The sequence below is a fragment of the Hyperolius riggenbachi genome, chromosome 5 (assembly GCF_040937935.1).
Source record: "Hyperolius riggenbachi isolate aHypRig1 chromosome 5, aHypRig1.pri, whole genome shotgun sequence".
Lineage (NCBI taxonomy): Eukaryota > Metazoa > Chordata > Amphibia > Anura > Hyperoliidae > Hyperolius > Hyperolius riggenbachi.
In genome coordinates this window covers 414,524,000-414,648,368 of record NC_090650.1, presented here as the reverse complement: position 1 = coordinate 414,648,368, position 124,369 = coordinate 414,524,000, and the positions used below count along the sequence as shown (strand labels likewise).

Here is a 124,369-nt window from a genome sequence, read left to right as displayed (position 1 = left end):
AGCGCCATCTATGCTGCTATAGCATATATTATATACCATGTAGCAGCATAGAGGGTGCTAATGTGTCTGGGAAAGCGAAGAATCACTCGCGTCCCCAGCCTGTCAGCTCCTGTCACCGAAACAGGAAGTGGCTGCCGGCGGGGCCAGGAGGATCGGAGGGAGACGGCGAGGGCAGCGGAGAGCTTCAGGGGGCTATTGGAAGCCCTAGGTGAGTAAAACTCATTTTTTTTGTTTGACTTAAGTGTCCCTTTAAGACAATACTATGGGTACATTTTATAAAATCACTCAAGCGGGATCATACACATAGCATGACATTAGCAAGAGCTTTTTAGCCTAACCCCTCCTCCCACTCCTAATCTAATAATTTTCAAAACAATACATTTCAAATCAATAAAAAAAAAAAAAAAAAAGAGAATGATTTGTTACGATGCAGCTGCAGAGCTGTATGGGAGTGCCTAAAGACAGAGGGGGGCATACATACGTACATAGAAAAATCAGGTAGATAAGATGAAACAGAGTAAGGGAGGAAATTACATCAGGATTGGCTTTAGACAGGGATACTAAAATGGAAACTCACAGAAACCGGATTCTTGTTATTTACTATATAAAACTCACTGAAATCAAAATGTGAACAGTGCAATACAAATATTATGCAAGTAGGGCAAGTATTTATCTACTAATATATGTGGGTTTTTTCTGAGATAGTATGGCTGACAGCTCCTCTTTAACTTTCTTATTTTCCTGAATAGCTTAACTAGTTTGTACCCTTTCTCCCTTTTATCACCTTACTGAATGGCTGCTTGTTCCTTACTGACAGCTCCAGGCTGGAGATAAATACTGAATATCTCACTTGCTTTACCGCATGCTATAATCTCTGGTAATTGACATTTACTGCACAAGTCGGTAATTTACCTCACTGGTCGATAATTTCCGTTTTCCATCCCATAAAATCAGCAGTTTTCTGCCTTACCGCATGCAGTAAGGCTTTGTGAATTGAAGTCAATGTTAAACTGTATTCTACTGCTAATACATGAATGACTAAACAGCTGTAACAGAATGTCAAAATGTTCCGTACAGTATAATCTTATTATAGAAAACTCCAAGTGACTAGGAAAAGTGGTTTACTATATCCGAAATTGTCCAAGAAATGGCCCAGCATGCCATAGCACAGTGATGGCTAACCTTGGCACTCCAGCTGTGACAAAACTACAAATCCCATCATGCCTCTGCCTCCCCGAGTTATGCTTAGAGCGGTCAGGGTATTGCATTGCCTTATGGGACTTGTAGTTCCACCACAGCTGGAGTGCCAAGGTTAGCCATCACTGCCATAGTACATACTCTGTTGGAGGTATAGCACAAGCACTTGTACATTTGGTGGACCACAAGGTTAAGTATGCTGGTACATAAAAGAAATGCTGTGCACCTTCCTCTTATACTGCTTTTATTCAAGCCTTCAAACAGCAGCCAGCGTATGCATCATACATGATAAACAGAAGTTGTCAAACCTGGATGTCACGGAAGTGCGGAGGTGGATGGGGAAGAGGTGACCAGGGGTTGTACGGACGGCACTACAGCCGTTTCACGCCGTCTGGCGCTTGCTCACGTGCACGTGAGCAAGCGCCAGACGGCGTGAAACGGCTGTAGTGCCGTCCGTACAACCCCTGGTCACCTCTTCCCCATCCACCTCCGCACTTCCGTGACATCCAGGTTTGACAACTTCTGTTTATCATGTATGATGCATACGCTGGCTGCTGTTTGAAGGCTTGAATAAAAGCAGTATAAGAGGAAGGTGCACAGCATTTCTTTTATGTACCAGTGTGTTCTATTTGTGCTCTGCACTAACCAACGCTAGATGCACTTCCCCTTGCTTGGACTGAAGCCCAACAACACGGGTGTGCTAATAAACGGGGTGAAGCTATTGCAGACTTAAAGGAGCTAGTCCTACCCCCCGATCAAGCAGCTGAGTGCCAAGTGACTTTTCTTTCTCCAAGTGTACTATACAAGGTTAAGTATACCCTAGGGCTGCATAGCCAGGCTGGACAAATATTGCTGGTACAGTATATGCAGGGCTTGTTAAACATTGCAGCCGTCACCGAATATAGGCAGCAACTCGCTTCCTGTGAGCGTCTCCGATACATCCGCGGGCGGGACTTACAGCAAGTGTCCTGCAAAACTTTATGCTCACACTTGGGCCAATCATGAAGACTCTATTCAAAATGCAGCCAATCATGGTAAGCCACTTGCATCTGTAATGCAAGTGGCTTCCGATACCTCAGCGGGCGGGACTTGCAGCACCAGCCAACCAGGGGTTTCACATGGACATATGACGCATGCATCGCTCACCTTTTACTACATCCAGGGCCAGGAAAAAAACAAACATGCTTACTTAATAAATGATTTACTGTATTATATCAGGCAGGGGCATAGCTAGCCCCAAAGATCACTGGCACACAGCACTTTGCATGCATTTTTTTGTATTAATGGAGAGGGGGGCTTCATCCAACATTGCTCTGGGCAGGCCTACTTCGATCATTGTTAAGTTCATGTAAAATTTGCTCCACCCATGACCACACCCACACTCTGGTTCATAGTGCCCAAGGTGGGATCCTAGCAACGCCCCTGATATCGGGGTTTATCATACTTTGTCTATTCTATTAAGGCACATACAATTCATGTTAAGGTTTTTTTTTTTTTTATTATTTAAAGCAGATGTGGAAATTCAAACAGTAGTAAAACAATATCTGTAAACTTTATCCCATCTGAATGTATTATTACATTCCAAAGCTGCTAGGGTCACAGTCCTTGCACTGTCCTTTACGGATGGCCCTTGCACTGTCCACTGTAGTAGTGGGGAGGGGGGGGGGGTCGTGTGTGTGTGTACCCAGCAGCCTCCTTCTTCAACCCGTCCCACATTACTTTCCAAGCCGCAGTCACGTGACTACAACCACTCCCTTCTTCCGGGTTGAAGGAGGAAGCGTAGTAGTCACGTGACGCGGCTTGGAACGCGCCATGGGACAAGTTGAACGACAACTGAAGTGAGAGGGATATGGAGGCTGCCATATTTATTTCCATCTAAGTAATACCAGTTGCCTGGCATCCGTGCTGATCCTCTGCCTCTAATACTATTAGCCATAGCCCCTGAACAAGCATGCAGCAGATCAGGTGTTTCAGACTTTAAAGTCAGATCTGACAAGACTAGCTGCATGCTTGTTTCTGGTGTTATTCAGACACTACTGCAGAGAAATAGACCAGCAAGGCTGTCAGGCAACTGGTATTGATTAAAAGGAAATAAATATGGCAGCCTCCGTATATCTCTTACTTCAGTTCCCCTTTAAAGAAGAAGGCTGCTGGGTAAGTTTAACCGCCCCGCACACACCCGCTCAGGTACATTAATTAGGAGGATGAAATCCGGATGAAACTCATTTGGATTTCATCCGAATTTGATCTGGAGATCATTACTGGTTCTGAGTACCCACATTTGAGGCTGTAATGTGGCTTAGCCTGCTAGAACGTCATTTCAGATGTAGAGTCTGCTTTAGTAACAATATAAAAAGCCAAAAAAAGTGTATAAAACAGAGAACTACTAAAAGTATGAAAACATTCCAAAAATAAATTAACAGCAGTGTAAGTTAATCACAGAAACATTAAGTCCATAGCGCGTCGGAGCAAATGGAGCTGGGGTACTTTTTACGAGCCTGGGTAGCCAGCTTCTGCCTGAGCTCCCGGACCTCCGACATCAGCTCCCGCTCCTTGTTCTCCAGAGCACCTCGCCCTCGATCCAGAGAGACTGCAACATAAACCATACACACAGAAGATGCTGTCAGAAGTATTCATCTGTGGAGTATCTCTCAAAAACAATCATGTTGTCACAGTATTTTAAAGGACCACCATCGCTAATTTGACTCATTAGCAGCGTCAATAGTTCTCGTTTAACCTTTTTGGGACCGCCTCTATGAGATCCTACGCCACACTGTGGCTGTTCTAGCCTGATGCGGCGTAGGATCTACGCCGGCCCGCAGTTTCCGCTCCCGACGCGATTGTGCACACCCGGAGGGGGAGATTAAGCTGTCATATGACAGCCGACATCTCCCCCGAGTGATCAGCAGCCGGTATGGCTGCTGATCACGTGATCACTACGATCGCTGCTGATCACGTGATCACTACGATCGCCGTCAGATCGTAGTGATCAGTTTGACAGCTGCGGCGGCAGGGGGGGGAAAGAAGAGGATCCACTCACCTCCCTGCCGTTCCTGCGACGATCGGCACCCCCCTCCGCTCTGGCCGGCATCTCCGCTCCGTCTGACGTCAGCGCTGGGTCCCGGCTTGATGACGTCATCAAGCCGCGACCTGGAACTGATCGTCAGATAGAACGGAGATGCCGGCCGGAGAAGAGGGTCCCGTGCGGCTCATCGCTGGAGCCTGGAAGGTAAGTGAAGGCTGCGGGCAGAAGGGGGGGCACCTGCCAACATGGGGGGGACACAAATTGGGCAGCCACAGACAGGATCCGGCCGCCTGACCCCCCCAAACGCGCGCACCCCCTTTTCTGCGCAAAATGCCTGGTCCTTAAGGGGGGGTAGGTGGCCGGTCCCGAAAAGGTTAAATAAGTGCGCTGCTTTTGACTTCAGTCGACAGAACTGGTCGTGCTGTAAATTCTTGGAATGCTTTGATCTCTCTCTACTAGCAGAAAAGATTGGAACTGAAAGCAGAAGTCCTGTTATTGTCTCACACTGCCCCCTAGTGACAAGTGGCCATCAATACATATTACAGCTGTACTAATTAGAAGCAAGGAAATGTAACAAATAAGAAATGTGCTCAAATGAATTGGCACGTGCAAGGCTCTAAATTGCGAGCATCCACTATACTTCCGCATTGGCGCCCCACATGGCTGCCGGCATTCTAGCACGTGGGGCGAGTTTGTGACACTGCTACCCCTACAGCTAAGTTAAAAGCTGTTGATACAAAAGAGTACATTCTCTTGCATAGTCACATAGGTAACCCAGTTTTCATATGTGCCCTAACTGACATTGAAATTAAAATGTGTGTGTGCAAAGGGTTTACTGACTATAATAACCTGATGCAGATTCCAATGTGTTCTCCTCTATAGCAAACTAAAGTTGAAGCACAGGCTGTTGGGATATTGGAGTTGCTGCGAAAGAGAAATGACCATGTTTGTGTCTGGCTTTGCCAGGCTTCAGTGAACACTCACAGTGGGCGGAGGAGTCTGAGGAAGACACATCATTTAAGCAAAGGTTCTCTGGCTTCTTCTGACCATCCCCATCTCCTTGGAAAGAATTCTTATCAGGTACGCCATGATTCAGGACCCGGTCTGCAGAGAACAATAACAATTAAGAGGTGTTACTTCTACCAGCCATCTGGCTGTTGCCTAGGGTGACACGTGACATGAGACAGACATGTTTCTCTGCTGTCAGAAAAAGTCAAACTGGACAGAATTTACTGCAGCAGACAAGTCCACAAGGGTCATTTTGTTAATCTACCCCTAGGAAAGCACAGGCAATTTCTACATGTTATTTTCTCTATTGTGTTAGAACACAGGGCAACCGACACTGCGTAGACAAGACCATGTGATCAGTAGGAAGGTCTGCTGCTTGGATTGCATCATCATGATGTTCAAACTGTAAGGAGGCTGGGCAGAGACTGAACTCTGAGAAGATTGCAGCCTGCAACAAAGAAAGTCTGTGGCACAGGAAGTTGTCAGTGTCTGGATTCCTGAACAAGTATTTTTAAAACCATTTATCTGACATCATAGAATGAAGGGGCTTCTATGTCGGGCAGGAAACAATAAGACACTCCTCCAATAAGGTCTTTTAGGTTTCAGCCTGGCCAAATAGAAAGCAACAGAACTTTAATTCTGAGATACACAATAAAGTTACAGTTTATCCAGTCCTCTGTACACACCATAATATTCCTTGTCGGTCTGCAGTAAAACATCCTCTGCTGACATCTCCTGTACGGTTCCTGAGCACAGGAATTTCCTCCTCTCCGCATCTTGTGTGGCTTTGGCGAGCTGGTCTGTCTCTAGCTGCGCCCGTCTCTGTGACACCTCCGCCCACTGTTCATAGAAGAGCACAAAGTACATCAGCCGGATGAAACAATACAGAACGACAAGCTAAAGTCTACTTAAAGTGGACCTGAACTCTTGCACAGGACAGAAGGAAAACAGAGAAATGCCCCATGTATATATTAAGAGAGTTTAGCCTGTCCAATTCCCCCTCATCTGTGACTAATAACTGTAATTTGTTCTCCTCCCCCTTGTGTCACGTGAATGCCATGGCAGATGAGCTCATTCGAAAGCACAGGATATTAACACTATATCTGCTTCCATAAAAGCAGGAAGTAGACAAACTGCAGATTTATTGTAGGATTTGTATCAGCTGTAACAAAGAAATGTTTTTCTTTAAAGGTTATCATGCTGTTGCTTATCTTTTAGAGCAGATAGGAAGTTCTGAGTTCAAGTCCGGGTTTTAAAGGAATAGTTTCCCTGCTACCCTGTGCAGCCTCCCGTCTCATAACACAACCTATGCGGAGCAACAGCATGTGACCTGGTGCCGTCCCCTCCCTGATGCCAGGACACCACCTCAATGTGGTGCCAGGAAGTAGAGACCCTCTGGATCACCCACAAAGGTACAGAGGGGACAGGAAACATTTGCATGGTTACGCCCCACCCCCTCCTCCAAGAAAGATCTTAAAGAGGAAATATAGTGAAAATGACAGAATGAATAAAATTACTTATCGTTTGCAATATTCATTTATAGATTATTTAGTCAGTGTTCGCCCATTGTAAAATCTTTCCTCTCCCTGATTTACATTCTGACATTTATCACTGTTGGTGACATCTTTAGTTCTGTCAGGTGATCTGTACCGAATGTTCGTTACTGAGCGTTCTATGCACAGAGGGAGATGCTGCTGCTTGCTTGGCAGATGGAAAAAGCTATTTACCACAATGCAACAAGGTTCACAGACAGCAAACTGTCAGCACCATGGTCATGACATCAAATTGTGGGAGGAGTTTCACCACAATATCAACCATACAGACCCCCTGATGATCTTTTTGAGGGATAGGGGGTATCAGCTACTGATGGGGATGAAGTTCAAACCTGGATTACAGTTCCCCTTTAATGACCAGAAATGCTTCAATTCTTTATGTAGTTTAGGTAAACAGATATTTTCTGCTGCCAATTTTTGTTTCTGCCCAGAGGTCGGCATTCATTTACCCTGGGAAAGTGTGAAAAACAAAAAGAGTAGGTAATTGTGGCCATATACTAAATAAATGGCAACTAGATTTGACCATCAGATAGGTCCATCCACACACTAGGCACAAATTTTCTATAGATTGAAGCGCAAAATCTACTGAATATTTATGGAGCCCTTCACTGCCTGCCAGTTGCCCCTCATTATTGCTTTATCGTTGTCCTGCCCCCCCCCCCCCCCCCAACTTACAGGATACCCAAGGTGACATGTGACATGACGAGATAGACATGGATGGGTATGTACAGTGCCAAGCACACAAATAACTATGCTGTGTTCCTTTTTTTCTTCCTCTGCCTGAAAGAGTTAAACATCGGTATGTAAGTGGCAGTTCCTGTCTGAGTCAGCACTGGGTCAGACTACAGTGTAACCCTCAAAGAAATTACAACTATAAAACACGTTCCTAGCAGAAAATGGCTTCTGAGAGCAGGGAAGAGATAAAAAGGGTCAATAGTTCAATAAAGCTTTAGCTCTGACATACTTCAATGAATGTGTCATTTTGCAAAAAAAATTAAACAGTAAAAAAAAAAAAAAAAAAAAAAAAAAAAAAAGGCTTAAAAAGTAGATTTAAATATAAAATAAAACTTGAATATCTTAAAGTCATTTTTATGAGAAGGAGGATAGATACAATTGTTTAATTCGCTTATTTTCACCTTGGGTGTCCTTTAAGACCCATAGACACGCTTAATGCACCTGATTGTCACCTGATTTTGATGTGTTGGACGACAATCAGATGTACATATTTTAGCCAAATGACAAGACGAGCGACTGATGTCGGGCAGTCTAAACAATCCATCCAGCGGATCAACTCACGCGACTGTTGGGCTGATATCCTGCAGTTGGCCACATGTGTACAATGTCATTTGAATGACACGGTTGTTTTGAATGCAGCCATGTTGTGCATATTGTTGTCTCGCCTGCAGTATGTAGATGGGTTGATCGCAGTGTGCAGATAACGTTTTAACAACTTGTCGTGCACTTTGTTTGGCGTGTGTACAACAAGCCTTCACACTCACCAGTCCATCAGCGCACATTTTCATTCTATCCCTGCTGGACAATCCTTCCTTTGTCTTGTGATAAACACTAGAGGCACTGTGGCATGTGCCTTACATGACCACTAAAGGCTCTAGTGTGCAACCTCTAGCATTGACACATGACACAGGCGCCCAGGGAAAATGGAAAAAAAAAAAAAAAGTGAGGATTGCCTACGCAACGGCAGATAGGTGAGTGTAAGCTCTACTGCCAACATGTCAGTTGTCCCGCAATCAAACACCCCTACCGTCATGCTCCCAACCCGCCGCCAATCAAACAATATCTTCCATCTGATGGGACTGATTGATTTGAGGCAGAAATCGATTCGACATTTTTTTCCTAGCAGAATCGGTCACAGTGAACGAATCTGCTGGATATTGATGGGAAAGATTGATAAGTTTATGGCCACCATAACACAGACCATACAGGTACAATATTTTTTTCTCTTGCAATGTACAAGACTGTAAATACAAACCCAGTGGCTGCCACTTGCCTTCCTTGTCTCCAGCTCTTGGATAACGTCATGCAGCTGTTTTTCCTGATCTTTAATTCCCTCGGTCAGTGACACCATCTCCTCGTAGTGTTTACCGCGCTGCGTGTCATCCTGCTGCTGCTTGTGGAGCCTCTGGATCTTTCCCTCCGTCTCCAAGCACAGGCGATCTGCCTTCGCCAAACTCTCCTCCAGCAACTGCACCAATAGCATAAATGGCTTTGTTATCGGTACAGACAGACAAGGACACAAGTGCAAATGTTTAACCCATTAGCATTTCAACAGTTTTCTCATTTATGATACATGCACTTCTTGTGACCTCAGTTGGTAAAACTTGACGTGCTGTAAATTCTTGGGATGCTTTGATCTCTCTCTACTAGCAGAAAATATAGAAACAAAGCAGAAGTCCACTGTTATTGTCTATCGCTGCCCCTAGTGACAAGTGGCCACACATTACAGCAGAACTAATTAGAAGCAGGGAAATGTAACACACAAATTAAAAAAAAAGTGCTAAAATAAATTGGCCTGGAGCACTTGCAAGCCTCTAAATAAATGGGCTGCTAAAGCGTTAAAGATAGGTGAAGTCAGGCAGATTTCTATGTGTGGAATTGCCTTTATGTGACCACAATGGCTGTTCGTATTGGTGAAGATGGATGGATAGTGAATGCAGCAGCAGCAGCGAATGCAGTGTACAGTCTGGAGAAACCACAGCGGATTTGGACAAAAGTGCAGATGAGGTACAAAAGGAAAAAAAAAAAAGAAAATAAAGGATCTCCTAAGCAAGTTCACCTAATGTTACCCTTCAAAATAAATCACTAAGGAAAAAACAACGTCTGTATTCGAGTAGCATGTATTAGAGTAACATGAACTGTGAATGACTTTTTGTCCTTAGTAGCAGTCACTTAGATTCATTGTTAACCTCCTGGGCGATAATCCCGAGCTGAGCTCGGGGTATGTCGCGCAGGAGGAGTTCTCAGGCCTTGGTGGGCCGATTTGCATAATTTTGTTTTTGTTACACGCAGCTAGCACTTTGCTAGCTGCGTGTAACTTCCGATCGCCGCCGCTTCCTGCCGTGCCGCGCAGCCCCCCTCTCCCTGAACCCTTGCGCAGCCTGGCCAATCAGTGCCAGGCAGCGCTGAGGGGTGGATCGGAACTCCCTCTGACGTCACGATGTCGGTGACGTCATCCCGCCCCGTCGCCATGGCGACCGGGGAAGCCCAGCAGGAAATCCCGTTCTGAACGGGATTTCCTGCTTACTCTGATCGCCGAAGGCGATCGGAGTGGGTGGGGGGGATGCCGCTGCGCTGCAGCTATCATGTAGGGAGCCCTGGGCTCGCTATAGGATTTAAAAAAAAATAAAAAATAGTGCTGCGCCTCCTCCTGGGCGATATAATTGTATCGCCCAGAGGGTTAAACTCATGGCTCTGAAACTCCAACAGGTTTTGGAATAGTCCATCTCCCGATGGAGGGTTCTCAAAGGTTTCCTTTACAATTAAAAGCCCTCCATAACAAGGACCTATACAAAGATGGCAGCAGCATAAACACTATATTGGCATCTGGAGTGTGCCACTGCAATTCAAAGAGCGTTTGAACACACTACGCAAGAGGGTCTGGGCCGTACAAGCATGCCGCTATAATCCAGTCAGACTCCAGTTAGAGCACCTGATCAGCATGCTTGTTCAGGGTTTACAGCTTAAAGGGGAACTGAAGTAAGAGGTATACGGAGGCTGCCATATTTATTTCCTTTTAATCAATACCAGTTGCCTGGCAGCCCTGCTGGTCTATTTCTCTGCAGTAGTATCTGAATAACACCAGAAACAAGCATGCAGCTAGTCTTGTCAGATCTGAGTTTAAAGTTTGAAACACCTGATCTGCTGCATGCTTGTTTAGGGGCTATGGCTAATAGTATTAGAGGAAGAGGATCAGCAGGGCTGCCAGGCAACTGGTATTGCTTAAAAGGAAATAAACATGGCAGCCTCCATATACCTCTCTCTTCAGCTCCCCTTTAAGGTATTAGAGGCAGAGGGGCAGCAGACAGCCAGGCAATGTGCATTATGGCCTAGTGCACACCAGAGCGGTTCGGCTGCGTTTTGCGATCCGCTTGCGGGTGCGGATCTGCTTGGGTAATGTATCTCAATGGGCTGGTGCACACCAGAGCGGGAGGTGTTTTGCAGAAACGCATACTCCCGGGCTGCTGCAGATTTTGGATTGCGGAGGCGTTTCTGCCTCCAATGTAAAGTATAGTAAAAACGCAAACCGCTGAGAAACGGCACTTCAGAGCGGTTTTGCCGGCGTTTTTGTTACAGTAGCTGTTCAGTAACAGCTTTACTGTAACAATATATGAAATCTACTACACCAAAAACGCTTCACAAAACCGCAAAACGCTAGCTGAAACGCTACAGAAAAAGAAGAAAACCAAAATTAGCTTACCTGGTAATGCTGTTTTTAATAACCCTCCAGGACAGGTGCTACATATGAGATATGGGCCCGCCCCCAACAGGAAACACATCAAACTAGCCCTCTATAACTTCCACCTCTAGCCTCTACCTGCCAGTATGTTCCAATTAACTGTTCCGATAGAATGCCTCACATATTACATAAATACATGCTTATACTTAACTCCACATCGTACATGTTTACAACATATAGTTTTTCGTATGCACGTAAGTTCTTCTAGGGTGGGTCACCTGTCCTGGAGGGTTATTAAAAACAGCATTACCAGGTAAGCTAATTTTGGTTTTTTCAAATAACCCTCCAGGACAGGTGCTACATATGAGATGATATGCAATAAGCAACACTAACCTTAGGGAGGGATCACAGCTTGAAGAACTTTCCTTCCAAAAGTCTGTTCTTCCGCTGATAGTAGATCCAGCCTGTAGTGTCTAAGGAAGGTGTTCGCCGTCTTCCAGGTTGCCGCCTTGCAGATGTCAGTCGCTGTAGCTCCAGCTCTGTAAGCCCAGGAAGTTGCAACTGACCTAGTTGAGTGTGCTGTTATTTCTTTTGGACCGGGCACTCCTTTAAGTCTATATGCTTCATAAACGCAGGCTTTAATCCATCTTGCTATAGAGGCTTTAGACATGCTCTTCCCTTTTGTTGCACCCGAAAAATTAACAAATAATGTTGTAGATTTTCTAAACTCTTTTACTCTATCTAAATAAAATAATAAACATCTTCTGACGTCTAACTTATGCCATCTAATTTCTCTAGGATCAGTGGCATTTTTACAAAAGGATGGTAAAACAATCTCCTGCATCCTATTGGATAAGGTAGCAACCTTCGGCAAGAATTCACTTGCTGTCTTCAGGACTACTCTATCATGAAAAATGGAACAAAACGGTTCAACAGAACTTAGAGCTTCCAGCTCACTTATCCTCCTTGCTCAGGTAATAGCCACTAAAAAAATGGTCTTCATTGTTAACAATCGTAATGGAATTTCGTTCAATGGTTCAAAATCCTCACTCATCAAACTGTTTAAAACTAAAGTCAAATCCCAACTTGGATATGAACGTTTGATTACCGGCCGAGACCGTTCTACTGATTTCAAAAATCGGATAACTAAGGGTTCCAAGGCTAACCTCCTATTCAGAAAAACTGACAGGGCTGCAACCTGCACTTTCAATGTACTCAATGCCAGCTTCTTGTCAATCCCATCTTGCAAGAATTCTAGTACTGTAGCCAGTCTATTTGATTTCAGACCTGACTCCCTTTTCCATTTAGAAAAGGTCTTCCAATATTTTAGGTAGATTGCCCTTGTAACACTCTTCCTACTGTTTAATATCGTCTTTGTCACTCTGTCAGATAGTCCCCTTCTTTTCAGGATTTGCCCTTCAGAAACCACGCTGTCAGCTGAAGATTGGGAATCTGAATCCATTCGCCTTCTTTTCTGAGGAGGTTGTGCCTGTCTCTCAACTGGATCGGTTTGTCCACTAACATTGATTTTAACATTGGGAACCAGAGTCGTTTTGGCCAATTGGGTGCAATCAGTATCAGATACATTGCAGTTGATCTCAGCTTCTGCATAACTATTGATAATAGAGGGATTGGAGGGAACGCATAGGCGATCTGAAAGTCCCATGTTTGTGCCAACGCATCTACCCCTAAAGCTCCTCTTGGGTCTAATGAGAAGAAATGGTTGCAGTGGGTGTTCTCCCAATTGGCGAACAGATCTATCTGCGGATGGCCCCATCTTTGTGTCAATTCCCTGAATATGTCTGGATTTAAACTTAGTTCCGAATTGGACAATTTTCCTCTGCTTAACAGATCTGCCATGGTATTTAGGGATCCCTTGAGGTGTACTGCTGAAATTGACTGAAGATTTTGCTCCCCCCAATCTAATATCTCCAGTACTAGTCTCAACAGCCGTTCTGACCTTGTTCCACCTTGCTTGTTCAGATACATAACCACTGTAATGTTGTCCGATCGGATCTGAATATGGTGGCCTCTTATCCTGTCTGCTGCTTGAGTCAATGCTCTTTTTACCGCCAGTAATTCTCGATAGTTTGAAGACTGAACTATCACTTCTCTTGGCCAAGTGCCCTGTAAATAAATGCCTTCTATGTGAGCCCCCCATCCTGTGAGGCTGGCATCTGTCGTTAGGACCTTCGTTACTGGACATCTCCATAAGCGACCCTGTATTAGATTGGGCTCTTGAATCCACCAATCCAAGGATTGTTTTATCTTTTCTGGTATGTATAGGGTCTGATCTAGGGCTGACTGATCTCCCTTCCAATTCTGCAGAAGCCACTGCTGTAGAGGTCTTATATGTCTTAGCGCCCAATATACCGCTGGGGCTGTGGAGGTTAAAAACCCCAACAGCCTCATGACTTGCCTGGCTGTCGTAGTTGCTTCCTTCTGACACTGCAGCACCATTGTCTGGAGCTTTAATGTCTTGTCCCCAGGGAGGAACAATCTCTGGACCACCGAGTCTACCCTGAATCCCAGAAACTGAATCTCTTGTGTTGGAAATAGGAATGATTTTTGAAAATTTACTAACCACCCCGTCTGTTCCAAAAGTTGTATCACAATATTCTTGTGCCGCTCCAGATCTTGTATACTGTCGGCTACAACTAATAAATCGTCTAGATAAGGGATTATAAGAATACCCTCCAGATGTAGAGCTCCCACAATTTCTGCCATCACCTTTGTAAAAATTCTGGGAGCTGAAGAGATTCCGAATGGAAGACAGCAAAATTGAAAATGTTCTGGGCCTGAAACTGTCATTACACTGAAACGAAGAAAAGCTTGAGATTCTTTCCTTATTGGGATATGCCAGTAAGCATCTGTTAGATCTATATTGATCATAAAACAATCTGGGGATAGAAGGTTCCGCATCGTAAACACTGTTTCCATTCGAAATCTTTCGTACTTTATATAAGGATTCAGAGGTTTGAGGTTCAATATCAGCCGATATTTCCCCGTGGGTTTCTTTACTAGAAATATTTTTGAATAAAACCCTTGTTTCTCCTGAGCAGGTGGAACTCTGCATACTACATCTCGTGAGAGCATGTCCTGTACTATTTCCTGCATGGCCCCCCTTTCCTCTGGTAATTTTGGGGCTAAAGTCATTATAAATCGTTTGGGAGGATTTCTTGAAAACTGAATCTTGTATCCATTCTCTATTAGGTCTAAAATGAATTTGTTCTTTGTAATTTCTTTCCAACCTAATAGGAACTTCTTTAACCTTCCCCCCACCTTGTTGGCGTCATGGTTTACTTTTATTTTCCGTTGATGTAAACAACGGATTTCTCTTGGTAAATCCCCTATTGCCTGTCCAGGGTTTACGCCTCTGTTGTTCTCTACTCTGTGTCTGCCTCTTCCGAAAAAACGGTTTCTTTTTTTGCTTCAAACTTCCTTTTTTTCGGAAAAGTTGCCTTTTTACTAGCTGTACGCTCCAATACTTCCTGGAGCTGTGGGCCGAACAGTAAATCACCTGAAAAAGGAAGAGTACAAGCTCTAGATTTGGATGCTTGACTACCATCCCATGTTTTTATCCATAAATTTCTACGAGCACTATTTATCAGTGCGGTGGATTTAGCCGTGATTCTTAAAGATTCTGAGGCTGCATCAATGACGTAGTCATTACCCCCCTCTACTACCTCAACAGCTTCTAAAATGTCTTTTTTAGGGGCATCCTCATTAATCAATTTCTTTATTCTTTCCAACCATACTGACATTGTGCGAGATACACAGGTAGTTGCAGCGGCTGGTTTAAAGTTGGTCGCCGTAGCCGACCATGCTTTCTTGAGAGAGAACTCAATCTTTTTATCCCCCGGATCCTTAAGTCGACCCAAATCCTCAAAAGCCAACTCATTATCTTTATCTACTTGGCTAAAGGCTGCATCAAGTTTGGGGCATGACTCCCATAATTTAGCGTCCTCCTCTGAGAAAGGAAATCGCCTTTTAAAACCTCTTGAGATAAACAATCTCTTATCCGGGTCTTTCCATTGTAACATAATCAGATTCTTCATTGAACTATGAAACGGAAAACAGAGTTGCTCTGCGGGTTCCATACCCGTGTATAACTTATCGTGTAAAGACTTTTCAGATGTTTTCTTTTGTGGAATGTCAAGAGTTGAATAAATTGCCTTAAGTAACTCTTCAGTTTCCTCAGAGGCAAACTTAAATTTAGATGATTTAAAAGCGTCTTCCGCTTCCTCTTGTTCTGATAGTCCCTCTGAAGATCTGGATTCCAGATCCCCAGTTTCCTGGTGACTATCCTCTTCTTCAGAAGAATAAATTATTCTAGGTGTTTTTCCTAAAGCCTTCTTAGGCTTAACTGACTGAGCCGACTGCTGCCCCTGTGCTGAGGTAGTCGGCAAGCTTTCTCTGAAGGCCTTAAAGGTCTCCACCATCTCTTGACGCATAGTGAACATAAAGTCTTTACATGAAGCAGTTTTATCTTCATTGATAATGCTTGATATACACTTCTGACAGGAAGCTTTTGGCCAGTGCAGTTGTAAGGGTTTATTACACAGAATGCAACTCCTGGGCCTATCAGAGCTATCAGACTCCATAGCCTCCTAGAAACATACAAAATAACATAATCAATATGTCATACTGATATTCCTTTCATACCAATTAATATGCAAGCAGATGTTGGTAATCCAAAGAAAAACTAGGCATAGTATGTTTCCACCTATTAGTGAAATACCTCTTTTTTTTTTTTTTTTTTTTTCAACAACAGGTATCAATGTGAAATTATATAGACCCTGTGTAAAGTCAATGTTGCTTAAAGCAACGCTAATCCAATTACTGTTAATAATAGTGACAAGCTTTTATCTTTATCATGAAAATAAGCATTGCCATATACCATAAATTATAGCACAAACCAACGATAATATGCTATATAATAGTCAGCCTTGTTGATACCATGTGGCCTAAGTTAATAATCATCATAAAATATTAAACTGTAGCCACCACTATGTACTCAGACCTTACTGATCAGACTGCGGCCTTAGTGAATTACTGCATTACCACCATTCAGCAGACCTCATGGATCAGTATGCGGCCAAACAGATTTCAGACCTTCGCAGATCAGACGGGCGACTGTCCTCCGACACTGCCCCACTTACCTGATCTGCTGTCTTCTGCTTTGCGTCCATCTCCTTCACCATCCCCAACGCGTGTGAAGGTTTGAACGCCGCGGCATCTAAACAGGCGCTCGAACCGGAACTGGAAATGACGCCACCGGACGTGACGTCATACTCAGGGCGGAAGTACTGTACGGAGAGCGCCAATGCCCTAGCCTCCGCTTGGACCTGCTGCCCCGCACTCCGCTTCCTCCAAGAGACCACCATTACGCCTCCGCTTGGCACTGTCCCCTCCGTCGCGCGTATGGCCTCCGCCTTAGCTGCCTCCAATGCCGCTCCTCTGGATACCGCTGCACCTGCCGGATTTAGCCAAAGGAATCCACCAGCCTGTGGATAAAAGGTAACCTCCAGAACCCCACCAGGATAGGGCTACCCAAACTAGTTCTCCATGGCCTCAGCACTGCCTGGCTGCTGACCACTCCACTAGCTAGAGAGCTAGGTGTTCCCCGGAACAGGAAACACAAAGAACTGGCAGGTAGAGGCTAGAGGTGGAAGTTATAGAGGGCTAGTTTGATGTGTTTCCTGTTGGGGGCGGGCCCATATCTCATATGTAGCACCTGTCCTGGAGGGTTATTTGAAAAAAAGCGTTTCAAAATCTGCTAGCATTTTGCGGATCTGCTAGCGGTTTTTGGTGTGCACCAGGCCTATTAAAGGAAATAAATATGGCACCCTCCATATACCTCTCATTTTAGGTGTGCTTTAAAGGGAATCTGAAATGAAAATAAACTTATGATATAATGATTTGTATGTGTAGTACAGCTAAGAAATAAAACATTAGCATTAGCATTATGAGTCTAATATTGTTTCCAGTACAGGAAGAGTTAAGAAACGCCAGTTATCTATGCAAAAGAGCCATTGAGCTCCACGACTTTCAAAGTCGCAGAGAGCTCTGTCTTCTGAAACTTATTATCTCAAGTGTGTCACTGTATTTTGTTTTTTTCTGCAGAGGAAAGTTCAACTGGCCTGCTCTGTAAAATCATTTAGAATGCCAAGTTGTGTGTAAACTGCAAATATTAGAGAATGATGCAAGGTTATAAAAAACACTATATAACTGAAAATCAAAATATGAGAATATTTTCTTTGCTACTAATGTTCTAGTAATTATCCGTACTACACAACCAATTCATTATATCAATTTTTTTTCGCTTCATTGTCACTTTAACCTCCTTGGCGGTAACCCCGTGTGTGACACGGGGTAAGCCGCCGAAGGGTGCCGCTCACTGGGCCGATTTACATAATTTTTGTTTTGCTGGACGCAGCTAGCACTTTGCTAGCTGCGCCAGCACCCCGATCGCCGCCGCTGCGCGCCCGATCGCCGCTATCCGGTGCGGCGCGCGGCCCCCCCCCCCCCCAGACCCCTGCGCTGCCTGGCCAATCAGTGCCAGGCAGCGCCAAGGGGTGGATCGGGTCTCCCAATGACGTCCCGACGTCATTCCGCCCCGTCGCCATGGCGACGGGGGAAGCCCTCCAGGAAATCCCGTTCTTTGAACGGGATTTCCTGATCGCCTATCGCCGGAGGCGATCGGCGGGGCTGGGGGGATGCCGCTGAGCAGCGGCTATCATGTAGCGAGCCCTCGGCTCGCTACATGATTTAAAAAAAAAAAATTTTTAAAAAAAAACTGCTGCGCTGCCCCCTGGCGGTATTTTTCATACCGCCAAGGGGGTTAAAGCTGAAGCTCAGGTATGGCAAAAAGAGGGAAGCCTCTGGGTCCTAGTGATGCTCTCCATGCGGTCCTCTGGTCCCCCGTAGCTCATTGATAATCTGATGGGGGCCACGCTCCTCTTTGGACACAAGCATGGCCGTACTGCACCTGTGAGAGCACCATTAAGCTGGAGTCACTCGTGCCAGGAGGGTCCGTGATTGGCAATGGGAGACCAGAGGATGCCTCATTAGGATCCAGAGGCTTCCTCTCCTTAGGTAAGTATGTGTTTCTGGGCTTGGGTTCTCTTTAAAGAGAAACCGTGACCAAGAATTGAACTTCATCCCAATCAGTAGCTGATACCCCCTTTCCCATGAGAAATCTATTCTTTTTCACAAACGGATCATCAGGGGGCTCTGTAGCTGATATTGTGGTGAAACCCCTCCCACAGGAAACTGAGGACCATGGTCCTGGCAGTTTCCTGTCTGTGAACCTTGTTGCATTGTGGGAAATAACGGTTTACTGCTGTTTTCAACTGCCAAAAAAGCAAGCAGCAGCTACTTCCAGCAACATCACCTGCCAGCAGTAAAAATGTCACCATGTGATAAATGTCAGAATGTAAATCAGGGAGAGGAAAGATTTTACAACGGGCAAACGCTGACTAAATAATTTATATATAACAATTGTAAAAATGAAGCACTTTTTTTTTCTCCGATGCTATCACAACACCTGAAACACAGATCCTCAAGGGTTACTGCTAATTTATTCAGAACACAAAAATACAGTAGAGTTCTGGTTATCCAGAACTTAACCTCCTTGCCGGTTATCCCGAACAGAGATCGGGCTAAGCTGCCGCGGAGGATTCCTCAGGCTCTGGTGGCCTGATTTGCATAATTTTTTTTGTTACATGCAGCTAGCACGTTGCTAGCTGCGTGTAACATCCAATCGCCGCCGCCGATCCGCCGCGCTGCCCCCCCCCCCCCTTTGCACAGCCTGGCCAATCAGTGCCAGGCAGTGCTAAGGGGTGGATCGGGACTCCCTCCGACGCCATGACTGCGCCGCCCCCTGCCGATTTTTTTTTTTGAAATGGCAGGGGGGTTAACTAACCAGCAACCTCAATTAACCAGCACAAATCGCCGCCAATACTCAAAATGTCCACTAAAGGTGAAGGCCAACTTCTGGGGCTGTTTGTGGGCTCTGCTGTGCTTAAAGAGAACCTGTACTGAGTAAAAATATTTAAAATAAACACATGAGGTAACTTCAAATGAACATTACATAGTTACCTTGCCATCAGTTCCTCTCAGAAGCTCACCATTTTCTTCTGACAATAATCCCTTCCAGTTCTGACAACATTTTGTCAGATCTAAAATATATTATTTGCTGTAAATAAAATATCAGTTGCTGTCAGTTATAGCTGAGAGGAAAACTGATGTACCAGGTAATGTCCATGTTTCCCTATGGCTCAAGTGGGCGATGTTGCAGTTTAACTGTGTGCTGACCAGAAAGCTGTTATGAGTAATGGCCATTTTCAAAAATTCCCTTGATCACAGTGAACAGACAGGACGCAGGACAGGAGAAAGACACTAAGGAGTAGACTACATGAAAGGTAAGTATGACTTGTGTATGCTTATTTTGACTTTTAATTATCAGTTCAGGTTTTCTTTAAACACTGGGTTTCATGGCTCCCCCAAGGCTAATATACTTTCAATTACTGCATTTTAACATTTAATAGAGTTCATTGTATGTACATACAGTGGGGTATAGTACTGTATTAGTGGATAGAGAGAGACCTGATACAGATGTTTTGCTTCTGACATCACCAGGTCACATGAAGCTGGCCCCTATACGCTGACCAGGTTTCTCAAAACTGTCACTGACATTATTGCAGCTCTGCCTTTCCCTTTTACTTTGTTTGAGGCACATCAAATCATCAAAAGAATCAAACAGCATCGTCTGACTCCTGTGGTGGATGAAAGTAGAAGCTCTCACCTTCTGGTCCTTCAGGTCAGCCTCGGTTTCCATCAGTCTCCAGAACATCTGCTCCTCCAGGTCGGCCTTCTTATGGTTGGCATCTAGCTCCCCTCTCACTTCCTGCCTCTCTTTTTCCTGCTCTTTGGCAAGTTGCTGTGAAAACAATATGTGGACGTTACAAGAAAGCTAAGCAGGCTCGCATTAAAGAAGAACTCTGAAGCGTCAATAAGCCAGGAACTTCAAGCAATACTGAAATGAACTTGTAAACTGGAATGATATGAGTGCTGTACATTTATGGATAGCAGCGAAAGATTTCCAATCCCCCAATGGACAGTACAGTATTGTAAAATCCTCAGCGCTGAGTCTGTAATAACCTCTCCTCTGTGTATCCTACAGTCACCCAGTGCTCACACAACAGAGTCATTTGGTCACCAAAGTATAACACCACAGTCAGGCGGATTTGACTTACACAGGTGGGTACAGTTTATTAAAAAAAATCCACATAGAAGTTAAAACAGCAACTTACATTGAGGGTCCATGTACACTGGACCCTGTTGCATGAAAACACACATAAGCTATTGCACTAACCCAATAATAAAGTGCACCTTAAAGGGGAACTGAAGAGAGAGGTATATGGAGGCTGCCATGTTTATTTCCTTTTAAGCAATACCAGTTGCCTGGCAGCCCTGCTGATCCTCTGCCTCTAATACTATTAGCCATAGCCCCTGAACAAGCATGCAGCAGATCAGGTGTTTCTGACTTTAAAGTCAGATCTGACAAGACTAGCTGCATGCTTGTTTCTGGTGTTATTAAGATACTACTGCAGAGAAACAGACCAGCAGGGCTGCCAGGCAACTGGTATTGATTAGAAGGAAATAAATATGGCAGCCTCCGTATACCTCTTACTTCAGTTCCCCTTTAAATCAAACACCATTACTGGTATATCAGGAAGACTGCCCATTCTCCTCTCCTGACCAAGGTTTTGGCCTTCCACCACCATCAGGAGGTCAGTTACCTGCTAGTGGAAATTAGCCGCCAGCTCCAGCGCTGTGGTACTTGTCATGTGAAAATTAGGAAGTGTGACATATGAAAAAAAAATGTGCATTTTCTGCATGAGGAGAACATAGTACTCAGTCTAAGCTTTTCATATCCAGCCGATTCTGGCTGATCCAGTCCTTTCTTACATACCCCAACAGAGCTGAGCACCGATGCCGCTATACCTGCTCATAGAAGCGCCTCTGGGCCTCCAGCTCCATCTGTCGGATCTCCACGTCCTGCATGACGGACGCTGTTTCTCGCTCTCGCGTGCACATCTTGCGCTCAATCTCGTCGTCCAGGCGTCTGAGCTCCATCTTACGCTGGTCCTGCTGGTGTCGCAGGAAGCGCCTTCGTGCTGCATCCAGAAGCTGCAACTCCTTCAGCTTCAGCTCCCGCTTTACTGCTGCCAGCCTAGAAGGGGACAGAAAATGTAAGGAAGGCCTAATGTTACCCTGCACCACAAGCTTCAAACTCGAAGGCCCGTGGGCCTTGCAATTTTATGTGGTCCTCAAGAGCTCCGAATGTCCATGATTGTAAGCAGAAAGAGACAGTGCACTGCCTTCCCATCCAGAGGAGCATACCGATGAGTGCTTCTGATTGAAACATTGTGAGTTTGAGTCTGGGTGCAGCAATAACCCATTTGTTTGAGGGTGGCGCATGGGGCCCCCTCCTTGGATTCAAATCCGCCCCACCAGTAATTGGTAAAACACATACACCTCCATCCAGCATGCCCGTGACACCATTCCCCCACATAGAGTAGCACAGCAGAACAGCAAAATATTAACCTGCCCCATCAATGCACCGTGTCTCCTCTGTTCTGCCTGGCTGCCACACACTCTGTGCTTCCATGCCTCCTTCTACCGATCACGTGACATGCATTTTGAGCCAGAGGTATGCTGCATAGAGCGTGTGGCAGTCAGGCAGATCAGAGGAGACTTGAAGCTGCACTAGAGCAGGTAAATATTAAACTACTCAATTGCACTACTCCGCATAATGGAGAGGGGTGAGGAAGGTCCAGCACACCCCCCCCCCCCCCCCCACCACACACACACACTGTCACTATAGTTATGCCACTTAGTTTGAGAATGATCAATTCATGTTAAACCTTAATACATTATTTGGGTCATCAAGTAAGGCAATCAGCAACAGAGGACGAGTGCCTGGATACTGGAGGCATCTCTCCTCAGGTAAGAGGGATGGGCGGTTGTGAGGAGGAGAGGTCCTGCACCCCACTATCTACAGAAACAGCTGAAGGAATAAGAAAGCTATACAGAGCAGTGCTGAACTAGTCAGGTCTAGCCCTGCTATGGTTTGTCTTTTTTTTCAATTCAGAGTTTATATGGGTTTTAAAGATACACTACAGTGAACTCAGACAATGTAAGCTAAACATAGGATAATAAAGTAAATATTCAGAGAACAGCTGCAGTGAAAAATGTAGAATTTTTTTGTTTTGTTCCACAGCTAAACCTATAATAAATAATATGGTTGCTAAAAGTCAGGAGTAAGTCTCCCAGTGTCAAGAGAAAGTCCCTCCCTTTGATATTTCCAGCCTCCCCATTGGCCCTTTATTGTGATGGCTGGCTTAACTGACCAACAGGAGCTCTGCTCACATTACTGTCACTATTATCCACTATTGGAACCCTTGTAAAATTTGGCAGTTTTCACTGAAGGTAGCCCATGATTATGTGTATTATTATGGGGTCAGATTATACTACATGTTCACTTCAGGGTCTACCTTTACTATGAAGGAAGAAAATATTTGCTAAGGCTTATCAGTACTACATGTCAGTTTGTAATTTAAGGTTAAAATTATTTTCTAGGCAATGCTGCTCCTCCTGCGCCTCTGAAAAAAATCAAGCTCTACTCTCCCTTAATAGTATGATTAAGGAACAGAAATCGCCATGCTAAAGTAAGATGCTCAGCACTGTATCTCCAGCCTGGAGCTGTCAGTAAGATAAACAGCCATTTGCGAGGATACAGGTTAAGAGTGAAAAGGAAACAGAGTAGAGAAAAGAGTAAACTAAATTAAAGGTCACCCGAGGTGACAGGGATACAATGGAGGCTGACATGTTTATATAATTTTAAATAATGCACATTGCCTGGCTGTCCTGCTGATCCTCTGCCTCTAATAATTTAAGCTATAGACCATGAACAAGCAGGCAGATCAGGGGTCTATGATAAATCTGGTAAAATTAGCTACATGCTTGTTTCAGGTTTGTGATTTAGACCTTACTGACCAGCAAGATCAGCAGGACAGCCAGGCAACTGGCATTTTTTTAAAAGGAAATAAATATGACAGCTTCCATAGGTCTTACATCTCAGAGTCTTTAAAGGGAGTCTCCAGCCTCACAGTACACATGATAGAAGGAATCCCGTGCAGTTGTTACCTCTGCCTCTGGAAGAGCAGACGCTTCTCCTCGTCCAATAGAAGCTGGCGTCTCTGCTGCTCCGCCACTCGGAGGAGTTCCTGCTGCTGGTACCAGGCTTCATCCTCCGCTCTGCGCTTTACGGCCTCCGCCTCCACTTCCTGGGTTATTTGTCTGCAAATATGCCGCAAAACATGAATGCCAAGTTCAGACAAGTAAGGAACACATCACTGTGTACGTTACCGGGTCCTCAGAAGCAGCAGTTTTTTGTAACAGACCAAAAGCTGCCTACTAGAAAAACTAAAGGGGCTGTACAGTCTGTTTTAGTAATCAAATGAAACCCAGGTGGCTCCAAGTTTCACAACATAACGAGTGTATGGAGTTTTTGGTGCAGGCGTCAACGCATACTTCAGCTATTCCCCTACAGGTCGTTTTTGGCAGTAACAGGAAACTTGAGAGCCGGAGGCGCTGTGGTAGTTTAGGTGCCAGATATGCGCCCATGTTATCGGTAATCGTTTGAAATGGTTAGGCATTGCCGTGGTAGTTGGTTAGGCATTGTTGGTGGGGTGGTCGGTTAGGGGTTGGGGGGGTAATTAGGATGTGGTGGTTGGGAAGAGGGTCAGTTAGGAGTTGGTGTGTTTTGGGAGGAGAGGGGGGTGTTTGGAAACAGTAGTGGTGGGCGAGGAGTTGGTTATGGACCAGTTAGAGTTAGGCATCATTGGGGAGGGCGAGGAAAGCAGTCAGGCATCGGTAGAGGGAGGACTTGAGCAAGAACAGGTTTGGGTTTAGCGGTAGTAAAACAAAAATCGGTAAAATGTATATCGGAAATTACCAACACACACTAGTAGAAGATCTGTAGCTTTACCATAATTCCACTAGCGGTAAATTCCAGCATCCAAATTTTTCCCTTGCCCATTTTACATGCATGTTTTTCTGCCTGGCATTGCTAACCCTCCATATAACCTAACTGTAACCCTCTTTTCCTTTGCCTAAAGTAGCCATACATCTAGCGATGATGGGAAGATTCGACCAAGAGACAAATCTCTCTCTGGTCGAATCTGATTAGAGAGAGATCTGTCTACTGTCCATACACCGGAGGCCGATTTCATGCTGAAATAGATCAGGATTCGGCCGAGTCCACCACATCGTCGACCCAATGCGGACTACCTCTTGAAGCTCATCAAGAGAATGCCAAGAGTGTGCAAAGCAGTAATCAAAGCAAAAGGTGACTACTTTGAATGACCTAGAATATGACATTTTCAGTTGTTTCACACTTTTTGGTTATGTACTATACTTCCACATGTGTTAATACATAGTTTGGATGCCTTCAGTGTGAATCTACAATGTTCATAGTCATGAAAATAAAGAAAAAAAACTATTTGAATGAGAAGGTGTGTCCAAACGTTTGGTCTGTACTGTATATCAGTGGGAACATTAGAGAAAACTCCTACCCTGCTCTCTGTTTAATCCTTCACTGCTCAGCCTGCATCTTATCAGCCCTGATAAGACTGAGCATTCAGTCTGACTTTGGCTCAGGAATCATTATAGCTGAGTCTGTCTTCTGCGATGTCTTTTCAAGCCCAAGCCTGCCCTCTTCTGGCTCTGCTATAATGACTCAGCTATAATGACTCCCTAGCAAAGCCAGACTGAATGATCAGTCTGGGATTTTATCAGGGCTGATAAGAAGCAAGCTGAACAGTGAAGAATGAGACAGAAAGCATGGTAGGTGTTTTCTCGAATGTTCTTACTGATATACATGGTAAAATACATGAGGGTGCTTTGTCCTTGGTTCACTTTAAGGAGACCTAATCAAAATGTAAAACTGATAGCTGTACATTCAGGAAAAAAAAAAAGCAGTGCCATTTTAACTGGATATTACTTTAGTATACAAGATGGCTGCTTCCAGTACTTGCAATTTATGATTAGGGACGATCAATGAGATGCATTTGCATTAACATTTGCATCAACTCTGAAGACTTTGCATATCTTTGATCATCCCTATTTATGACTTGCCAGCGTAAGGATACATGCAACAAAAGGTTGGGAAACGGTTTGTTGTGCCAGACTGTAGTTCTGCCTTTGCAGTGGATGGTAAGGGGAGGAACACTCTGTACCTCTCCCGCAGGTACTCCAGCTCCTCTTGGCGGAGTCTCTCCCTCTCTTGGCTCTGATAATCCACAATGAATTTGGGGTATTTGTTGAAGATGGGATACTGGCCCTTAGTGAGCGGCACAAAGTCATTGAGAAGGCGCTGAGGGTGGATGTCAGCCGGAGTGGCTTCCATCAGATGGTATGCTTCCTTAATCATCGCATTGATATCCAAGTTGTTCCGGTGGTGGAAGAAATACTGCAGAGAGACAGAAGTTGTGAATAGGAAGGGTAAGAACATAGAAAAGGAGAAATCAGGGCTTTTATTGAGGAAACTTGTCACTCTGGACATCAGATTAGCTTTATTACAGCAGAAGAGGAGCAGGCACCCAGATCAACGATACTCATTGGTCGCTCTAAACAGTTACTCCTCCTTAGCACCAGCTTTGATAAATTTGGTCTAATTTCCATTTAATTTTCTGTAGTGTTTCTGCATGGATTTCTACTTTAATGAATCAGGACAAGCAGCAAAGAGCTGTACCCAATGATAATATATCTTGTATTGGTCTGATATTAGTAAATTAACATTTGTAACCCTTTTCAATAAGGCAGGGTTCACACATTAAAAATCTTGTGCTGGATTGCGATTTTGTGAAACCAAGAACTCTGCACATGTAATGGAAGTCAATAGAGCACTGAATTAAAAGGTAAAAAAAAAAAAAAAAAAAAAAAAAAAAAAAAACGCATTCACAGTTTCACACGTGTGGGAAAAAAAAAATCTGGCAGCATAAATTCACACACAGCAGGCCAATTCCCATTCAGAAATACTTGTGGAAAAATGCACATGCATATGAACAAGCATACGGTCTTAAAAAAAAAAACGCTTACAGAAAACCGTATGTTTTCTACGTGGACAAATGTGAACTAGTGATGGTCATGTCTACATATCATGGAGAAGCATGTGATTTGTTTAATAGGCTGATAGATTAGCAAAGCTCTGATTTGCAGTGAGGACATCCTGCTTTTGCACATGATCATGACTAGCAAATCAAAAACTTGCATATCTATCACCTGACCAAACTGATCACATGCTTCTCCACGAGTTCTCCTGGACATGACCATCACTAGTGTGAAGCCGGTCTGAGCTTGGTGCGATATAGAAGGCCTCACTCTCACCTCGAAGTCCTCCTTCTGGCTGCAGTGCAGTAACGGGGAGCGAGAGCACAGGATATAGGCCACCACCGCCATCAGCAGGAAGCATGGGTGGTTGGAGAAAACATTATCAAACAGCCTCAACCATTCTTCTCTGGTCAGCACCTCGGAGAACAGGGTTTCCAGCAGGGGCCAGGCATACACCTACAAATCAGGGACATCAAATGGAAAGGAAACCTGATATACTGTATTATGATAAAAGTGGCATAGAAACAATTACAAACAAGCTTCCCATCAATATATTTCCATAGACAACAAGATCATTTTCAATCAAGTTTATTGAGGACGTATCAAATAAAAGATAAAAACATTAAAAAACAGAACCTTTCCTATACAAGTACCAGATAAGATGGATTACTGTCTGTGTGTTAAGTAAGGAGTAGGAAGATTTTTGTACCGACTCCACAGCCCTGTAATAATATGTAATAAACACTCTGCATGTGTGCCAAAAGTATATACAGTAGTAGTAGAATGTATATTTATACAGACATTTGCTAGGACCTGAGGACTGAGTTTACTATATCCAGAGGTTTACTATATCAGAGTTTACTATAAACAAGATTCTACTGTACAAAAATTATGCAAGGGGAAAAATTGCTTTAGAACACAACTTATCAAATAAGAGCTGACTGGAAAGGCAATGACATTTATAAGTTGTGCTGTTCTACTGTGTATTGCAGGATACTAATACTTCTAATCTAATGCTTTTAGCCATAGCCCCTGAACAAGCATGCAGCAGATCAGGTGTTTCGGACATTATTGCCAGATCTGACAACATTAGCTGCATGCTCGTTTCTGGTGTGATTCAGTCATTACTGCAGCCAAATAGATCAGCAAGGCTGCCAGGCAACTGGTATTGTTCAACAGGAATTAAATATGGCAGCCTTCATACACCTCTCACTACAGTTGTCCTTTAGTAGGGTGGTCTCCCTTCCAGTCATAATACCCCATTAGAGCGGCCTTCCTTCCACTGCATATGATGCTGTCTCGGATAGACCATCTTTCCTCGAGTATAAATTTGCAGCTAAGTGGAAGCTTATGAATAGAATGGATGACCTTCAACACCCCAGATAATAATGTTGCCCATTACAATGCATATATTGTAACAATAACGGCTTAGTTCCTCTTCCTCTTTAAGGGAACACAAATGGGGGATGAACTCCAGTGAAAATATTATAATAAAAAAAGTGCTTCATTTTTACAATAATTATGTATAAATGATTTAGTCAGTGTTTGCCCATTGTAAAATCTTTCCTCTTCCTGATTTACATTCTGACATTACATGGTGACATTTTTACTGCTGGCAGGTGATGTCACTGGAAGTAGCTGCTGCTTGCTTTTTTGGCAGTTGGAAACAGCTGTAAACAGCCATTTCCCACAATGCAACAAGGTTCACAGGCAGGAAACTGTCAGGACCAGGGTCCTCACAGTTTCCAGACAATATCAGTCATACAGCGCCCCCTTAGGGTCTCTTTGTGAAAAGGAATATATTTCTCATGTAAAAGGGGGTATCAGCTACTGATTGGGATGAAGTTCAATTCTTGGTCAGAGTTTCTCTTGAATTGTTAGATTGTAAGCCTAAAGGGCAGGTCCTCTTTATCTATATCCTGTATTTTTATTCTGTAAATCCTCTTCAGTGATCCTGCACTATCCTGTGCTCTTCTCTACCTCTGCAAGCTTGATGGGGCAGTGAACTCCGCTACGCCTACTTTATCCCGTGTCCTCCAGCTTCTTAGACAAAATTCTAATGGGACAAAGCTCCCTTCTCCATCCTGTGACCTACTGACCCACCACCCCTGAGTACCTTAGTAGGTCAGGCTAATGGTAAAATGTGAGGTTACTAAGCAAATTAGCCAATTACCTGAGATGTAACACCAAAGTTCACAAAATGCTGAAGAACTTCCTTGTCGTGATGTGCCAAAACGTTCTCCACCATGCCAAGGATGTTTATTGGAGGATTGGGAAAGTACTCAAACCAATGCTGGCACCAGTTAGCTGTAAAAGAACATATGAAAGTATGACAGCTGTGCCCATTGGCTGCCGAAGGACAAGGCCATACATGCCAGCAATTGTAGTTCCCAGGCAACTGGAAGGCTGCATTACTAGCCAAAGCTTTTCCATACTAACAGGAAATCTTTAATTCTGTATGAATAACATCGTTCACACCTAAAGGGACTCCGAGCAGTAAATAAATACAAAATCGCAACTTACCTGGGGCTTTCTCCACCCCATCAAAGGTCAGGAGGTTCCTCGGCGTCCCTCTGGCTCCTCTCCCAGGGCCTGGCCAGAAATGGTTCCCGGCGGCTCTGGGCCAGAGTGTCGGGCTCCTTCCTGAAAGGTAACGTCAGTAGTCACCACGCCAGCCGCCTCGAGTCATCACGGTGGCCGGCGTGACAGTACTGCGCATGCAGTACTTTTAATCGTGATGATGCGAGGCGGCCGGCGTGGTGACGACTGATGTCACCTTTCAGGAAGAAGGAGCCCGACACCTGGGCCCAGTGTCGCCGGGAGCCATTTCTGGCCAGGCCCTGGGAGAGTAGCCAGAGGGATGCCGAGGGACCTCCCGACCTACTATGGGGTGGAGAAAGCCCCAGGTAAGTTGCGATTTTGTATTAATTTACTGATCGGAGTCCCTTTAAAGTGTACCTGAGACAAGAAGAGTCTCAGGTTCCATACTTACCTGGGGCTTCCTTAAAGGGGAACTGAAGAGAGAGGTATATGGAGGCTATAATGTTTATTTCCTTTTAGACAATACCAGTTGCCTGGCAGCCCTGCTGATCCTCTGCCTCTAATACTATTAGCCATAGCCCCTGAACAAGCATGCAGCAGATCAGGTGTTTCAGTGGTTCAGACTTATAAGTCTGATCTGACAAGACTAGCTGCATGCTTGTTTCTGGTTTTAATCAGATACTACTGCAGAGAAATAGACCAGCAGGGCTGCCAGGCAACTGGTATTGATTAAAAGGAAATAAACATGACAGCCTCCATATACCTCTCTCTTCAGTTCCCCTTTAAAGAGAACATGTAACAAAAAACAAAACAAAAAAAGTTCCCCTGGGGGTACTCCCCTTGGTAGGGGGAAGCCTCAGGGTCCCAATGAGGCTTCCCCCTCCGCTGTAGCTGCAGGCAGTCCAGCGCTGGCTCCCCCGAAGTCTCCTGCAATCCACGCTCGACAAGCCAGACAAGCTACATTTACCTTTCCTGGCTCCAGCGGATGGCGCTGTAGCAGCTCTCCGCACGGAGATAAGCGGGAATAGCAGATCTCTATTGGTTCCGCTTTACTACGCAGGCGACTTGTGCCTGCGCAGTAGAGCGGCCCGACAGCGATCGGCTATTTCTACCCATCTCCGAGCGGAGAGCCGATACTGCGCCTGCGCTGGAGCCAGGAAGGTAAATATTTACATCCCTGCTGTTCGGAGGGGCACAGCGAGACCGCCATGGGACACAGAAGGACAATGGAAGCCTCGATAGGATCCGGAGCCTTCCCCCTACCGAGGTGAGTACCCCCCCCCGGGGAACTTTTTGTCGTTACAGGTTTTCTTTAAGCCCCCTTATAGCTGCTCATCCCTCGCCGTCTCCCCGGGTAGCTCCAGTCCTCTGCAATTCAGCCCAAAAGCCTGGCAGAGTCATGCTTCGTCTTGCATGTGTGACCAAACCAGGCGCGCTCCCCAGTTGCACTCCCGTGGCTGGGAGAGGTCTGCGCTTGTGCAGTACTACTGCACAGCCGCAGAATGCTCCCAGGGACGGTCCCGCGACGGGGGAGTGCGTTTAGCCGTGATGTGCGATGATGCACGACTCAGCCAGGCTTTTGGGCTGCATTGCAGGGGACTGAAGCCATCCAGGGGGACAGCAAGGGATAAGCGGCCTTAAGGGAGCCCCCGGTAAGTATGGTACCTGAGACGAGATGCCAGTGTCAGGGTGTGTTAAGCATTTGTGACTTCTTTTACTGATTGAAGCTCTCCCCTGCGGATAAAGGAATTTGTTTGCTCTCTGCTACTGTGCAGTAAATACTAATTACAACAGTCCTTATGTGCCTGCAATTTCCACAGGCCCTGCCATCTGGCAGAAGTAGGAAATCGTAGCCTGTACTGAACTCTTAAACCTCGTACACACGCCTGACTTAAGTCAGCCAATAATGATCGCCTCAGCCGATAATCAGGTGTATGTACAGCAGCAGGTGGCATGAAAGAGTAGCCAGGTGGTCCGTGACAGGGAAATGCAGGGCTGGCGCAGTTCTACCTACAGCAGGCACGGGCAAACTCAGCCCTCCAGCTGTTTACGGAACTACAAGTCCCACAATGCATTGCAGGAGTCTGACAGCCACAGTCATGACTCATAAAGGCAAATGCATTGTGGGACTTGTAGTTCTGTAACAGCTGGAGGGCCGAGTTTGCCCATGCCTGACCTAGAGCATAGAAGGATGAGGAGGCAAGCTGATGGACAGCCGGGTGCTCACCAACATTGCCCGGGGAGAACACTGCTCTTTAATATTGCGACCCCCATTATGCACAAGCGTGGCTGCACTGTGCCTGCACAAGTATGGCTGCACCTGTGCAATAGCTTAGAGCAGCTTTGGCTTACTATGCAGGCACAATCGTACTCATTCAGGCGCAGTATGGCCCCTCTCATATACGGCAGGGAGTGCGGCCATGAGAACCTATCAGAGAACCTATCCTTTTTCGGATAGGTTATGGGGGCCCGCATATGGCAGTGGTAATCTCCAGAACGATGTGGGAAGCCTCTGGAAGATCCGAAGCCTCCCTCTTTTAGGAAAGTATATAATTTTATTGTTATCAGCCTCAGGTACACTTTAGCTAAACAGAGCCAATTCAAACACAACTTACTTATGACAGTAGAGACAACTTCAAAACAGATGAGCTGATTGTTCTGGAAAAGTTTGACAAATGGAAAAGCCAGCAGAGGTAGGTATTTTGTCTCTCCGAATATTGCAGACCAGTGAGCCAAGGCTGAGAGGGTCCTGGGGCATAAAAAGAGGTCACATGATCCCACTCATTTACTTAAAAAACTACTACACCAAAGTAGCAGTCAACAAGAAGCAGAACTAAACGACGATTCAAACTAGATTACATCATAACAAATAATGACAGTCCCTAAAACCCGGTACCGGCAGGGATCGCCTGATGACGGATACATGTGCTTGCCGGTTGCTTGCGCAACCGGCCTAAAATGCACAAACACCCCTCCCCCCAATACTCACCAAGCCTCCAGCAATGTCTAGCAGCCTTCCTGCATTACCTAGCGGTCTGCTAGCGGCTTTCCTGCTTCAATTTTAGGAGAGATGCTCCGAGGAGCACTTGCGATCTTAGAACCAGAAGTGATGTGGTGGGAGAGAGACTACTTATATTAGTAGGTAAGGGGGAAAAACAAAAACACAGATTGTAGGTGGAAAAATGTACTATTTAACCAGTTTGGGAAAGCGTGTGGTTAAAACTGGTGAGGCTCAGTTTCCTGAACACCAGATGCAATAAGGGATGTGCTTACACATAATTAAGAGTTGCTAGCTACTCGAATTTGTGATTTTTAATGAGGCTTAATTGCCTCAGGTGTGTGCATGGGAGACAGGGGGTTAATTACCCAGATGTCCGCCGCTTCTATGAGTATCACACTCTTGCACGCGTCCAATGGGACGTGTTCCACCACTCACTTCCTCCTTCGGCCAGAAGGAGGAAGTGCGGGGTAGCGAGTCGTGGAACCCAAGAGTGTGAAACTCATAGAAGCGGCGGTCATCTGGGTAATTAACCCCGTCTCCCATGCACACACCTGAGGCAATTAAGCCTCATATAAAAAAAAAAAAAAAAAAAAAAAAAAAAAAAAAAAATCACACATTCAAGTAGCTGGCAACTCGTAATTACTCGTGAGCACATCCCTAGATGCAATAGCCCGTCCTCACCGGCACAGAACTCCGCTCCACTACTCGGTAATGAGCAGTTTTTTTATTGGCTCCTGACTCCCGTGAGCCAATCACAGTGATACAAAAAAAAAAAAAAAAAAAAAAAAAAAAAAGGGGGGGGGGCTCTGGTGCCTCTGGTCCGGAAGCAGTAAATATATGTGAGGAGGCCATTAGTAACAGCCCCACATTTTATCTTGGATCCACTTTAACAAGATAAACCTTGCAGAACGCAATGCTTCGCTGCCATCTTCATAACAAGATCACGTAAGACCGACTGCAGCAACTAAAAGGATAGCGCTGTCATATTATTATGCACCAAAATTAGTCAGGCATATTTTTGTTTGCATTTAATAAAACATGTACATTAACTATAGATACAAAAATGTCTTGGGAAAAAAAAAAAAAAAAAAGAAAGAAAAAGGAAACCACTTCACCATTTTGAATATTCTCATGGTGACTGCACTCCCCGCCATTCTGAAATACTCTGCCTCCAATCACATAAGCATAGTGGTGGAGGGAGATTGCTGGGATAGATGAAACCCCACCTCACTCCATACTGACAGCCTATCAGATTAAATGGGAAAGGGGAGGGGTTTTTATAAGTGGGAGGGGGGTTTGGGAATGAGCGGGCAACTGGTGGTAGCCGAGGACTAAATAAAACAAATCTGTGAGATCATGTAGCAAGGGCTTTCCTATTTTGCAAATACACCACTATTTTACTGTGCTTGAACCATCCATATCACAGATATGCAGAATACAGTACATCCTGCTCACCTCTGCAGCACTCGCAGGAGTTTGCGGCTCTTGATGGGGTACTCCTGGTGCAGCTGCAGGTACTGGCAATGCGTGCCCTTGTCAGTCAGGCTGCTGAAAGCTGCGTGGTTCTCTGGCAGCTGGAGGAGGGAGCGCCAGATAAACATCCTATGGAAATCACACGGTTACTCTTCAGAAGGAACAGGCACACTATATCCCCAAAAGTAAGCTTGTAATCACTTGAATTCAAGTCAAACCTTAACCCATTCAGGTTCCGTGGTTTTCACGAGAGAAATGTTCACCTCCCATTCATTAGCCTATAACTTTATCACTACTTATCACAATGAACTGATCTATATCTTGTTTTTTCCGCCACCAATTAGGCTTTCTTTGGGGGGTACATTTTGCTAAGAGCCACTTTACTGTAAACGCATTTTAACAGGAAGAATAAGAAAAAAATGGAAAAATTCATTATTTCTCAGTTTTCAGCCATTATAGTTTTAAAATAATACATGCCTCCATAATTAAAACTCACGTATTGTATATGCCCATATGTCCCGGTTATTACACCGTTAAAATTATGTCCCTATCACAATTTATGGCGACAATATTTTATTTGGAAATAAAGGTGCATTTTTTCCATTTTGCATCCATCACTATTAACAAGTTTAAAATAAAAAAAATATAGAAATATTTCATCTTTACATTGATATTTAAAAAGTTTAGACCCTTAGGTAAATATTTACATTTTTTTTTTTTTTTTTTATTGTAATGTTTTTTTTTATTTATAGTAAACATTTTATTTGGGTAGTTTTGGGAGGGTGGGGGGTAAACAATAGATTTATAATGTAAATGTGTGTTGATTTTAATTCATTTTTATTTTCAGGTGTAGTATTACTTTTTGGCCACAAGATGGCGGCCATGAGTTTGTTTACATGACGTCACTCTAAGCGTAACACACGCTTAGAGTGGCGCATCAGGCAGTGAATGGCCAGAAAAGGCGCAGCTTCCGAGAGAAGCTGTCGCTTTTTCAGCGGGGGAGAGGAATCAGTGATCGGACTTCATAGTCCGATACATTGATTCCCTGACTACCGAATCCGCGTCCGGGAGTGCGCGTGCACGCGCGCGATCGGCCGCGGGGGCGCGCGGTAGCGCACATGGTTTCTGGACGTAGTTTCTACGTCCAGAAACCAAAATAGGTTAAAGCAAACCTGAAGTGGAACTAAAACTAAGAAAAAAAGTACAGGAGAGGATGCTTCAGTTACACCAGGGAGCTTTTGTGTACAAGCTACATTGATTGTAAGCAGGGATGGCCAATGAGAAGCAAATTGTTGCAGCTGGATTATGCAAATGTATGTAGCTTGAAAATGCTATGTCACCCTGGCAGGATACTACGCTATTCTAAATTTACTGAAAATAAAAAGTATATATAAAAAAAAAAAAAAAATTAAATCAGGATTTTAAAAACAAACAACCCCCCCCCCCCCCTTCTCCCCAAAACAAGACAATATTTTTTTTCAGAGCATAAACCTAGGCTAAACATCACTGGGAAGGTGGGGTTACATACACTGGGATCTAGTCGCGGGCCAACCTCAATGTCTACTGGCCACCTTCCTTCCTTCCTTACAAAGTTCCCAGGTGTCTAATGGCCCCCTCCAGTCTCTATACAGTTCTCTAGTGTCTAGTGGTCTCTCTCCTATACAGTTCTCTAGTGTCTAGTGGTCTCTCTCCTATACAGTTCTCTAGTGTCTAGTGCTTTCCCCCTACCTCTCCCATATGGCTTCCCTGGTGATCTAGGGCTTCACCTCCAATATAGCTTCCCTGGTGGTCGACAGTGGGCCAAACATAATGCAAAGTGGGGAAACCACTGGAGGGCCAAATGTAATGGCTCTGAGGGCCCGGAGTTTGACATGTATACTCTAAAGTGAACCTGAACTCTTGGACAGGACAGAAGGAAAATATAGAAATGTACCCTTTATGTATTTATTATTTTATGTATGCATTAGTCATCTGTGACTAATCACCACCGCAATCTGATCTCTCAGCTAAGTCAGCTCAGGAATGACCTATGCCACGGCAGAGCAGCTATGTCTGCTTTCATGAAAGCAGGAAGTGGACACTGCAGATTTATTGCAGGATTTGTATCAGCTGTAACAAATGTTTTTCTGTAAAGGTTATTATGCTGTTGCTTATCTTTTAGAGCAAAGAGAAAGTTGCAAGTTCAGGTCCACTTTAACATAGTTCTATTTATTTAGATCAGGCATGGGCGGCCCTTTAGCTGTTACGGAACTACAAGTCCCGCAATGCATTTGCCATTATGAGTCCTGACTGTGGCTGTCAGACTCCCGCAATGCATTGTGGGACTTGTAGTTCCTTAACAGCTGGAGGGCCAATTTTGCCCATGCCTTATTTAGACTGATGCACACTGAGCCCTTCCTAACCAGAAGCCCCAGCTAACGCATTAAGCAATAGACCACAAAGAAGACTAAAGAAAGAAGACTTTAAAGTGAACCAGAGACGAAGCACCCTTGTGTATTTTACCATAGAAATCAGTGGGAACATTAGAGAAAACATTTACCATGCTCTCTGTTCCATCCTCACTGCTAAAAGTGTCTGTTATCTAGCTGAGATAAGAATCCCGGACTGAGCATTGATTCTGGCTTTGCTATAATGACTCAGCTATAATGATTCCTGAGCAAAGCCAGCAGGGGGCAGGCTTGGACTTGAAGACAGCAAAGAACACAGTCTCAGCTATAATTATTCTGTAGCAAAGCCAGACCGACTGCTTAGTCGGGATTCTTATCTTAGAGGTGATAACAGGCAAATTAAACAGAGAACAATGTAACAAAGAGCAGATTAGGTGTTTACTGTCATGTTCCCACTGATTTATAAGGTAAAATACATGAGGTTGCTTCATCTCTGGTTCTCTTTAAAGAAGACTCACCTATACTTTGTTGGATATTCTCCGAAGCCTTTCAGCAAAGCTTGAAGCCGCTGCTTGTTCAGCCCTGCTGGTAACTCATTCTGCAACAATCACAAAGAAGCCGCTTATGAGGATGACATTAAAACCGAGAAACAAATCACTAGATTTGGGCAGAGCCAGATCATCCACAAGGCAAACCTAGGAAGTTGCCTAGGGCATGGGGAGAATCTAGGGGCCTAGAGGATGTAAGCCCCCACCAAATCTTACTAAAAAAAAAAAAAAGCCAGGTGACATCAGCGGTGGGAAAAACTGCTGTCTTGCCTAGGACCCCACTTTATCTGAATCCTTTACTGGCAAGGATGGCACTAGAACAGTTTTTTTTTCCGGACAAAATACATGTTCTGTGTGGAGTTAGGCAAGAAACGGCCTCTGAGTTTTGCATACAAGTCTCTGGTAGCCTAAAGCTGGCCACTAACGGTCCAATTTCTAGCGAAAAATCGTTCGAGCGATCAGAAATTCTGATCGGATTGGTTGTAAATAATCTCCATTGGTGGATACAATCGATTATGAACGAGTGAAAAAAATGTCGCCCGAATGAATTTTCGTCGAACGAAAATTTGGATTTTCTTGGTGGTCGTAATAGATAGGAAGCAAAGATTGGTTAGTTGATGGTGTAGTGAACGATTTTTCGTCCAATCAGAATTTCTGATCGCTCGAACGATTTTTCGCTAGAAATTGGACCGTTAGTGGCCAGCTTAAGAGATGGAATGCACGCCTGGCCTTGGGAAACAATGCAGTGACTATAACCAGAAATAGCCAATGATAGGGTGATCATTCATACAAATGTAATGCAGCTGGGAAATGGGCCAATCACAGACTTTCTGCTGATCTTCAGTGCCATGATTACAAGCTGCATACAGTTTACAGTAATTGGCTCCCAAACCGATATTATTAAGAGTCTAAAGGCCCATATACACGGTGCACAACTGTCGCCACAAACACGTGGCACGCGCATGTCTGAGCGACAGGTCCCCCGTGTGTATGACGCGCGAGCCACGAACAGTCCCCGGATAGTGAAGTTGTCGTGCGATTGAAAATTTCAATCGCCGGCAACTTCTGTCTCCGCAACGGTCGCTAGTCCGCCACGCGTACTGCGTGTGTATGCGGACTAGCGACGGGAGACAAACGCAAGTGAAAGGAGCATCCGGCCGGGGGATGCTCCCTTCACAGACAGCTTCCGCCGCATCTCTGCCGAGATGTGTGGATAGCGGTCGCCGCCAGGGAGCCGTCTCTCCCTGGTCTCTTGTCTGCTGGCAACAGCGGACAAGAGTACCTCGTGTGTACAAAGCTTAAGAGCTGGTTCCCACAGGTTTCTGCTGAGCTTCTGCTCAGCGTCTTGTATAAATGCCATTTTTTTTTTTTTTTTGTCAAGAAAGACAGCATTTAACAACTAAGCTTTTAATGGCTTTCAGGAGAGCGTTGCCTCTTTTGGGCTTTTGCCAAATTGGTCGTGGACTGCTAAGGGGAGAGCCTGCAGAGGAACGTGCACACCGGGAGGAGAACAGGAAGGCTCATTAGGACCCAGAGCCTTCCAGGTAAGTATCTGTTTGTTTTCATCCTGGCTTCAGACTCGCTTTAAAGCGGATCCGAGATGAAAAACTAACTATAACAAGTAACTTGTCTATATAGCTTATCTAAAGTTTATATAGTTTACACAGCAAATCTAGCTGCAAACAGCTTCACCAGTTTATGATTATTTATTCCTGTTGTACAATGAGGGCAGCCATGTTCTGTTTGTCATCATTGTCACAGGCTGAGGGGTGGAGATGCTATCAGCTTGCCTGTGTGTAAATTCAGTCCCCTCTCCTCCCTCCCCCTCTGCCTCTGAAATCTCTGGCTAGTAACCACCTCCTCCTGTCCAGACTGAGCTCCCATAAGCCCTTGCTACAGAGAAAAGGCACAAAAGGAGCTGTGGGCGAGGCTTGTTTAGTTTATAGGGAGTTAGAGTATTAAAACAAAACAAAAAATAGTATTTGGCTTGAGGAATGCCCTATAACCTATATGTAAGGAACACAATTATGCAATGAGTAAAAGTTTCTCGGATCCACTTTAAGAAAGAATGATAAACCTATGTGTATCCCCCCCCCCCCAGTGTTCGCCCTGGACAACACATCCATAATGTTCCTACTAACACACAAAGCTTTTTTGTACGGGTTTATACAGCGCTTTGTAGAGAAGCAACCACAGCGTAAACAAAAGCCAAAAAGTCTGCATTAGAGAATATTTAGTAAGCATAAATTCATAGCGCACCTCTTTCTCACTGTCATGTTCATTCCCATCCGCCCGCAGGAATCGGGTCCTCACCAGTTCCTCTTTCGACTTCCAAGGGCGACACGACCGTCCCCCTGACACTTTCACTCTCTCGCTGGTGGCTCCTGATTTGTTGGCTGTAGAGTCCTTGTCTTTACTTAAATCTACCACTTTAACAAGTGGTGGTGGGGGCTGCAAATAACAATCAGTATATATTATATAACAGTATATTATTAACAAAACCTTTTATTGCAGGAGAATGCATAATCATGGAATGGGCGGCATCAGATCTTCCAACATACAAAAAAAAAAAAAATGGTTATTTTGTACAAAACACAGCTGGTAGTAACATTTGAAATAATAAAGGAGCCTATGGATAAATCATCATCTAACAATTCCCAAATAAAATAATTTACAGCCATTTAGAACAAATTAGTGCGTTGGCTTTTACCAGTCACCAATCACATCACTTATTACAGCATTTCAACACGAGTGTTCCCTACATACAAGCATAAATATAACGCACATAATCAGAGCCGGGACAAGGTCCTCCAGCACCCAAGGCTGAGACACCAAAGTGCGCCCCTCCATCCCTCCAACCCCAGCCATCACACACTGATTGCTGATAGACTAAGAGGGCCACAGGGCCCACAACACCTTAATCTGGTTATCTGGCTTGAAGTCACTGCCATGTATCCTCTTTTCTTATTTCTCTCTGCTTCAAACACAATAGGGAAATGATAGCTGAGTAACTTGTGCGCCCCTCCTACACTGCGCCCTGAGGCTGGAGCCTCTCTTGCCTCTGCCTAGCCCATAATATCAGCAAACAATTTAAAGGAATCCTAAACCGAATGCAGGAGAAAGTTTCACTTACCTGGTGTTATTGCCAGCCCCCCTGCAGCCGTCCTGTGCTCGCGCCGGTCCTCAATGATCTTCCGGTCCCCGCTGTGGCTCAGTTTCGCTTCTGCCAACTTGGGCCACTTTGCTGAGCGCGTCCTTGTTTGCACTCCCGTCTGCGAAAGGGTCTTGCACAGGCACAGTACGAGATTTTCTCTTACTGTGCAAGAAGCTGTCGCCGACGGGAGCACGTACGAGGACGTGCGTGGCCAGAGCCGCGCAGGCATAGTGGCGGGAGAAGCTAAACTGAGCAGCGTCGGGGGACCAGAGAATCGCTGAGGACCGGCGTGGGCAAAAGACAGCTGCAGGGGGCTGGCAGAAGCCTCAGGTAAGTGAAACTCATTTCTCCTAGGTTCGGTTTAGGTTCCCTTTAAAAAGTGTACTTTTTAAAGGGAACAGGACAGAACAGGAGTTCACCTGTGTTATGTGGAGAGTCTACAGCTTATCCTTATGCTTTAGTGCCATCTAGTGGTTAAACTGCTTACCAGGCGTATGCATGCATTGTTTTGTACGCGTGGAGCGGCAACCAGCGTGGAACATATTAACCAAAACCTTATACAGCACTCAGATGTCCGCAATAATTTGAAATCAATATGATTTATAAATATAATCACACAACGTTATCTATGCAGATGTCTCACACCAATATGGTGTATTCTATTGATCCCCTGAATGAGTCATTTCATGATGAAATCAATAGGGAGGAGCCACATGCGGAAGTGATACATGCTGGAGCGGTGGCGTAGATGAGCGAGCGGGACCCCAACGAACATCTTACGGCGGCCAGCCCGGGAGGCCGCACGGGGTGGAGCCCGTTCCTATACTCCACAGGCTTACCATCAGCTTATGTCATGTGAGTGAAACCTTTTAATAAAATTTACATTTTTATATGGTATCTGCACAATGATAGCCTTTGTTTGCATGGAGGTATACATGTGACCCAAGGTGTAATCTGGGGAGTCAACGGAGTGTAACAGCCACAGGGTGTGGGGAGCCTGAAAAGTACCCCAGAGGCGATACAAGGCCACTGTAATAACTGGCCCACCGGTGTCGGTGAGTGTGGACCCTTCAGGGTGTTTCTGGTGGTGGTTATAATTCCCACAGAGAGTGTTAATGGTTGGAGCGCTGTTCTGGTATAGAGACATTATAATCAGCGTGGAACAGTCGAACTTCCGGTTGGACGCTTGATGTCATTAACTTCACAGGAAGTCGGGCGGCGGCGAGATGCACGCAAGGATTCTGGGGTGATTTCCCCTATTTAAGTGTTTGAAGCAGACGCTTAGGCGTGCGCGATGCCTCAGAAGACGCTCAGGAGTGAAACGTTCATCAGGCACACCAATGCTCCCAATTCACCCCACAGCAATTAAGGATCGGGTAGGATTGAACTTTGAGACTGCATATCGAATATCTTCTTACATAAGCCGGATTTATTAAAGCCATTTTACTACAAATGAGCTGCAAGTGCCAAACAGTTTTTTTCTCTTACCACAATATAAAAAAGTGTACTTGTAGAGAAAAAAAAAAAAAAAAGTGCCCAAGGCAGATTTTCGCCTCAGTAGTGGGAAGCCTCTGGATAATCCTGAGACTTCCCATGTCCTTGTGGTGGCGCTCCCCCCCCCCCCCCCGCGACACCCCCCCCCAGTATATAAGGCACAAGGCAAAGCCGAAAAATGGCTTACCCTGCTCCTTCAAAAGCCCCATGGCTTTAATTACTATTCCCCCTCCAGGCTGCCTTGGACTCTGGGGTAACACGCAACTTGGCTGCCAGCTACTGGTGACTGCTGAATTACAGGTAGTCCCCGACTTACGAACGGCATGGATTCTGTGTTTCTATTTGGAACAAGTCAAAACATTTTTTTCAAATTGGACTTGTAGAAAATCGATTTTCAAAATTTCAAAGATAAAATGGCTTTTAAACTTGTATAAGCAGCTGTCCGTTGGTCGATCTGCCCATACACTGTCTCATGTATGGGCACCTTCAAAAATGAATAACTAAACATAAAAACAAAACTCCAGCATGAATTCACTTTATAATAAGAAAACAATGTCAATATTTCCTTGTTTGAGGAGGCACATGCTGGAGCAGGTGCAGTACTACCTGAAAACCACTAGCGGCGGGATTATCAGAGAAGAAGCTCACCGGCTGCAGTTACTCAGCACAGTCTATACCTGAGGGCACCTATATACGTCACTCTGAAATTCCACCCGTCTCACCTTATTGAATTCTTTGGTCAAGGCCTGGACGCTGTACACGTTCACACTGCCGTTTTCCATGACGCTGGCGATGTACCGGCCGTTTGGGCTAACTGATGAGGTCACTATGCCATCGTCATGACTTCCGATGTCAAATACAAGTTTGCATGTCTGTATATTGATGAATCTCATTATCCCATCCTGGCTGAGGACACCCAACACCTGCAGAGAAAGGGAAGAGGAGGAGTTCAGGGTTTCCTCTTTACTGTATGCTGCAAACAGGGAGTTGCAGATACAGGATCAATGCAATGAGGCACATATCTAAACACACACAAAAAACTGTTCCATTCCCCTGATATAACAAAGGGATTTGCTACATAGTCATAGTTAACCCTTTCCAATCCCACTTCCTGATCACCCACGTCCCAGCACTTCATTTTTTTTTTACAGTGTGCTGGTGGTACATGGGTGATCAGGATGAAACAGGAGAAAAGGGAGCAGGAGCCCCTTTGGAAAAACCAGCGCTGCCATAGGCACTTATTATAAAAGGCGCATTTTGCGACAAGCAACCGAAATTTGGGCGCACCGCAGCGGCCGACAAAATTTACCTTCTTTGCCGCAAATTGCAGCTTTTATAATGGGTAAGATATGCAGAAAAGAAGGTGCATTTCGGCACCTGATTAGCGGCAAGAATGTAAAGTTTTGGCACCAGGTTCATTATGCAATTTACCTTTCCGCTAGCCACCATTGCCCGCGATTTCATCAGGCACCAAAATGTTACATTCAAGTCACTAATCGGGCCCCTCTGGGCGCTGAAATTTACCTTCTTTGCCGCAAATTGCAGCTTTTATAATGGGTAGGATATGCAGAAAAGAAGGTGCATTTCGGCACCTGATTAGCGGCAAGAATGTAAAGTTTTGGCACCAGGTTCATTATGCAATTTACCTTTCCGCTAGCCACCATTGCCCGCGATTTCATCAGGCACCAAAATGTTACATTCAAGTCACTAATCGGGCCCCTCTGGGCGCTGAAATTTACCTTCTTTGCCGCAAATTGCAGCTTTTATAATGGGTAGGATATGCAGAAAAGAAGGTGCATTTCGGCACCTGATTAGCGGCAAGAATGTAAAGTTTTGGCACCAGGTTCATTATGCAATTTACCTTTCCGCTAGCCACCATTGCCCGCGATTTCATCAGGCACCAAAATGTTACATTCAAGTCACTAATCGGGCCCCTCTGGGCGCTGAAATTTACCTTCTTTGCCACATATCGCAACTCTGCGGCAGAAGGGGTTATAGTTTAGGGTTAGGCATCACCTTGGGGGGTAGGGGGGGGGGGGTGTCTTAGGCACCACGGGGGGGGGGGGGGGGGGGAGGAGGGGAGGGCTGCCTTAGGGTTAGGCATCGGTAGAGGGAGAGTTCTGTGTGAGAGTATGGTTAGGTTTAGCCATAGTAAAACATCAGTAATTATTGATAGCTTACTATTGGAAAACAGTGGTAGAATAGAATATACAATTTTAGCAATATTCTATTAGTGGCAATCCCCTGCGCCCTTTTTTCCAGGCAACTTTTTTTTGAAATGTATGTGATAAGGGTTTGTGGTGGGACGGTGATCTGGAAGGTCTGTAGCTCCTTCACAAAGCAAGGCGGTGACTCAGCAGCAGTGGTGCTGGCGGGGGGGGGGGGGGCGTCCAGTATCAGCTCTCGTGCTGTAGCTCCGCCTTCACCGTGCACCAGCATAATTTCTTTATTACGCCAGACTGCGTGGTGCTGGAAGGGATCAAACTTCTGAACTTCCTAACACTTGCCCCTAGTGACAACCCAAAATGCACCCTCATAATGCAGTGTTCTCCTCAGGCTCTTTTAGCCGGGAGCTCCACCCAGCTAGTTTTGGTGAGCACCCGGCTGTCATTGGCTCAGCTCCTCCTCTGCTGTGAGCAGTTATGCAGAGAAGCGCCGGCTCTGCATTCTTTCATCTCCCCCCGCCCGGGTACTTTTTCATGCCACCCGGCTGGAAAAAATTTCTGGGGAAATCACTGTATTGTTTATATTGTTAGGCAAACTATACATATACACATGGGGGGTGGCAGTGGGAACCATACGGCAGTTGTCACAACATTGAATGCCATTACAGTCGCGCACCTGAACAAGCTCTTGTGACAAATTGTTCAGCATTCCCGATTGATTCTTTCGTACTGAAATCTAATCGACAGATCGATTGAGCAGCCTTATTTCGGCACCGATTCTCCTTTGATTTGATAATAGTATCAGATGAGAAGGTCGCATAACCTTACCAAGCAGTCAGGAACAGAGTCGCAATATTCTACACTTCATTTCGCAGGTTATAATATGCAGATCTGTCTAAATCAACCGATCACCCACCTGGCTGGATCCGCCATCAAAACTGTCAGGAAGGAACTCCAGGTGGCGCACGCTCCGCACAGAGCTCGGCATCTGGAGGACTCGCAGCAGCTGCTTGGAGTGCAGGCACCACAGGTGAAGGTTGTTCGATCTTCCTCCAGCTGCCAACATCCTGCCGTCCCTGCAAATGTAAGAGAGCGGTGTTACTGCTGCTGCGCAGCTCAGTACTGCCAGGATCCATGTCACGGATGGTTGCGGGGCCGCAGGCGCGTCCTGTAACCGCCCGTGAAGAAAAGCGATCGCACTCGATTCTCTGCATCGATTAGCGCTTCAAATCGATACAATCTGGGTTGAGTGTGTAGGGGCAGCTGAAGTCTTTTTCTCAGCAGAGAGATAGCACCAGCCCAACTGCTGGATGGCTCTTTTGATATGCTAATGAGCCTGGGCCCAGAGAGTCCCTGGCTTCAAGCTGTGCTGATGGCCCATCCATCAGGTATAGACCATGACAGAAGCAATCTAGTTGGGAGAAAAGCCAGACCCTCCGGCTCCCTCCCAGCAGGGGAGCTGACACCTAGCTAGCTGCCCAAACTTCAAAGAGCCTTTGCCTGGGAATGACCTGCTATCAATCCCAAATGTAGATCATATTCCATAAACCGCTATATGTATCATATTTTCTGTGTTGCCAGGCTGGCAGACCCTCCAAACTAACAGAGCATGTAGGGCCCGGTCTGGCGTTGGTTCTGAGAACATTTCAGAACCTTCTGAGGTAAAGACTGCCTGTTAGGCAGTTCAACAGTGCCCTAATGATACCACAGGGGTCCCACCCCTCATGTTTGGTATCAGGCTGCTGGTTACATCGAGGCAGACCTGAAAATATTAGTAAATCTGCCCTGACCTGTACGGTTCTGTGAGATAGAGCCCATATATAGTTAAGGCATGATTTCTGGTCCCCCAGGACAAGGGGAGGACTCATCTCATGTTCTAAGGGGGTGTGTGGGCCCGCCCTCACTCCCTCCTACTGAATCAGGGGCATAAGAATGGCAGAGGAGCCAAACTCAGGGTCCTCCACCCTGAAAACATCTTGAACTCATCGGTGCCAGCTTGAGGATATGCTGGCATCCACCTGGTCTGAACTCTGAACTTTGATTGAAACCCAGAACTCTGATTTTTCCCACAAAAAGGACATCTTTCCAGGAACTAAGTATTTTTCTCCCTTCTTTTATTTTTTATACTGGCTATTACTGTTTTAATAATTGTTGATTTTAATAATTGTCTGTATATATTATTTATATTGCGTGAATAAACGACTTTCTCCAAGTCATTCACTGTCCGCTACCCTGCTTATCAGCACACACAGAACTGATCCCGGGTCTCTGAAGATACGCTACTGTTTGTTTGTTGTTGGCTAGACAGAATACCGTGTGTTTAACCGTTTTATTCGCAGGACTAGTCAGTCAGTAAATCGGGTCCACTGGCCCATACCAGTGGTGGTGGCAGATACCGTGGAATCGTGTGTACGTTGTAATTACCCGTGTCTCACAGGCTCCCTTTTGAGTTGTCTGCGGCTAATTCTTAACGGTTCCTGCGCATTGACTGCGACCAGAGTTCGCACGATCTGTGCGCTGGCACCGTTTAGAAGGCTAAGTGCGGTCAGCCACTAGGGCTCCTGTGACAATCCACAACAAGGGACAGAGGCCGTCCCTGCAAATGTAAGAGAGCGGTGTTACTGCTGCTGCGCAGCTCAGTACGGCCAGGATCCACAACAAGGGACAGAGGCCGTCCCTGCAAATGTAAGAGAGCGGTGTTACTGCTGCTGCGCAGCTCAGGACTGCCAGGATCCACAACAAGGGACAGAGGCCGTCCATGCAAATGTAAGAGAGCGGTGTCACTGCTGCGCAGCTCAGTACTGCCAGGATCCACAACAAGGGACAGAGGCCGTCCCTGCAAATGTAAGAGAGCGGTGTTACTGCTGCTGCGCAGCTCAGTACTGCCAGGATCCACAACAAGGGACAGAGGCCGTCCCTGCAAATGTAAGAGAGCGGTGTCACTGCTGCTGTGCAGCTCAGTACGGCCAGGATCCACAACAAGGGACAGAGGCTGGCCAGGATCCACAACAAGGGACAGAGGCCGTCTCTGCAAATGTAAGAGAGCGGTGTCACTGCTGCGCAGCTCAGTACTGCCAGGATCCACAAGGGACAGAGGCCGTCCCTGCAAATGTAAGAGAGCGGTGTTACTGCTGCTGCGCAGCTCAGGACTGCCAGGAGCCACAACAAGGGACAGAGGCCGTCCATGCAAATGTAAGAGAGCGGTGTCACTGCTGCTGTGCAGCTCAGTACGGCCAGGATCCACAACAAGGGACAGAGGCCGGCCAGGATCCACAACAAGGGACAGAGGCCGTCTCTGCAAATGTAAGAGCGGTGCCACTGCTGCGCAGCTCAGCACTGCCAGGATCCACAACAAGGGACAGAGGCTGTCTCTGCAAATGTAAGAGAGCAGTGTCACTGCTGCGCAGCTCAGTACTGCCAGGATCCACAACAAGGAACAGAGGCCGTCCCTGCAAATGTAAGAGCGGTGTCACTGCTGCTGCGCAACTCAGTACTGCCAGGATCCACAACAAGGGACAGAGGCCGCCTCTGCAAATGTAAGAGAGCGGTGTTACTGCTGCTGTGCAGCTCAGTACGGCCAGGATCCACAACAAGGGACAGAGGCCGCCTCTGCAAATGTAAGAGAGCGGTGTCACTGCTGCTGCACAGCTCAGTACTGCCAGGATCCACAACAAGGGACAGAGGCCGTCTCTGCAAATGTAAGAGAGCTGCGTCACTGCTGCTGCACAGCTCAGTACGGCCAGGATCCACAACAAGGGACAGAGGCCGGCCAGGATCCACAACAAGGGACAGAGGCCGTCTCTGCAAATGTAAGAATGTAATAGTTCTCCCAGCTGGCAGAACAAGGTGTGCTCTTTAAGTGGAGTTCTTAAGCACCTGCTCTCCTTTATAAGTACTGAAACCTACCAGTACCATAACACCATCACAGTCCCAAAACTGGACAGCCTGCAGCCACACTGTACATTGCAGCTGTAGAGTCAGGGAGACAAGCACACAGCTATACAAGAAAAACAAAAATTTGCTTTCCTAAAACAGAAAGAATTTGCGATAATTCAGGTTGGAGTGAGCTCGAGATGTCTCCCAGAGCACCACTGCTGAATATATGTAAATTAACCATTGTACCCTTAGAAGCTAAACACACCTCCAGAACCGCTGGATTGCAATGATGTGTCAGCTTGTTAAATTGTACAGAGCCATAATAATCCAACATGCATACAGACTGTTTCGGATTGTTTGATCCTCATCAGTGCATGGCATGGATTAATTTGGCTCTATGGAGTAGGGCTTGTAAACCGAGAGGTACAGACTAACCAGCAAGCTCATGGTGACCCAGAACTCATTGGAGTGTGTAAGGGACTACAATGGTCCTAAAAGCCCCCTTACTGAGATGTTAAGAAAAACAAAAATTTGCTTTCCTAAAACAGAAAGAATTTGCGATAATTCAGGTTGGAGTGAGCTCGAGATGTCTCCGAGAGCACCACTGCTGAATATATGCAAATTAACCATTGTACAATGAGTTCTGGGTCACCATGAGCTTGCTGGTTAGTCTGTACCTCTCGGTTTACAAGCCCTACTCCATAGAGCCAAATTAATCCATGCCATGCACTGATGAGGATCAAACAATCCGAAACAGTCTGTATGCATGTTGGATTATTATGGCTCTGTACAATTTAACAAGCTGACACATCATTGCAATCCAGCGGTTCTGGAGGTGTGTTTAGCTTCTAAGGGTACAATGGTTAATTTGCATATATTCAGCAGTGGTGCTCTGGGAGACATCTCGAGCTCACTCCAACCTGAATTATCGCAAATTCTTTCTGTTTTAGGAAAGCAAATTTTTGTTTTTCTTAACATCTCAGTAAGGGGGCTTTTAGGACCATTGTAGTCCCTTACACACTCCAATGAGTTCTGGGTCACCATGAGCTTGCTGGTTAAGCTATACAAGAGAGGAGAAAAGCTCAGCTTTTGTGGCTGCCTACATAGAGCCTCCATCTACCTAATCCTGGTAGTGACTGCAACCGATGAGGTGCATACAAACATGCTGCTTAGAGGCCTCTCCCCCCAACCCCCCTAAAAGGAAACTGTATCCCCAATTATTAAATAATATTTTTGTACAGCAGGGGGAGGTGGCAGTGCTTCCCAAAACAGGCTGCATCTGATTGACCAGATTAGGAGCGCTGCGCTTTTCCCTGGTCCCCTCACCCCCAAAAAATGTGTTAACCTTTTATGGCCAACTGCTCCCAGGTTCACATTATGTTTGTTCATTAGAGGTTAGGGTCTCTTCCATGAAGGGTACCTCAACATGGTGGGAAGAGTCTAGTACGGAACACTGCACGCAAACTTTTTGGGAAACTAACATCCTCGATTTTGTTGCATCTGTTTTGAACGCAAGTTGTGTACCCTGCCTATAATTGAGGCTCTGCACATTTATGCTGCTGGTGAGTCAGATGCAGCCTGTCTTAGAAAGCGCTGCCACTTCTCCTTACCGTATACAAATGTAAGTTTAATTATGGCTAGCTGCATCCAGAGTCGGGACAAGGTCCTCCAGCACCCAAGGCTGAGACACCAAAGTGCGCCCCTCCATCCCTCCCACACCGATTGCTAGACTAAGAGGCACCTCAGGGCCCCCAACACCTTAATCTCTTGTTATCTGGCTTGCAGTCACTGTCATGTATTCCCTCTTCTTATTTCTCTCTGCTTCAAACACAATAGGGGAATGACAGCTCAGTGAGATGTGCGCCCCCTCCTACACTGCGCCCCTCTCTCGCTTCTGCCTCGGCCCTGGCTGCATCCATTATTTTAAGTTTACATACCTTTTTAATCTGAGTTTAGTGCATAGTTTGCATCGGTTTTGAATACAAGGTGTTTATTTGCCTCTAGGAGGCTCTGCACACCTCTGTTGGTGGCCATTTCAGTTGCGGGCAATTTTTCCCTGTTCTGTAAAATTATATTGCTGACACGTTCTTTGCTTCCAGGAACCATATTTGTTAACCACTTCAGGACCTGAGGCTTAACCCCCCCCCCCTCAGTGACCAGGCTATTTTTCATTACATAGGGCTGTGCAGCTTTGTTAGGGTGCTGCACAGTCCTACAACTCAGCACACCAATCATTTTTACCTCCTTTTAGTGTTTTTAATAGGACACTCTGCCGGAGGTATCTGATCGCTGCTGAGATTTTTTTTTTTTTTTTTAATTTACCGTATTTATTTTTTTTTATTAGCAACCAAAGGGAGGCTCCCTCCCCCCTTTGTCGTCCTAATCGCAATAGGATGGCGATCGGCACTGCGGCATCAGCCTATGAGAGGCCATGCAGATGAAGCCGCTCTGAGGGACAGCCCAGTGTCCCCCGTACAGCGCTGCAGGAGATCGCAGCGCTCTGCAATTGTAAACAAAGGGGAATTCTTTCCCCTTTCGGCTCTAAACAGTCTGCTAGCCACGATAGCGGCTAGCAGGCTGATCACAGAGCAGAGCTCCGTGAACTGGCAGGGAACGATCGTGCATGCACGCGCACACACGCGTTCTCTGCCAGACTGCAGCTCCAGGACTTGCCGCCAATCGCGTTAGGGGTCCTGGGGCTCCGCCACGGTCACGTCCACTGGCATGACGCGGTTGTTAGGTAGTTAAAGAGACACTGAAGCGAAAAAAAAAATGATGATATTATGATTTGTATGTGTAGCACAGCTAAGAAAAAAAACATTAAGATCAGATACATCAGTCTAATTGTTTCCAGTACAGGAAGAGTTGAGAAACTCCAGTTGTTATCTCTATGCAAAAAAGCTATTAAGCTCTCCGACTAACTTAGTCGTGGAGAGGGCTGTCTTCTGACTTTTATTATCTCAACTGTAATTGAACTGTTTACTTTTCCTCTGCTAGAGGAGAGGTCATTACTTCACAGACTGCTCTGAAAGACTCATTTTGAATGCTGAGTGTTGTGTAATCTGCACATATTATAGAGTGATGCAATGTTAGAAAAAACACTATATACCTGAAAATAAAAATATGAGAATATTTTCTTTGCTGCTAATCTTCTAGTAATTATTCATAGTACACAACCAATTCATTATATCATATATTTTTTTCGCTTCAGTGTCTCTTTAAGGGTATTGCGAAAAAAGGGAGGGTGAAGTAAAATGGACAACACCAATAAGTAAACCAGCAACATATCAATGAACTACACACACTCACATTCTCTCTCATTATACCTGGTAACGGCAAAGGCTTTGTACTGTACTGAAGATCCATGCTCTGGGGGAGGCAGCTGGTACTTGCAAGTCAAAGTATCGCTTTCCCAAGCAAATATGGAACTGTCCTTAAAGCAGCTGAGGATTGTGCTACTCAATGGAAGGAAGAATACCTGAGAGAGCAGGAAACAAAGAAAAAAAGTCATCTACACATATACAGAAATAAAGTGCAACTTCTAATTAAAAGAAGACTTCCACCCAACAGCCTATGATATGCCTGGGAAAGGGTCAAATCCATGTTATAAGGACCTAAACTGAGAGGGAAATGGAGGCTGCCATATGCATTTACTTTTAAGCAATACCAGTTGCCTGACTATCCTGCTGATCATCTGCATCTCATACTTAGCATGCTCATAATATGATTTTTGGCTGCATGCGTGTTTCAGGTGTGTGATTTAGACACTACTGCAGCCAAAAAGATCAGAAGGACAGCCAGGCAACCGGTATTGTTTAAAAGGTAAATAAATATGGTAGCCACCATACACCTCTAGGTGTACTTTAAAGGTAACCCGAGGTGAGAGTGATATGGAGGCTGTCATAATTTCATTTTAAACAATACCAGTTGCCTGGCAGTCCTGCTGATACTCTGCCCCTAATACTTTTAGCTACAGACCCTGAACGAGCATGCAGCAGATTTGGTACAGGACTCAGCTGACCCAGGTTTTACTGGATTAGCCATATGCTTGTTCCATGCAGACCATGCATTGATGGCATCCATTGAACAGGTGACAAATGCCATTCGTCTGACTTTACAGAGCAAAGAAATGGACAACTTCCTATTTGTATTTATTCACACCAGCCCCGCAAAATGTACATTTACCATATTTAACACTACGCAAACCCCTGATCTAGGCCTAGGTTTTCAGATGCAATGTTACAACAGAAGACAGTGCAGGGTGCGAAAAGAGGTCCAAAGAGATGAAAATAATTCTAGGTTTATGCAGAATTATGCAAACTTTGTATGCAAACCTATGCAGCTTGAAAATGGATCTGAAATGGAAACGGAATCCCACTTTAGCTTCATTTGGTTGGTCAACTTTCAAGCTGAATAAATGTGCATACAAAATTGCCACAATTCTGCCTCAATATTATTTGTAGGGTTATTCCAGCAAACTGATCGAATAATGTCATCGGAGGACAGCGATGGAACAAGGGTACAAAGAGGAAACCAGGAAGGCTCTACGGGATCCAGATACTTTCCTCTTTCTTAGCAAGTACATTTTTAAAAGTCGCTTTAAGTTTACAAGAAAGAAAAAAATATGTATGAGCCCGACCTTCTGAATTCCAACAGACTGACGAACGTTCAGCTTCCTCTTCCTCTGGAAGGTGTCCAGGTCCCAGAGCTGCGCTGTGTCACTGGAGGTGGTGACCGCGTAGCGACCAGAACCGTGCACAGAGATGGATGTGACTGTGGACTCGTGTCCACGCATCCAGCTCACCAGCTCTTTACTGTCTACAGACAGGAAAAATATATTAACACAAGTGGCACCAAAACCCAGACACAAAAACAAACAAAAAATAAAGTATAAATCGTTACCGGAGTCGAAACACTTCACAGAATAATCGGCAAGAGCCACGAGGTATTCAGACTTCCGGTGAAGGTTGAATGCCATTGCAGTGCAGGCCTGCATCGTCCTCTGGACCAGATCAAACCTGGGCACAAAACACAATAAGCCTGCAGTCTCCTGTGCTCCTTCACAAATAAAATAATGTGACCTAACAGACACAACGACACTCTTCACAACTTTACTTAATTAACATGGAGGGAGTTACAACACTGTGCTCATGTAAATAAGTGTTTCTTCCCCAGTTGGGTCTACCCAGGGTTATGGAGTCAGAGTCGAAGAGTCTGAGCAATTTTGGGTAACTGGAGTCGGTGGTTTCATAAACTGAGGAGTTGGAGTGGGATGATTTTGTACAAAATCCACAGCCCAAGTTACCTTTGCCCCAAGGCCTCACTGGAGCTTTAACTGGCTGATTGCCTCTGGTCTGGGTGACATTTTACGTGCCTCATAGCATCTACTGATCTAGTGGTGGTGTGGCGGGCACACCAATATCATTAAATCGAGCAGTTTATTGTATGCACAACATGACAATTGTTTCGGGGCCACAGAGGGTCCCCTTCATCAGCTAAAGTGCAGACATACAAGTGATGCAGGGTACAAACACAAATATAGATCACAATTGCGAAAGAGATTGAGATTAAAGTCTTGTGACCATTGCAATAGATGGGATTTACTTTTTAATGCCATAACGGCGCTAGTCTAGTCTTTAGGGGACTCAGCATGGAACCTCATAGGCAAATTCAGCTAACGTGATTGGATGAACGGCACCCTCTCAAACTGCTAGGTTTCCAATAGGTTATAAACTACGCCCACACTATTTGGCCAATCCCAATGCTTTATGCTGTAAGCGGGTGCTGTGATTGGAGAACTGTTCCCCATGAGGTTTCCTGCTGGGGACCCTAAAGTAGACTATCACCACCATAGCCATGTATAAAAAAAGGTTTTAGTTATGTATAAAAAAAAAAAAAGGGGAACATTCTGCAAACTAAATGTTTTTAAAGCCACTGGTTTCTGTGTGTCTTGGTATTCGGTTTGTTGTAATTGATCACACTCCCTGATGTTGTGATGTTCCCAGGTTTTATTTGTTGCTCAGAGACACTCATTAATATGTAATCGCTCTGCTGGAGGTCGGCGAGCCTCTCACCTGTTCCTGTTCAGGTTAAACAGATAGATGTTTCCTAAGTGATCTCCTGCGAGGAAGCGGTCTCCAGGCCCGTCAAACGCCACCTGCAGAAAGCGCGTGGTTTTGTGAGACCCTCCATCTCCGTGTACCACGTTCACTATAATCCTGCACAGAAACAGCAACACCTTCTCAATGTAACACCGCTGTGTAACATTCAACACTAGATCAAATACACATGACAGCATAGTCAGAAATACAGCTGCTCCTGTAAAAACATTTCATGCACAAAAGGTAAGCGAAGACTTTTATAAATTAAAGCGGATCTGAACTCTAAATGTCTTCACTCTAAAAGATACGCAACAGCATAATAACCTTTAAAACAAAAACATTTCTTTGTTACACCTGATATATGGTAAATTCTAAAATAAATCTGCACTGTTTCTACTTACCGATTCATGGAAGCAGACATTTTAACCACTTAACGACTGCCTAATGCCGATAGACGTCGGCAGGTCGAAGTGGTGTTACCATGGAAACAGCCGCTCAGGTCAGTTCACGGAGGGTCTCCGTGAACAGCTTGCGAGCCCCTGAACGCAGCTAATTGTAAACACGCGGGGAAGAAATCCCCGCTGTTTACATCATACGGCGCTGCTGCGCAGCAGCGCCGTAAAGGAAATCGGCGATCCCCGGCCTCTGATTGGCCGGGGATCGCCGGCATCTGATAGGCTGAAGGATCTCCATACTGCACTGCCCAGGGGAAGGAGGGGAGGGAGGGAAAGGGAGCGAGGCCTGAAATCGCTGCGGAGGGGGGCTTTGAGGAGCCCTCCCCCCGCTACCCACATAGTGCCTGCGGAGATCAGACCCCCCCAGCAGGACATCCCCCTAGTGGTGAAAAAAAGGGGGGCAAGTATGGTCGCCCTGGCTGCCTGCTGATCTGTGCTGTGGGCTGGAGAGCCCACGCTGCACAGATCAGTGCAAAATCCCCTGGTCCTCAAGTGGTTAACATCCTGTGCTTTCAAATGGCCTTATCTGCCATAGGCAGTCATGTGACACAAGGGAGAGATCAGATTACAGCTTGTCAGTCACAAATGAGGGGGGTAATAAATAGGCTAAACTCTCTAAATGCATACAGGGTGCATTCCTCTATGTATTTATTCAGTACTGTGCAAGAGTTCAGCTCCACTTGAATGAAGATGCAGTACTGACAGTGTGCTGCTCTGTCTACATTTCTGTGCAACCTGGATGATACTGTAGCACTGCAGCCATGCACAAGCAAGTCACAGATTACAGATAGCAATTCCCTCAGTAATCAGGCAGCAGTTTACTGGCTGGTGCTTTTGAGATAATCCATGTGGGCCCAGAGTAGCGAGCAGATAGTGAGCAGGCTACAAGTGCCTGCCAGCCCATTGTTCTCCCCAGAAATTTTCAGAAATTTTGTTCCAGCTGGGTAGCATGAAAACTTAGCCGTTTGGGGCACAATGGGAGAATGCAGAGCTGGTGCTTCTCTGCACAACTCTGCTTACTGCATAGGAGGCAGATGAGTCTATGATAGCCGGGTGGTCACCAAATTTAGCCGGGTGGGGCACCTGGCTAAAAGGGGCTGGGGAGAACACTGCAGCCCTCCCACTGACCATGGCTCATGGGTCTCCAACATCTGACGAATGTGCCCGCCCACTTTCCACTATAGCCAAATACAGAATACCTTGGGGCCAAAAAACAGGTTTACTATAACAGACGTTCTATTATATCAGGGTTTACTATACCAGGCATTACTCTCATATATTTATAATGGTGCTTGGCTGAGACATGGACATTTAGTTTAATATATAACAATTTACAAGATTATACTGAATGTCACTTCTGTGCCTCTTTAATACTTTTATCCCCAGATCGAGAATAAGTATGAACAGGTGTTTAAAGGGGAACTGAAGTAAGAGGTATACGGAGGCTGCCATATTTATTTCCTTTTAATCAATACCAGTTTCCTGGCAGCCCTGTTGGTCTATTTCTCTGCAGTAGTATCTGAATAACACCAGAAACAAGCATGCAGCTAGTCTTGTCAGATCTGACTTTAAAGTCTGAAACGCCTGATCTGCTGCATGCTTGTTCATGGGCTATGGCTAATAGTATTAGAGGCAGAGGATAAGCAGGGCTGCCAGGCAACTGGTATTGCTTAAAAGGAAATAAACATGGCAGCCTCCATATACCTCTCTTCAGTTCCCCTTTAAAGGATACCCGAAGTGACATGTGACATGAGATAGACATGTATGTACAGTGCCAAGCACACAAATAACTATACTGTGTATGTTTTTCTTTGTCTGAAAGAGTTAAAAATCAGGTATGTAAGTGGCTGACTCAGTCCTGACTCCTATATGGATATATCGTCGGGTGCAATCCTTTACAACGTGAAGGATCAAAAACACCCAGTTGAGCCATACAGAGTTGGGTATCACGGCCTGATGAAGGGCGTATACATTCTATACAAAGCCCGAAACGAACATGTGTCGTTGCCTTTGAGATAAATACCCATAAAGGTTACAACGATTTGTCAAGCCAAGTCATACTGCGTGTCAGCCCCACTATTTGGTCATTTTTTTGATGTATTGTTGATTATATGAAGATTAACCGTATGAAATTGAAGAACCCCATTTTAATACTTTTTGCTATATCTTTTTGCTACGAGTGCCAATAAAGTTTTTTTCTAAAGACTGTTCTGCATTATGAAATTGCATTCTAGTTCTCTTTTGATACAGAGTCCTTTTCTAAAGTAACAATCAGTCCTGATTCAGACAGGAAGTGACTACAATGTGACCCTCACTGATAAGAAATTCTAACTGTAAAAGCCCATTTCCACTATCGCGAATTCGCATGCGTTTTTTTGCATGCAAATTCGCATAGCAATACAAGTGAATGGGACTGTTTCCACTTATCAGGATTCCTTTGCGTTTTTCTGTGCAGAAAAAAAATTTGCATGGCAGAGCCATCAGAATTCGCATATCGCATACAATGTATTTAATAGGAAATTCGCATCAGGCTTGGGTATGTTAATTTTCATGCGAATTCGCATAGAAACAATGGAAAAGCACACCAGCACTGCCATGGTTAAATTCGCATACATCGTCATCCATGTGCATGAATTTGCATGAAAATTAGCATAGCCTCGCATGCGAAATTCGCATCCGCATGCAAATTTTTACTGCGGCGATTCGCACAAGTGGAAATGCAGCCTAAAGGTAGCCATACACTGGTCGATTTGCCATTAGATCGACCAGCTGACAGATCCATCTGATCAGAGAGGAATCGTATGGCTGCCTTTACTGCAAACAGATTGTGAATCAGTTTCAGGCTGAAACCGATCACAATCTGTTGAGCTGCTCCTGCCGCCTGTCCCCCCCCCCCCCCCCCCTCCCCCCCGTATGCATTACCTAAAGCTGGCTCCGGGTCCTCTTCTCCGCGCTGCACCCCGCACCGCATCCCAGCGTACACTGTGTCACTCCGTGACCAGCAATTTCAAATAGAGCGCCCTCTATCTGAACTTCCTGGTCACTGCAGTGACACAGGAAGTTAATGTATGCTGGGATGGAAGAAGGAACAGAGCGGTGCAGCGCGGAGAAGATGCCCGGGAGCCAGCGTCAGGTAATGTATACCTGATCGTATCGGCCGCCGCTAGTGACGCGCTCCCTACCCGCGGGCGATCGACGGTAATTTTCCGCGGACCGATCCAATTTCGGGAGGAAATCGGATCGGTGGGTGCGTTTAGCGCGAACGATTGGCAGCAGATTCAATCCCAGTGATCGAATCTGCTGTCGAAACGGCCGCAAATCGGGCCAGTGTATGGCCAGCTTAAAACACTTTCCTAGCAGAAAATTGCTTCTGAGAGCAGGAAAGAGATAAAAAGGGGAATTTCTTATCAGTGAGGGTCACACTGTAGTCACTTCCTGTCTGAGTCAGGACTGAGACAGCCACTTACATACCTGATATTTAACACTTTCAGGCAAAGAAAAAAAAAAAGCGTAGTTATTTGTGTGCTAGGCATTATAAATACACATGTCTATCTCATCATGTCACTTCAGGTATTTTTTAAAGTGGACCTGAACTCTTGCACAGGACAGAAGAAAAACATACAGAAATGAACCCTGTATGTATTTAGAGAGTTTAGCCTATCTAATACCCCCTCATTTGTGTCTAATCACTAGTTGTAATTTGATCTCTCCCTGTGCCACGGCAGATGAGCCCATTTGAAAGCAAAACCTTTTAACAATATGTCTGCTTCCATGAATCAGGAAGTAGAAACAGTGCAGATTGATTTTAGGATTTGTATCAGCTGTAACAAAGAAATGATTTTTGTTTAAAAAGGTTATTGTGCTGTGGTGTATCTTTTAGAGCAGAGAGGAGTTCTGAATGCAGGTCTGATTTAAAAGTAAATACATATGGCAAACACCACATCCCTGCCTTCTTGGAACAAACATTTTGCATTGGTTCAGTGATACAAAAGTTACAAGACAAGTAATATTGCCAGGCCTGTAGCATTTTTGAAGACTTATATGGCGATAAATCACAAAAACCCAGTATAGAAAAGTTAGGAAAAAACATTCCCTGCTTACCCATCGGTGGAGACTGGCATTGGCTTCCTGTGCCAGATTTTACCCGTCTCTTTGCTTCCCAAGTCTGTTGTCTGCATGATGCCACGCTGAATGGAATGATCACTGCCAAATGCAATACAAGGACCACAATTAGCTTTCTATGTACAGCTTGTGTGTAATGTATGTACAGCTTGTGTGTAATGCTATGTATGAGGTGTTTGCACCCCGTATGCATATATAGTGTGTGTAATGCTATGTATGAGGTGTATGCATCCCGTATGCATATATAGTGTGTGTAATGCTATGTATGAGGTGTATGCATCCCTGTATGTATATATAGTGTGTGTAATGCTATGTATGAGGTGTATGCATCCCTGTATGTATATATAGTGTGTGTAATGCTATGTATGAGGTGTATGCATCCCTGTATGTATATATAGTGTGTGTAATGCTATGTATGAGGTGTATGCATCCCTGTATGTATATATAGTGTGTGTAATGCTATGTATGAGGTGTGTGCATCCCTGTATGTATATATAGTGTGTGTAATGCTATGTATGAGGTGTATGCATCCCTGTATGTACAGCTTGTGTGTAATGCTATGTATGAGGTGTTGGCACCCCTGTATGTATAGATAGTGTGTGTAATGCTATGTATGAGGTGTATGCATCCCTGTATGTACAGTTAGTGTGTGTAATGCTATGTGTGAGGTGTTTTCCCCCCTGTATGTATACATAGTGTGTATAATGCTATGTATGTGGTGTTTGCACCCCTGTAAGTACAGTTAGTGTGTGTAATGCTATGTATGAGGTGTTGGCACCCCTGTATGTACAGGTAGAGTGTGTAATGCTATGTATGAGGTGTTTTCCCCCCTGTATGCATATATAGTGTGTGTAATGCTATGTATGAGGTGTATGCATCCCTGTATGTATATATAGTGTGTGTAATGCTATGTATGAGGTGTATGCATCCCTGTATGTACAGCTTGTGTGTGTAATGCTATGTATGAGGTGTTTGCATCCCTGTATGTACAGCTTGTGTGTAATGCTATGTATGAGGTGTTGGCACCCCTGTATGTATAGATAGTGTGTGTGTAATGCTATGTATGAGGTGTTTGCATCCCTGTATGTACAGCTTGTGTGTGTAATGCTATGTATGAGGTGTTTTGTATGAGGTGAACTTTTTTAGTAGGAGGGCTTTTTGGTTCCTTTTATCCCCCTATACATTCCTAGTAGTTTGGGTCACCCTGAGCTGCTTGGTTACTCTGTATGTATATATATAGTGTGTATAATGCTATGTATGAGGGGTTTGCACCCCGTATGCATATATAGTGTGTGTAATGCTATGTATGTGTTTGCATCCCTGTATGTAGAGCTTGTGTGTGTAATGCTATGTATGAGGTGTTAGCACCCCTGTATGTATAGATAGTGTGCGTAATGCTATGTATGTGCTATATAGTGCGTGTAATGGTTTGTATGAGGTGTTTGCATTCCTGTATGTACAGCTTGTGTGTAATACTATGTATGAGGGGATTGCATCCCTGTATGTGCAGCTAGTGTGTGTAATGCTATGTATGAGGGGATTGCATCCCTGTATGTGCAGCTAGTGTGTGTAATGCTATGTAGGAGGTGATAGTACCCCTGTATGTGCAGCCTGTGTGTGTAATGCTATGTATGAGGTGATAGTACCCCTGTATGTATAGATTGTGTGTGTAATGCTATGTATGAGGTGTTGGCACGTGTGTGTGTGTGTGTGTGTGTGTGTGTGTGTGTGTGTGTGTGTGTGTGTGTGTGTGTGTGTGTGTGTGTGTGTGTGTGTGTGTGTGTGTGTGTGTGTGTGTGTGTGTGTGTGTGTGTGTGTGTGTGTGTGTGTGTGTGTGTATATATGTGCAGCTAGTGTGTATAATGCTATGTATGAGGTGATAGTACCCCTGTATGTATATATAGTGTGTGTAATGCTATGTATGAGGTGTTTGCATCCTTGTATGTGCAGCTAGTGTGTATAATGCTATGTATGAGGTGATAGTACCCCTGTATGTATATATAGTGTGTGTAATGCTATGTATGAGGTGTTTGCATCCTTGTATGTGCAGCTAGTGTGTATAATGCTATCTATGAGGTGATAGTACCCCTGTATGTGTATATATAGTGTGTATAATGCTATGTATGAGGGACCCCTGTATGCATAGTGTGTGTAAAGCCCTATATGAGGTGCCTGTACCCCGTACGTCCTGCGTGCTCCCAGTGCTGGCAGTATTGGAAGTTACATTAGCCCCGCCCCTCACACCTGTAGAGCCGCCGCGCTCCTTAGCGGGAATTTGGAACGTCCCCCGTGCACCTCCGCCACGCCCACACCTCAGCGACGCGTAAGCATTGTCCTTCCCAGGGAATGATGACCGTTCGGGCTCCATTCATATCAGTATCTTTATTACTGTGCCCATTGGTAGAACTCTGTTCCACGGATCTCCAAGTAATACGGACTCGGAGGAGGCGGAAAATGCATTTTACTCTGATGACGTCATATAGCCGTTACCACCACAGGGGTTTGAAGAGACAGCGCCGCCATCTTTACTGTTGGCAGCTTGCCACTACGTCACATAATTATACTTTTGCATAACATACCACAATACACGTGAATATTATCATCCCAGTAAATTAAAGTTGAAATCCAGGGATTTTTTTTTTTTTTTTACAATTACCTCATCAAACTCCTTCACCTCCTGGACATTCCAAAAAGCAGGAATTTTATTTCAATGAACGTCATTTTACTGAGCTGAGTGAGGACTGATGCATACCAAGAGCGCTTCTAAAATCTAATCTGGCTACTGTGTTTGTATGGGACAGACCAGAGCGATGCCGATGTGATTTTTTTCCAAACACAAACCTGCAGCATTTTAGAGGCGATTACGCTTCAATGTAAATGTAGCAAAATCGCTCTAAGGCCCCATTCACACTTGAAAGCGCAAATTGCGGGAGTGATTTTTCCGTGATTACACGCGGAAAAATCACTGGACACTACATCGATTTTTCTGTGATCGCATTTTAGCGCTTCTATAGCACTGAAACGCGAACGCCGGGAAATCGCCTGAAAATGGTGCAGCTATGCATTTGCGTTGTTGATTGGCGTTAATCGCATGCGATTAACGCAAATCGCCCAAGTAAGAACGGACCCATAAGGTTTTAAAGGAATAGCGCTTGAGCGTTTTGCCGAAATCGCTGGCAAAACACTCTAGTGTGAATGGGCCCTAAAAAGTGCTGAACAGAGCGATTTTCCAAGCTTTTTTTTTTTTTTTTTTTTTTTTTTGCAAAAGATGTTCACTTCCAAGTCAAAGTGTACAAAAAGTATAACATTTCTAAACCAAAACACTCCTAGGCACATGCCCGGAATTCTAATCCACAAGAGGTTAGCACTCACAGCTTAGAACATATGCAGCACCCTTACTACAGACAATCTTTACCGGTTCGCCACATGCCCGGAATTGCTTATAAAAATTGTTTAAAGAAATGCTAAGGCCTTATTCACATCTAAACTCACAAACGCAAGCGTTATGCGATTTTTAAAGCAATTTTTTCCCTCTCCTGACACTCCACTGCGTGCTGCGTTTTTTTTTTAAACAGTGATTTTCTAAGTGCTTTTTCAGATCGATTTTTTAATGCACTCCCTGACGCAAGTCAGGAAGTGCACTCTTTGACCCGGAAAAGAATAAATACAATGTATTTATTCTTAAAAATGCTCACAAAAAGCGATTTTGTGAGCGTTTTTCCTACACCTTCCATTGAGGCAAAATTGCCTCAAAAATGGTACAGGCAGGATCGGAGGAGATCAGAAACGAACCGCTCAGATGTGAACTCTCTCATAGAGAATCATTGCACAAGCGTTTTTAGGGCGATTTTGCAAATAAAAAAAGGGCAAAACGCCCTTAGTGTGAACGAGCCCTAAGTGTTTGCGATTACGCTTGCGATTTTTGGTGTGTGCAAGCCCTTAGTTGCAGTAAAGGTATAGCCCACTACAGTGCTTTTAGCCGCATTAGGCTAATTAAAGTGGATGGAGCAAAACCCACAGAGCAATTGCGATTTGCCAAAACCACCATTGCGAGTTCTGTGCTATACCTGCACGATTTTTGGAGAGATCATAGAGGAGAGTAATGGTTCAAAATCATTTTTCTCTAAATTACTCCGGAAATGCTTGTTTCAGGCAAGGGTCACACTTATTTTTCTGCACGTTTTCTGCACAGAAAAACTAATTTAAACTAAGATTGCAAAATCAGGCTACGTTTCCACTGAATTTTGGGTCCAATAAATCGTATAAGATTGTTCTGATGATGGTGAAAATTCGCGTGTAAATTTGTACACATTTTATGCCAATTTTCATATGCGATAATTCGCATTAGTCAAATATAACCTGCCTAGTAACAGCTTAGTCATGACTGCTGGCAGCTTCCTGTAACCATGGATTTAATGCGAAAAAATGTGGCAGGGCCTCAGATTTTTTCACAAATAAAGCGACAATTCTCATTGCCTATGCAAAGCATTGTACGCGAATCGTACGCAAAGTCCGAAAAAATGTGGCAGGGCCTCAGATTTTTTCACGCATATGAAAATTCGCAATGAGTGGAAACAGCCCCATTCACTACCATTAGTTGCAAAATCAATGCAAATTTTCTGAGAGAAAAATCTGACACAAAACGCACAAGTGGAAACCTAGCCTCACTCTTAAAATGCTGAGAGCGATTTTGCAGGAGGCTTTGGAAAGTCTTTGGGAGCCCAAGTCCTCCCGAAGACGGGACACTCCATACTAAGCATACGCGAGCACCTTCTCTTGCGCACTCGCACGTGTGCAGTATGGAGCCACCTGTCTTCGGGAGGACTCGGCTCCCGAAGACTTACAAAGTTCCCCGGGGTGGGAGATTCAAACACGGAAGCACCGAGGTTCCCAGGGAGAGGAGTGGGAAGGCTCTATAGGACCCAGAGTCCACTGCTGCCCCCTACATGCCAGCTCCCTCTGTTCCAAAGTGCAAAGTAAGTCGTCTCGGATATCCTTTAAGTTTTAGATTCCTTTCCCTGTCTACTTTTTTAGTACTTTTTTAGCTGCTGCGGTTTTAAAGGATTTTGTAAGGGGGAGAAAAAAAAAGGGGGTTGAACTTACCTGGGGCTCCTAACGGCCCCCCGCAAACGTCCCGTGTCCGTGTCGGGACAAAACGATCCTCCGGTCCTCCTGGCAACGTCAGCGGGAGCGAGGAAGGATGCATGTTCCTAGAGGCACCTGGTGATGGAAAGGCGGCTCCCTCCTTCCACATGCAGAGTCCTGATGAGAGTGTAAATGAGAGGTTACTCACCCTGCTCTCAGCACTGCACTGACAAGATCTCCATCCAGTCAGGGACACCAGTGGAGTAGCAAAAGGGGTTGCAGAGGTAGCAACCGCATCGGGGCCCTTGGGTCAGAGTGGCCCTCCCTCAAGCACAATATTAGCTCTTTATTGGCCCTTTGCTGGTAATAATCACTTCTATAGATGCTTTAAATAGTAGTAATCATTAACAAAGTGTTTCCTATCCCCTACTTGCACCTCTGACACTGTGAAAATCCTTGGCAGGTTTTGGTGCACCGTATCAATTGTTATGTATAGAGTGCTGGGGGGGGGGGGGGGGGGTGTAAATCTTGCACCGGGGCCCACAGCTCTTTAGCTACGCCACTGCTTAAAGGGGAACTTCAGCCTAAACAAACATACTGTCATTAAGTTACATTAGTTATATTAATTAGAATAGATAGGTAATATAATTTTTTACCCACCCTGTTTTAAAAGAACAGACAAATGTTTGTGGTTCATGGGGGCTGCCATCTTTGTCATGGGGGCAGCCATCTTTTTGGTTGAAAGGAGGTGACAAGGGGCAGGAGACACAGTTCCAACTGTCCTGTGTCCTGATAACCCCTCCCAGCTGCACACGCTAGGCTTCAAATGTCAAATTCAAAGTGTAAAAAAAAAAAATTTGCACCAAAACAGCAGAACGAGAGCAACAACATCAGAAATCCCATCATGCTTTGCACAGCATCAGGGGAAAAAAGCCCGGGCAGTTTTCTTCTGTGCAGCTAAAAATGAGGCTTGGATAAGAGAAACAAAGTTCTGATGCTGTGAAACTGTTAAAGAAAAACCAGGCCTTTCCAGTGCTGCTGAGTCGATTTTTAGTCCGGATGTTCACTTTAATACTGAGGCTCCTCTAGCTACCTAACACTTGAGGCAGCTCTAGCCACTTAATATTATTGAGGGTACTTTTGGATGACTAAGTCTAAGGGGCACCTATAGCTACCTGTGGTGATATATTGAGGTGCTGATGATATTAGGGAATACAGGAACATATTTCTGTCATTTTTCGGTCTGCTATATCTCACATGTGTATTCTGCTTTGAAGCGATGGTCATCTGGCTGTACTACATTTGCATCTAAAGGGACTTCAGTGAATAGAGCTGGGGTGTTAGCCTCCAGCAAAGACATTGGTTAATTAGACAATGGCAGAAGTGAAGGGTTTTGTTCTACCTAACTGGAGTGGAAGCTTGGAAGTCATTGACAACTGAAACATTTACCACTTCTGTTGATGAAGGCTGTTAAAGCATTGTCAAGAACTCTAGACTAGCCAGGAAGAGCCTCCTGTGTGTTAAACACTATTTAGTTGAGAGGAATTTAAATTATTGGTGGAGGTGCAAACTATATCCTTATCTTTGATCTAGGATCAGCTTTGATCAGCTAGCTTCTTGTGAAGTGAGACTTTTCAATGGAGTTGAAAAGTCTCACTTCACAATCTTTTGATGTATAGACTTTTACCTGGAGAACTTGGATTAAGGAAGTCTTTTGTTGTGTGTGTGCTATAGTACATTTTTCACGTGTGGATGTTAGATCCCTGGAAATCCAATTATGACTGAGGATGTAATTAAATCTAGTTCCCCCCCCCCCCGGCCAACCCCCCCCCCCCCCCCCCCGGCCACACAGGCTTACAGCCTCGAGGCGAATATTTCATTATAAAAACCAGGGGACAGATACCTCAAATCAGTCCCCTCCTGACGGTAGCTGCAGCTGGACTCCTGGCCCAAGCTAGTGGACTCCTGGTCTAACCAGAATTGTGTCCGTCCACAAAAGTCCAAGGTTCTTCTATCTGGATCCCTGTATTTGGGTAAGCAAGCTGCTTGGTGTGTATTTTTGTAACTTTTATCTTTGTAACTTTTTACTTTGTTGTAATCTTTTGTATATATTCTGTTCTGCATTGTTCCACTTTTTTCCCTGGCATATTAAATTATTATTTAATAAGTTTGTCTTCTGCTGTACTAAACTAACACTCATAGCCTAGAAGAGATTGAAGTGCAACTGTGTATAAATCCATGCCTAATTGTATGCTTGAGCAACACTACCATATGAAATTGTAATTGCATTGTGTGTGGGGGCGTTTGTCATACGTTGGCCTAAAGCGTGCAGCTGACCCAACGTACGAAAACACCAGTGCGAGTAGCTAACAGTATCGTTCGGAACGACTGTTAGTGGTTTTGCTTCCCTTCAGTGTAAGATTGCAACTGTGTGTGTGTGTGTGGGTGCGTGGCGTTCCCCTATTCGGCCTAAGCGCAATGCTGACCCGAATACGAAAACGCGGATTGCGCGCTGAGGACTCGACAGCAGAGTGGAAGTGTCTAGCGAACCGCTAGTGGTGGCAGTGAGAGGTGTTCTGAGGGGCAGTGAGAGGTGAGGGGCAGTGAAAGGTGTCCCAGCCTTACTTTAGCTCGAATAAGGCTGCTCCCCACTTGATCTGGTCAAACCCGCAGTCGGGAACCGTATACGCAGGCGTGCCGCGGGCCGGTTCCTGACACTACCTATGACAGGCAGGGGAAGTAAGGGAAAAGGGACTGTTAAGGATTGCGGAATAGCCGCCGCGTGCTCTGACGGCGTGGCGGCTACTTCCGCGTCCAGTCCTGCGTTTTACGCGCGGCGACATGTGTCTGATGTAGTACAGCCTTCCTGTGCACATAGGCTGAGGAATACACGCGCGCGCGCGGAGAGACAGAAGCTTTATGGGAAGCAGAGAGGGATCAGCTGACTCCCTTGGTCAGCTGATCTCAGGATGTATGCGGATTGGCTGGAGGGGACGGGGCGGCGCTGATCAGCGCTGCACTATATAACCACTCGTCCCTCAGACTCACGTTGTCTGCCGTTGCGAATGCTTTACGCGTTGGCACACAGACCTCAGTCAGATCCCACAGTGTGTTGTAACCAGGAGGACCTGGGAATTCACACTGAGCTAGATTATTCTCGCATTGTTATGTTATGCTATAGACTAGTTCCAGGGTGTTGTGACTACGGACCTCACACCCAAGCCTAGGAAACTGTGTCAATGCTATGTTATGCTATAGACTAGGTCCAGGGTGTTGTGACTACGGACCTCACACCCAAGCCTAGGAAACTGTGTCAATGCTATGTTATGCTATAGACTAGTTCCAGGGTGTTGTGACTACGGACCTCACACCCAAGCCTAGGAAACTGTGTCAATGCTATGTTATGCTATAGACTAGTTCCAGGGTGTTGTGACTACGGACCTCACACCCAAGCCTAGGATACTGTGTCATTACTGTGTTATGCTATAGACTAGTTCCAGGGTGTTGTGACTACGGACCTCACACCCAAGACTAGCATTGTGTATTTATTACTTTAGCCCGCCTCCAGGGTGTAGAGAGCTAGTATCTCTCATCCAGTTAGGGCAAGTCTGTTCATGTTAGCAGCAGGGCATCCTGCAACCAAGCCTAGGTCCCTCTCCTAGGGAGCCTTTACGCTATAGGGATTCACCCGCAGTCTGGGGTGAATTCCTTTCTTCTTCTTCTACCTCCAGCTCCTCTGGTGGTCCTTACTCAAAGTGGTACTGTTACACCAAACACTCATATCTCAGGTGTCCAGAGGTTAGACATGCCTGGATTATTGGTGATTCTGCAGATCATCCATAATCTGGTGTATATCTGCATTACTGGTGATTCTGCAGATCACCAATAATCAGATTCTCTCTCTGCGTGTTGACACCAATCGTTACAGGGACAACTGGGACAGCCAGCACACTTGCAGTGCAGTCTGGTGGGGGTTTGTAGGTTCATGTAGAGAGAAGTCTAAGGCTGTGCCTATAAGCTCCTGTGAGGTAAATCCGGTAGTGTTGTCCGGATCATGAACGATTCGGATCTTTGATCCGAATCTATTTTATGAGTCGATCATCCGAATCATCAAAATGAGTGATTCAGATTGCAAAAGGGGCGGGGCCAGGAGTGACACGCCCCCTCTCAGCAGGCAGCGGGGTCCTGGAAGCAGAGCTGAGATGGATCGCTCTGTTGGAGGGGAGGCAGCCTTGCAGGGAGACAGGTAGATGAGAGAGAGGGGACATGGGTGCCACTGCCAGATATGTGTAGAGCACACATACTGGCTGCAATGTGCTGCTCATTACAGGCTGTCTGTTCCGTAGTGCTGCACAGTGAACACATGGGAAGCTTTTTGCTCAGCACAGCTCAGTAACTTTGCAGACAGTGTGATTGAAAGGCAATATAATCCTCCTGCACTCGGCACTAAACAGCTGCACTTCACTTCTGGGAATGCTTTCTTTCACTGTAGGACGTTTTCTTTCAAAGTGTACAGATGAACATATAGGTGAAATATATGTAAAGCATATGACTTCAGCATGTGGGTATTACGTGCAAACATTTCTGCTCTCTGCTCGTCCCTCCTCCCATCTCTGTCCACTCCCTGCCCTCTGTCCATCTTCTCCCCTTCTCTGTGTGTCCACTCCCTCCCCTTCTCCTGTCCACAGACCTGTCCTGCTGTTCATTTCACCCCCGAATGCTTCCGGTAGTAAAATGATCCGAGATTCGGATCAAAGATCCGGATCTCTTCAATGATCCGATTCGAATCATCCGGATCATTGAAAAGATCCGAACTTCCCATCTCTAAAATCCGGGCCTGCACTGGGCGCTATAGGAAGTGTAAAAAACAGCGCGGGAGGAGCGGTAAGTTCCATCTGTGGCTGGGAGGTTAGTGCAATTTTTGTTGCGAGCGACCGGCGAGCACACCTCTGGTGTGTTTGCAGGGCCGGATTTGTATTCTTTTCTGCCCAGGGCCATTGTCACCAGCCACCCCCCTTCAGTATAGGTAGCCAGATGATCCCTCCCCCTTCCCTCGATTATAGGTATCCAGATGACTCCTCCCCGCTTCCCTTTAGTATAGGTAACCAGATGACTTCTCCCCCCTTCCATTTAGTATAAGTAGGCCTGATGACTCCCCTCCCCCTCCAGTATAAGTGGCCGCTTCTGTACATCTGTCCCTCCAACCAGTGCCTCTCACATTTGACTCGCTGGCCAGTGAGTCACATAATAGGAATCAAGTGACTTGCTGGTAACATGTCAGCGAGGCACAAGTGAGAGATGCTGGTTGGAGGGACAGATGCACAGCAGCAGCTGATGGAGACAGAGGGGAAGAGGAAGCTTCTACGCTGGCGACTAGCAGAGATGTGAGTGAACGACAGCTGCTATTCAACTTCCTCTGCTTGCAACTCTGAAATGCTGCTCGAGTCCATAGCCACCCACTACAACACCAACTTGCACAGAGAGCAGTGCTGACACTGCACAGGATGCTGGCAGAAGACTACTGCGAATAGGCGATTGCCTGATCTCCATGCACTGCAGCATTTGCACACTTGAAAATGTTGCACTTGTATAGCCTGTTGCCCACCCGCCCTTGCTCCTTTGGTGCCCTAGGCCATGGCCTAGGCGGCCTTGGCCTAAATCCGGCCCTGGGTGTTTGCTGAACTTGTATCCTTGAGTAGTTCCTTCTTTGTAGAGGATAGCAGGCATACCCCTGGAAAAAAATTGTCTTGCCCAGTTATGATTTTTTTTATTTTATTTTTAAACTTTGTCTTCTAGTGCCAGGTACATTACTCTACACCTATAAATGCAATGTAAACAAATTACTTATAGGTCAGATTTCTTAGAAATCTGAGCCACATGGAAGATGCTACTCTGCTCGCAGGTTCCCTGTTCCTTCTATGCAGACGTGCCAGTGTGACATCACAGCCCACTGGTGTCACATGATTTATATAAACAACTGATTAGCTCCAGTCACGTGGTGACACTGCATCTGGCTCCGCCCCTCGGTTTACGCGCACCGCGTAACACGCCCTCCTTCCTTTAGGTAGCTGCCTGAGGAGGGTGGGGCCATCGGATGACAGCGCGGAGGGGCGGAGCCGTGCTATCCGCCGCGGCCGAATTCGGATTGGCCACGTCAGTGCGGACACGTGACGTCGCGTAGAGGCCGCAGGTGCCGGGCCCGGTGTGTCCGCCATGTCCGACCTCGGGGACTGGTTCCGCAGCATCCCGCTCATCACCCGCTACTGGTTCAGCGCGTCCATCGCCGTGCCTCTGCTGGGGAAGCTGGGCCTCATCTCCCCGGTCTACCTCATCCTGTGGCCCGACTACTTCCTGCACAAGTTCCAGGTATTCATGTACGAGAGTCACCCGTGTGCGCCCCGTGCCTCATCCAACGGCTTCCTACACCAGTATCAGGCGGTACTCCCAGCACAGGGAATACCCCACCTTACTCACTGCATATGTGCTGCTGCCCATTACCCACTGTACAGCCATCACAGGGGGGAATCCCTGCTTGCTACTGCTGGTAACACTGACACCCTGCCCTGTCACCGGTGCCCCCCGACACCCTGATGCAGGTTCCCCCGACGCCCTGCGCTGTCCCTGGTGCCCCCCGACGCCCTGCGCTGTCACCGGTGATCCCAACACCCTGATGCAGGTTCCCCTCGACACCCTGCGCTGTCACCGGTGCCCCCCGACACCCTGCGCTGTCCCAGGGACTGTGACACCCTGTAACTGGGCAAACTGACACCTTGCTCTGTCACTGGGAACGCCCGGTGCCCTATCACCAAGAACCCTGCCACCCTGCGCTGTCACAGGGAACCCTGCCACCCTGCGCTGTCACAGGGAACGCTGCCACTGGGCACCCCGACACCTGCCCTGTCACTGGGCCCTATCACCAAGAACCCTGACCGGAGCAGTGCTTTTTAGCGCTGCTAGATTTGGGCGCAGCCGGCGCCTCCATAGACTTCAATAGGAATCACTCCTATTGAAGCGCTCAGTGAGTAACGTCGGCTCCTTCAGAAGACGGAGCCGAGGTTGCTTAAAAACATAATAATTCGGCCTCCAGCAATCGCTGGAAGCCGAATTATTTCATTCCCCCACTATCCATGGCGGCCTGGAGGGGGAATAGTAATTAAATCAGCCCGGACTTGTGCAGAAGCAGGATCAGCCATATACCGCTGTATCCTGCGCCCAAGTCTACCGGCGCCAATTTCAAATGTACTCACCCTGTCACCAGGGACTGTGACACCCTGCCACCGGACACCCTGCGTTGTCACGGGGAACCATGACACCCTGTCACCAGGGACTGTGACACCATGCCACCGGGCACCCCGACACCCTGCCCTGTCACTGGGAACCCCCAATGCCCTATCACCGAAAGCAAAGGAGGACACGGCACTCAGGAGCTGTAATCAGTGCAGACGATATCACAACATGTTTAGGGCGGAAGAGGATAATTAGGCAAACCTGATGACGCAAGACTGCGAAACCGCTTGGGAAGGAGACAGGTGGCACCTTTTATACTGTTTTACTGGTTGTGGACCAGCATACAAGCGCAAAATTGTCTCGGGGTTCCCATTGCTTGGGCCCCGTATGTAAGTTTTATTGAATTTTATTCATTTTTTTTATGGCTATGTGCTATGGTTTTTAATAAACGGGTTACACTTAGATCTACCGTTTATTTGCATGCTTTATTGGCGTTGATCTTCCGGATGGTGTGCCTGAACTAATATAAGGATTTTTGGAAATCTTGGACCATGGGCGGCTCCTTGTCCCCTTTTACCACTGAAAGCGAGACCTACAACCTTATAACGTGGGTTGTCAGCAGTTGGTAAGCTCCCTCTAGTCCTTTGGATGACGGTCTACCACTTGGATATAAGAATTGAATGACCACTTTGGTGAAATATGCTTGATTGTGAAACAGTGGTTTCACTTATGATCTGCGTTGACTTTTTAATAGTTTGTGTGTGGACTTTTGGACTTGTCTTTTCTCAGCAGCGATCGAACTATTAATCCCCTTGGCGCTGATTTTCTGTCTTTGATGATAGACACTTGCTCACCAAAATTTAGCTGGGTGGGACACCCGACTAAAAGAGCCTGGAGAGAACGCTGATTGACTCCCAAAGCTGATCAGCGCCATGCAAAGCTCCAGTTCAGACCCTCCTAACTCCAGTCTCCATTTAATAACTATGGTAAAGTCATATTTATCATTCATCGCTAATTCCGACCAGCCTAGGGCCAATGTGGGATAAAAAAAAAGAATAATCTTAAACACGTGTCAAACTTTGGCCCGCAGCACCATAAAATTTGGCCCGCCAGTGCTTTTATAATTAACATTGATTTTGGCCCGCGGCCATGCTCCTGGCTCCGCCCCCTCTTGCTCATGTTTTCTTGCATTTTTTTTGTGGTCGGGAGGCTTGCGCTGCCCTCCCTCCTGTACTAGTGATAGAGCGTGGCTACGCTCTATCACTCCTTTGCTCCGCCCCTGGATGCGTCTGGAGGATGGGCTCTCTTCCTCCTTGGCCGCTGCTCCATTACCTCCTGGAGTCGGCGGCCCGTCCTGCACTGAAGTCCGCCGGACATGCAGCACAGGAATCAGCTGTGACGGGATGACAGCAGAGCGGCTCCGTTATATTAGGTGTGTATACAGGAAGTACTTCCTGTATACGCAATGTTATCTGGGGAGCCGCTCTTCTGTCTTATGGCCCATACTCACGGGCTACAATTGTCGCCGCAACACGCGGCGCGCGCGTGTTGCGGCGACAGGTCGCCCGTGAGTATGCGGCGTTGCACGGGCGCGCACCCCGAACTGTCGCCCGTCGCTGATGTCGCCAGGCAATTGAAAGTTTCAATCGCATGGCGACAGTTGCCGCCGCAACTCCGCCGCAAGTGAGTACGCGGACTAGTGACAGCAACCTCCATTGAAGTATATGGAGCTTCCAGCGGGGGGAGGAGGAACGTCGGCGACAGCTTCCGTCGCGCTGCTGGTCCCTCTTCCGCGTGTGTACGCGGAGGGACCTGGCAACGAGCTGTCGCTGGTCTGTCGCCCACATGCTCACGTGTGCTGGCGACAGGCCACTTTTGCAGCCCGTGAGTATGGGCCATTAGCGTCACTGCTGATACCTGTACTGCATGCCGCGCCACCAGGCATGCAGCGAAAAGGATCGGGGGAGCGGACTTCAATGCGCAGTGTTCTCCCCAGGCTCTTTTAGCCGGGTGCTCCACCCGGCCAGATTTGGTGACCACCCGACTGTCATTGGCTCACCTCCTCACCACCTCCTATGCTGTAAGCAGTTGCCCTGCATTTTCATCTCTACCCACCCGGCTGCTTTTTCATGCCACCCGGCTACTATTTCATGCCACCCGGCTGGAAAATAATTCTGGGGAGAACACTGATGCAGGATGGGCCTCCGACTCCAGGAGGTAATGGAGCGGCGGCTGTGGAAGGAGGTGGATGCTAATTACTGGGCACCTACCTAGCTAACCTATACTGGGCACCTACCTAGCTAACCTGTACTGGGCACCTACCTAGCTAACCTGTACTGGGCACCTACCTAGCTAACCTGTACTGGGCACCTACCTAGCTAACCTGTACTGGGCACCTACCTAGCTAACCTATACTGGGAGCATTTACCTAGCTAACCTATACTGGGAGCATTTACCTAGCTAACCTATACTGGGAGCATTTACCTAGCTAACCTATACTGGGAGCATTTACCTAGCTAACCTATATTAAAGGCATTTACCTAGCTAACTATACTGGGCACCTACCTAGCTAACCTACACTGGTGGCATTTACCCAGGGCTGTGGAGTCGGAGTCGTGGAGTCGGACGCAGGAATCTCTTATATATACTAAATAACATCTATGCTGTAAGAATAAAGCCTGATGTGTAGCTGTGTCACTATTAGAGATGGTCAATGAGATGGAAATAATTCTGCATTGATGCTGATTTATTCAAATGTATGCACTCTTTTTGCTGATGAAATCAAATAATTTGATATGTTGTTAAAATTTGGTTTGGTGACTACAAATTAAAGGGTAACTGAGACGGATGAAAAGTAAAGTTTTATACATACTTATTCCAGCCCCCTTCAGGCTAATCAGTCCCTCGCTGTCCTCCACCACCCGGATCTTCTGCTACGAGTCCTGGTAATTCAGCCAGTCAGCGATGTCCGGCCGCATGCCGCTCCCACAGCCAGGAACATTCTGCACCTGCGCAATAGTGCTGCGCAGGTGTAGTACGCTCCTGGCGGCGGAGTGTGTGCATACGCACTACGCCCGACTGGCTCAAGTACCTGGACCCATAGCAGAAGATCCAGGTGGTGGAGGAGGACAGCGAGGGACTGATTAGCCTGAATGGGGCTGAAGGAAGCCCCAGGTATGTATAAAACTTTAATTTCATCTGTCTCAGGTTTACTTTGTTACACAGTAGTACTATACTCTACATATGCACTCCCCACAGAGCTGCAGGGAATCCACTGAGAATGCTGTGCACATTGAATACAGAGGTGTTGTCTGTTTACAATCTCCTCATTCCCCTGCAGAGTACCTGCACATCATTCTTACATGTACCCACACTTACATTGCCTAGGGCCTGATAGATGTTCTTTGTTCCGGTTTGTACCTTTTACGAGTACTCTTACCAAGGACTAGTTTTAGTCTAAAGGGAATAAATATAGTAGTCTACATATCCTTCTCACTTCAGTTGTCTTGTAAAATTCCTAAGCGTTGGCAGTTAAGAGATGAATTTCATGTTACATACTTTCAATCAACAAAATTGTAATATGCAAATTAGAGGAGTCGGAGTCGAGGAGTCGGAGTCGGTGGAATCCTAAACTGAGGAGTCGGAGTCGGTGGATTTTTGGACCGACTCCACAGCCCTGCATTTACCTAGCTAACCTATACTGTGAGCATTTACCTAGCTAACCTATACTGGGGGCACTTACCTAACTAACCTATACTGAGTGTACCTATGCCTGACTAACCTATACTGGGCACCTACCTAGCTAACTATACTGGGAGCATTTACCTAGCTAACCTATACACTGAGTGTACCTATGCCTGACTAACGTATACTGGGTGCACCTATGCCTGTCTACCTACCTACCTACTTATACTAAGGGTTTTTTATCCCCCCCCCCCCACAGTGGCTATAGCATGCAGTGCAAATTGTCAGGTGCTGTGCGATCATTCCAAATGGGGGAGGGGGTTAAATATGACTGTTGTCCCTCGACCTTGTATAAGTTTTTTATTTCGGCCCTCTGTCTATTTGAGTTTGACACCCCTGATCTAACAGTATGTTTTAGAGATGTGTGAAGAAAGCGGGGGCAACACAGAGACTTAATACAGGCAATGTCCTCACTGTGATTTGAACCCGTGGCTCTAGTATTGAAAGGTGAAAGCCTACAACTTAGCCACCGTGTGGCCCCTGAAAGTAAAAAATATTGCTTGATATGATCATGATTTTGAATGCTAGCTGGCAAGGTTTCCTCCATACAGACTTATATGATGGCCTCTGCTTAGTGACATATACTTGTGCCAGGGAAGGGAGAAAGAAGCAGCAGGGATACAAATGCCATTGTGGCTGATTGCAGAAGATTATAATTTATTTTATTATTTAGTATTTATATAGCGCTGACATCTTCCGCAGCGCTGTACAGAGTATATTGTCTTGTCACTTAACTGTCCCTCAGAGGAGCTCACAATCTAATCCTTGCCATAGTCCTATGTCTATGTATGTATCGTAGTCTAGGGCCAGTTTTTAGGGGGAAGCCAATTAATTTATCTGTATGTTTTTGGGATGTGGGAGGAAATCAGAGTGACTGGAGGAAACCCAAACAGAACTGGGGACCCAGTGCTGCAAGGCGAGAGTGCTAGCCACTAGCTAAGCCACTGTGCTGGAGGGGAGCCTTTGCAGATATGAGACTGAATGAGTAATTGTTTTGGGCAATAGTTTTTCTTGTTGTCTGGATGGGTCTTTAGATGGGCCGATGTCACTTCTGCATTTTAATTTGTCTTCTGCCTCTGATGAAAACTGTGGGTACCATCATTTGCTCCATAATCTCTCATCTTTATCACCTCTGATCAGGGCTGTGGAGTCGGAGCAATTTTGGGTACCTGGAGTCGGTGGTTTCATAAACTGAGGAGTGAGTCGGGTGATATTTGAACTGACTCCACAGCCCTGCCTCTAATAATCTACTCACGTTAGAAAAAGGCGTTGCAGAGAAATCTTTGGCCATTGATACTCTAGTGAGAGATTTTCTTAGATTGCATCAGCTGGGAAACTCTGAACTCACCAAGAATCCCACATGAACATGCTTTGTATTTTACAACTAAAGTTTTTAATAAGCAAAGACTCAGATACCTTGGTGCATAAAACTGAGTGCTAGTCTACTTTAGGGGACCCAGCAGGAAACCTCATAGGGAACAGTTCTCCTATCACAGCACGCACTTTCAGCACAAAGCGTTGTGATTGGCTGAATAGTGTGGGTGTTGTTTGCTACAACCTATTGGAAACCTAGCAGTTTAAGAGGGCGCTTTCCGTCCAATGACATTAGCTGAATTTCCTTTTGAGGTTTTCTGTTGGGTCCCCTAAAGTAGACTGAGCCTAAAAGTCCCCATAAATGTTTAGATTGCCACCCAATGTGGCAAACAGATCGATCCCTCGATGCTGCACACTATTGAAAATTCTCGAGCATTGAAGAATTTCCGAGGTGAAATTCCTTAAAGAGAATCTGTATTGTTAAAATCGCACAAAAGTAAACATACCAGTGCATTAGGGGACATCTCCTATTACCCTCTGTCACAATTTCGCCGCTCCTCGCCGCATTAAAAGTGGTTAAAAACAGTTTTAAAAAGTTTGTTTATAAACAAGCAAAATGGCCACCAAAACAGGAAGTAGGTTGATGTACAGTATGTCCACACATAGAAAATACATCCATACACAAGCAGGCTGTATACAGCCTTCCTTTTTAATCTCAAGAGATCATTTGTGTGTTTCTTTCCCCCTGCAGTTCTCATGCACTGAAGTTTCAGGCTGCTCATTTCTTCCTGCAAACAGCTTTGCCCTTGTCTGTAATTCTTCAGTATGTGAAAGCCCAGCCAGCTCAGAGGATGATTTATCCAGCTTGTAAAAGAGAAGAGAGAAGCTGCCCTAATCTAAATAATACACAAGGCAGTGTGCATAGAGGGGCCTGGAAGGGGGAAGTTCATAGCAGAACCACAACACTGAAGAACTTAGCAGCCTTCCAGACACAGGCTGACAAGTCTGACAGGGGAAAGATACATTGATTTATTACAGAGACTGTGACAGTAGAAAGTGCTGCAGTAAGCCAGAGCACATTAGAATAGCTTTTGGAACTTGTAGGATGATAAAAAACAGGATGCAATTTTTGTTACGGAGTCTCTTTAAGTTAACTGTTCTTTAGTAATTCGGCCCGATTCCCTCCACACCCCCCCTTGGGTCGGGAACTATGACAAGAAAGCAGTATTTTCTGCACATGCGCAGTTCTGGCCTTCCACTGTATGTGTAGTTTTATACTCCAGGATGCTGTGGCACGCATGCGCTCACAATGCTGGAAACGGGGCCAAAGGCTCCTGGAGGATCGAACTGCGCATGCAGGGGAAGGCCAGAACTGCACATGTGCAGAAAATACTGCTTCCATGTCAAAGTTCACGGCCCAAAGGGGGTCGGGGCTTAGCCCAGGACGAATTACTAAAGAACAGTGGTGCGTGGCAGGACACAGTCCTCATGGTAATATTCTGGAGGCCAGTGTATGTATGTTAACTTAAGGTAAATCACCTCAGAACTCCTTTAACCAGCTGGGCGGTATGGACGAGCTCAGCTCGTCCATTACCGCCGGAGGCTGCCGCTCAGGCCCTGCTGGGCCGATTTTAATAAGATAAAAAGGAGCACACGCAGCCGGCACTTTGCCAGCCGCGTGTGCTACCTGATAGCCGCGTGCAGCGGCGAAAGGGAGTCGTGTCCCCCCCCCCCCCCCCCCCCCCCCAGCAGCCCGAGCCCAGCGCAGCCGGACCAAACAGTTCCGGCCAGCGCTAAGGGCTGGATCGGAGGCGGCTGACGTCAGGCGGCCTTTCTTGTTACTTCTGATCGCCTGAGGCGATCAGAAGTACGCATTAGGAGCGCCCTCTAGTGGGCTTTCATGCAGCCAACTTTCAGTTGGCTGCATGCAATAGTTTTTTTATTTAAAAAAAAAAAACAACGTCCGGTTGCCAGCCTGGCGATCTTAATAGAACGCCAGGCTGGTTAAAGTGAACCTGAGGTGAGAGGAATATGGAGACTGACATGTTTGTTTCTTTTTAAAGAATGCACATTGCCTGGCAGCCTGTCCTCTGCCTCTAAAACTTTAGGCCATAGACCCTGAACAAGCATGCAGGTCTGAGGTCTGACAAATCTGGCAAGATTAGCTGCATGCTTGTTTCAGGTGTGTGATTTAGACCCTACTGACCAGAAACAACAAGGGTAGGAGCGGCACACCTTTCCGTCTTCACAGATAGGGTGCTGAGTCCTGGATGCTAAGCAAACATCCAATACTTGTAAATAAGGTTGAAGAGTGGGCTCGCACACCAGCTTCTCAGTAGAGCAAGAGAGTCGTTTATTAATCCATCATATGTCAAATACACAGCATGACAATTGTTTCGGGGCCACTGTGGGTCCCCTTCATCAGATAAGTGCAGACAAACGGTTTGTCTGCACATATCTGATGAAGGGGACCCACAGTGGCCCCGAAACAATTGTCATGCTGTGTATTTGACATATGATGGATTAATAAACGACTCTCTTGCTCTACTGAGAAGCTGGTGTGCGAGCCCACTCTTCAACCTTATCTACTGACCAGAAAGATCAGCAGGATGGCAGGCAACTGGCATTGTTTCAAACAGGGCATTAGAGTCGAGGAGTCGTTGGTTTCATAAACTGAGGAGTCGGAATTGGAGTCGGATGATTTTTGTACCGACTCCACAGCCCTGGTTTAAAAGAAAATAAATATAACAGCTTCCATAGGTCTCACATCTCTGGTTTCTTTTAAGCAGGCCATACACTCATCAATATCTCCTGTCGATATATACTTGATTCAGTCACTCTGATTGAATCAGAGAGAAATTGGTGCTGCGTTGGACTTGCTCAGTCGAGCGATTTCCATCTGGAATTGTGGTCAGTCTGGGCTGCTAGCAGCGCTCAATTTGGCGACTGACGCGAAGGAACTTTTCCCCACAATCCTTCAGGGCAAAGGTGAGACGTAGCTCCTCCCAGGAACAGACAGCACTTCCCCTATAAAAAAGTCACATGGTTAGTCCACCCTCAGTGCTGTTTGTTCCTGCGTCCAGGCAGGTCGGCATCTCCCCTTTGGGTGAAGCCTGTGTGCTGGGCTGCAGGTGGATCTCTCTGGGTGGCTGAGACTGTGGTACTGAGGCAGTCTGGCCATGCGCCCCAGGCTGGAGCTTTCCTGGGGTTTGCCTACCTTTCTCTCCCGCTTCCAGGGAGAGCAAGAGTGGAAGGCGTGGGTTCCCCTTGGCGGCCTTGCGGCGGAGTGAGCAGGACGGAGGTAAGCCGACGGCCATGTGCAGCGTGGAGCGCATTGCGGCCATTAGGACGCTTGGCCGCGTCCGGATGCGTACGTTCCGGCGGGTATGCCGAAAGTAACAATTTGTAGTGCCGGCTCATTACTCTCTCTGCAGCTTCCGGGCCGCCACTCATCCATTCGCGGCAGGCCAGGTATGTTTCAAGGGGAAGCTGCGCGGGCCTGTAGCACTGTTGCTCAGAGAGAGTTTGTCCTGCGCTGGATGTGTCAGCTGGAAGCATGTCAGACGCTGAGAGGATTGAGAGCAACCAGGCCGCCCAAAAGGTGAGATAATGGTTTCTCTTTCTGGGCTGATTGTGCTATATGTGTGAGCAGAGTTACATGCCTTGTTGTGTTGTTGTTTATGCCAATACTAAGGCTTCTGCTAAATCTGCTGCTGCTGCAGATAAGCATAGGCATCCTCCTAATGATAAAACATGCCCTTTGTGCAATTTTTATGTTGCCCTATGCAAAAACTGTCAGTTGTGCATACAGAGGGTTGTAGGGGAGGAGCCGGGTCACTCTGTTCAGGATACATTGAATCCTTTAGAGAGGTGATTAATGCTTCATTGGAATCAATTAAGTCCTCATTATTGAATGCTAATCCATCCACTTCTCAGGTTGCTGTATCTGGAGTATCTGTGACTGAAGTTGATAGTTTCAGACACTAGAGAAATAGAATCTGAATCTGTTTCAAAGTTTAAATTCTGTATTGAGGATGTGGTAGCTGTTTTGTTTATTCATAATCAATTATACAAAGCTGAAGGATCCACTTAATTAAAAGGTGGATGTTTATTTGAAAAGGTCTTGGGAGGCTAGTGCGGCTATGTTTAGGCTGGCTTTTACCTCTACATGTGTAGCCACAACTTTGGAGCTGTGGATTAATCAGCTCAAAGCTAACATACTGGCTGGTGCACCTGTTTTGCAATTGTTTAATTCTATTGCTATTTTCATTTAAACTGCTGCATATTTATCAGATGCTTCTGCTGAAGCAATTAGGTTTACTGCCAGGTCCATTGCTCTGTTTCTATTAGAGCCTTGTGGCTTAAAATATGGGATGGTAATATCTCATCCAAAAACAGGCTGTGTGGTGTCCCTTTTTCAGGTGAATTGTTGTTTGGTCCAGAACTGGATTCAGCTTTGGAAAAAACATTGAATAAAAATAAAGTTTTGCTTAAGAAACAGAAGACTGTGGTAGCAATATTTTTCGTAAGGCAGGAGGTGGACTTTTGACAAGTCCAGGAAAGGGGGCTTTAAGTCTAAAGCTCTAGAGTCCCAGTCAGAATCCCAATGACTCGTGTCAGGCGGTGGGGGGAAGGCTAAGATACTTTCTCTTAGGTGGGCAAAAGTGTCAAAAAATCCATTTATTCGCTAGACAATAATGTTTGGTTTCCAAATAGTTTGCCCTTCCTCCACCATCAAGATTTGTGATCTCAAAGGCCCTAAGAGATCCCACTCTGGTTCCAGAGATTTTGAGCATATTGCAGAACATGCTAAGACAGAATTATTATTATTATTATTATTATTGATTTATAAAGCGCCAACATATTCCGTGGAGCTGTACAAGGTAATGGAATTCATCCTGTGCCTGATTCTGCACCTAACAAACCTGAGTCGGTTTATGAAAAATTTTCGGATGGAATCAGTAAGGGAGTTATTGTTTCCAGAGGCCTTTATGGCATCTCTGGATCTAAGAGATGCATATTGGCATATGCCGATTCACCAAAAATCACAAAAATTCTTAAGTTTTGCAGTGAGAATAAATGGGATGGTAGAACACTACCAGTTTGTTTGCCTCCTGTTTGGGATCACTTCTGCCCCAAGAATGTTCACAAAAATTCTGGGAGAAGCATTAATTCCGTTAAGGGAACAATCGATTTTAATCATTCCGTATTTAGACGACTTGCTTATTCTAGGAAGTTCAGCAAAACAGCTGAAAATCCATTTGAATCTGGTATCGGAACATCTCCGATCCCTAGGTTGGATCATCAACCTGGAGAAGTCCTCTCTAATTCCAAGTCAGAGAACTCAGTTTCTTGGCATGCTAGTGGATTCAGTAAAACAGATGATTTTCCTTCCTCCCAAGAAGATTCTGAAGATGTTTGGCAGTGAAATCATTACAAGGGGAAGACAAAGTTTCCCTAAGAACGATTTTGTCGGTGTTTGGGTTAATGTCATCCACGATGGTGGCAGTTCCCTGGGCATTAGCGCATATCAGGAAGATACAGAGGTTCCTCCTAGAAAATTGGGACGGTCGTCCACAAACATTAGATTTCAAAGTCAAAATCCCTCAAACTGTGTGTCTCTGCAATGGTGGTTGGAGGAATCCTACCTTATGAAGGGCAGGCCTTGGAAGGGGCCTGTAGACAACGTAATAACTACGGATGCAAGCGCCTGGGGCTGAGGAGCTCATATAGCTCACAGAGCCTTTCAGGGGAAATGGACAAAATCAGTCTCAAAGGTTATCCAATTGAAAGGAATTAACAATAGTAAGGCTGGCTTTATTTCAGGTGCAATCGATACTGTTGCAGTCCAATGTTCTGATCCAGTCGAACAACGTTATGGCAGTAGCGTTTATCAACAAACAGAGGCACGCGATTCCTGTTGTTGCAGGAGGAAGCAGAGGACATCTTGTCTTGGGCAGAAAAGAATGTGTCATCCTTGAGAGCTGTTCATCTCAAGGGAACACTCAATATACATGCAGACAAACTGAACAGAAGCAGGATTCTGTCATCAGAATGGTCTCTAAACAGGGAGGTGTTTTCGCAGACATCATAAAACGATGGGGAACACCGTCAATCGATCTGTTTGCAACAGAAGACAATACCCAGATTCAGACTTTTTTTTTTTCTCTCAATCCAAGAGATCAAAGCAGGGGGGTGAATGCATTCATTCAAGAGTAGAACTTTCCACTTCTGTATGCATTTCCTCCTCTCAATTTGATTCCCGCGGTCATCAGCAAATGGGGAGGTTGTCAAAATTGGATGATTTTGATAGCACTTTGGTGACCGAGAAGGAGCTGGTTTTCAGCTCTCAGGTTAGCATCAGAAGACCCTTGGAGACTTCCTTGCAGGCCGGATCTACTGCTACAAGGGAACCTGTGGCATCCGCATCCAGGAAAATTGAATCTGTTAGTCTGGATCTTAAATTAGCCTTACTCAAAAAGTTGGGAGTATCTGAGAAGGCAGCCTCTACATTTGTTACTAGCTGTAAGGAAGTTACTAGGAGGATCTATCTGAAATACTGGAATACTTTCCATCTTTGGTTATCTGGCTCTAAGTTTGATAGCTTGTCAGTCCCAGCAGTCCTGGTTTCTCCAGGACGGTTGGGATAAAAATATTTGTGAGTACGCTTAAGGTGCAGATTGCTACCTTATCTGCTTTTTCAGGTATCCCCTTGTCTTCCTCTCCAATACTGAGATTTCGGAAGGCTCTATCTAGGAAACTGCCAGTTTACAAGCCATACGTTTCTCCTTGGGATTTATCGTTAGTATTAGAGGGGCTGTCCAAAGGTCCTTTTGAGCCGCTAGGGGACAGTTCTTTTAAATTTCTTACATTAAAGATGGTATTTTTAGTAGCCATCACTACAGCCAGAAGGGTTAGTGAGCTACAGGCCTTGTCTATGAAAAGTCCTTATTTTCAGGATAGGTTAGTATTACAGACGGATCCAAAGTTTTGTCCAAAAGTTAGGTCTAGGTTTCACAGGTCGCAGGATATTATTTTGCCTACCCTCTGTGAATCCAAGTTGTGGAAAAGAGAGGATTTTTCACTCATTAGATGTTAGAAGATGTGTTCTGGAATACTTGAACAGAGCTGCAGATGTCTGGAAGACCGATTCCTTATCTGTTTTATTTCAGGGAAAACTGTAGGTCAGATAGCTTCTAAATCTACTATAGCTAATTGGATTAGGTTAGCTATTATAGAAGCTTTCAGAGTTATGGGAAGTGAGGCTCCTGCTACATTTAAAGCTCACTTTTCTAGAGCTATGGCAGCTTCTTGGGCTAATAATGCAGGGGCTTCGCCTGAGCAAATATGTAAGGCAGCAACGTGGTCAAGCTTTTCTACGTTCATCTGTCATTACCGAATTGATGCAATGTCTGCACACGACCAGGCGGTTGGTAGAAACGTTCTCCAAGCATTGGTCCCACCCTGAGGTTGTATTACTTGTTAATCGTCTCACCTTTGCCCTGAAGGATTGTGGGGAAAAAGCAGAGTTAGTACCTGCTAACGATGTTTTCAACAATCCTTCAGGGCAACGATCCCACCCGGGTGTTAATTGTCTGTGTCTGATAGTTGCACGGTTATGGGTTAGTGGAATGTTCACCTGTCGGGTACTTGGCTAAACGCACTGAGGGTGGACTAACCATGTGACTTTTTTTATAGGGGAAGTGCTGTCTGTTCCTGTTCCTGGGAGGAGCTACGTCTCACCTTTGCCCTGAAGGATTGTTGAAAACATCGTTAGCAGGTACTAACTCTGCTTTTCACCTGTTCACTGCACGGAACCGATCTCTGCTGGTACCCGGAGTAGTCTTCACTTCCTGTCCTGGGCCCCTGTGTGACGTACTGCAGGTGATGGACACTAGGGGCTCTAATGGTCACATCGCTCCTAGTGTCCCCTATATTACATCACAGGCACACAGGGACACGGAAGTGAGAAAGGCTGAGCAGCTAGGGGGGAAAAGCGGAGACCGGGAGCACACGGCGGATGCAAATTTTAACAAGAAAACGCGTTAAGATTCGCATCTGTAAGTATGCAAATTTCACCATGTCGGTGCCTGTGCGCTTTTACATTGCTTTTAAGCGAAAATGTACGCAAATTTCCTATTAAATACATTACAGGTGAATCGTACACTAGCCTTGCGGTGTGCGGATTCTGATGGCTCTGCTGTGTAGATTTTTTTCTGCACAGTCCACCGCACAAAATTTCTGACGGGTAGAAACAGGCCCATTGATTTATATTGGTTATTGCGAATCTGCATGCAGAAAACGCATGCAGAATCGCTCTAGTGGAAATGGGCCCTCACACTGTTCAATACAGTGCAATACTATGGGTGTCTGTCACACATCAGGTTTTGTTTAAAGTGGACCTGAACTCAGAACTTCCTCTCTGCTGTAAAAGATAAGCAACAACATAATAACCTTTAAGGAAAAACATTTCTTTGTTACAGCTGATACAAACCCTGCAATAAATCTGCAGTGTCTAATTCCTACTTTCATGGAAGTAGGCATAGGGTTAACATCCTGTGTTTATAAATTATCTGCTCTGTCGTGGCAGAGGAGATTCCTCAGCTGACATAACTGAGAGATCAAATTACGGTGGTTATTAGACATAGATGAGGGGGAATTAGACAGGCTAAACTCTCTAAATACATACAGGGTGCATTTCTCTGCTTTCCTTCTGTCCTGTGCAAGAGTTCAGGTCCACTTCAACTCCCAGGTTGTACCAGTTGCAAAACATTTTCAGTAGCTTTGTCAGGGTATTAGGTTGTCCGTTTTTGGAAATTTTCCTCTCATTGGGCCCTGTCACACCAAATAACGTTTTTGGGTCGGTGTCCGATTTATTTAACCACTTGGGTACCAGCAGCCTCTGCCTCCTTAAGGACCAGAGGCTGCTGGTATGCTAAATCGCCGCAATAATCAGTCGCTCCCGCCGGTCACGCCGCTCTGTCCCCGCCGCAGGGTGCGCTCTCTGCTGTCTCTATGACGGCAGAGCGCTGTGCGCCGGTCAGGAGCCGCTTTCATCGACTCCTGACCCTGTCACTCAATGTAAGCCAATAGGAGTGGCTTACATGAATGACAGGGCCATGAGCCAATGAAAACGGCTCCTGCCCGGCTCACAGTGCTCTGCCGTCGTAGAGGCGGCAGGGCAGCACATTGCGACGGGGACGCGCGGTGAATGAGACATAGCTTACTTCCAGTCAGAACAGCAGCGCCACCCACCCGATGTAGATTTGTACTGCGTCGGTCCCTAATTGGTTAAAGCTATCATCAACACACAGCAGGTCGCTAATAAGTAATTATTCAGCAAAAAAAAAAGGATACCATAAAGGTGCGTACACACGCACTACTAAGTGCAACGATGGGCCCGCCGGACCCTCCCGCTGGGCGGGCTTTAGCCGACAGTATGCACGTGTGTATGCGCTGTCGGCGGACTGATAAGGCTGTTTCTGAACGATCCGCTGAGCGTCACACGGCTGTCCCCAGTACAGAGCTGCTGTAGATCGCAGCGCTGTACACCCTAATTAGATGGCGTCTAACGGTCTTTGAGCGCCGATCGCCGCTGGAAGACTGAAGGCGGAGCTCTGCCTACCAAGCAGGAGGTGCGCGCGATCTCTTGCAGTAGCCGGCCCCAGGACTTGACGCCAATTGGCGTTAGGCGGTCCTGGGGCTGCCGTGGGCGGTCCCGCCCATTGGCGTGACGCGGTCTTCAGGGACTGGTTAACAGTAAGTGTGCTGTGAGGCTACTTCCTAGAGCTGATGACAGTGGACCACTGATCGTGCAGAATGGGACCACGTCTGTTGCGTTCCTACAGTGCACAAACCCAACCTGAACAGTTTTTTAAAGGGTTGTGGAGTCAGAGCCGTTTTTGGGTACCTGGAGTCGGTGATTTTTTTGTTTGTTTGTTTGTTTTTGGTCCCGTACTATGCAGATGTGCTGCCAGTGTGGCATCGCTTGAGCTGAGCTGATACCTGCTCTCTAGCCATCTGGCTATCTCAATGAGGCAGAAGATAACAGGGGAAGCAGAGTATTTGTATTACAGCTGCAAGGACATAGAAGGTTATCTCCGAGCATAAAACGGTGTCCTAGAGAGGTCGCTTATCAGTTTGAATGTAACAGGAGGCGTGATGGGACCATTTATCACACGCCATGATGCACAGTATGCAAAGACCAGATCCCTCAATCACGACATCGTAGACAAGAGAATTCATTTCGCTTTCTGATGCAGTTAGTGTTGCAAACGGATGACCTTATGAATGTGCGTATGTTGCTATTCGAGGTCTTCTTTAACGCAAACCTGAAATTACTAAAAAGAAAAAAAATATATACATACCAGAGCAGGGCTATGGAGTCGAGGAGGCGGAGCTATTCTGGGTACCTGGAGTTGGAGGTTTCATAAACTAAGGAGTCTGAGTCGGATGATTTATTTTGTACCGACTGCACGGCTCTGTACCTGAGGCTTCCTCCAGCCCTCTTCAGGCTAATTGGTCCCTTGCCGTCCTTCGCCTACCATAGATCCTTCAGTAGATGCCTCGTTAGCTCTGAATCGGGGTGTATTGCGCATGCGCGGCCGTGCATCCTGTCGTACTCCCGCTGCCAGGAGCATTCTGCATGTGCGCAGTACTACTGCACCTGCGCCAACTGGCGAAGACAATGGGGTGTGTCACCAGATTGACCATATGATAGATTTCTCTCTGATCGAATCTGGTCAGAGAGGGTAGTCTATTGCCTGACCACACCAATTTCCTAGTGTAATCGTAATTCACATTATGGCCTATGGCGGTGCCCACATTTTCAGCGCTGTTACGGTCAAAAGACCTCGTTATTGAGGTCACGTCTGATAGCTGGCACCCAGTTAACCTGTACAGAGATTCTGGTAGCTAACGCATCTATTCATCCCATAAGGTGGCAGCAGAACCTCTAGGATGCCCCGTCTATTCCTCCCAGCAGGTGGCTGCAGTACCTCTAGGATGCCGTGTACATTCATCCCAGCATGTGACAGCAGCACCTCTGGGGTGCCGTGCATATTCACCCCAGCAAGTGGCAGCAGTACCTCTGCGGTGTCGTGTATATTCATCCCAGCAGGTGGCAGCAGTACCTCTAGGATGCCGCGTATATTCATCCCAGCAGGTGGCAGCAGTACCTCTGGGGTGCCGTGCATATTCACCCCAGCAAGTGGCAGCAGTACCTCTGCGGTGTCGTGTATATTCATCCCAGCAGGTGGCAGCAGTACCTCTAGGATGCCGTGTACATTCATCCCAGCAGGTGACAGCAGTACCTCTGGGGTGCCGTGCATATTCACCCCAGCAAGTGGCAGCAGTACCTCTGCGGTGTCGTGTATATTCATCCCAGCAGGTGGCAGCAGTACCTCTAGGATGCCGTGTACATTCATCCCAGCAGGTGGCAGCAGCACCTCTGGGGTGCCGTGCATATTCACCCCAGCAAGTGGCAGCAGTACCTCTGCGGTGTCGTGTATATTCATCCCAGCAGGTGGCAGCAGTACCTCTAGGGTGCCGTGCATATTCACCCCAGCAAGTGGCAGTACCTCTGCGGTGTCGTGTATATTCATCCCAGCAGGTGGCAGCAGTACCTCTAGGGTGCCGTGCATATTCACCCCAGCAAGTGGCAGCAGTACCTCTAGGGTGCTGTGTGTATTCACCCCAGCAAGTGGCAGCAGTACCTCTAGGGTGCTGTGTGTATTCACCCCAGCAAGTGGCAGCAGTATCTCTAGGGTGCCGTGTGTATTCACCCCAGCAGATGGCAGCAGTATCTCTAGGGTGTTGTGTGTATTCACCCCAGCAGGTGGCAGCATTACCTATAGGGTGTCGTGTATTCACCCCAGCAGGTGGCAGCATTACCTATAGGGTGTCATGTGTATTCACCCCAGCAAGTGGCAGCAGTATCTCTAGGGTGCCGACTGTATTCCCCCCAGCAGATGGCAGCAGTATCTCTAGGGTGCCGTGTATATTCATCCCAGCAAGTGGCAGCAGTACCTCTAGGATGCCGTGTGTATTCACCCCAGCAGCTAGCAGCAGTACCTCTGGGGTGCCGTGTATATTCATCCCAGCAGGTGGCAGCAGTACCTCTGGGGTGCCGCGTATATTCATCCCAGCAGGTGGCAGCACTACCTCTAGGGTACTGTGTATATTCATCCCAGCAGGTGGCAGCAGTACCTCTGGAGTGCCACGTATATTCATCCCAGCAGGTGGCAGCACTACCTCTAGGGTGCTGTGTATATTCATCCCAGCAGGTGGCAGCAGTACCTCTAGGGTCCGGGTACATTTATCCCAGCAGGTGGCAGCAGTACCTCTAGGGTGCCGTGCATATTCACCCCAGCAAGTGGCAGCAGTACCTCTGCGGTGTCGTGTATATTCATCCCAGCAGGTGGCAGCAGTACCTCTGGGGTGCCGTGTATATTCATCCCAGCAGGTGGCAGCAGTACCTCTCGAGTGCCGCATATATTCATCCCAGCAGATGGCAGCACTACCTCTAGGGTACTGTGTATATTCATCCCAGCAGGTGGCAGCAGTACCTCTGGAGTGCCACGTATATTCATCCCAGCAGGTGGCAGCAGTACCTCTGGAGTGCCACGTATATTCATCCCAGCAGGTGGCAGCAGTACCTCTAGGGTCCGGGTACATTCATCCCAGCAGGTAGCAGCAGTACCTCTAGGGTCCGGGTACATTCATCCCAGCAGGTGGCAGCAGTACCTCTAGGGTGCACCTCATGCAGGCTGAGAATCTGTGACATGTACCATGTACTCATTATGTGATCTGAGATATGAGAGCAGATGGAGCAGTGAGATTAGCGATACAGGAAGCAGCTGTGGCAGTACTGCTCTCAGTAATGTCCCCTGGGCTCTGGAGAATGGCCGCTGATAGGTGGTGTGCTGTGTGGGTGTATTCTGGATTTCTGCAGACATGAGAAGCAAGAGTGAAACTATTTCATATCTTGTCTAACCAGCATTAAGTTAAAGTGAACCTTAAGTCAGAAAAAAAAATAGTTTTACTCACCTGGGGCTTCTACCAGCCCCCTGCAGCAGTCCTGTGCCCTCGCAGCCACTCACTAATCCTCTGGTCCCCCGCTGCCAGCTAGTTTCGTTTTTGCCGACAGGCCCGTCAGGACTGGCCACGCGTAGCTTTTTCCGCAATCCTGACTGTAATTAGCGCTATTGCGGACCGCAACGCGTAAAAAAATACGCGTTGCCACATATCTATGCGTTCGTAATGCGGCAACGCGTATTTTTGTACGTGTTGCGGCTCGCAATAGCGCTAATTACAGTCAGGAATGCGGAAAAAGCTACGCATGGCCAGTCCTGACGGGCCTGTCGGCATAAACAAAACTACGGGCAGCGGGGAACCAGAGGATTAGTGAGTGGCTGCGAGGGCACAGGACTGCTGCAGGGGGCTGGTAGAAGCCCCAGGTGAGTAAAACACTTTTTTTTTTTTTTTCTGGCTTAAAGGGGAACTTCAGCCTAAACAAACATACTGTCATTAAGTTACATTAGTTATGTTAATTAGAATAGATAGGTAATATAATTTTTTTACCCACCCTGTTTTAAAAGAACAGGCAAATGTTTGTGATTCATGGGGGCAGCCATCTTTGTCATGGGGGCAGCCATCTTTTTGGTTGAAAGGAGGTGACAATGAGCAGGAGACACAGTTCCAACTGTCCTGTGTCCTGATCACCCCTCCCAGCTGCACGCGCTAGGCTTCAAATGTCAAATTCAAAATGCTAAAAAAAAAAAAATTGCACCAAAACAGCAGAATGAGAACATCAGAAATCCCATCATGCTTTGCACAGCATCAGGGGAAAAATGCCCGGGCAGTTTTCTTCTGTGCAGCTAAAAATGAGGCTTGTATAAGAGAAACAAAGTTCTGATGCTGTGAAACTGTTAAAGGGGAAGTGAAGAGAGAGGTATATGGAGGCTGCCATGTTTATTTCCTTTTAAACAATACCAGTTGCCTGGCAGCCCTGCTGATCCTCTGCCTCTTATACTATTAGCCATAGCCCCTGAACAAGCATGCAGCAGATCAGGTGTTTCAGACTTTAAAGTCAGATCTGACAAGACTAGCTGCATGCTTGTTTCTGGTGTTATTCAGATACTACTGCAGAGAAATAGACCAGCAGGGCTGCCAGGCAACTGGTATTGATTAAAAGGAAATAAATATGGCAGCCTCTGTATACCTCTTACTTCAGTTCCCCTTTAAAGAAACACCAGGCCTTTTCAGTGCTACTGAGTCGATTTTTAGTCTGGAGGTTCACTTTAAGTGTCCCTTTAACCACTTCACCACTGAGGCGTTTTACCCCTTGTACACCAGAGCAATTTCACCTTTCAACGCTCCTTCCATTCATTCGTCTATAACTTTATTATTACTTATCGCAATGAAATGAACTATATCTTGTTTTTTTCTCCACTAATTAGGCTTTCTTTAGGTGGGACATTATGCCAAGAATTATATTATTCTAAATGTGTTTTAATGGGAAAATAGGAAAAAATGTGGGAAAAAATTATTATTTTTTTAGTTGTCGGCCATTATCGTTTTTAAATAATGCATGCTACTGTAATTAAAACCCATGAAATGTATTTGCCCATTTGTCCCGGTTATAAAACCGTTTAAATTATGTCCCTATCACAATGTTTGGCGCCAATATTTTATTTGGAAATAAAGGTGCATTTTTTTCAGTTTTGCATCCATCCCTAATTACAAGCCCGTAGTTTATAAAGTAACAGTTATACCTTCTTGACATAAATATTTAAAAAGTTCAGTCCCTAAGGTAACTATTTGTTGTTTTTTTTTATTTATTGTATTTTTTTTTTCATTACAAATAAAAAAAATTGGGCAGTGTGGGAGGTAATGAGTTCATTTATTGTGTAAAACTAAAGTATTTGTATATGTAAAATGCTTTAGGGTGTAGTTTTACTATTTGGCCACAAGATGGCCACAGTGAGTTTGTTTACATGCGACCTGTAAGCATCCGGAAGTACGCTTACAGGAAGCACTACGAGGCTGGGCAAATCACAATGATCGCGCTGTTTCTCAAAGAAGCAGCAGATCATTGCGGGGGCTTAGATCAACGAACGGGAATGGATTTTCCCGTTCATTGATCTCTGGGTGAGCGTGCGGCGGTGTGCACGAGCGGGCGGCGGCGTGCGGGAGCGCGGACAATGGCGGTAGCGCGGAATATACGGATTTCTCTGTCCCTTGGTTTTTTGGGGGGGGGGGGGGGGGGGGGGGGGGAAGGGACGGAGAAATTCGTACCACGGGGGGGTAAAGTGGTTAAGCTTCATTTTATAATTTTCTTCCCAAAGCACTGTGCTTAGGCGTACTGTTTGACTCCTCTCTCTTTTATTCCTCACATTCACCAGCTCCTGCCATCCAACTTAAATACATCCCACCCTCCCAAAAATACCCAAATAAAATGTTTAATAATAATAAAAAAAAAAATTACAATAAAAAAACACAAATTTACCTAAGAGTCTAAACTTTTTAAATATCTATGTAAAGATGAAATATTACTAATTTTTTTTTATAAGCTTGTAAATAGTGATGGATGCAAAATGGAAAAAATGCACTTTTATTTCCAAATAAAATATTGTCGCCATACATTGTGATAGGGACATAATTTAAACGGTGTAATAACCGGGACAAATGGGCAAATACAATACGTGGGTTTTAATTATGGAGGCATGTATTATTTTAAAACTATAGTGGCAGAAAACTGAGAAATTAAGAAAAAACGGAAAAAAATCATTTTCTTACTGTTAAAATGTATTTACAGTAAAGTAGCTCTTAGCAAAATGTACCACCCAAAGAAAGCCTAATTGGTGGCAGAAAAAAAAAGATGTAGATCAGTGCATTGTGATAAGTAGTGATAAAGTTATAGGCGAATGAATGGGAGGTGAACATTGCTCGGATGCATAAAATGAAAACGACTGAGGGCTGAAGTGGGTAAAGAGGAACTTTAACCAAGGTGTGAACTTCATCCCAGTCAGTAATTAATACACCCTTTCCCACCAGAAATATTTACCTATTCTTTAGATCATCAGGCAGTCTGTATGGCTGATACTGGAGTAAAAAAAAACCTCCCACAGTGTGGTGTCTGACCATGGTCCTGACAGTTTGCGGTCTGTGAACCTTGTTGCATTGTGGGAAATGACTGCTTTTTACAACTGCCAAGCAAGCAGTGTCTCCCTCTGTGCATAGAACTCTCAGTAATGAACACTCTGCACAGATCACTTGGCAAGACTAAAGGTGTCATCACCAGTGATAAATCTCAGAATGTAAATCGGGGAGAGGAGATTTTACAATGGACAAACACTGACTAAATAATCTATAAATGATTATTGTAGAAATTAAGCAATTTAATTCATTGTCATTTTCACTACAGTTCCCCTTTAAGTTTCTTGAACCCTGTCTCCTCTCCAACAGATATGGAGACCCATCACATCCACGTTCTACTTCCCGGTGGGCCCCGGAACCGGCTTCCTGTTCATGGTGAACTTGTATTTCCTCTATCAGTATTCAACACGCCTGGAAACAGGTAAATATGGCTCTGGAGTATGCTTACATATACCCAGCAACCCAGCAGATGTGTAGGATCCCTCCTTCCTGTGCAGTGAATGTCATCGTAATACATCCAGTTGGGTGCAAAGGGATGCAAATTGTTTTACTTCCTGCTTTGTGCTGAGTTTTCAACCAATGAGAAGGAGAGAAGAGAATTCTGTACACACCTAATCTGTGTTTCCCCCCTGTGTGTCGTCCTAGGGGCGTTTGATGGAAGACCCGCAGACTACATGTTCATGCTCCTGTTTAACTGGATCTGTATTGTTGTATCCTTTCACCAGAAATGAAAAATCCTATGTAATTATTGGTAGGTGTGGAGGAGTAAGGCTAGTGTTACATCATCAAACAGGATGCTGTGTCTTTATCGCCATGTGCTCGAAGCCAAGATCAGGGCGGTGGTATTGTGGGCATCAGGGCGCTTTGTGTGTGAGACCACCCAAGGATGTTGCTAATGGCTTCCTTCAAGCATGACACCAATTGAACGGTTACACCCAGCATTAGTGCGAATCCCACCGGTTTTAAGTGCAAATGTTAACCTAGTATTCCAGACCTCAGCACTTTGGCACTCTCATCAGCACTCTATAGATCACCATAGTGCTCCGAAGATTTAAACAGGTGACCGTCACCAAAAAAAGCATAAGCAGTGGTCACTCTTAATCCAGTTAAAAACACGCAGGTTTATTCTGATCCATAAAACATTGTTTGTACAATCACTTACTTCGAGGGTCCTTTTTAACAGGGACCCTTAGTATGTATAGCGCTTATAGTGCAACAGCACGCAGGCACACATCCAATAGTCAGTTCAGCAATGCCCGGTCTTCAGTTCCTACCAGTTTCGGCCTTTCGCCATCCTCAGGGAACCTGGTAGGAACTGGAGACTAAGCATTGCTGAACTGACTATTGGATGTGTGCTGTTGCACTATAAGCGCTATACATACGAAGGGTGCATACACACATCAGACCATAGTCTTTGGAAAATGAAAGATCACAGACCAATTTTACCCCCTTCCATGTAGTATGAGAGCCATACTCTACACAGTCTATTCTATGGAGCTGAACTCCCCATCAGATAGAAATCTTTGCAAGATGCTGCACAGAAAGATGCTGTAGACATTCAGAAGATCAGTATCTGCAAAAGATCTGTTCCTGCAAATTGCATTCATAGTCTATGATATCTGCAGATCCTCATGCACCCCTTGTTTAACAGACATTCATCTGCAGTTGAATGTGTACAGCATCTTTGTGTGCAGCATCTTGCAAAGATTTCTATCTGATGGGGAGTTCAGCTCCATAGAATAGACTGTGTAGGTATGGCTCTCATACTACATGGAAGGGGGTAAAATTGGTCTGTGATCTTTCATTTTCCAAAGACTATGGTCTGATGTGTGTATGAGCCTTATGGGTCCCTGTTAACCATTTCAGCTGCCCGAAATGGAGGAGAAAAATAACTAAATAAAAGTCGGACACAAAATGAAAAAATGCATTTTATTTCCAAATAATTTGTCATCATACATTGTACTAAGATTGAAATTTAAATGGTAAAATAACCAGGGCAAATGAAAAAGTAAAATGTGTGGGTTTAACTTACAGCAGCAACTTTTATTTTCAAACTATAATGGCTGAAAACTGGGAAATAATTACTTTTTTCATTTTTCCCCCTTGTTCCCTTTAAAATGCATAGAAAATAATATACCGTATTTTTCGGACTATAAGACGCTCCGGACCATAAGACGCACCTATGTTTAGAGGATAAAATCCAGGAAAAAAAAGATCCTAAACCTGGTTGCATCTATGCTGCAGGGGCATCTTGTTAAGCTTACCCTCCAAGCTGTCTATTTAAGGTACACTGCTCAGTAACACTAACTCCTGCTGCCCCCACCAGCAACACTAATCCCTGAAAAACTAATCCCAGCAACACTAGCTACAAGTGCAGATGTAAAGGGAATAAAAATTCAGGAACGAGGGAGACCTAAATAGACAGGCTTGGGGATTATTTCTGTGCCTCTGAGCAAATGTGGAGTACAAACAGGGGCAATGAGGTGCTTAGAGTGGAGTAGATCTGCCCAGGATGATGCAGCAGAAGCTTCACCCAGTATTTTATGCACAGCTGCCCTTACTCCTGTTTCCTCCCAAGGCATGACTGTACCCTGCAAACAACAGTCTAAGGATGCTGACAATCGGCAGATGACACCCAGTCCCTGGCACAATCCCCGCAGCAGCGATCTGTAATTCAGCCAGCGCGAGTCCAAGTTCAAAGTTAAAGCTGACAACTGGTCCCCAGCACAATTCCCACAGCCAGCGCGAGTCATTGTTCAAAGTTAAAGCTGACAACTGGTCCCCGCACAAACCCCGCAGCCATCGCGAGTCATTGTGCAAAGTTAATGCTGACAACTGGTCCCCATAAAATCTCCGCGGCAGCGATCCGTGCAAAGACAGCGTAAGATTAGAATACTGATAATAGCCGTTAATATACAACTCCGCTCCATCCCTGTGGCAGCAACACCTTCTGTGCAGCAGAAGCGTAATTACCCATCTAGCCGGCGCGTCCTCCATCTTCTCTTCAGTCTTCAGCCGGTGCAGTGTAACGCTATCAAACACAGCACCGGCCCGCTGCAAGTCCCGTCTTCTGTTACTTCCCAGTGTAGTGCGCTCTCCCTGCCTATTGGCTGCGATACCTCTTCGGGTGGGACCAAGAAGTCCAATCACCATGCATTGCAGGGCTGGCAGCCAATCAGGATTGAGGTATCGTGGCCAATAGGCAGGGAGAGCGCACTACACCGGGAAGTAACAGAAGACGGAACTTGCAGCGTGCTGGTGCTGTGTTTGATAGCGTTACACTGCACCGGCTGAAGACTGAAGAGAAGATGGAGGACGCGCCAGCTAGATGGGTAATTACGCTTCTGCTGCGCAGAAGGTGTTGCTGCCACGGGGTTGTATATTAACGGCTATTATCGATATTCTAATCTAATCTCACGCCGTCTTTGCACGGATCACTGCCGCAGAGATTTTAGGGGGACCAGTTGTCAGCATTAACTTTGAACAGTGACTCGTGCTGGCTGCGGGGATTGTGCGGGGACCAGTTGTCAGCTTTAACTTTGAACGATGAACTGGCTGAATTACAGATCACTACTGCGGGGATTGTACTGGGGACCACTTGTCAGCATTAACTTTAATTGAAGATGGACTCGCGCTGGCTCTGCTGTGGTCCAAATTCTGTACATTCGGACCATAAGACGCACTGACTTTTCCCCCCCACTTTTTGGGAAGAAAAAGTGCGTCTTATAGTCCGAAAAATACGGTAATTCTTAGCAAAAAGTACCACCCAAAGAAAGCCTAATTGGTGGTGGAAAAAACAAGGTATAGATCATTTATGTATGATAAGTAGTGATAAAGTTATTGGCAAACGAATGGGAGGAGTGTGAAATGTAGAAAATGGTTCTGTTTTTTTTTTTTAAGGGGGAAAACCCCAGGGACGCGAAGTGGTTAAATCTTTGGAGTACTGTGGTGATCTATAGAGTGCTGAGGAGAGTGCCGAACCACTGACGGCTGGAATACAAGTTGTTGATGCGATAATTGGAAGTGGTTACCTGAGCAGCTGGCTAAGTTTGGAGATATTGGAAGGAGCGCCTGTATTGTTCTACTACTGTGACTAGTGTTAACCTAGCCTTAAAGGACACAAAGGCTGCCATATTTATTTCCTTTTAAACTGTGCAGATTGCCTGGTTGATTTGCTGAAGCTCTGTCTCTAAGGCTTTGTTCCTACTTGTGGAATTTTTTGTCTGTTCTCCACTCTTCCCTAAACTGATAGTGAACTGCTGCTTTTTTATAATGTGAGCTGTTCACACTACAGTGTTCTCCCCAGATTTTTTTGCCCAGCCGGGTGGCATGGAAAAGTAGCCGGATGGGGCACGACAGGGGAAGGCAGGGGCGGTGCTTCTTTGCAACTCTGTTTACAACATATGAGGAGGGGAGTCAATGACAGCCGGGTGCTCAGCAAAATTAGCCGGGTGGAGAACACGGCTAAAAGAGCCTGGAGAGAACACTGCACTTGCCACTCTGCAATTGATCCATGAGATCAGTTGTGGTAAGTGGACGGCACTTCTGTGCAGTCCGCGATAATCCCAGGCCAGGCCGATGTTTCTCCATATAATCGTAGGGGTGGGGGTGCTGAGTAAAGCCCACCACCAGGTCACTCAACCTGGTCTGCCAGTGCTCGATCCCTCCGTGGGTCACCACTCCACAACAGTCATATCAATAACAAATAATGGAGACACTCCAGTGGCAAATAAACTTGCGTTTATAGTTCAGGTAGCAAACACGACATGTTTTAGGGCGAACCCCTTTCTCAAGTGTACATGTAACCACGTGAAACACAACATACTTATGAACAGCAATGCACCCGCCCCCTTTGGTCAGATGACCAAAATGACGTCAGATGTCCAGATTAACCCTTTCAGGGTAAGTCCACAGTCCACATAAACACCTCAGGGTAAGTCCAATCTTTTCATAGAAAATGGCTTCTGAAAGCAGGAAAGATATAAAAAGGGTCAATAGTTCATAGATTTTAGCTCTGGCATTCTTCAATGAATGTGTCATTGAGCAAAAACAATAAAACAGTAAAAACATAAAACGTAGACTTAAAGGAGTTATCAGGCTAAGATTGCTAAAATGAGATTTACTCACCGGGGGCTTTCTCCAGCCCCTTGCAGCCGACTGTCCCACGCCGACCACTCCCCCGGTCTCCGGGCTCGGTATTCAGGCCGACCACGGGGTCGGCCTTACTGCGGCTGTGCGAAGAGCCGCTGTCAATCATGGCCACGTGGGCCGCGGCAAACTGCGCAGGCGCGTGGGAGTGGTCGGCGTGTGACAGTCGACTGCAAGGGGCTGGAGAAAGCCCCCGGAGAGTAAAGCTCATTTTAGCCTGATAACTCCTTTAAATAAAAAATAAAACTCTGGAATATCTTAAATAATTTTTAGGAGAAAAGATACATTTGTTTATTTCATTAGCTTATGTTCACATCGGGTGTCATTTGAGACTGTAACGGCACTTGTGCAGAATGCTTGCAGTAACTGGAGCGGGATGGGGGGGGGGGGGGGGGGCACGGCGCGGGACAGCGCATGCGCAGGGGCCTGCTACCCAGCTGGATTGAGGACTGCAAAGTGGCAGAATGGAGGGAACTTGAAGGACATTGAGGGAGCTGATGGATCTACAGGGGGGCTGGAGAAAGCCCCAGATAAGTAAAGATCCTGTCTCCCAATCGTCACCGGTTTCCTTTGGTGTATGTTTCTTTATTTTCCAGTTTTGGGCAGTACAGGGAGAGGTTTTACTGCTATCTGTGCAATGCACTGGGGGACATTTTCCACCCACTTCCTATAATGTGACAGGTTGCCATTGTGACAGAAAGTGAGTCAATTTCAGTATGTTACAGCTGTCACTGGTACAGGTTGTTGCTCAGTCTCTAGAGGGGACATGCGCTAAGGCCTGGTTCACACTGGCACTGAGCGAAAAACAGATGCATTGCATCCGCTCGCATCCGTTAGGATCCAGTCCTCTGCAGTCTGCTAAATGGTCCATTTTTACTGGCAGTGTGAACTGGGCTTTAGGACAGTTGCCATCAGAGCTATTTATGTGGAAGCTACCTTTATCGTCCTGTTTTGTCTGAACTAAGTATAATTCTGCTAATTCGATACAGAGTGAGCAGAAAAAACTAGATGGGTTCTCACCCTTCTTCACACAAGGCTCCCTTTGCTGAATCTGTCATTTAGTTTGGCACTGTTATTGACCTGAGGAAGCGGGCTCTGACCCGTGAAACGCGTTGCCTGTGCTACTAATAAAAACCTTTGTAAAATACAAAGATTTTTTCGTCACTGAGGTAAGCTACCTCAAATTTATTTTCTGTTTTTAAACTGCTTTTAGATGCTTTTATTACACCAGGGCGCCTCTTATACCCTTATTGTGCAATCATACCCCCTTACCTCACCCGTCTGAGGGGTGGGTACAGACCACACGTGGCTTTGACCACGGCGGATATCTGTCCCCTTTCTTTTACCAAGGAGAGCGACCGCATCCAGGTCCCTAGGGACCACCCCGAGTGGAGTCGGGTTTGTTGTCTCCACCTGCTTCCTGTGGTCGGTTGCCCCCCTGCAACCCACCTTTGTGAGTAGTGTCTTACTTTTATTACGTTCCATTGTTTTTGACATACTACACCATTGGGCTCCCACTTTTGTCTCCTGTATCTTTTCACTAGAGGGTGTTTTTGACACCCACATCCCACTAGTTCTTCACACAAAAGTTTGGGCTGGTAGAAAAATTTGGCTTCTTTAACAGTGTGATGTCAGATAACGGGAGTCATCATGGATATGCAGGTGAGAACCTTACATTTTCTTCATCTAAGAAGGGTGTTGACTTATGTTGTGTCTTAAAGTGTTCCTGAACTGTAAAAACAAAACTTACCTCAGTAGAGGAGAGCTTCTGAATAGTCCAGAAGCTTCCATGATTTTGTTACACCCCTCTCTTAAATGTCCCTCTGATGTATGTATTACATTTGTAGTACATTATACACTTTCATTAGATCTCCTCAGAGGCTTTTCTCCAGGCTAAGTTAGCCCAGTTTATCTAACCTTTCCTGGTGAGTGAGACCTTCCATCCCTTTTGATCAGTTTTGTGTCTGATCTCTGCACCTGCTATAAAACGTCAGTGTCCCTCCTACAATGCGGTGCCTAGAACTATATTCCATACTCCAGATGCGGCCTTACAAGAGAGCTAAGTATCCAGGTTCTTATTCCCTTTTAATGCATCCCAAAATTGTACTTGCTTTAGCTGCCGCTGATTGGCATTGAATACGATTATTTAACTTACTTCCTGGAGAAACCACATAAATTGCATCTTGGTGTCCTTGCTTTGTCTCCCAGCTGTTACCTCCCATGCACTTATCTTTTGTTGGGGGGGGGGGAGTTTTATATTGGTGGGGAGGGTGAAAGGTTAGCCACTTGTGTAACTGTAGTGATATGCAGCTTCCCACACAGGCACAAGTTGTAATGATTATTGGATTTAGATTCTTAGTAATACACTTCTTTCTCTCCTCCCAGCTGCTGATGATCCCTCTGATCATGTCTGTTCTGTATGTGTGGTCGCAGCTGAACAGAGATATGATTGTGTCCTTCTGGTTTGGAACAAGATTCAAGGTATGTGAACGGACTCGCACACACTGTGTTTGCTAGGGATGATCAATGAGATGCAAATTGTTCCAAAATGATGCAAATTTGTATGCAAATGTATGCAGTTTGAAAATGGACCAATCAATTTAAACCCAGATTTAAATTAATTGGTCCATTTTCAAGCTGCATACATTTGCATAAAAATGTGCATACATTTGCATCAACTCAGAACAATTTGCATATCTGTGATTATCCCTAGTCTCTGCATGCATCACATGTAGGCAGTCATGGAGGTGAACCATAATTGCTAGTAGCCATGATGGCTGGAGTCCCATGAATTGGAAGAAGGGTGGGTGGGTTTGTATTGAAAGGACTGCAGGAGACTCTGGGCCGCACTACCCCTTTTGGTACTTGGGGGGTATTTGCAGTTAACCTTAAAGAGACTCTGAAGCGAGAATAAATCTCGCTTCAGAGCTCATACTTAGCAGGGGCATGTGTGCTCCTGCTAAAACGCCGCTATCACGCGGCTAAACGGGGGTCCCTTCACCCCCAAACCCACCCCCGCAAACCTTGGTCGTATAGTTGGTCGTAAATCTTCCCCTCCTGGAGGCAGGGCTGACGGCTGCAGCCCTGCCTCCAGTCGCGTCTATCAGACGCGCATCGCCGCCTCTCCCCCGCCCCTCTCAGTGAAGGAAGACTGAGAGGGGTGGGGGAGAGGCGGAGATACACGCTGACAGACGCGCGTTGTGCAGGGCTGAGGCGGTTAGCCCTGCCCCAATGCGGAAGCGCTCCCCCGCTTTACGGAGGGGATTTGGGGGTGAAGGGACCCCCGTTAAGCCGCGGGATAGCTGCGGTTTAGCAGGGGCACACATGCCCCTGCTATCTATGAGGTCTGAAGCGAGATTTATTCTCGCTTCAGACTCTCTTTAAGAATCACTCTAAGGCAAGGAGCAGATGAATGACTGTTCCTACATTTTAAGTACAATTATTCTTTAATTCTGAGGTAAATTTTAAGCAATTGTTGAGATTTGCAAAGAGAAGAGAGGTGGTGGGAGGAGCCAGTGTAGAGATTGGAGTGTGGTGGAAGGAGCCAGTGTAGAGATTAGAGGAGCGTGGTGGGAGGAGCCAGTGTAGAGATAAGGAAGCATGGTGGGAGGAGCCAGTGTAGAGATTAAAGGAGCGTGGTGGGAGAAGCCATTGTAGAGATTAGAGGAGCGTGGTGGGAGGAGCTAGTGTAGGGATTCGAGGAGCGTGGTGGGAGGAGCCAGTGTAGAGATTAGAGGCGCGTGGTGGGAGGAGCCAGTGTAGAGATTAGGGGAGCGTGGTGGGAGGAGCTAGTGTAGAGATTAGAGGCACGTGGTGGGAGGGGAGGAGCCAGTGTAGAGATTAGAGGCGCGTGGTGGGAGGAGCCATTGTAGAGATTAGAGGCGCGTGGTGGGAGGAGCCAGTGTAGAGATTAGGGGAGCGTGGTGGGAGGAGCCAGTGTAGATTAGAGGCTCGTGGTGGGAGGAGCCATTGTAGAGATTAGAGGCGCGTGGTGGGAGGAGCCAGTGTAGAGATTAGGGGAGCGTGGTGGGAGGAGCCAGTGTAGAGATTAGAGGTGTGTGGTGGCAGGAGCCAGTGTAGAGATTAGAGGCACGTGGTGGGAGGGGAGGAGCCAGTGTAGAGATTAGAGGCACGTGGTGGGAGGGGAGGAGCCAGTGTAGAGATTAGAGGCACGTGGTGGGAGGGGAGGAGCCAGTGTAGAGATTAGAGGCTCGTGGTGGGAGGAGCCATTGTAGAGATTAGAGGCGCGTGGTGGGAGGAGCCAGTGTAGAGATTAGGGGAGCGTGGTGGGAGAAGCCATTGTAGAGATTAGAGGAGAGTGGTGGGAGGAGCCAGTGTAGAGATTAGAGGCGCGTGGTGGGAGGAGCCAGTGTAGAGATTAGAGGAACGTGGTGGGAGGAGCCAGTGTAGAGATTAGAGGAGCGTGGTGGGAGGAGCCAGTGTAGAGATTAGAGGCGCGTGGTGGGAGGAGCCAGTGTAGAGATTAGAGGCGCGTGGTGGGAGGAGCCAGTGTAGATTAGAGGAGCGTGGTGGGAGGAGCCAGTGTAGATCTTAGAGGAGCGTGGTGGGAGGAGCCAGTGTAGATCTTAGAGGAGCGTGGTGGGAGGAGCCAGTGTAGAGATTAGAGGCGCGTGGTGGGAGGAGCCAGTGTAGAGATTAGAGGAGAGAAGCAACAAAGGAGAGGTGCCATGAGCCAGTGCAGAGACAAGCAACAGAAGAGGTGATGGGAGGAGCCAGTGTAGAAATTAGGAGAGAAGCAACAGAAAAAGATGGATGTGAGAGTGACCGAGGGCGCTGATCTGAGGGTAGGAGCGGCAGTGTGCCTGTGGTGTTGGGATATGCAGTATGCTGGTGTTTCATAATGCCCCAAACATTACAGTAATTGCATGTTGAGAAACATAAAATGAATCCCTTGCATTGCTTGAGTACACATCTAATACCCCCCAGAACTCAGCTGTAAACTCATCCCAAGGATGTTTGCTGTGTCATAATGTAAAGTTGAAGCAATAAAAACTCACTAACGAGTAGTTTGTCTCCTGCAACAGGCTTGTTACCTCCCCTGGGTGATTCTCGGATTCAACTACATTATTGGAGGATCGTAAGTATCTGATGCTGTGTTTACATACCAGATCTCCAAAATGTATATTTTCAAAGATTTTACAACACTTTTTTTAAAAAAAAAAAAGTAGATTTACAGAGACACTGAAGCTGGAAAAATTAGGAGCAGAGACTTAAGTCCAATGTTGTTTCCAGTACAGGAAGAGTTAAGAAACTCCAGTTATCTATGCAAAAGATCCATTGAGCTCTTCAAAGTGACAGAGAGCTCTGTCTTCTGAAGCTAGTTATCTCAACTATCAGTCATTGTAATTTCTTTTTCTCTGCAGAGAAGGCGTTCAAAAGTTCACTAGCCTGCTCTGTAAAATGATTTAGAAGGCTGAGTAGTGTGTAAACTGCAAGTATTAGAGAATGATGCAATGTTATAAAAAAAACTATTTAACTGAAAAAATATGAGAATATTTTCTTTGCTACTAATGTTCTAGTAATTATCCGTACTACACAACCAATTCATTATAATCATCATTTTTTTCTCTCGCTTCAGTGTCTCTTTAAAGTGAACCAGAGACAAAGCACTGTCATGTATTTTACAATATATATCAGTGGGAACATTAGAGAAAACGCATACCCTGCTCTCTGTTTCATCCTTCACTGCTCAGCCTGCTTCTAATCAGCCCTGATAAAATCCCTGACTGAGTATTCAGTCATTGAGTCATTATAGCAGAGCCAGAAGGGGCAGGCTCGGGCTTGAAAAGACATCAGAGAAGACAGACTCAGCTATAATGATTCCTGAGCCAAAGCCAGACTGAATGCTCAGTCGGGGATTTTATCAGGGCTGAAAACAAGGAGGCTGAGCAGTGAAGGATGAAACAGAAAGCAGGGTAGGTGTTTTCTCTAATGTCCCCATTGATCTATATGGTAAAATACATGAGGATTCTTCGTCTCTGGTTCACTTTAATGTGTTTTATTGTTTCTTCTCAATGACATTCCTTCAAGTGCCCCAGAGCTAAAATATATAAAATATTGACCACCTTCAGCTATCCCTGGCACTGGGAAGCTGTTCTTTTCCAGGAGAGAGTTGTGTGGCTGTAATTCCTTATCAGTGAGATTATGATATAATTCAACTAGGTCCTGCCTGGAGAGAAACTGTCACTTGCATGCCTAAATGTTTAACCCTTTCAGGCAGAAAAAAGGAAGGAACACAGCTTAGTTGTTAATATGCTTGGCTTTGTACATACATGTGTTCTCTTAGGTACGCTTTAAGTGTTTAAAGCTTAAAGCACACCTGAACTGAGAGGAATATGGAGGCTAACATATTTATTGCCTTTTAAATCATGCAGATTGCCTGGCTGCCCTGCTGATTCTCTGCCTCTAATACTTTTAGCCATAGACCCTAAACAAGCATGCAGCATATCAGGTGCTCTCACTGAAGTCTGGCTGGATTAGCGGCATGCTTCTTTCAGGTGGGTGATTCAGACACTACTGCAGCTAAAGAGATCGGCAGTACTGCCAGTCAACTGGTAATGTTCAAAAGGAAATAAATATGGCAGCCTCCAGATCCAAAAAGTACACTTCTATTAATGGCAGTTAGTACAATTGCTGCTGTTGTTAACTGGCATAGTATTGCTCCTCTGCTTTTATAGAATCATCAATGAACTGATTGGAAATCTAGTGGGTCATCTCTACTTCTTCCTGATGTTTAAATATCCCATGGACCTCGGTGGAAGGAGCTTCCTGTCTACTCCGGAGTTCCTGTAAGTAATCAGCAGCACACAGTCTGGGTGAGGTATTGGTAAGCAGCAGTCTGGCAGTACAGCAGCACACAGTCTGGGTGAGGTGTAAGCAGCAGTCTGGCAGTACAGCAGCACACAGTCTGGGTGAGGTATTGGTAAGCAGCAGTCTGGCAGTACAGCAGCACACAGTCTGGGTGAGGTGTAAGCAGCAGTCTGGCAGTACAGCAGCACACAGTCTGGGTGAGGTGTAAGCAGCAGTCTGGCAGTACAGCAGCACACGGTCTGGTTGAGGTGTAGGCAGCAGTATGGCAGTACAGCAGCACACAGTCTGGGTGAGGTATTGGTAAGCAGCAGTCTGGCAGTACAGCAGCACACAGTCTGGGTGAGGTGTAAGCGGCAGTCTGGCAGTACAGCAACACACAGTCTGGGTGAGGTGTAAGCAGCAATCCGGCCAGTACAGCAGCACACAGTCTGGGTGAGGTGTTGGTAAGAAGCAGTCTGGCCAGTACAGCAGCACACAGTCTGGGTGAGGTGTTGGTAAGAAGCAGTCTGGCCAGTACAGCAGCACACAGTCTGGGTGAGGTGTTGGTAAGAAGCAGTCTGGCCAGTACAGCAGCACACAGTCTGGGTGAGGTGTTGGTAAGCAGCAGTCTGGCCAGTACAGCAGCACACAGTCTGGGTGAGGTAAGTAAGCAGCAGTCTGGCAGTACATCAGCACACAGTCTGGGTGAAATGTAAGTAAGCAGCAGTCTGGCTAGTACAGCAGCACACGGTCTGGGTAAAGTGTAAGCAGCAGTCTGGCAGTACAGCAGCACGCGGCCTGGGTTAGGTGTTGGTAAGCAGCAGTCTGGCAGTACAGCAGCACAAAGTCTGGGTGAGGTGTAAGCATATGAAAGAAAGGACACGGCACTCTGTGGCTGAAAGCAGCAACAAGCTGTATTGGAGCAGCAAGTTAGTGCACACAACGTTTCGGGCGGAGCCCTTCCTCCGCCCGAAACGTTGTGTGTACTACCTTGCTGCTCCAATACAGCTTGTTGCTGCTTTCAGCCACAGTGTCGTGTCCTTTCTTTCATATTGTTACATGTACTACAGGTGTGGTGTGCCTGAGGACGCTGTGCACCGGCTGGCTGGAATTATTACCGGTTATTTCCCAGGGTTTGAAGTCCTTGTTGCCTTTTTGTGAGGTGTAAGCAGCAGTCTGGCAGTACAGCAGCACACAGTCTGGGTGAGGTGTATGCAGCAGTGTGGCCAGTACAGCAACACACAGTCTGGGTGAGGTGTAAGCAGCAATCTGGCCAGTACAGCAACACACAGTCTGGGTGAGGTGCAAGTAAGCAGCAGTCTGGCTAGTACAGCAGCACACGGTCTGGGTGAGGTGTAAGCAGCAGTCTGGCTAGTACAGCAGCACACGGTCTGGGTGAGGTGTAAGCAGTAGTCTGGCAGTACAGCAGCACACAGTCTGGGTGACGTGTAAGCAGCAGTCTGGCGGTACAGCAGCACACATTCTGGGTGAGGTTTAAGCGGCAGTCTGGCAGTACAGCAGCTCACGGTCAGGGTGACGTGTAAACAGCAGTCTGGCCAGTACAGCAGCACACAGTCTGGGTGAGGTGTAAGTAAGCAGCAGTCTGGCAGTACAGCAGCTCACGGTCAGGGTGACGTGTAAACAGCAGTCTGGCCAGTACAGCAGCTCACAGTCTGGGTGAGGTGTAAGCAGCAATCTGGCCAGTACAGCAGCTCACGGTCTGGGTGAGGTGTTGGTAAGCAGCAGTCTGGCAGTACAGCAGCACACATTCTGGGCGAGGTGTAAGCGGCAGTCTGGCAGTACAGCAGCACATAGTCTGGGTGAGGTGTAAGTAAGCAGCAGTCTGGCCAGTACAGCAGCACACATTCTGGGTGAGGTGTAAGTAAGGGGTGGTCTGGCAGTACAGCAGCACACAGTTTGGGTGAGGTGTAAGCAGCAGTTTGGCAGTACAGCAGCACACAGTCTGGGTGAGGTGTATGCAGCAGTGTGGCAGTACAGCAGCACACAGTCTGGGTGAGGTGTATGCAGCAGTGTGGCCAGTACAGCAACACACAGTCTGGGTGAGGTGTAAGCAGCAGTCTGGCAGTACAGCAGCACACAGTCTGGGTGAGGCGTAAGCAGCAGTCTGGCAGTACAGCAACACACAGTCTGGGTGAGGTGTAAGCAGCAGTCTGGCAGTACAGCAACACACAGTCTGGGTGAGGTGTAAGCAGCAGTCTGGCAGAACAGCAACACACAGTCTGGGTGAGGTGTAAGCAGCAGTCTGGCAGTACAGCAGCACACAGTCTGGGTGAGGTGTATGCAGCAGTCTGGCCAGTACAGCAACACACAGTCTGGGTGAGGTGTAAGCAGCAGTCTGGCAGTACAGCCGCACACAGTCTGGGTGAGGTGTAAGTAAGCAGCAGTCTGGCCAGTACAGCAGCTCACGGTCTGGGTGAGGTATTGGTAAGCAGCAGTCTGGCAGTACAGCAGCACACAGTCAGGGTGAGGAGTAATCAGCAATCTGGCAGTACAGCAGCACACAGTCTGGGTGAGGTGTAAGCAGCAATCTGGCCAGTACAGCAGCTCACGGTCTGGGTGAGGTATTGGTAAGCAGCAGTCTGGCAGTACAGCAGCACACAGTCACGGTGAAGTGTAAGCAGCAGTCTGGCCAGTACAGCAGCACACAGTCAGGGTGAGGTGTAAGCAGCAGTCTGGCAGTACAGCAGCACACAGTCTGGATGAGGTGTAAGCTGCAGTCTGGCAGTACAGCAGCACACAGTCTGGGTGAGGTGTTGGTAAGCAGCAGTCTGGCAGTACAGCAGCACATAGTCTGGTTGAAGTGTAAGTAAGCAGAAGTCTGGCCAGTACAGCAGCACACTGGGTGAGGTGTAAGCAGCAGTCTGGCCAGTACAGCAGCACACAGTCTGGGTGAGGTGTAAGTAAGCAGCAGTCTGGCAGTACAGCAGCACACAGTCTGGGTGAGGTGTAAGCAGCAGTCTGGCAGTACAGCAGCACATAGTCTGGATGAGGTGTACATAAGCAGCAGTCTGTCAGTACAGCAGCACATAGTCTGGATGAGGTGTACATAAGCAGCAGTCTGGCAGTACAGCAGCACATAGTCTGAATGAGGTGTACATAAGCAGTAGTCTGTCAGTACAGCAGCACACAGTCTGGGTGTGGTGTAAGTAAGCGGCGGTCTGGCAGTACAGCAGCACACGGTCTGGGTGAGGTGTAAGTAAGCAGCAGTCTGGCAGTACAGCAGCACATAGTCTGGATGAGGTGTACATAAGCAGCAGTCTGGCAGTACAGCAGCACACAGTCCGGGTGTGGTGTAAGTAAGCGGCGGTCTGGCAGTACAGCAGCACACGGTCTGGGTGTGGTGTAAGTAAGCGGCGGTCTGGCAGTACAGCAGCACACAGTCTGGGTGAGGTGTTGGTAAGCAGCAGTCTGGCAGTACAGCAGCACACGGTCTGGGTGAGGTGTTGGTAAGCAGCAGTCTGGCAGTACAGCAGCACACAGTCTGGGTGAGGTGTAAGTTAGCAGCAGTCTGGCCAGTCTGGGTGAGGTATAAGTAAGCGGCAGTACAGCAGCACACAGTCTGGGTGAGGTGTTGGTAAGCAGCAGTCTGGCAGTACAGCAGCACACAGTCTGGGTGAGGTGTAAGTTAGCAGCAGTCTGGCCAGTACAGCAGCACACAGTCTGGGTGAGGTGTAAGTAAGCAGCAGTCTGGCAATACAGCAGTAATATGGTCTGGGTGAGGTGTTAACAGCAGTATGGCAGTACAACAGCAATACGGTCTAGGTGAGGTGTAAGTAAGCAGCAGTCTGGCAGTACAGCAGCAAATATGGTCTGGGTGAAGTGTAAGCAGCAGTCTGGCAGTACAGCAGCAAATACGGTCTGGGTGAGGTGTAAGTAAGCGGCAGTCAGGCCAGTAAAGCAGCCATTCTGTAAGGAAATATGACTTTGTAGTTTACAGGAAGTAGACACAAGATCCCATCTCTGGTTTAGATTTAAGCCTGTATAGAGAGGGGCACAGCTGGCGCAAATGATTTTTCACTTTGAAAAGTTCTGTACCAGTGGTAACACTTGTAATTTACTGATCAACATAATTGCTTTCAGACATAAGTTGGGCTATGAATATCACTTGAGTGATGAGATGAAAACAGCTGTGCTTCTGGCATGTGCATATGAATCCAAGATTTATTTTCACACATTTGCAGGTACCGCTGGTTTCCAAACAGAAGAGGCGGAGTCTCGGGATTTGGCGTCCCACCGGCTAGTGCCAGGCGAGCAGCAGATGATCAGCCAGGAGGAGGAGGCGGGCGGCACAACTGGGGTCAAGGTTTTCGCTTAGGAGACTAGCGAACAAGATCCTCCTTCCTCGCTCTCGGAAAATAAATTTCGTGTGGAAAACTTTATTTTTACATTTTACTTTAACTTTCGAACTTGCGCACAAAAAACAAAGAAAAAAAACGTATGCAAGAGGCAAGAAGTACAATAACTGCTGACAGCACAAAACTCTTTTCTGGACGTCACGCCGTGGGTGATCTGCAAGCCAGTCTGTGGCATATCTTCTTATTGCGTCTCCAACCTTTTATTATTTTTATTGAAGTTTAGATCGTCTGTGCCACTTTACGGCTTATTGGGAAAGTTCTATATTAGGCTTGTGTTGATTTTTTTTTTTGTTTTTTTATATTATTGGTAATTTAACGCCTGGAAAGCCGATTTTGATTTTGCCAGCTACTCACAAGAAAAATGATGAAAACCTTTATGGCGCCACCATCGGCGCGGCGGTAGCGATCAGCCTGCTGCTGGACTGCGTCTGCCAAAAAACCCAAAACTGATTTTCTTCTGTTGCTGTAAGGAGGATAACCCAACACCTTGCAGTTGTTTATTAAAATCTGTTTAATATATTATTCAAGTAACGGAAAATTATTGATCTTCCGGTGCTGGCCATAGTTGGATTTTTTTTTTAAATTTTTTTAAGAAGTGAACTGAGCAGCTATAAAAGAAAAATATATAAAATGTTCATGATAGCGTAGGCCATTGGTGAGAGAGACTGGCATCATCCCCAGGGAGAATCGCAGGTAGAAGATTCCTGGCGGTATCGCAAGACCCAGAATGCAATGCATGCTGGGAGATGTACTCATCGAAGGTCTACATCTCCTAGCATGCATTATGGTGGTCAGGGGGCACGTGATACCGCTGAGAGCTTCAAAAAGCTGTGGGCTGAAGATGGAGGATCTCATACGGAGGGAGGGCTAAGGATCAGCCCCCTCCAAAGGTAAGTAATGCTGGTCAGTCCCCCCCAATGGCCTACTGTATTGGGTTCACTTTCTGTATTTTTTTCTACATAGGCGCTGCCTTTAACTGTTTGGAACTTTTTTCCTTAATTCTTTTCTTATTCTGAAACGCTTACAGCTTGAGGGCAACATTTTCTATGGGGACTCTGGTGAATCTTTCATCTGTGTTCAAGTGGTATTACAGGTCCAGGTAGGAGGTGTAAAGTTAAAAGAATGTGGGACCAGGGGCTGGACCTTGAGGAACATCAACAAGAGGGGCGGGGGTCAGAGAGGAAGTCTCCATTGAAGCAGTGGGGACAGAGAAGAGAAGGAAGCTGATTTGAATCTCCAAAATGTAATGGGGAATTTTCTAGCAGACGATGGTCTCTCTTTAAAGAAAACCTGTAATGAAAATATCTTCCCCTGGGGGGTACTCGCTTCGGGTGGGAGAAGCCTTCGGATCCTATTGAGGCTGCCCCTTCCTCCTCGGTCCCACGGCGGCAATAAAGCTCCCCGAACAGCGGAGTGTAAATATTTACCTTCCCGTCTCCAGCACAGGTGCAGTATCGGCTCTCCGCCTCAGAGATAGGCGGAAATAGCCGATCACTGTCGGGCCACTCTACTGCGCAGTCGCAAGTCTCCTGCGCCTGCACAGTAGAGCGGACCCGAGGGAGATCAGCTATTTTCGCCTATCTCCGCGCGGAGAGCCGCAACAGCGCCAGCGCTGGAGCCAGGAAAGTAAATAAATCAGCGCTTGTCGAGGGAGGATTCCGAGACGCTTCGGGGGAGCCAGCGCTGGATTGCCTGCAGCTACAGGGGTGAGGGAAGCCTCATTGGAACCCTGAGGCTTCCCCCTCCCAAGGTGAGTACCCCCAGGGGAACTTTTTTTTGTTACTCTTTAAAGTGGACCCAAATTAAAAATACAAGATTTCAGAAATGACATCTATTTTCTAAATTATAATGATAAATAGCAGCCTTTTTTTCAGCAGCATGATGACAAATATAAAATATTTTACATTTATTGGAGGAACCCCTCCCTTCCTTTCATATTGTCGGGATTTTTGCCGGCAAACTGGAGGAGGAGATAAAAAACAAAACACAGGCTGCTATTGATGATGTCACAGGGGAGGTGATCTCAGCTTGTGTGAGATTTCACATAGATGACGCTCCTATGAGGGAGGGTAGCTGATGACACACCCACCCAGGATCTAAAACCTCCTACTAAGCTCAGACGTAATGGCTGCCACCTGTATAACCCTAGTTATGGAAAGAGAAGGGTGAAAAGCATGCACTGAAATGCTCATAGGCTTAAAGGAGTGTTTATTTCTCTTTGTATGTATCATAGTGGTGCAACTAAATATTTTGAATTAAAAAAATGTTTGGTTTGGGTTCGCTTTAAGCCGGCCATACACTATACAATTGGTATAGCCTAGAATCAGGGTCATTGTAATGTCTATTGTAATGCTGATCGAGGGTGCTGAAAATCACAATTTTTGCCCAATTAAATTAGTGTGGCCAACTTAAATGAAAAGCTCAGTACCACACGGTAAACCGTGGTTGTCCGATGAGCTATGGCTAAAATCATTTGAGGCAGAGGATCAGCAGAACAGCCAGGCAGCTGGTATTGTTTCAAAGGAAAAGCATATGGCAGCCTCCATATATCTCTCACTTAAAGGGAACCTAAACTGAGAAGGATATGGATTTTTCCTTTTAAAATACCAGTTGCCTGACTCTCCTGCTGATCCTGTGTCTCTGATATTTTAAGCTACAGCCCCTCAAGCATGCAGATCAGGTGCTCTGAAGTCAGACTGAATAAGCTGCATGCTTGTTTCAGGTCTGTGATTCAGCCACTACTGCAGCCAAAAGAGATCAGCAGGACTGCTAAGCAACTGGTATCCCTCTAGGTTCCCTTTACGTTTTCCTTTAGGGTCTCTGCGAATGATGGCAGAAGTGATGGGGACTCAGGAAGCCTTTATAAGATCCAGATGCTTCTCTCTTCTTAAAGGACCACTCCCACGAAACATTATATTTTCAAACACCCCCACAGTAGTTATAGCAACCATACAGAATATTGACAGTGTCATTTATTTCAATTTCTAGCATGGCCCTTTAAAGATCCATATGACACTGTATACTGCACACGTCAATCCCTGCACTCCCGCTGACGGACTTCTGTATCTATAAATCCATCACAGGGGAAGCCTGGTCAGATGTTGTAACCAAACTAAGTAACTGATGGTATAATCCTTCCCTCGGCCCCAGTCTTTCCCAACTGCCATAAATTCTCGTGCTATCTCTCGGCTGACCAGGTCCCCGCAGCCCCCACTCTCTGCCCAAGAATTCAGTAGATGGCTTTCAGCACAGCGCAGACATCGCTGCGCAATAAGATGCTCGTCCAGCTCCTCTCCCATATTTAGTCGACGTAAACACTGCTGCTCTGTCTGCTTCTAATGACGCTCTGTCACAGGACTGCGTGCGCGTCATTAGAAGCAGACAGAGCAGCAGTGTTTACGTCGAATAAATATGGGAGAGGAGCTGGACGAGCATCTTATTGCACAGCGATGTCTGCGCTGTGCTGAAAGCTATCTACTGAATTAAAATAAGCGTTTTGCTTACGTTTTGTAATGCGTTTGGGGTTTGCATGTACAAAACGCATATGCGTTGTTTTTTTTTCCCCCTGCGGATCATAGACTTCCATTAGTGGCAAAAATGCAGCATTTTCCGCATCGCTTGCGTTTCTGCTATGTGTGCACCTAGCCTAAAGCATTCTGACGACTTGGGTAAACGAATAGGCATTTCAGGTCGCTCAGTGAAAAGCGTCTGAATGCAACTAAACGCCAGACGACCTCAGATGTCCCTGTGAACTGGCCCTTAGGCTTGTGATTCCCTCTAACATCAGGGCCGCGCTCCTCTGCTGGCATTTTCATTCAACACCTGCTTGGGCAAGGCCGCACTGGCACAGTAGCACAGAGACATTCGTGCGGCTCCAGCAAACCGGCGCAGTACGGCCGTATTCGTGCATGAAGAGGAATGCAGCCGTGGTCAGATTTTTGACAAGCTCTTGTCAGAGATCTTTGCAGGATCAGCAAGTGGCAAAAGGGGGATTGGAGGACAAGCGTGGGATGCCTCTACAGCACAGGTGTCAAACTTGTGGACCTCCTTACCATTTTATGTGGCCCTTGAGAGCTCCCAAGGTCCATCATTGTAAGCAGCAAAACAAACTCAACACACTGCCTTCTCTTTCAGAGGAGCACATCAGGGACAGCGTTTCTAATTGAAACATTTCCAGCTTGAGCCGGGGTGAAGCAATAATCCTAGGAATGCTCCCAACAAAATTAGCATGGGGCCCCCTCCTTGAATCCAATAATGATGCAGTTATGCTGGCAGCCGCATGCTCTGTGCTTTCGTGCCTCCACCAGATCATGTGATATGCCTCAGGAGCCAGAGGTGTGCTGCATAGAGCGTGTGGTTGTCAGGAACATCAGAGGACACCTGGAGCAGGTAAATATTAACCTATTTAACCACCCTGGCGTTCTAATCCCTGCGGCCGTGAAGCTGCGGGCGGGTTTTTTTTTCAATATTTTTTTTTCTGTCATGTAGCTAGCCTAGTGCTAGCTACATGACTTCCCCCATTAGCTCGGCTCCCTCCTCTACCTTTTTTTTTTTTCCCCCGGCGATACTTACGCGTCCGTGATCCCGCAATGAACAGGATTTCCTGTATGGGCTTCTGTCGTCGCCATGGCGACGATCTGACATGACAGCATGACGTCATCTACGCCATGCGGCGTTCCAATCCACCCCATATGCGTTGGGGGGGCTTTCGCAGTGGTGATCACCGGGGAGCTGCGGCGATCGGATACAACATATAGCTAGCAAAGTGCTAGCTACATGTTTTTTATTTAAAAATTGTTGAAAAAGACCGCTCCTAGCCGGAGCTATCCACTCCGGGGTTCAGTTACGAGCTGAGCTCGTCCGTAACGCTAGAGTGGTTACGTTTCTGGACGTAGTTTCTATGTCCCAATTAAGACAGCAGGAAAGTTCAGGGACGTAGGAACTACGTCTTCACTTTAAAACAGCGCTGTGCGCGGGAGCACGCGTGCCCGACAGCCAGCTCAATGTGCAGATTGGGGCATGTGAACTAAAGTTCACAGAACCAATCTGATCATTTTAAATAATGAATGATTGCCGCTGCTGCAGCAATCATTATATACATTGTAAATGACCAGAAACACTTCCTGGTGACGATCGCGCACACGGCGCACAACATACACAGATGATTGGTGCATGTGAACTTAGGTTCACGGAAACAATCTGATCACTTTTATAATGAATGATTGCTGTAATCAGCAGCAATCATTCATTATTATAACATGTCACCTAGAAGAATAAATAATGTATTACACACCCCCTCATGTGCATACTCCCCACTGATTGGATCATGTGATCATAAGTTCACAGAGCCAATCAGATCACTTTTTACAATGAATGAATACTGCTATAGCCAATAGCAGCATTTATTCTATGAGTAAAAGTAAATATTTAAATTGTAGCACTTGATTCGATGTGATTTCTTGTTACCTCAGATCTGTCCCTGTGAGATCTGAGGTTGATGGAGCTGCTGACAGTGCCACAGTGTGAAATATACTGATATAACAGTGTTTTTCTTTTATTGATAAACTGGTAACCCGTACCTAGCCCGTAACCCCTTCTGACACCAATACCCTAGGTATAGTCCCAGCTGGCTTTAGTTAGACCTTTTGGGGCCTAGCTAATCTCCACACCTCTCACCTACCCCCCTGCTAGTGATTTTACCAGTGAACCATTCAGTGATCCCCCTACCTTACCTTTTGTGTCATCTGCTTTAAACCCCCCCCCCCCCCCAAAAAAAAAAAAACCCTTTCTATCAAACTTTTCTGTTTGTTGATCATTTACAGTAATTTGCCAATCCTAGACCTGGCAAAGAGGCTTTTCACAGCAGAGGAGGCGTGCACCATGCTGCAGCTTTCTGGTAGCAGTGGCGAGGAGGATTCTGATTCTGGCAGTGATTGGATACCAGTTGATTCTGGATCGATGTCAGACAGCGATTCCAGCTCTGAGCCCGAGCGTGCAGGGCCATCATCAAAGCGGGCCAGATTTGGAAGTGGGGTGCAATCTAATGTCGCTGCACGTGCCATCAGCAGCAACAGCAACTCTGAAACTGAGGGGCCATCAGAATGCAGAGGGGGGCGCATACAGCCGAGGTACGTGAAAGAGGCGGTACCGTTTGAAATTGTTCACCCAGAATGGTTACCTCCGAACATGTAAGAGCCACAAATTTCCCCCCCCCCCCCCCCCCCCTCCTTTACTGCAGCCAGTGGCATTACGGTGGATACAGGGAATATGACAACTATTCATTTTTTTCAGATGTTTGTTCCCGAAGAATTTCTACAACATATCGTGGAACAGACTAACAATTATGCTGCACAATATTTGGCTGCCAATCAAACGTCATTTTATGTCACAAAATGGACACCGACAAATTTGGCTCAGCTCAGAATTTTTCTGGGTCTAATTTTAAATATGCGCTTAAAGGGGAACTGAAGTAAGAGGTATACGGAGGCTGCCATATTTATTTCCTTTTTAATCAATACCAGTTGCCTGGCAGCTTTGCTGGTCTATTTGCTTGAGAAACAAGAAACAAAGACCGAGAGCCGTATCTAGTGTAGTATGTTACGCCAATATGGAAAAAAGTAATTTGAATGAGAATATACTCACAAGTGTGGGTCACCACGCAGGCGACCACTGTAATGACAGGTGGGGAGAATTATCTACCTGACCCCACTCAGGCATAAAAAGTCGCTCTCTATAGCAAGAAGATGGGGATACACCCCTCCACCTGGGGTGGACAAGATATGCAGAGTAAAAAATAGAGGCGCCAAAATAGGATAAAATAAATTAAAAACCGTTTAAAATGAGGGGGTGGGTGGAACCACTACCCTCAAAAATGACCAGGCTAAATACAAGCCGCAATAACAAACAGATATTTATTGGTCTCCAGAAATAATGCAACGCGTTTCACGGGCACACATCCCGCTTCATCAGGCAATCTGAGGTAGGAGAACACAGTTGTGGATCAATTATGAGCTTGAGCGCCTCTGGTCATTTTTGAGGGTAGTGGTTCCACCCACCCCCTCATTTTAAACGGTTTTTAATTTATTTTATCCTATTTTGGCGCCTCTATTTTTTACTCTGCTGGTCTATTTAGTTGCAGTAGTATCTGCAGAGCAGCAGAAACAAGCAGGCAGCTAGTCTTGTCAGATCTGACTTTAAAGTCTGAAACCTCTGATCTGCTGCATGCTTGTTCAGGGGCTATGGCTAATAGTATTAGAGGCAGAGGATCAGCAGGGCTGCCAGGCAACTGGTATTGATTAAAAGGAAATAAATATGGCAGCCTCCGTATACCTCAGTTGTGAAGATCCTTTTCGAAACGACCTTTTTAAATTAAGGCCACTTCTGGACCATCTGAATGCGAAATTCAGTGAAATTTATGTGCCCGAGCGGTAGAGTGCAGTCGATGAATCCCGAATGCCCTATCAAGAGAGGCTGGGCATAAAACACATCTCCACCAAACAAGCTCGGTACGGAGTGAAACTGTACAAGCTTTGCGAAAGCAGTACAGGGTACACCTACTCATTCCGTGTATATGAGGGGAAGGACTGACTACTACAGCCTGAGGGGTGCCCTGCTTATATGGGCACCAATGGAAAGATTGTCGTGGACCTTATTAGTTCATTACTAAATAATGGGTACCACCTATATTTTAGATAATTTTTACACCAACGTGCTCTTTTTAAAATTTTTGTTTGATGCTCAAATTGTGGCCTGTGGTACCTTGCGGGCAAACAGGAAGGGCCTACCAGAAGAGGTTGTGCATAAATTTTTTTTAAAAAAGATGTGCAGCCTGAGAAGCAGTGAACTCCTTGTTATGAGATAAAGACAAGAGAGATGTCCTGATGCTGAACACCATGTATACTGAGGTGATGATGTCAGTGAGGTCTCAAAGACAAGAGACCGAGAAACCACAGGCGATATTGGATTATAGCAAGCATATGGGGGCAGTGCATTTTTCGGACCAGATGATGTCTTACTATCTGGTAAGCAGGAAAACCAAAAGCTGGTACAGAAAAATGGGGATTTACCTGATTCAGATGGCATTGCATAATTCTTTTGTCATATACCAAAAATCGGGCAACACGGCCTTCTTCCTGAAGTACGAGGAGCATGTTTTATCATCCCTGATATTTGATTCTGGCAGCCAGAGTGGCAACATTAATCAAACTGACTGTGAGGATATCAGACTACGGGACAAACATTTTCCCGCTTCGCTCCTCCCTACCTCAAGAAAAGCCTACCCTCAAAAATACAGTGTGCGTAGCAAGCACAAAATCCGAAAGGACACTCGAAATTACTGCCCATCCTGTCCAGGCCTCTGTTTTGAAGGGTGTTTTGAAATTTACCACACAGTCTACAATAATTAAGTATCCCCCATCTGAGGGATACTTACCTCTGGAGGGGGAAGGGTTTGGATCCTAACGAGGCTTCCCTCGTCCTGTGGTGTCCCGGCAATCCAGCGCTGGGAGCCGCCCGAACTGCGTCGAGGTAAATATTTACCTGCCGCGATCCTGCGCAGGCGCACTAGTGGCTCTTCGTTTGGGCTAAGGCAAAAATAGCCGAGTCTCATCGTATCCGCTCTACTGAGCAGGTGTGAGTCCTTTGCGTCTGCGGCGTAGAGCGGATCGATCGGGCTCTGCTATTTCCGCCGTAGCCTGAATGAAGAGCTGCTACTGCGCCTGCGCTGGATGGCGGTAGGTAAATATTGGCTGCACTGCCGCAGTCCTTGTCAGGGTTTGTCGAGGGACTTTCGGGGGAGCCAGCGCTGGATTCCCCCAGGCTACAGAGGGCGGAGAAAACTCATTGGGACCCGGAGGCTTCCCCCTCCCGAGGTAAAAGGGTTGTTTTTTTTAGTATTGTTTGTTACAGAGTCTCTTTAAACTGCTTCACTGCGCAGTAGGGGGTAGGAGCAGGCTCTCCCCCCCCCGTCACTATAGATACACTATTTGAAACTGTTGTTGCCCACGATTAATCCTGTTTTAGATTTTGGCCCCTTACGTGATGGAGAGACCCCCCTGCTCTACAGGATGCAAAGGCTTCCCTCTTCTTATTCCTTTTTCGACCAAACTTTCACTCAGGTACCCTTTAACTACCTGTCAGCTGTTCCTGTTTATGGCTCTTGCAGCCAGCAAATAGCGGCCAGCACTTTCGGCAATCACTGCATATGCGACCTGTTGCCAGCCCTGGACATGTGTGGCAACCGCACTGCGTGTCAATTGCTGAAAAGTTTGTGGATACGAACACTGCCATTCATGCATTATTTTACACCCAGAAGGCACTTGATCCCGACAATCTGGGGGCTGAACAGCGTGTTTAAACATTTGTCTGAAAAAGGCCCTAGAGAGGTTTGCCGGCGATTTCGGCAAAACGCTAAAGCGCTGGTGCTTTTTAAAGCGCTAGTGCTATAATACACTATAGGCCTGTTCTTACTTGGGCGATTTGCGTTAATCGCTAACGATTAAGGCAAATTACCAAATGTAAACGATTTCCTGGCGATTGTGGCAAAATCGATGTAGTATCCAGTGATTTTTCCGCATTAAATCGTGGAGAAATCACTCCTGCAAAATTGCTGGCGTTTTGCGCATTTAAGTGTGAATGGGGCCTTAAAGGGACTCAGCGACGAGTCTTAAGCTAGTTATTTTTTTTACTTACCCTGGCCTTCCTCCAGCCCCATAAGCATGGATGCGTCCCTTGCCGTCCTCCTGCGATCTCCCGTTCAGCTACAGTGAGCCCCGGTAACAGGCTCAGTGACGTCACTATGGATCTACTGCGCATGCGCAATAGGTCCACGCGCAAAAGACTCTGACTGGCTTCGACAGAGCCTGTTACCAGGGCTCACCCAGGGCCGGTTTAAGCAACAATGGGGCCCCAGGGCAAAATAAACCTGGGGGGCCCCCTCAACATATACCCCGGAACAAAAATCGTCATTAGGGGACCTTTTTTGCAGCTGGTATAGTCAGGGTGTGAAGTCCCAATCTGTCGGAGCTCCACATTCTGGCTACCCCAGCCTGCATGGGGGACAAGGGGTTAAAAAGTTTCAGGAGGGGGAACCCACATAATTTTTTTTTTTTTTTAAATTCCCACACTCTAAACATAAAAAAAATTGGGAAAATAGGAAAAAATGCCAGGGATCTTCATACAGCCATATTGCAGCTGTATAGCGATACCTGGCCAAAGCGCTGCGGCTGCGTAAAGACCCCCTGGAAACCCCGTCAGGAAATTTATTGCGCTTTCGTTTGATGCATGTAAAATTACACTACCGTTAGGTTTGGTTTGCTACTAAAAGTGACATTTACCGCATTTAAAACTATACTTTTTTCCTTCGAAACTTTAAAACCGATTTTCTCAAAAACTATAAGGTCTTTTTGAAAAATTGTTTTTCCTCTTATTCCTAATGATCTCCTTAACATATCCTGCAAATTTAGGGTTTCTAACATTTAAGGTGGATTTGCTATTAACCATTAAAGTCGTCAGGTTTTTAAATGTGTTTTTTTTTTCCTTTGAAACTTTAAAATCGATTTTCTCAAAAAGTATAAGGCCGATTTGAATTTTTTTTTTCCTCTTGTAGCCACTGGGGGCCCCTACAAGCTCTGGGGCCCTGGGGCAGCTGCCTCCTTTGCCTTAATGGTAGCGCCGGCCCTGGGCTCACCCCGGGCTGAACGGGAGAGAACAAGACGGCGAGGGACGCATCCGTGCTTATGGGGCTGGAGGAAGCCCCGGGTAAGTAAAAAACTAGCTTAAGACTCGTCGCTGAGTCCCTTTAAAGGGACACATAAACCAGCATTCAGAACAACCTAATTCCTAGTTATAAAAATATACACTAATCCGTCACAACATTTAAAACCACTAGAGGGTGCCATGAATAGCACTGATTATATTGTTACAGTGGAACCTGTGAAAGGTTGACCTACATTATACTGCTGCACATGAATAGTCAGTTCCTGAAGGTGATCTTGGAAGCAGAGATGATGGTGAAGTGTAAGGATCTGCGTGACTTTGAAGGTCATATTATGATAGCTAGGCGAGTGAATCAGAGCATTACTAAACCAGCAGGTCTGGTTGAGTGTTCCCAACAGCCAATAGTTACTACCTATGTAAAGCACACCTGAATGGAGAGTGAAATGGAGGCTGCCATATTTATTTCCCTTTAAACAATGCACATTGCCTGGCTGTCCTGCTGATCCTCTTCCGCTAATACTTTGAGCCAGACAATGAACAAGCGTGCAGATCAGATGTTGTACATAACAGTTATTGACTCTCGCACACACTACAGGATCAAACCCATTGTCTCTAAGGAGAGTGCGTCAGCAGGAAAAAGAGGGATGACGCCCTCTGTACAATGTTCAATCAAAAAGCTGGCACATCCAAGGTGAATGTTTATTAGTTCCATGTAAAACATATAGCCAACGTTTCGGAGCCACGTAGGGCCCCTTTGTCAAGGCACACTTTGCCTGGCAGATAAAAATCTGTCTGCCTGTACTGTGGAACAGACCCCACACATCACGGGCCATACAGGCCCCACCTCATACACCTGAGGTATGGTGTATGTTCCACAGTACGGGCATCAGTTTGCAGCCTGTGGTGTGCCCCCTTTCAATTTTGGTTGTTCCGAAACCGTCAGAGTAATCTGGTTGCGACCTTGCATCGGCAAATCCCCAAGACTAGTTCTGGAGGCTGTTACCAAGGAGTTTTATATATCTATTTAATTTAAAAAAAAAATCTGTCTGCCGCTGTAATAAAGCTCCAGTAGGGTTAATGGGAGAAGACTCCTCAAGACACTTGTGGGCAGTGATTTGTATTCAGCGGGCGGCAGCAGCACTGTGCTACCCGAGGACTCTTCTCCCATTAACCCTACTGGAGCTTTATTACAGCAGCAGACAGATTTTTGCCTTTGAGCAAATTGTGCCTTGACAAAGAGGCCCTATGTGGCTCCGAAACATTGGCTATATGTTTTATATGGAACCAATAAAAATACACCTTGGATTTGCCAGTTCTTTTTGATTGCAGATCAATTGTGTCCGACTGGATTAGCTGCATGCTTGTTTCAGGTGTGTGATTCAGACATTTGTTGTAGCCAAAGAGATCAGCAGGACTGCCAGGCAACTGGTATTGTTTACAAGGAGTCAAATCTGGCAATCTTCATCTCTATGGCGAAATATCTGAATCCCCTCACAGCAGTTTTACTTAAGATATTTACCTATGGAGAGGGATGGCTCTGGATCCTATAGCAAGCACGTCAATTAGGGCACAGGAGATTTGGGCGGTAGCAGCGGCGGGAACGCACGACGTATTAAAACGTCATGTTGCTGTTAATAGCGGTAAGCATGACGTTTTAATACGTTAGGATGTCAGTAAATGGTTAATGGAAACCAGAGATGAACTATAGTCAGTTTTATACATACCCGAGGCTTCCTCCAGCCCCATGCGCACTGATCGCTCCCACGCTGCCGCCCTCAGTCTTCTCCAGCTCCAGGTCCCGCAACTTCAGCTAGTCTCAGCTTGTGCAGGCGCAGTACTATTCTTCGACAGAGAGCGCACTGTGCATGCGCAGACTGGCGGAAATTACGGAACCCAGTACTGGAGCTGACTGAGGACAGCGGTGTGGGAGTGATCCGTGCAGATGGGGCTGGAGGAAGCCCCAGGTATGTATAAAACTGACTATTGTTCGTCTCTGGTTTCCTTCAACCTCCCTCGCGGTACGCAGTTTAAGTGGCTGCGTCCGCGGGAGGGATTTTTTTTAAATTAATTTTTTTTTTTATGTTAGCACTAGGCTAGCTAACTATGTTGCCCAAGTCCGCCGGCACCGGTCTGACCCCCCCCCCCCCCGATCGCCGCGGGCAACACTCATCCATCCGCGATCCGCAGCTTCCCAATTAGCATCACTCCGCTGTGGCGACGATCGGACATGACGTCGACGTCATGCGCAGTTCCGATCCTCCCCATAGCGAAGCCGGGTGCTGATTGGGAGGCCATCGAGGGATCCCTGGGGGGTATGTACAGTATACCGGGGGAGACCGGAGGGACTTGGGCACCATAGTTAGCTAGCAAAGTGCTAGCTTAACAATATGCAACTGATTTTATTTTAAACGAATCCTCCCGGGGCGATGCGATCCCCTGCGGCGGCTAGCCCGACACGGTGTCGGGCTTACCGCCAGGGAGGTTAAAGCAACCTTCACATTTATACCTGCACTTTTTGTCCAAGATTTTTCATATTTGCCAATATTCCTTTTGAGATTTTTTTTTTTATTTTGAATCTTTGTGCGCATTTCTGATGGTGCCAGTCTATGTCTATGTGACTTGCACTACATCTTCAAATGCGCATAATGCAAATTTTTCATGTTAGCGTTCACCTTTTTTTACACCATTTTTTTCCCCATTCCCGGCGATTTCTGTGCGTTGGGCGGTTTTGTTAAGTGTTTTTGTAAGCGCTTTTGCAGAGTGCTCCCATATTTTGATCCAAAAAAGAATAAATACATTTATACATATATTTTTTCTTAAAAACGCGAATGCAATCGCTGCACAAAGCAATACCTTCCATTGAAGCAAAATCGCCTCAAATATGGCCCATGCAGCGCTTCTCTGAGCGGATCGGAAACAAACCATTTAGATGTGAACTCTTACATAGAGAATCATTGCACAAGTCCTTTCAGGGTGATTTTGAAAAATCACCGGCGCTTAAAAAAACCCCCACAAAGCGCTTTTAGTGTGAATGAGCCCTTAAAACGTAACTGAAAATTAAAAAAAAGCAGTTTCAGTTACCTGGGGCTTCTGCTAGTCCCCTGCAGCTGTCCTGTCCCACGCCGGTCCTCCACGATCCTCTGTTCTCCCGCCGCCAGCTAGTTTCTGTGCAGTCGACTTGTAAGTCGATGGGCCACTGCGCCTGTGCAGGGCTGGCCACGCATAGCCTTGTTCGCATTCCCCTCCGCAATAGCGTCCTGTGCAGGGCTGGCCACGCATAGCCTTGTTCGCATTCCCCTCCGCAATAGCATCCTGTGCAGGATGCTACTGCAGATGGGAACATGAGCAAAGCTACGCATGGCCAGAGCTGAGCAGTGGCCTGTCAGCGAAACCGACACTAGCTGGTGGCGCAGGAACGTGGAGAACTGGCGCAGTACAGGAAGGCTGCAAGGGTCTGGCTGAAGCCCCAGGTAAGTGAAGCACTTGTTTTTTTGTTTTAACTTCAGTTCCGCTTGTATTTCAAATCCATTGTGGTTGTGTATAGAGGTAAACATGTTAGAATTGTGTCTATGTACCAATATTTATAGACCTGACTGTATGTATATATATATATATATATATATATATATATATATATATATATATATATATATATATATATATAAAAGAAATTTGCAATTCCTATCGGATTGCGCTGTCTGCGAATTACATGCAGAAAAAAAAGCATGAATGCTTTTTTTTTTCCAGAGATTGCATCTGAAAATCTGCACAATGCAAACTGAATTCTGTTGTGTGAAAAGGGCCGAGGAATAATGTAGCAAGGATCTCTGCACTCTCTTGAAATTCATCTTGCCCCACAGTGACACCATGTGGTACACTTGGTAAATGCAAACAAAAAAAACTTGTTTTAAAGGGGAACTTCAGCCTAAACAAACATACTGTCATTAAGTTACATTAGCTATATTAATTAAAATAGATAGGTAATATTATCTCTTACCAACCTGGTTTTAAAAGAACAGGCAAATGTTGGTGATTCCATGGGGGCAGCCATCTTGTTCATGGGGGCAGCCATATTTTTGGTTGAAAGGAGGTGACAGGGAGCAGGAGACAGTTCCAACTGTCCTGTGTCCTGATCACACCTCCAGCTGCACACGCTAGGCTTCAAATCTCAAATAAAAAAAAAAATGCACCAAAACAGCAGGACGGTAACAACAATATCAGCAATCCCATCATGCTTTGCACAGCATGAGGGGAAAAATGCCCGGGCAGTTTTCTTCTGTGCAGCTAAAAATGAGTTTTGGATAAGAAAAACAAAGTTCTGATGCTGGAAACTGTTAAAGAAACACCAAGCCTTTTCAGTGCTGCTGAGTAGATTTTTAGTCTGGAGGTTCACTTTAAGTGGACCTGAACTTCTTGCGCAGGACAGAAGGAAAACATATAGAAATGCATCCTTAGCTATGTCAGCTGACTGCCACAGCAGATAAGCTCATTTGAAACCAAAAGATGTTTTCATGAAGGCAGGAAGTAGACACACTGCAGATTATATCAGCTGTAACAAATCATTTTTTGAAAAGGTTATTATGCTGTTGCGCATGTGCAGAAGACCTTGACTGAACCAGTTACCGAAGCTGATCGCGGCTGAACGGCGGACCACAGGAGGACGCGAGGGACTCACATGCTTATGGGGCTGGAGGAAGCCCCGGGTAAGTATCAAATCTGTAGTTTCATTTGTCTCTGGTTTCCTTTAAGTGATGCGTTTTTCTAGTGATTGGATAAAAGTCCATCAGTAGGAAGTTGAAAGGGATCGACCTCAGAAAAACGTAATGGAACTGCATCACTTTTGGATGCGATTTTTCAAACGCAGCGCTCAAAAAGCGCTGCAGTCACTTGCACCACTGGTACAGTCCATCGCAATTTTCAATATTTCTAAAATAGGCTTTGTAATTAAATGTGTGCGATTATAAAAATGTAGCGCAATAACTCAGTGTGTACAGACATTCCCCATCTGTTACTAATCACCAGTGTAATTTGATCTCTGTCATGTCAGATGGCTGCCTCGGCAGAGCAGCTAATTTGTAAACACAGCATGTTAACCCTATATCTGCTTCCATGAAAGCAGGAAGCCGACACACCGTAGAGTTATTGCAGGATTTCTAATCAGCTGTAACAGTGTTTTGGTTTTTTTAAAGGTTATTATGTTGGTGCTGATCTTTTAGAGAAGAAAGGAAGTTTTGAGTTCAGGTCCACTTAAGAAATCACTCTCTATATTGAATAAAGGGGGGGGGGGGGCACCCTTTAACCTCCCTGGCGGTTTATTTATTTTGCCAGGGAGGCTGCAATGTGGTTTTTTTTAAATTAAAAAAAAAATATTCATGCAGCCAACTGAAAGTTGGCTGCATGAAAGCCCACTAGAGGCGCTCCGGAAGCGTACTTTCGATCGCCTCCGGCAACCCAAAGTAACAAGATAGGCCGCAATGAGCGGCCTATCTTGTTTCGCTTTCCTCGTCGCCATGGCGACGAGCGGAGTGACGTCATGGACGTCAGTCGACGTCCTGACGTCAGAGCCGCCCGATCCAGCCCCTAGCGCCGGCCGGAACTGTTTGTTCCGGCTGCGCTGGGCTCGGGCGGCTGGGGGGACCCTCTTTCGCCGCTGCACGCGGCGGATCGCCGCGGAGCGGCGGCGATCGGGCAGCACACGCGGCTGGCAAAGTGCCGGCTGCGTGTGCTGCTTTTTTCAGAATGAAATCGTCCCAGCAGGGCCTGAGCGGCGACCTCCGGCGGCATACCCCGAGCTCAGCTCGGGATTACCGCCAAGGAGGTTAAACAAGGGTTGAGAATTGGCAACAAAGTTAATATGACATAGGCACCAACAAGTATAAAACTGATTAAAAAAGGCAGAAAGTGGTGGCATGCATATAAAAATCGCCGCCGGGAGTCTTGGGCGCAGGATACAGCCGATATACAGCTTATCCTGCTTCTGCACAAGTCCCGGCAGCGTTAATTACTATTCCCCCTCCAGGTCCACGTGGGTAGTGCTGCTCTGTATCTCCACCCCTCAGCCTGTGAAATCCCCACTCCCTCTCCTCTAAAATGT

At 46.2% G+C, this 124,369-nt stretch overlaps 2 protein-coding genes across 4 annotated transcripts; one reads left to right on the top strand and one right to left on the bottom strand.

Moving 5' to 3' along the window:
• Positions 1-2,692: 2,692 nt before the first annotated feature.
• On the bottom strand, positions 2,693-62,820 carry TBC1D31 (TBC1 domain family member 31). 3 transcript variants are annotated; one of them, XM_068237983.1, is made up of 22 exons: positions 62,801-62,820; positions 57,677-57,778; positions 53,094-53,237; positions 51,922-52,037; positions 51,659-51,837; positions 50,346-50,497; positions 44,060-44,219; positions 41,701-41,901; positions 38,590-38,781; positions 36,301-36,380; positions 33,378-33,524; positions 31,537-31,670; positions 28,554-28,687; positions 26,657-26,836; positions 25,507-25,739; positions 23,414-23,566; positions 21,209-21,437; positions 20,007-20,141; positions 8,792-8,986; positions 5,917-6,070; positions 5,207-5,326; positions 2,693-3,787 (listed from the first exon to the last, which is right to left on the bottom strand). In XM_068237983.1, the coding sequence occupies exons 2-22, from the start codon at positions 57,751-57,753 to the stop codon at positions 3,645-3,647; spliced, it is 3,258 nt and encodes a 1,085-aa protein (XP_068094084.1). In that variant the 5' UTR covers positions 57,754-57,778; positions 62,801-62,820; the 3' UTR covers positions 2,693-3,644. The 3 variants fall into 3 exon arrangements, with proteins under 3 accessions (XP_068094084.1, XP_068094082.1, XP_068094083.1); XM_068237981.1 differs by lacking the exon at positions 62,801-62,820 and adding an exon at positions 59,942-60,156; XM_068237982.1 differs by lacking the exon at positions 62,801-62,820 and adding an exon at positions 59,876-59,939.
• A 6,043-nt stretch (positions 62,821-68,863) lies between these two features.
• DERL1 (derlin 1) lies at positions 68,864-108,081 on the top strand. The gene is made up of 8 exons (XM_068237980.1): positions 68,864-69,148; positions 91,535-91,646; positions 91,871-91,935; positions 98,009-98,035; positions 98,759-98,854; positions 101,419-101,471; positions 103,072-103,182; positions 107,386-108,081. Exons 1-8 carry the CDS (start codon positions 68,996-68,998, stop codon positions 107,525-107,527), a joined length of 759 nt encoding a protein of 252 aa, XP_068094081.1. The 5' UTR covers positions 68,864-68,995; the 3' UTR covers positions 107,528-108,081.
• Positions 108,082-124,369: the final 16,288 nt, after the last annotated feature.

Excerpts from the sequence above, each read along its gene's own strand:
- TBC1D31 (XM_068237983.1), bottom strand. The coding sequence starts at position 57,753 with ATGCAGACAACAGACTTGGGAAGCAAAGAGACGGGTAAAATCTGGCAC. Across the intron at positions 41,902-44,059 it reads TTGATGGCGGATCCAGCCAG|GTGTTGGGTGTCCTCAGCCA; the intron begins GTGGGTGATCGG and ends CTTTCTCTGCAG. Across the intron at positions 25,740-26,656 it reads GCCAGAAGGAGGACTTCGAG|TATTTCTTCCACCACCGGAA; the intron begins GTGAGAGTGAGG and ends GTCTCTCTGCAG.
- DERL1 (XM_068237980.1), top strand. The coding sequence starts at position 68,996 with ATGTCCGACCTCGGGGACTGGTTCCGCAGCATCCCGCTCATCACCCGC. Across the intron at positions 69,149-91,534 it reads ACTTCCTGCACAAGTTCCAG|ATATGGAGACCCATCACATC; the intron begins GTATTCATGTAC and ends CCTCTCCAACAG. Across the intron at positions 91,936-98,008 it reads TTAACTGGATCTGTATTGTT|ATAACGGGAGTCATCATGGA; the intron begins GTATCCTTTCAC and ends GTGTGATGTCAG.